At 40.1% G+C, this 144,179-nt stretch overlaps 1 protein-coding gene across 1 annotated transcript; it reads left to right on the top strand.

The window, feature by feature from the left end:
• The first annotated feature begins 45,054 nt into the window (after positions 1 to 45,054).
• MEGF9 (multiple EGF like domains 9) lies at positions 45,055 to 143,651 on the top strand. Its single transcript, XM_047768276.1, has 6 exons — positions 45,055 to 45,804; positions 86,614 to 86,815; positions 115,024 to 115,163; positions 135,427 to 135,570; positions 136,736 to 137,005; positions 139,195 to 143,651. The coding sequence occupies exons 1-6, from the start codon at positions 45,216 to 45,218 to the stop codon at positions 139,644 to 139,646; spliced, it is 1,797 nt and encodes a 598-aa protein (XP_047624232.1). The 5' UTR covers positions 45,055 to 45,215; the 3' UTR covers positions 139,647 to 143,651.
• The last annotated feature ends 528 nt before the right edge of the window (positions 143,652 to 144,179 follow it).

The raw sequence follows: 144,179 nt of genomic DNA, 5'->3' as shown, positions 1-144,179 counted from the left end.
TTTATTCCAAGTGTATTAGTTCATTCTAAGTGTTCTGAAGGTAGATCTGTTTTTCTTTTCAAGCTCTATATATTTTGACAGTACTTAAATACCTTTTTTTTTTTTGTCTTTTGTCTTTCTGTTGTTGTTGTTGTTGCTATTTCTTGGGCCGCTCCTGCGGCACATGGAGGTTCCCAGGCTAGGGGTTGAATCGGAGCTGTAGCCACCGGCCTACGCCAGAGCCACAGCAACACGGGATCCGAGCCGCGTCTGCAACCTACACCACAGCTCACGGCAACGCCGGATCGTTAACCCACTGAGCAAGGGCAGGGACCGAACCCGCCACCTCATGGTTCCTAGTCGGATTCGTTAACCACTGCGCCACGACGGGAACTCCTTAAATACCTTTTTTTTTAACCTTGTAGAAGGTAGATTGGATTTAGCATGGAGATGATGGCTAAGTGTATCCTATAGGGTAGCATGACAAAGGAGCCTCTGTGTCCCCAGAGGTGATCAGCCAGTTAACGTGTCAAAAATGTGATAGAACTATAGTTCAAAAAGGTATGTGTACCCATATGTTCCTAGCAGCACCATTCACGATAGCCAAGACATGGAAATAACCTAAATGTCCATCAACAGATGAATGGATTAAAAAGATGTGGTGTAAGAGTTCCCACTGTGGCTCAGGGGTTAAGGACCCTGCATTGTCTCTGTGAGGATTTGGGTTCAATCCCTGGCCTGGCTCAGTGGGTTAAGGATCTGGTGCTGTCACAAGTTGCAGTGTAGGTCGAAGGCGTGGCTCTGATGTGGCATTGCTGTGGCTGTGGTGTAGGCCAGCAGCCGCAGCTCCAATTTGACCCCTAGCCCTGGAACTTTCATATACAGATGTGGCTCTAAAAAGACAAAAAAAAAAAAAATACTATATACACAATGGAATACTACTCAGCCATAAAAAGAACAAAATAATGCCATTTGAAGCAACATGGATGAAACTAGAGACTCTCATACTAAGTGAAGTCAGTCAGAAAGAGAAAGACAAATTCCATATGTTACTTATGTGTGGAATCTAAAATATGGCAGACATTAACCTATCTACAGCACAGAAACAGACACACAGACATAGAGAACAGACTTGTGGTTACCAAGGGGGAGGGGGGAGGGAGTGGGATGGACTGGGAGTTTGGGGTTAGTAGATGCAAACTATTATATTCGGAGTGGATGAGCAGTGAGGTCCTACTGTATAGCACAGGGAACTATATCCAGTCTCGGGATAGAACGTGATGGATGATATGAGAAAAAGAATGTATATAGATATGTATGACTGGGTCACTTTGCTATACAGCAGAAATTGGCACAACATTGTAAATCAGCTACACTTCAATAAAAATGCATTAAAATGTGATAGAGAAGAATTAATACTGAGTACCCAGTATAAGCCAGACAGTTCTATGGATACCACCTAATGTTTTGCCCCCATTCACATTTGGACAGCTGAGGCTTAGGGAGTTATATTTGCCTGGACTAAGGGCACAAGCCAGAGGTTTCCCCATCTATCGCCTGACTTCCCCATCACCAGAGGTTCACTCAGGCCTTCATGGGCATTTGTGCACCTGGATGAGATCACAAGCTGGTGTGGTGTAGGTAAGAGGTGAAGGCGCCTTTTAGGGAAACAGGACTTTCCAGAACGGAATGTACCTGGGTGGGGCATTGTCATGGATCGTGGGGACAGGTCTGGCCCAAGTCTCTCTTTTCCCTGGATACTGAGTCACCTCCTGGCTCCCATCAGCTTCTCTCTGCAGTGTAGGTGGGGGGCGGGGTGGGAAGTAGGGGGAAGGAGTAAATTCCTCATAGGACTCAATACACTGGAATGGTTGCCCCATCATTCATCCCAACAACAATGAATGAAGACTTCTATATTCCCACAATCTTCTCAACATTTGTCATTATCAAGATTTCTTGTACCACCTCCTTAACAGGTATAAAGTGATATTGGTGTTTTATTTGTTTTTCTGGTCATCAGTGACATTGAATATCTTTATATACTACCTTCCATTGGGCTTTTAGTTCTCTTGTAAATTGCATATTTCTATGCAATTATGTGTGATAGTTTGAAAATATGTCAGCAAATTCATTGACACTCCCCTCTTTAAGAAGTGGAAACTTGGAGTTCCTGTCGTGGCACAGTGGTTAACAAATCTGACTAGGAACCATGAGGTTGCGGGTTCGATCCCTGGCCTTGCTCAGTGGGTTAAGGATCCAGCGTTACCGTGAGCTGTGGTATAGGTTGCAGACGCGGCTGGATCCCACGTTGCTGTGGCTCTGGCATAGGCCGGCGGCTACAGCTCTGATTCGACCCCTAGCCTGGGAGCCTCCATATGCCGTGGGAGCAGCTCAAGAAAAGGCAAAAAGACAAAAAAAAAAGAAAAAAAAAAGAAGAAGTGGAAACTCCCCCCTTTAAGAAATGGAACATATTCCCTAGCCCTTGTGTATGCACTTGACTTGCTGAGTTAAGGACTTTCCCTCTATTCCTAGTTTGCAAAGAGTTTATTTTTATCATCGTCAAGGTGTGTAGTACTTTATCAGATGATTGCTCTAATCAATGTAGACTTTGTGTTGTTTTCTATCCATTTCATCTGTTTTCCAATTTACTAGCATATACTTCTAATCCTTTTATGATCTTTAATTTTTTTAATTTTTAAATTTGTGATTTTTTAGGGCCACACCCACGGCATATGGAGGTTCCCAGGCTAGGGGTTGAATTGGAGCTATAGCTGCTGGCCTACACCACAGCCACAGCAATGCCAGATTCAAGCTGAATTCAAGATCTACACCACAGCTCACAGCAATGCTGGATCCTTAACCCACTGAGTAAGGCCAGGGATTGAACCTGCATTCTCATGGATATTAGTTAGATTCATTTCTACTGAACTACAATGGGAACTCCTTTTTATGATTTTTTGAATCTGTTGTGTCTACAATAATTTATTCTTTTTTGTTCTTTGCTTTAGCTTTTTGGTAACTTTTTTTTTCTTGTCAGTTAGGTAATGGTCCATCTAAAAAAGAATCTTTTTAACAAACCAGCTTTGGATTTTGTTAATAGTCTCTATTTTAAGTTGTTATTCTCTATTTCATCTTAGAGTTTCATTCTTTCTTTTTTCTTTGAGTTTGATCTGTTGGTCTAAGTATTGCTTTAGCTGTATCCTATTTCAACCCTGTTGTATTTTCATTATTATTCAGTTTTCAGTATTTCTTACCTTCCTTTTAAACGTAAGTGTTACTTAATCATTTATTAGTTTTCAAACATACAGGTTTTAACCTGTCTTTTGGGGTGGTTCAACATATAAAACCCAATAAATGGCAAGATATAATGCTAATGGAATGAAAAGGAAAAGTCACATGATATCTCAATTGATACTGAAAAAGCATTTGATAAAATCAAGCACCCTTAAATGATTTTGAAAAACAACCAAACATTTAATAAACTGGGACTAGAAAGAAATGTATGCAACATGATAAAGGGCATTTATAAAAAATTCAAAGCTAATATCACACTCGGTGAAAGACTAAGCTTTTCCCTTAAGATCAGGACTAAGACAAAGATGCCATCTCACTTCCATTCAACATGGTAATGGAAATTCTAGCCAGAACAGTCAGGCAAGAAAAAGAAGTAAAAGCCATCTGAACTGGATTTGAAGAATAGATCTAGAAATTATATCTAGAAAACTCTAAGGAATTCGCACATCAAAAACAAAAACAAAACCTGTTAGAACTGATAAATGAATTCAGCAGAGTGGTGGAATACAATGTCAGCACAGTAAAATCAGGTGTATTTCCACACATTAGCAATGAGCAATCTGAAAAGGAAATTAAGAAAACAACTCCATTTTCAATAGCATCAAAAAAAAACAAAAACAAAAACAAAAACCCTTAGGAATCAATGTAACCCAAGAGGCACAAGACTTAATACACTTACAACTGCAAAATACTGCTGAAAGAAATTAATGAAGACATATAAATGAAAAGATTTCCATTCATGGATTGGAAGAAAATGTTATCAAGTTTACAATACTGCCCATATAGATTTAGTGCAATTCCTATTAAAATCCCAATGGTGTTTTCTGAAGAAATAGAAAAACCTATCCTAAAATTCGTATATAATTTCAAGGGACCCGTAATGGTAAAAATAATCTTGAAAAAGAATGACAAAGTTGAACTCACACTTCATGATTTCAAAACTTACTGCAAAGCCACAGTAATCCAAACAGTATATTACCAGCAGAAGGACAGACACATAGACCAGTTGAACAGAATTGAAAGCCCAGAAGCAAACCCTCAGATCTATGATCAAATGAGTTGTCCCCAAGGAAGCCAAGACTATTACATGGGGGAAAATACAGTCTCAACAAATAGTGCTGGAAAAACTGAATAGCCATATGCAAAAGAATAAAGTTGGACCCTTGCCTTACACCATATGCAAAAACTAACTCAAAATAGATCAAAGACCTAAATTTAAGAGCAAAAGCCATAAAAGTCTTAAAATGGGAGAAAACCTGCATGACCTTGGATTTGGCAATTGTTTCGTAAAAGACACCAAAAGGCAACAAAGGAAAAAGTAGATACATTGAACTTCATTAACATTAAAAACATTATTTTGGCCACATCCTTAGCATGTGGAAGTTCTGGGGCCAAGGATCAAACCAGTGCCCGTGCTTGTGACCTGTGTCACAGCTCCAACAACATAGGATGCAACCCACTGTGCCGCATGGGAACTGCCTAAAAACTTGTGTGTACCAAATGATACTATCAAAAGGGTGAAAAGACAAACCTCAGAATGGGAAAAATATTTGAAGATCATATGTCTGATAATAGTTTAATATCTAGAATATATAAAGTACTCCTACAACTCAACAAAAAAAAACCCCTAACAACCCAATTAAAAAATGGACAGGGAGTTCCTTGGTGGCCTAGCAGTTAAGGATTCTGTGTTGTTACTGCTATGGCTCAAGTTCCATCATAGTTTGGGAACTTTAGCATTCTGTGGGTGCTGCCAAAAATAATAATAATAATAATTAAATAATAAATAATTTAGAATGTACAAAGGACTTGAATAGATGCTTCCCCAAAGAAGATGTACACATAGCCAAAAAGCACATGAAAAGATGCTCAACATCACTAATCTTTTTTTTTTTTTTTTGTCTTTTTCCTGTTTCTTGGGCCGCTCCTGCGGCATATGGAGGTTCCCAGGCTAGGGCTCTAATCGGAGCTGTAGCCACCAGCCTACACCACAGCCACAGCAACGTGGGATCCGAGCCACATCTGTGACCTACACCACAGCTCACGGCAATGCCAGATCCTTAATCCACTGAGCAAGGCCAGGGGTCGTACCTGCAACCTCGTGGTTCCCAGTCGGATTCGTTAACCACTGCGCCACAACAGGAACTCCAACATCACTAGTCTTTAAGGAAATACAAATCAAAAACATAATGAGATAGCATCTCATACTCATTTGGATGGCTACTATCGAAAAGGTAAGAAGTTGGAGTTCCCGTTGTGGCACAGCAGAAACGAATCTGACTAGGAACCATGAGGTTTCAGGTTCCATCCCTGGCCTCGCTCAGTGGGTTAAGGATCTGGTGTTGCCGTGAGCTGTGGTGTAGGTCACAGACAAGGCTCGGATCTGGTGTTGCTGTGGCTGTGGTGTAGGCCGGCAGCTGTAGCTCTGATTGGACCCCTAGCCTGGGAACCTCCATATGCCTCCGGTGCAGCTCTAAAAAGAAAAAAAAAAAAAAGCTAAGTAACAAGTGTTGGCAAGTTTGTGAAGACATTAGACATTGCCTTAGACATTGCTGGTACGAGTATAAAATGGTATAGCCTCTATGGAAAACACTTTGGTGATTTCTCAAAAAGTTAAGCATAGAATGATCATGTGACCCATCAGTCCCACTCTTATGTAAATACCAGACTCACACAGAGACTTATATATCAGCAATCACAGCAGCATTGCTCACAGTAGCCAAAAAGGTAAAAACAACCCAAGTGTCCATCAGCAGAGGAGTATACACTAAAATGTGGGAATTCCCATTGTGGTGCAGTGGAAACAAATCCAAATAGTGTCCATGAGGACACAGGTCTGATCCCTGGCCCCCCCCAGTGGGTTAAGGATCTGGCATTGCCGTGAGCTGCGGTATAGGCCTGCAGCTGTAGCTCCAATTCGACCCCTAGCCTGGGAACGTCCATAAGCTGTGGGTGGGTCCCTAAAAAGCAAAAACAAACAAACAAAAGTGTCATATATACACAATGGAATATTATTCAGCAATAAAAATGAATGAAATTCTGATAAATGCTACAACATGCATGAACCTTAGAACACATATTAGGTAAGATAACCCAGACACAAAATGACACATATTGTATGATGCTACTGATGGAATCAGGTCACCAGAGGCTTGGGAAGAGGAGAGAATAAGTTCTTGCTTAACGCATATGGAGTTTCTGTTGGGATAATGAAAAATTTTGGAAATAAATAGTGGTGATGATTGCACAACACTGCAAATGTGACTGATGTCACTGAACTACAATTTAAGATGGTTAAAATGTGAGTTCCCGTCGTGGCGCAGTGGTTAGCGAATCCGACTAGGAACCATGAGGTGGCGGGTTCGGTCCCTGCCCTTGCTCAGTGGGTTAACAATCCGGCGTTGCCGTGAGCTGTGGTGTAGGTTGCAGACGCGGCTCGGATCCCGCATTGCTGTGGCTCTGGCGTAGGCCGGGGGCTGCAGCTCCGATTCGACCCCTAGCCTGGGAATCTCCATATGCCGTAGGAGCAGCCCAAAGAAATAGCAAAAAAGACAAAAAAAAAAAAAGATGGTTAAAATGGCAAATTTATCTTATATGTAACTTATCACAGTAAGAGAACATACTGAAAAAGTTAAGTTAGCATCACATACAATTGCAGTTCCGGCTTTAGAGCTCAGCAGTGAAGGCATTTAATTCTTTTTTTTTTTCTTTTTCTTTTTTTTACATCTGTCTCTGGAACACCCCATTCTTTGTTTTGTGTTTGTTTGTTTTTTGTTTTTTGTCTTTTCGATGGCCACTCCCATGGCATATGGAGGTTCCCAAGCTAGGGGTTGAATTGGAGCTGGAGCTGCTGGCCTACACCACAGTGACAGCAACGTGGGATCGAAGCCATGTCTGCAACCTGCACCACAGCTTGCAGCCACGCTGGATCCTTAACCCACTGAGCCAGGCCAGGGATCGAACCCGAAACCTGATGGTTCCTAGTCGGAGTTGTTTCCACTGTGCCATGACAGGAACTCCATTTTTTGTTTTTGTTTGTTTGTTTTTTTAATGAACTGGGTTAAACCCTTTTTTATGGAAGATTTAAATGATTGGTTAAGCCCAGAAGGTGGGAGAAATTTCAGTTTCTGCCAAGACCAGCTTAGCAGGATGGGGCTGAAGAACGGGTGCTGTGGAACTTAAGGAAACAAAGTTAACATAAAACCAGACACAGAGACATTTATCTTAATTAAAGGTGGGAACTGGGGGACTCAAGGTCTCAGGGACCAAGAGCCCTGCCTCAAGAAACCACACTGCTTTTATTGTGCTCTTGAGGATTACATCAAGTGAAAAGGGGGTTGTAGGTGCAGGATATAGGGTTTTTTTTTATTATTTTATAAGTTCTTTTATTATTTTAAAAGTATTTAGCTGGTAGATGGTTAAACTTTTACTCTAAACTTTAGGCATTTAAGAATCATTAGCATTTGAGTTAGCTATCTATGCATAGCATTTCAGAGAATCATCACTGTGCTTCCGCAAAGGGCATGCCTATTTGCGGCAACCCTTTGTGCCTAGGTTTGCACCTTGGTTCTCTTTGCTAATGCATATTCTGCTAATGATCACTCATAAACCACTTGGCCATGAGGTTCCTCTTTCTCTTATTCTTTAGAGGACATATCATGCTTGTGCAAATGGCATGCCAATCTGCACAGGTCCGGCGCGCCTAGTCCAATGTATCATGTCCTCATTAATCTGACCCCGCGAATAACCCATGACTTTAGGTCTTTGTTCTTAAGCTTAAGTCATTTACCATCACCGTGGACTGTTTCTCAAGCAGGAAGACGGGACAAAGTAAAGAAGGAGAAGATGGAGTTTTCAGGAGTTCCCGTCGTGGCGCAGTGGTTAACGAATCCGACTAGGAACCATGAGGTTGCGGGTTCGGTCCCTGCCCTTGCTCAGTGGGTTAACTATCCGGCGTTGCCGTGAGCTGTGGTGTAGGTTGCAGACGCGGCTCAGATCCCGCGTTGCTGTGGCTCTGGTGTAGGTCTGTGGCTACAGCTCCGATTCGACCCCTAGCCTGGGAACCTCCATATGCCGCGGGAGCGGCCCAAGAAATAGCAACAACAACAACAATAACAACAACAACAACAAAGACAAAAAAAAAAAAAGATGGAGTTTTCAGAAAAAAGGCTAAGAAAATATTATAAAAACATGTCTCGCAACAAGTTTCAGGTAACTGTGGAAATTTACTGGCTCACATATAAGCGAAGTCTTTAAAATGTTTCATGTCATTTTGTTCTTTCATTAATATTTTAAAAGAAATGCTGCATAAGTAATATTCTTTAGCATAGAGGAAGATATCAGGTGGAAAATCACAGACACTGATAATCTTGACTTGAAAAGTGATTGAGAAGAAGTGGACTCAATGTGCACAGGTTTTAGGAGTATCTTAACCAATGTGCTTTACTCTTTTTTAAATGGATAAACAAAATTGAGGTATATCCGTATGGTGGGATACTACACAGCAATAAAAAAGGAAAATCTATCAACACATACAATAACATGGATGAACTTCAAATTATCATGCTGAGTGAAATAAGCAATACACCAAAAGAATGTAAGCTAAATGATTCTATTTATGCAAAATTCTCTACATAAAACTAATCTCAAGAGACAGAAAGTGCACACAAAATAAGGAAGTTCCTTTGTTCCTTCCTGGGTTAAGGATTCAGTGTTGCTGTAGCTGTGGTGCAGCCTGCATCAGCAGTGTGGCTTCAGTCCCTGGCCCAGGAACTTCCACATGCTGCAGGTATGGACAAAAAAATGAGAGAGAGACAGAAAGCAGATCAGCAGTTGTCTGGGGATAGAAGCGGAAGGAAGCATGGATTACAGGCAACTGGAGGAAGCTTTGTGGGAGATCTTCATTATCCTGATTATAGTGATGGTTTCGCAGATGTATATTTATGTCAAAACTCATTAAATTGAATACTTTCAACAAGTGCATCTTACTGTATGTTAATTATATATCATTCACGTTGTAAAAAATGATTTCCAGAGTTCCTGTTATGGCTTATCGGGCTAAGGACCTAATGTTGTCTCTGTAAGGATGTGGGTTCAATCTCTAGCCTCACTCACTGTGTTAAGGATTGGGCATAGCTGCAAGCTGCAGTGTAATTCGAAGATGTGGCTCGGATCCAGTGTTTTTGAGGCTGTGGTATAGGCCTCAGCTGCAGCTCTGATTCAACCCCTAGCTCAGGATCTTCCATTTGCTGCAAGTGTGGCTATTAAAAAAAAAAAAAAAAAAAGATTTCTCTTTTTTGTTTTATACTTTAATTTTTTTTTTTTTTGGCTGTACCCATAGCATGCAGAAGTTATGGGGCCAGGGATTGAACCCATGCCCTAGCAGTGACCCAAGCCACAGCAGTGACAATGCCAGATCCTTAACCCACTGAGCCACCAGGGAACTCCCAGTTTGCTTTAAAATGCCTTATTTTCCTAAGTGTATTCTTGGACAGTCTATTAAAAATCATGTTGCTTCAGACAGTAGATGTTTGTCCTTTTACCGTGGTTCTGGTCCTCAGGTGGCTCATTAGTTTGATCTCTGAGCTCACCTTCCCCTGGGACAGCAGCAGCTCTGTGCAGCAGTGTTTTTAGGGGGAAGGGCCAAAGATCAGGCTATAGTCTGTGTCTCTCCCGCCGGGTTTAAGGAGAGAATAAGGGACAAGCCCCACATCACAGAACCCCAGGACCCGCAGAATCACTCTCGATCCCTCTGATTTAACACCACCTTGCTAGATGGGATTAAGTCTCTGGTCAGGGATTTGTCCTTACCTAAATAGTAAGCAGCACTGGCAGGAGGCAGTCTCTCCAGGGCATCATCTCTAGTTCCATTTTATTTTCCTTCTCACTGGGGCTTCCTGCTTTCCTGACAGGCTGACCCGTGTGGCAACCTGTGCCGCTGGTTTCACATGGGAAGGGGCAGATGTGTGGTTATCCCATGACAGCATCTGGGTGAGGCAATAGCCAACCTTAAAGGTCTTTCCTCCAGCTTATCCTTTCTCTGCTCCCTCCACCAGCCTTTCCCCCAGGCTGCAGGTACACCTTCAGCACTGCCAGCTTCCCAAGCCAGATCCAAACAGGACTGGAAGATTCTTTTTATGTCTTGTTTTACAAGTTCCTCAATTCCAGACTTCCATTTCACTTAAATAATTTCTCCAGGATGGATTTTGAGGGAGAGAGAGAGAAAGCCTAGTGTTAGTTTAGCATCTTAATAGGGAACCCATCATTTATTTGATCTGATTTAAGATCACTTCTGGAATTCCCGTCCTGGCTCAGTGGAAACAAATCTGACTAGCATCCATGAGGACGAAGGCTCGATCCCTGGCCTCAGTCAGTGAGTTAAGGATCAGGCATTGCTGTGAGCTATGGTATAGGTCACAGAGGTGGCTTGGATCCGGCTTTGTGGTGGCTGTGGTGTAGGCCAGCAGCTCCAGCTCCAATTCAACCCCTAGCCTGGGAACCTCCATATGCCACGGGTGCGGCCCTAAAAAGACAAAAATAAATAAATAAAACCACTTCATATTCTTTGAAGAGGTAGTCTAGGTCTGAGAATCAGGTCCTGAATATCACAGAAGAACGTTAAAGACAATAAGAACTACAGAAAAGTGGAAAATACTTTGCTGATTCAGAAGCCAGGAAAATAAAGATTTATTTTAAAAATTTTAAATTAAAATATACTTGATTTACAATGAATAAAGAACTTTTATATCTATTTATTTATTTTTTTATAGCTACACCTGTGGCATGTGGAAGTTCCCAGGCTACGGGTCAAATCAGAGCTGCAGCTGCAGGCTTACATCACCGCCATGGCAACACCAGATCCAACCTCATCTGCAGCCCACGCTGAATTTGCAGCCATGCAGGATCCTTAACCCACTGAGCAAGGCCAGGGATCAAACCCACAGCCTCATGGATACTGGTCCAGTTCTTAACCCACTGAGCCACAACGGAACTCCTAAAGAACTTTTAGACATATTTCGACAAAAACTTGAGAACTGTATCCTTTCAAGTTCACAGTTCATGAATGCGAGTGACTAGCATTATCCTGTTCTGAGTGACAGGAAAACAGGAAATATAAAGAATTCTAAATAAGGAGTTCCCATTGTGGCACAGTGGAAACGAATCTGACTAGGAACCATGAGGTTGCGGGTTCGATCCCTGGCCTTGTTCAGTAGGTTGAGGATCTGGTGTTGCTGTTAGCTGTGGTGTAGGTCGAAGACGTGGCTCAGATCTAGAGTTGCTGTGGCTGTGGTGTAGGCTGGCAGCTACAGCTCTGATTCAACCCCTAGCCTGGGAACCTCCATAAAAAAAAAAAAAAAAAAAAGAATTCTAAATAAGCTAAAATGTTAGCTTACACTAGTACACATTGCATTTAACAAATCCCACTGGCCTCCAGGTTATATTCTGCTTTGTGGTCTTTGTTCTGACTGTTCCATTTGCCTAGCCCACATTTCTCCCAGATCTGCACAGTTCCTGCCTCTTCTCAGTACTTAGAACTCCTCAAATTTCACCTTTCTAGAGATTTCCATGACCATTTCCCCCCAAGCCCCCATGTCCAACTCCAATCCCTTTCAAACTCCTTATATGCTTATGGTTTTTTCTTCTCAGTATTATCTCCATCTGAAAGTATACATCTATTAATTAATTTATTTTTTATTACGCAATGAATTTATTACATTCATAGTTGTACAATGATCATCACAATCCAGTTTTATAGGATTTCCATCCCACAACCCCAGCGCATCCCCCCACCCCCCAAACTGTCTCCTCCAGAGACCATAAGTTTTTCAAAGTTATCTATAAGTCAGTATCTGTTCTGCAAAGAAGTTCATTCTGTCCTTTTTCCAGATTCCACATGTCAGTGAAAGCATTTGATGCTGGTGTCTCATTGTATGGCTGACTTCACTTAGTGTGATAATTTCTAGGTTCATCCAAGTTGCTAAAAATTCTGGTATTTCGTTCCTTTTAATGGCTGAGTAATATTCCATTGTGTATATGTACCACATCTTCTTGATCCACTCGTCTGTTGATGGACATTTAGGTTGTTTAATTTACTTATTTATTGACTGTCTTCACCCATACAAGGTTGAGGGCTTCCCCTTTCTTGTTCAACAAGATACAGACTTCCTATACCTGGAGTATTATAATGCTTGGCTCAGAGTATGTCCTCAGTAAGTAATTGTTAAATACATGAATAATTCTCTGTACGTTGCTATTTCTATCCACTATCTGTTGCTCTGTAATATTCTACTCTGAAGCTTAGTGGCTCAAAATAATTTATTGTTTCTCACAATTCAGTAGATTAACTGGGTCTGCTGGACTCACCCGGGCTCACCCAGGGAGCTGCAATCACCTGGTGGCTGGTCTGGGGTACACTATCCAGATGGCCCCACTCACATGTCTAGGACCTCAGCTGGGGCAGTTGGGCTTCTCCACACCATCTTTCAACATCAGCTTCCATTCTCCGTGGCAGAAGCCTTCCAAAAGGCAGAGGTATAAGCAGCAAGTCCTTGAGGTCAAGGCTCTAGAATTCCTCAAGCCACCTCCTCCATGTTCTCTTGGTTGAAGCAAATCACGAAGCTGCCCCACAGTCAAGGGCTAAGGAATAGACTCCACCTCTTTTTTTTTTTTTTGTATTTTCTAGGGTCACACCTGCAGCATATGGAGGTTCCCAGGCTAAGGGTCCAATCAGAGCTGTAGCCGCTGGCCTCCGCCAGAGCCACAGCAATGTAGGATCCGAGCTGTGTCTTCGACCTACACCACAGCTCACGGCAACGCCTGATATCTAACCCACTGAGCAAGGCCGGGGATTGAACCTGCAACCTCATGGTCAGATTCGTTAACCACTGAGCCACAACGGGAACTCTGACTCCACCTCTTGATGGGAGAAATCGCAAAATACTATGACTCCATTTTCCCATCTACCACTTTGCTCCAAAGCAATTTTCCTAGTTTTTAAACAGCAGAAGAGCTATAGGAATCATTCACCATTGCCCAGCCCAGTGCCTGGCACTTAGGAAGCTTTCACTCTTTTTTTTTTTTTTTCTAGGGCTGCACCTGCAGCACATGGAGGTTCCCAGGCTAGGGGTCTAATTGGAGTTGTAGCCGCAGGCCTACAGCACAGCCACAGCAATATGGGATCTGAGCCACGTCTTCGACCTACACCACAGCTCATGGCAATGCCGGATCCTCAACCCACTGAGCAAGGCCAGGGATCGAACCCGCAACCTCATGGTTCCTAGTTGGATTCGTAAATGCTGCGCCACAATGGGAACTCCATGGAGGCCTTCACTCTTGGTCCAGTGACTGGATGAAATTGCGAGGGCCATTCCTCTAGACACATTGGCCAATTCTGCCCCCTAGTGGAATTTCAGGATTGGAGCCTGGGGACAATTCCTGTCTTGGAAGATGGAACTGTAGGATTCCAGGCTACAGATTAAGGCCATGGTCCTAAAGTTTAGCATAGGTACAATGTATATAAGGATCTTATTAAAAACAGAAGACTCTGACAACCATTTTCAAAATAAATCTGACAACCGATTTAAAAAAAAACAAGACGATTCCTGGGCCCGATCCCAATAAATTCAGTAAGTCTAGATAGGTCCAAATCATTGAGTCGTAGGCTTTTATTTAGGCCTTGGTGGGAGCTGGTATTGGAGGGTGATGCTCCGTGTAGGATATAGGACCCACAGTTTAAGTACACAGAGATAGGCACTGGAAAACAGCTCTGCCACTAAGTACCTGTAATCCTGGGACATTCTCTTAATCTCTCTGGTCCTCAGTTCTCTCATCTGTAAAATGGGGTTAATGAGAGCTGTCTTATAACGTTGCTGTGAGATTAGAAATAGTGCCTAGTTACCATGAATAACAGTCAGGCCCTAACTCAATAAGTGGAGGCTAATAATGCTGCTAGTGTAATATGGCAGACAGAGGTCTCTGGGGATGTGGAGTGTACTATAGACATTTGGCAACGATGAGCAGACTTCAAATACTTTAAAGTAGAACAAGAAGAGCAGGAATCATATCTGTTCATCACTGACTACCAGGATCTAGTGTGTCGCAAATGTCACATAGCAGGTGCCCACAAATAGTTTTGTAATGAATGAATGAAGTTATCATCTCCTGTCTTTGTCAATGTCAATGTTTGTTCCCCTGGTGTTTGTTTCCCTATCAGCTCTGGTTGTACCAGAAGTTTGAGGGGGAGGGGGTGTGAAGTTATTTTGTTCTCCAGATGCATTTTGTTTTGCAGTCACCTCGACACAGACTGAAGTATCAGGGTCAAATTGTTTTTATTTTTATTCTATTATTATTATTACTATTTTGGCATTTTTGGCCACTGCATATGGAGCTCCTGGGACAGGGATCAGAGCCACAGCTGCTGCAACGCCAGATCCCTAACCCATTGTGCAGGGCTGGGGGTTGAACCCATGTCCCAGTGGCTCCCAAGACTGCCAATCCCATTGCACCACAGTAGGAGCTCGGTCTTTTTTTTTTTTTTTTTTTTTTTTGCTTTTTTTAGGGCCGCATTCGAGGCATGTGGAAGGTTCCAGGCTAGGGATTGGATTGGAGCTGTAGCTGCCAGCCTACAGCACAGCCAACAGCAATGCCAGATACTTAACTCACTGAGCAATGCCAGGGATCAAACCCGCATCCTCATGGATACTAGTCAGGTTCGTTTCTGCCAAGCCACAACGGGAAATCCCAAGAATATCAGTCTTGAAGACAGAAGAACTTGGTTCAAATTCTGGTTCTGAGTAGTAGGGTTACTTTAGACAAGTCACTTTCTCTATTGGGAACATAAGGGGGTTTTTGCCAAGGATCCTTCCTGCTCTAATGTGTTAGGATTCTGTATGTCTAATTCAATGTTTTAAATAACTCCTTTATTACAAATGTAACATATTTATTGCAAAAATTTTGAAAAATACTAAAAAGAAGAAATAAGGAAGTAAAAATCACTGCTAATACCACTCACCCACAAGAACCACTGTTCACATTTTGGTGAATAGTTTTCAATTCCTTTTTATATCTCTGGATAATTTTAAGTGAAAAAAAAGATGGGATGAGATGACAAATGAAATTTTATTTTATTTTTTCTTTTCTTTTTAAGGCCTCACCGGCAGCATATGGAAGATCTCAGGCCAGGGGTAGAATCTGAGCTGCAGCTGCAGGCTTGTGCCACAGCCACAGCAATACTGCCAGATCCCAGCCACATCTGTGACCTATGCTGCAACTTGTGGCAATGCCAGATCTTTAACCCACTGAGCAAGGCCAGAGATTGAACTCTCATCCTCATGGACACTGTGTCAGGTTCTTAAGCCTCTGAGCCACAACAGGAACTCCAAGAAATGTTAATATTGAGGTATGGGGAAGTCACTCTGGCTTATACATGAGTTAACTTGAATTTTATGCTAACTAAAACAGCCAGTTTGTGGCCTATTGAACATACACTGTACATCTGCTTTAATTATTTTAAAAAAGAGCACACTGACCAGAAATATAGAATGTCCCTAATAAAGTAAAGATTAAGGAATTCCTGCTGTGGCATAGTGGGTTAAGAACCTGACTGCAGTGGCGTACATTGCTGTGGAGGCGTAGGTTTGATCCCCAGCCTGGTATATGGGTTAAAGGATCTGGCATTGCTGCAGCTGTTGTGTAGATTGCAGCTATGGCTTGCATTTGATGCCTGGCCTGGGAACGTCCCTATGACGTGGGTGCAGCCATTAAATATATATATATATTAAGTGCCTCCCTCCTGGCACACCAATGCTGGTACTCCTTCAGTGATCTGGCTGCCTTCCCAGGTGCCAAGGCCATACTAACTCACTGTGTACATGATGATCTGCTTTTCCTGAAAATGTGACGGAAACATATCCTTGACTTGTTTGATGGTTTTTGTTCTGACAAGACATAAAACTGCTGAAAACCATGCTTCTCTGAAGCAGTTTCTCAGAGTAATCTGAGAGGTTGTCTTCTGGACTATAGTCCTCAGTTTGGCTCAAATAAAACTCTTTTTTGTTCCTATTATAGACTGTTTATTGACTATTTTCACCATCAAGACCGTATACACTCTTTTGCCAAGTGTTTTTGCCCAGTTAATATAGTATCAGAATTTTCATGCCATTAATGTTCTACAAAAGCATGATTCTCTTGGCTCTGTGGTAGTGGGTCGTATGGATGGATAGGACCTAATTCATTTAAACAACTTCCTGCTGTTGGTTATTTAGATTGGCTCCATTTTTTAGCATTATAAATAAGACTTTGATGGCCAGCCTTTTATCCAAATCTCTATCCACATCTCTGACTTTTCCCCCTTAGGCTAAATCTGTAAAGCCTTTGAAATGTATCACCAATTTCCCCTCCAGAAAAGTCACACAAATTTACATCCTCATTAGTCACTTTTGAAAGTGGCTATTTCTACATCAGTTCCCCATCGCTGGCTGCTGTAGTTTTTAAAAATCTTTGCCAGTGTCACAGATGAAAAAATGGTATACCATTTATTTTAATTGTGTATTTTTATTCTGGTAGAATGTAAAATTGCATAGATTATTTTTACAACTTTGCAAGAAGACACGTACATATCAAGAGTGGGAGGAACCATAGAGAAATGTCGGCAGTTGTGTGCTGGGGTTGTGATACAATTCCGTTGTTACATATTTTTCTTAATTTAAAAAAATCTCTTGGAGTTCCTGTTGTGGCTCAGCAGGTTAAGAACCTGACACAGTTATCCTTAAAGATTCAGGTCTGATCCCTGGGCTAGCTCAGTGAGTTAAGGATCTGGCATTGCTGAAAAGTGCGGTCTAGTTCACAGATCTGGCGTTGCAGTGGCTCTGGCGTAGGCTGGCAGCTGCAGCTCCAATTCGACCCCTGGCCTGGGAACCTCCATATGCTTCAGGAAAAGAAAAAGAAAAAAAACAAAACCTCTTTTGCTGATTGCTAGTTTTTTCCCCAAATTCCTCTTCTCCCTCTTCCCGGACAGAGTAGAGACCCCATCTCTTTCTCTTTTTTTAATTGCTTGTCTTGCCTTTTATTTTTTAAATTATAGTTGATTTACAGTGTTGTGAGATACTCCATTTCTGAGCATTGCAGCTGGATGTGTGATTAAGTTTAGACTAGTAGGATATAAAAGGAAGTGATGCACATTTTCTGAGTCATTTCTAAGATCCTTATTTTCGATGTTGGCTCTTTCCTCTTTCCCAGGAGTAGCAACCAGCTTTGGTTAAGCAAATGATGACACCCGAGGGGATGGCAGAACAGCAGTACTTGTCCAGGGTAGAGTCACCTCACCAACCCAGCCTGGCTGGCTATTCTTTTTTTTTTTTTTTTTTTTGGCTGCCCCAGCAACGGATCCTTAACCCACTTTGCCGTGCCAGGGATCAAACCCGCATGCATCCCAATGCTTCAGAGACACCCAATCCTGTTGTGCCACAGCAGGAGCTCCCTGGCTGTCCTGTTTTGAAGAGAAATTAACTTCATCACATTTGGGCCGCTTTATTTTAGAGTCTCTTTGTTGTAGCAGCTTAGCTGTGGCCGTAAGAAATACAACCCCAAACTTCTGCTTATGACTGGGGACATTTTGGGGATAATTTCATGGTTCATGGAGCTGATGTAGAGGCTGGTAGCAGAGCACTTGGAAACCACTATGCACTTTACAGATTATCATGATGGTTTTCTACCGTCCTTCATATAAACTATGATTTCAGAGACATTACATATTTAGTATATTTTAGGTTTAGAATGTTTAGAGATAACACCTATAATCTTTTGTTATTTCTTATAACATAATCTAAGATATAATAAATAATCAATATAATCTAAGTATGTTGATAGAACCCAACACAAAAATCGCAACTATAGGAGTTCTCATCGTGGCTACTATCAAAAAGATAAGAAGTTGGAGTTCCCGTTGTGGCACAACAGAAACGAATCTGACTAGGAACCATGAGGTTGCGGGTTCGATCCCTGGCCTCACTCAGTGGGTTAGGGATCCGACATTGCCGTGAGCTATTGTGTAGGTCAACGCAGACGAGGCGTTGCTGTGGCTGTGGCCTAGGCCAGCAGCTACAGCTCTGATTCGACCCCTAGCCTGAGAACCTCCATATGCCTCAGAAGCGGCCCTAAAGAGGCAAAAAAAAAAAAAAATTGCAACTATAACCATACAGCCAACATCCTCCATTGCGGCTAAACTTTCCCATTAATATTTTATTTTATTATTTTATTTTTACGGCTGCACCATGGCATATGGAGGTTCCCAGGCTAGGGGTCGAATCAGAGCTGCAGGTGCCGGCCTAAGCCACAGCCACAGCAACGCCACATCTGAGCCACATCCTCAACTACACCAAACTTGCTACAACACCAGATCCTTAACCCACTGAGGGAGAACAGGGATTGCACCCCCATCCTCAAGGATGCTAGTTGGGTTCCTAACCTGCTGAACCACAGTGAGAACACCCTCCCGTTGATAATTTAAAGGCTGCATATTTATCATTAATTTTGCCACATTGTGTGTTCTTATTGTCAATGAATGTAGTATACACAATTATGACATCAACAGAGAGCATATGTTAAACAACAGAGATTCTCATGATTGGATCAGTTGAATGTATTCACACTTGCTGTGGCTGAATGCATTTGCAATCATTATTCTGGACAGTACGTATCAGGCAGCACTCTAAGAAGCCTTTGTCCTAGATCCTGAATGCTGGCAAGAGACTTTCCAGCACAGCACACGGGAGGTTACAGAGCTTCCATCACAGCAGGTCACCCATTACCTTCATGAATGACTGGTTCTGTAGCCCCAGGATGAACTTGATCCATGATTCCCATCACGGTCACACAGCCAGCTGTGACCCACCCTCTGACAGCTTAAGGAGTTGGAACCTTAAATCTAGGGAAGGCACCATGACTGCCATTCCTCTTGTCACTTGAGGGGAAAGCCCTCCATCCTCCTACGAGCAGTCCTCTCATGGCACCTTCGGTAATGTGGGGTGGCAGGTATCCTTAGAGAGGAAACCCAGCTTCTGTTCATCACGGCGATGTGGCAGAGATGGGACACTTGAGGCCAGAGGGATGGGTGTGCTTCCTGGCCCTATGTCTTGCTATTGTGAGAACTGGTGTGGGCAAGTGATTTTGCTGTGTTTTTTTTTTTTTTTTTTCATTTCAGATCATCATTAGCAATTCACTTATTGCTCCATTGCCTTTGTAATGATCATCTTTTTATTGGCTATGCATTATTTCATCAAACAATAGGGTTTGTCTAAATAGCTCCTTTTTGTGGACTCTTTAAGTAGTTCCATTTTGTGTTATTGTAAAAATTGCTGCAATTAATACCTTTGTCAAAACAACTTTTTGCTTTGGTTGAATAATTTCCTTAGGAAATGGGGTAAGTTCTGACTACTTCTTATGGAAAACTAGAAGGGTATTGCTGCAACGTTTTTTGCATTAACCTTTTACACTATCCAAAAATGGGCAAAAGCAGAACTATTCCTAAGTAGAATAAGTAAACTATGTTATATCCAATCAGTGGAATACTATGCATTTTTTAAAAATGGGGATTAGGAGTTCCCTGATGGGAATTCCCATCATGGCTCAGTGGTAATGAACACAATTGGTATTCATGAGGATGTGGGTTTGATCCCTGGCCCCCATCAGTCGGTTAAGGATCCAGCATTGCCATGAGCTGTGAAGGTCACAGATGCAGCTTGTATCTGGCATTGCTATGGCTGTGGCATAGGCTGGCAGCTGCAGCTCTGATTCAACCCCTAGCCTGGGAACTTCCATATGCTGCAGGTGGCCCTAAAAAGACCAAAAAAAAAAAAAAAAGAGAGAGAGAGAGAGAGAGTTTCCTGATGGCCTAGAGGTTATGGATCCAGCATTGTCACTGCTGTGGCTCAGGTCAGATCCCTGGCCTGGGAACTTCCACATGCCGTGTGCTCCCCCCGCCAAAAAAAAGAAGAACGGGAATTATTCATAATAGCTAAAAAGTAGAAACGATCTAAATGTCCAGCAAATGATGAATAGATAAGCAAAATGTGATATAATATCCATACATGGGACCTCATTCAATCATAAAAACTAATGAAGTTCCAACATAGATGAACCTTGAAAAAGATTATGCTAAGTGAAAGAAGTCAGACACAGAAGGTCTCATGATTCAATTTATATGAGATATCTAGAATAGGCAAATCCATAGAGACAGAAATAAACTAAGTAATTACAGGGAGTTATTGGGAGAGGAGAATGGGGGATGATTACTAATGGGTACAAGGTTTCTTTTGGAAATGATGAAATTGTTGTGGAATTAGATTGTAGCGATGCTTGCATAACCTTGTGAATATACTAAAATCCTCTGAACTGAACACTTTAAAAGAGTGACCTTTATGGTATGTGGCTCCTATCTCAACTGAAAAAAAGAACGAGGAAGCTCTCTATTGACATGACCTATTATTCATGGAAAAAAGCACAGCTGCTGAGCAATATCTAAAATATACCTTTTGGGTGAAAGTCTTTTTTTCTCTCTGTAGTGGTTGAGATTGCAAAGCTATCCCAGGAATGTGTTAGTCCTCCCCTGATACTCCAATAAGTTCAGGCACTGGAACAGCCCCTTTCCCCCTCCCTGCTGTGAGCCAGGAGTTGGGATGGTGTGTCATGACCTCTAAGCAACATGTCATTATTCCAGTTGTTTCAGGCGCAAAACTGAGAGGACAGAGAGACTAGTGGCTTGCCAAGGTTATACAGTGAGGAAAGTGGCTCCCCCAGGAATCAAACCCAAGCCTGTGTAAATCCAGAGAATGTGAACCAGAGACGTGGATACCTGGAGCAGTCCTCAGCCTCATTTATTCTCTGTAGACTGGCTGGCCATGGCCACAGAGGCTGCCTCCCTTCCAGGAACATAGATTATGAGAATGCTGGTTTATTTTAATTCCCTCTGAGAGGTCAATTATGGTCCTTTATTTGAGGACAGTAGAAAGGGGATTTCAGAGTCATCTTGCCCCAGGCAGGCCATTATCACTTGATGGGAATATTTCAATAGATCCTAACCAGTCCTCTCTCATGCTGCCTGAACATCCCATGCTCCTTCACTAAGCTGCCTTTGCTGTTGTGTCTATGTAGAAAACACTTCTTGCCCACCAGGCACTTAACAAACTCCTACTTACCTGTTAAAACCCAGCTTATATGTCCCTTCTGTTGTTTTCTCCTTAAAAACATCCTTTATAAGGAGGTCTCTTGTGGCACAGCATTGTCACTACAGCAGCATAAGTCACTGTGGTGGCACAGATTCGATCCCTGGCCTGGGAACTTACACATGATGTGAGTGCAGGGGAAAAAGAAAGAAAGAACCCCCCCCCACCATTTATAGTTGCCCCTACTAGAGCCTTTATAATAATAGTAGCAATATTAATACTAGTAATTATTATTCAGTGAGCCCCTGCTATGTGCTAGGCAATTTCATGTATTGATGTTGGGCTTCTTAAAATTCTCATGGGAATTATGCAATAAAAATATACTTATTTACATTTCTTGTAGATGAACAAACAACCTAGCAAGGTTAGGAAATTTGCCCAAAGTCACACAAGCAGGATGTGAAGAAAGATCTTTCTGACTCCAAAGTTCATTCTTTTCCTCTTACCCCACATCCCCTCTCCTGCACCAGTCACCTTGAATTACAAATCTACTTGTCATGTGACTGCCTGTGAGCCCTAGAAGGCAGGTGGAGGCTCTGATTTCAGGACATCAACCCCTGCTGCCCAGTACAGGGTCTGTCCCCAAGTCCCCAATCCTAGAAGTGTAGTAGGAGTCGGTTGTTCCGTTTGCAAAACCCAGCCTGGAAGGTAAAAGCAGTATGTCTGTCCAGTCTCGGCAAATGGGACAGGCCCGTTATCTCTCCCCTGAAAAGGCGATAAGGGGCTGAGTCTTGCCTCCTTGAGGACTTGCAGATGTTTCCTGAGGCCATGAGAGTCTTTCTGCTTCTTGCCAGTTCATGTGGCTGCTGGGAAAGCTGGCTCCGTGGTTGTGCTGGTGGGAATGTCAGCAGCCACCTCTACCCAGCTCTCTGGGAATTGCCCTGCTGTATGAGGGCCACTGGAGGCCCACAGAGGATGGAGGCTCATTGCCTGCTTGTTGGATTCTTGCTGAAGCCCAGAAGAAGCTTCATTGTTGAGAGGGCAGGACCTGGCCTTGAAACCTCCAGCTTTTCCCTCTGTTCTAACTTCGAAAATCATTTCCTCGGGATTCCCATGGTGACTCAGTGGTAATGGACCAACTAGTATGCATGAGGATACAGGTTCAATCCCTGGCCTCACTCAGTGGGTTAAGGATCCGCTGTTGCCGTGGCTATGGCGTAGGCTGTCAGCAGTAGCTCCATTCGATCCCTAGCCTGGGAACTTCCATACGCTGTGGGTGAGGCCCTAAAAAAGAAAAAGAGAGAGAGAAAGAAAACCATTTCCTCCACTTACTAAATCTGTGGCTTTGGGGAAAGTTTCTCAATGTTTCCAAACAGAGAATACTTCATTTTTATCAGGGGGGAACTGCCTCCTTTTCAAAGTTATAGATAAAAAGAAATAATGCTTTGAAAACCCTTACCACCAAGCCTAGCACAGTGCCTGCCTATAACAGCAGGGACACTAATGGTGAAAATAACAGTAATAAGAGTTGTTATTATTAAACTATCCGTAGTAGGTTTATATTATTTACAGCTAAGAATCTTGACAGATACAGTGAAAATTATTACTTGGGGGAGCAGGGTATTTTTCCAGAAGGACAGGCCACTTAGGCCAGTTGGGCAGTTTCCCTTGGTCCAGGACAAGTGTGGCTGAGAAAGTGACCTCCCAGCCTTTGGGTGTGAGCCCATGCTATTCCTCTATCGCATCCCAACTCCTGGAGTAACCCAAGAACAAAAAGGCTGGGTCGAGACTCCTTCCCTACTCTTTTGAATCCCAGGCAGCAAATGATCATTTTTCTTTCTTTTTCTTTTTTTTTTTTTTTTGTCTTTTTGCTATTTCTTTGGGCCGCTCCCTCGGCATATGGAGGTTCCCAGGCTAGGGGTTGAATCGGAGCTGTAGCCACCGGCCTATGCCAGAGCCACAGCAATGCGGGATCCGAGCCACATCTGCAACCTACACCACAGCTCACGGCCACGCCGGATCCTTAACCCACTGAGCGAGGTCAGGGACCGAACCTGCAACCTCATGGTTCCTAATCGGATTCATTAACCACTGCGCCACGACGGGAACTCCATGATCACTTTTCTGTCCCAACCACCTAATGCAATTTCGAGCAATTAGCAGTTAAAATTACATTTTACTTTTTTTTTTTTAGGGGCTGTACCTGCGGCATGTGGAAGTTCCCAGGCAAGGGGTTGAATTGGAGCTGCAGCTGCTGGCCATAGCCACAGCCACTGCATCACAGGATCCGAGCCCTATCTCTGACCTCGACCACAGCTTGTGGCAATACCAGATCCTTAACCTACTGAGCAAGGCCAGGGATCGAACCCAAGTCCTCATGGGTACTATTTGTGTTCTTAACCTGCTGAGACACAGTGGAAACTCCCACAGGGATTATTTTATTTACATCATCTGAGCACACAAATACCCACAATTTTATTTAAATCTTTCTTCCCTTCTGTTTTTTTATCTTTTTGTATTTTTCTTTCTTTCTTTTCTTTTCTTTTTTTTTTTTTTTAGGGGCGCACCCATGGCATGTAGCAGTTCCCAGGCTAGGGATCCAATCAGAGCTGTAGCTGCCGGCCTATGCCAGAGCCACAGCAACCTGAGCTGCGTCTGCGACCTACACCACAGCTCACAGCAACACCAGATCCTTAACCCACTGATCAAGGCCAGGGATCGAACCCTCATCCTCATGGATACTAGTCGGGTTCATTAACCGCTGAGCCACAATAGGAACTATCCAGGTTTTTATGTACAGGCTCTAGTCAGCCTTCTGTATGGAAACTGGCAGATTCGGAGAGCCAACTGTACATTAAGTGCCTGTCTTAGAGGAGTTCCCTTGTGGTGCAGTGGCTTAAGTATCTGGCGTTGTCACTGCAGTGGCTCTGGTCACTGCTGTGGCACCTGTGGGGGAACTTTCCCAGGCCTGGGAACTTTCACATGTCAGAGGTGCGGCCAAAAAAAAAAAAATAGTGCTCATCTTAGAGACAGTAAAAAGTAAATTGAAATTGGTTGTGGCTATTTTTCTTCATCCTTGAAGAAAACCCTAGTTATGGGGCCCAGTTCACACAGGGTGATGTCTCCCGGAATTCAACCATTAACGAGAAGAAACTAGAACAGTGTCAAATCCAGAGCCTGGCAGGTGGCCTTTCAAGGACAGTGAGAAGGCTAAAAAAAAAAAGAAAAAAAACTGATAGACTTGTACAGTTTGGGTTTCTAATATTTTCGTTGGATACTCCTTCTTTCACATATACTCTTCCATGTCTCGACAGGATTTCTGTTTGCCCTTATTAAGCTTGTCATACTACGCTTTCAAGTGGATGGACCAGAATTTGTTCATCCATTTGTTATTTGGTATCTGGATAGTTCTAACTTTCTGCTAGTATCTATGGTACTATCAACCTTTATTAAAACAAGACTTTAGGGGAGTTCCTGTCGTGGCTCAGTGGTTCATGAATCCGACTAGGAACCATGAGGTTGCGGGTTCCATCCCTGGCCTCGCTCAGTGGGTTAATGATCTGGCATTGCTGTGAGCTGTGGTGTAGGTTGCAGACGTGGCTCGGATCCCGCGTTGCTATGGCTCTGGTGTGGGCTGGCAGCTACAGCTCTGATTGGACCCCTGGCCTGAGAGACCCCATATGCCACAGGAGCGGCCCTAGAAAAGGCAAAAAGACAAAAACAAAACAAAGCAAAACAAAATAAACAAAAAAAAAGACAAAAAAATAAGATTTTAAAGCAATCTTTGGAAGTGTTTCCTTGGGAATACATTCCTAGTTTCTTGGCTTTTCCTGAAATTAAAGGTTAGATCTTTTATTTTTATTTTTTCAAATTTTTTAGCCAAGGCATATAGAGTTTCCCAGGCGAGGAATCTGAGCCAGAGTTGCGATCCACACTGCGGTTGTGGCAATGCCAGTTCTGTCACCCACTGAGAGGGGTCAGGGATCCCAAGCTACATCCCTGCTGCTGCAGAGACACAGTTGATCCTGATGCACCACAGCGGGAACTCCTAGATTTCTTTTCTTTCGGCTCTACACACAGCATACAGTAGTTTCTGGGCCAGGGATCAAACCCACACCACAGCAGGGACCTGGTCCCCAGTGCTGACATCACTGGATCCTTAACCCATTGAGCTACCAGGGAACTCCAAGGTTAGATCATCTCGAAGGAAGGTAAAACCAGTACATAGAGGTTGCCCACGTGTTCTTCCTGGTCTGAAATGGAAAGAAATACAGAAGCAGAGCCAGTGAGATGAGGGGACAATTTGCTGAGCTAGGCAGAATTTTCTGGAAGGGGCTGGGCTTTTCCATGAGAACACCCTTAACTGATATCTGAGAATATCCTCAACTGATATCCCAGTCCTCAGACTGTCAGTCTATTCGGAGCCACCCCACCTCCTCTACCACCTCTGCTGGAGTTGGGCACCAGCAGTTAACACAGAGCTCAGTGCTTTCTAGAATCTCCTTTGAATTCCCAAGCGTCACATGCCTGTGTTGGGCAGGAACCAACATTTTACCAGAACATGGCCACATGGTGGAGGCAACCCTGGAGTGAGAAGCCCAAGCTCCAGGCGGGGCCCTGCCATCAACCTGCTGACTCAGCAGTCCCTCCCTCCCGCCCCCACCTGGGGAGCTGATGACTGAAATTACACAATTTCAGATGCATTCCTTTGGCTCAGGACTTTGACTCTTCATAATTCAGGAGAGGGCACTGTGCCATTTATACCGCAGGGTGAACAATTTTATCATTTCCACCTCTGAGAACAGGCCTGATTGGGGAAGGAGGTGAAGAGTCCCAGTAAAGACTCTGAAAGCAAGGAAGGAGGTGAAGCTCAGAGTCCAGGCTTTCACAAAATCTCTTAAAACTTAGGCTTGCTCCTCTACTGCCTCTGACCTATGGGGCTCCTAGCTGGGCAGTGCCCCCCGGGGAAGCTGTGGATCAGGCCCCTCTGGGTTGTTTGACTTAGACAAACCAGTGATGATGTTGGAGGTGAGAACAGAGCTGTGGGGTCCAGTGGAGTTGCTCAGTGACCCCATCCCAGCAACACTGTATGTAAGCACAGGGTCTGCTCAGTGATTTTCACAACGATGCTGTGATTCCTGCTCTGTTGTAGCTCTGGGAGTGGAATTGTCACCATGATTTCACCTTTTTTTTTTTTTGGTCTTTTTAGGGCCGCACGCATGGCATATGGAGGTTCCCAGGCTAGAGGTCGAATGGAGCTGTTGCTGCCTACCTACACCACAGCCACAGCAACGCAGGATCCAAGCCTCATCTGCAAACTATACCACAGCTCACGGCAATGCTGGATCCTTAACTCACTGAGCGAGGCCAGGGATCGAACCTGCGTCTTCATGGATACTAGTCAGATTCATTTCCGCTGAACCATGACGGGAACTCCACCACCATGATTTAATCTTTAGCCAAGCACAGTGCAGTAGGCGGTGGCTCAGACCACGACCGCCTCTCAGATTTTATCTCCTCCCCTTCTTCCCTTCACTCATGATGTTCTACCCCTTCTGGCTTTTCTCTCTTTCAAACACACTAAGTTTGTCCTTGTCCCAGAGACTTTGCCCATGCTGTTCCCTCTCTTTGGCTCTTCCCATGCTCACCTCCTTGTCCGAGTTCAGCATTTAGCTCAATGGGCACATTTTCCAAGAGGTCATGCTGCCCCTGGATCATTTTCTATCCCCTTCTCGGCCTGTGTTTTCTTCTTAGCACTGTCATTGCCTCACACTGTCTTAATTTATTGAGCTGTATATTGTCTGCCTCCCTAACCAAACATCAGCTCCACAAGGGCAGTGTCAGAGGCAGCTCAGAGCTGGCCGATACTGGGGAATCCTTTCCCAACTCCCAGGCAGAGCTGCCCCTGCTCTTCTTCGTCTGGTTTGCTCATTCCTCTCCTAAGTGGGATCCACATATCAGCTCGCTGGGGAGAGAGGCCTGGCTAGGCAGCATGTGGATCTGGGTTCTTGCCTAACTCAGCAGTTTCACCAATGGGATCAATTGGGCCACCTCCTCTACCCAAGTCTGCAGAAGGAGCCGACTGGACCCACTGGACAGAAGCTCATATAGATGACTTTAGTGGGATGTAAACAGTATTTTTGGGAGTTCCTGTTGTGGTTCAATGGGTTAAGAACCCGACTAGTATCCATGAGGATGCAGGTTTGATCCCTGGCCTCACTCAGTGGTGTGGCTCAGCTCACCGGCATTGCCATGAGCTGTGGTGTGGGTCACAGACATGCCTTGGATCCCATGTTGCTATGATTGTGGTGTAGGACGGCAGCTGCAGCTCCAATTTGACCCCTAGCCTGGGAATTTCCATGTGCCACTGGTGGGGCCCTAAAAAGGAAAAAAAAAAAAAAATGGGATTTTTGAGTAGAGCTGCAGGAGGCAGAGAGATACGCTGCTGTACCTGGGCTAGCTGTATACCTGGTCCATCTCTCCATGACCGATTCATTGTCCTCTGCCTCCATGAGTCTTGGTCAGCAACCTGCAAGCTTGCTGAGCTCTCAGGTTCTTGGAACTGGTCCCAATATGGATGCTGGGGACTCTGCATTGCTGAGGGAACTAGATCAGATGATCTTTGTGAGCCATTTCATCTCCAATTTCAGAGCCTTGGCTGAGAGGAGTTTATTTCTAATCCTCAGCCTGTGGCCTGCCAGGCCTTCAGGGAGTGGCAGACTGGATTAAGATGCTAATTGTGTGCCAGGGTTAAACTCAATGACCCAGAGCTCCAGCACATTGGTGACTGACCACGTCTCCCCCACCTGCTGTTTGCTGTGCACTGAAGGTTGATTGTCTCAATCAGGAATGCGGCACCTAGAGGAAAAAAAAAATGAATTCCAGGCCTGGTTCTGTTGCCACGTTACTATGTGAGCTTGACTGAGTCCTTTCCTTCTCTGAGCCTTGGTGTGTATTTCTGGGGAAATGAGACTATTTGGATTAGACCTAGATGCTTTTTTGTTTGGTTGGTTCATTTTTTTGGCTGCACCCAAGGGATGCAGGCATTCCTGGGACAGGGATGGGACCTGTGCCCCAGCAGCACCCTGAGCCACAGCAGTGATAATGCTGGCTCCTCAACCCACTGAGCCACCAGGGAACTCCACAGACCTAGATGCTTTCTAGGGGCTTCTCTTAGAATTCTAACATTCCCAGCCTCTACCCAGTGAACCTCAAACCTGTGGCCAGGGCTTGTGCCAGACTCCAGCCCTTCAGCAGGACATCTTTCTTTTTTTTTTTTTTTTTGGTCTTTTTGCCATTTCTTGGGCTGCTCCCATGGCATATGGAGGTTCCCAGGCTAGGGGTCTAATCAGAGATGCAGCCACTGGCCCACGCCAGAGCCACAGCAACGAAGGATCCGAGCCGCGTCTGCAACCTACACCACAGCTCATGGCAACGCCAGATCGTCAACCCACTGAGCAAGGGCAGGGACCGAACCCGCAACCTCATGGTTCCTATTCGGATTCGTTAACCACTGTGCCATGACGGGAACTCCGAGGACATCTTTCTTAGTGGATAGCCTGGCAGGGAACCAAGATCCTTGACCTCCAACATCAGCAGCTCAAGTCTTCTCAGAGGGTCTGTGTTTATTCACAGCTCTGGCTGGGCAGATGACATTGGTATGCGATCTGTCAGTGGGCAGAGCCCCAGATGTCTGTCAGGAGAAAGATGAGCTGAGTCTGGTCCAGAGTCTCCTGGAGGCTGTCCCACTAGCTCCCTGTCTGGGCTGCTCATCCGGAGAGCAGAAGAGGGACTTTGTCCCTCTGTAGTCAATGGTGTAGGGGCTCCTTGGGCAGCTTTTATGCCAAGACCACCCAGGGATGGCAGCCCTGGAAAGACCTCCCGTATTCCTATACCTGGAGTCAGAAGGGGCTGTCATGAAAAAAGAGACTTTTCATGATTCCCTGTGCTGATTTCATGATATTTTACAGTGTCCTTCTGCTTCCCCAAAACTATCTGAATTAATTTTAGCCACAACCACAAGGAACAAGGAAGCCTAGTACTGATTCCTGGGACCATCCTCTGTCCTGAGCCAGCTCTTTCTTTCACCCTGTAGGGTTCCTGTAGGAGTGAGAGGCTCGGAAAACCCAATCGTTGAGAAAACATTTCCCAAGCATCTTCTCGAAGTTGACTCCAGGCTGGGAACTGGAGATTTAAAATTTATCATTATCTTTTTAATGTCCTGTGCAATACACATACCTATATAAACACAGGGGATAGATTCTCAGAGGAATAGACTTTTCAGGAAGCAGTGGCAGATGCAGCCAGAAAAGAAAAAAAAAGAATCAGACATGGTCCTTAGGGAGTTTGGCTATACCCTTTCACCCCTCAACGGCAGTCCTGCAAAATGGGATTAACCTTCCCTGTTTAGGGTTGTTAGATGCAGTTTGTGGGCGGGTTTTTTTTGTTTGTTTGTTTTTGTTTTGTTTTTTCTTTTTAGGGCCATACAAGCAGCATATGCAAGTTCCTGGGCTAGGGGTCGAATCAGAGCTGCCACTGCAGGCCTAGGCAACAGCCACAGCAGTGCTGGATCTGAGCGGCATCTGTGACCTACACCACAGCTTGCAGCAATGCTGGATCCTTAAGCCACTGAGTGAGGCCAGGGATCGAACCTGCATCCTCATGGAGACTATGTCAGGTTTTTAACCTGCTGAGCCACAATGAGAACTCCTAACAATTTGAATTTCAGGTAAAGAATGAATAACACTTTATACAACAAAAGTTTAAAAAAAATAAAGATAGTTGGTGTTTTAAAAAAAATTTAGTTTACGTATGTCTTGTTTTTTTGTTTTGTTTTGTTTGTTTTTTTGTCTTTCTGTTTTTTTCTAGGGCTGCACCCATAACATGTGGAATTCGCAGGCTAGGGGTCTAATTGGAGCTGTAGCCGCCAGCCTACACCAGAGCCACAGCAACTCGGGATCCAAGCTGCGTCTGCAAACTACACCACAGCTCACAGCAACGCTGGATCCTTAACCCACTGAGCGAGGCCAGGGATCAAACCTGCAAAATTTAAGTATGTCTTGTACAATATTTGGGATATACTTATACTAGAAAACTATTCGTTATCTGAAATTCAAAATTGATTGGCATCTTGCATTTTATCTCTCAACCCTAGCCCTGTCCAAACTAGTTCAGGAATTTTATTTTACTTTATTTTTGGGGGGTGGGGTTATTTATTTATTTGCTTTTTGGGGAGGTGGCCAGGCCCATGGTATATGGAAGTTCCTGGGCCAGGGATCAATCCTGCGCCACAGCGTGACGCGAGCCACTGCAGTGACAATGCCAGATCCTCAATCCGCTGAGCCATCAAGGAACCCTGAGTTCAGGAATTTTATGAGGTGCAAAAGAAGTAATATGTGAATTAATAATGTGTGAAAGTGGTTTTTACAGTTTACAAAATTCTATGTCAGCAAGACAGCTTTAGAGTGCATTGCTTAGATGGAAAAAATTCTGTTAGAGAACTGTGAGTCTGTTCTCACTATGGAGATCCCAAGACATGGGGAAAAAGATCCAACACTGCATCCAATTGAATGCTTTTTATTCTAGGGCAGTGGATCCAAAACCAATCACACAGATGGAGCCTGGAGCAGCGCATTCCAAAAAGCCCTGGGACTTTGGTTCACAGAAAACTTAAAATAGGACCTCCTAGGATGTAAAAGCACTCACATCTTCCAATTGCATCCTCTGAAGTATAGTGTCTAAAGTGCTGTCTGTGTTTCTCAGATCCTCCTGGAGGATTAAAGGGATATAAATGGGTTGGATTTAAGGGGAGCTGGACACCAGCATCCTGGCAAGGACAGGGGAGATGAAAGGTATTTAACTCAGAGATCCGTGGACCCAGGAGACATAAGCCAGAGGCTTCTCATCTAGCATGGGTGGTCCTGCTTTCTGGAAGGTGCCATTCCCATGCAAGGGGGCATTCTTGCTTTGGTAAAGGGTCTCAAGTAAACATTCATTTTTTATCCCATCAAGAAGTGGGGCACAAGGGCAACAGCAATTGTTCAAGATGTAAAGGCTGGACAAGCCCTTAGAATCCCCAGGCCTCCCTCCTACCATCTTCCAGATGGAGAAACTGAAGACCAGGCTGAGAAGCCACTCATCTGAAACCGTGGAATAACAAGGACTGGAACCCACACCTGCTGAGTCAGAGTCACTTCAGCCCATCCTCTCCTGAGATCTCCTGAGATCTCCTCTATTTGGGCAGCCATTCCCCCCCACACACCCACTACCACCCAAGCCCCCACTGTCTCCCAAGGCCAGTAATCCAGAGCCGTTGCTGAGAAACCTCTGCCTCTTAAAGTTATTTAATCATAATGGTGAATGAAAATCTGCTCGGGGACAGTACTTAATATTTTGCAAAATGCTTCCTTTCTCTCTCTCTCTCTTCTTTCCTTTCTTCTTTTTTTTCTTTTTTTCTTTTTTGTTTTTAGTGCTTCACCGGCAGCATATGGAAGTTCCCAGGCTAGGGGTCGAATTGGAGTTGTAGCCATGGACCTACACCACAGCCACAGCAATGTGGGATCCAAGCCGCATCTGCGACCTACACCACAACTCACGGCAACGCTGGATCCTTACCCTACTGGGCAAGACCCGCATCTTCATGGATACTAGTTGGGTTCATTACCGCTGAACCGCAACGGGAACTGCCGCAAAATACTTTCATGTCATTCATTTCCCTTTCCATCGACTTCCACCTTTCTACTCCCTTTCTGCACTTGTCAACCCCTTCACCTGCAGTGTTTTCCCAGAGGGAGACAGTTTATGTTGTAGTTAGAGCAGAGTCTCTGGAGCCCAAATATCATGAGACTGGAGCCTCATATGAGATGGCCTTGGACAAGTTACAGAACAGTGGTTAAGGGCATCTGTTTCCTCATTCATTAAGCAGAGATGATAATAACAGTATCTATCCCATAGCATTCTTGCATGAGGATTAAATAAGTTAATTTGTGCTTCTAGCGGTACCTAGCACATTGTTAGGGCTTCACAAATATCACCTCCCATGATTATTGCTGTTATTGTTGTTGTTATTTCAGAGCTCAGTTCCATTACCTCAAAGCCCTCCCCCTCCTCATTCTGTTCCTCCTTCCAAGACTCAGCTCAAATTTCCCTCCCCGGAGTTCCCGTCGTGGCACAGCGGAAACAAATCTGACTAGAAACCATGAGGTTGTGGGTTCGATCCCTGGCCTCGCTTAGTGGGTTAAGGATCTGGCATTGCCATGAGCTGTAGTGTAGTCACAGACACAGCTCAGATCCTGCGTTGCTGTGGCTGTGGCTGTGTCTGCGGCGTAGGCCAGCAGCTGTAGCTCCAACTGGACCGCTAGCCTGGGAACCTCCATATGCTGCAAGTACGGCCCTAAAAAGCAAAAAAAAAAAAAAAAAAAAAAAAAAAAAAATTGGAGTTCCCGTTGTGGTGCAGTGGTTAACGAATCCGACTAGGAACCATGAGGTTGCGGAGTTCGATCCCTGCCCTTGCTCAGTGGGTTGACCATCCGGCGTTGCCGTGAGCTGTGGTGTAGGTTGCAGACGTGGCTCGGATCCCATGTTGCTGTGGCTCTGGCGTAGGCCGGTGGCTACAGCTCCGATTCGACCCCTAGCCTGGGAACCTCCATATGCCACGGGAGCAGCCCAAGAAATGGCAAAAAGACCAAAAAAAAAAAAAAAAAAAATTCCCTTCCTCTGGGAAGACGTCTTTGATCCTTTTCCCTTAGCAGAGTTCAATGTTCTGTAACATTTACTGAACTTATTTCAATGCATAAATTTGCCTATTTTCTGGTCTGCCTCCCCGACGAAGCTGTGATCTTCACCCGCATCTTTATCCACAACACTAAGTATGGGGTCAGGTAGACCTATGTGCTTCATCCATGTTTGTCCAATAAGTGATCCCACTGATTCCTCCATCTAGAAATTGTTCTAGTTTTCTTTGTTTCCCACATCCGGTCCAATATCAAGTCTTTTTTTTTTTTTTTCCCCTTCTGGCTGGGCCCATGGCATGTGGAATTTCCAGGGCCAGGGATTGAATCCATGCTGCATTAGTGACTCGAACCTCTCCAGTGTCAATCCTTAACCACTAGGCCAGGAGGGATCTCCCTCAATCCAAAAGCAAGCCTTGACACACCACATCTAAAATTGATCCTGAATCTGCCTCTAGGCCAGTTCAAGTCATCACCTTCTCACCACCGGACCACTCGGCTTTCTCACCGGTTTCTGTGCTCCTGCCCTTGTGCCCTATAATCCACCTTTGCCCCTCCTTCAAGCTCTCCCTGGACTACGAATTTCTCCTAGAAGAAAATCCAGTCTACTTAACACGGCTACAGAGTGAGCCCTGAGTTTTCAGCTCCTACCTTATCCTGTGCTGCCCTCTCCCTCCCTTAATACACTCCGTCTGTTCTGGCTCCGTTAGGACCCTTTCCCACCTCATGGTCCTGCACTTGCTGTTCCTGTGGCTTTTGCAAAACCAGCTCCTTCTTTGGCTTTTAGGTTGCATGTTACATCCTCAGAGAGGCTTTCCTTGACTACCCTAAGGGAATGTCTCTCAGTTTCTCTGGGTCGCAGCCCCCTTTTTATCTCCTTTGTGGCATTACTCATAATCTGTAAATATCTTGTTTATTTACCTGTTTATTTGTTAATTGATAATCTTGATATATTGTAAGCACCACAAGTCCAGGGTACTCCCCCATATCCTGTTTTTTTTTTTTTTTTTTGGTCTTATTCACTAGGGTATCTCTTGATCAGTATTTAATATATTTCTCCTGAATGAATCAATGAATGAATGATTGAATCCTCCTAGCAGCAAAATGAGTAGACCCGGCATTGTATGCTTTCTTTACAGATGTCAAAACTGAAGCTTAGCAAGGTTAAATCTTGCCCTAGTCACATAGCCCGGAAGTAGTGCAGCCAGGGTCTAGATTATGGGCTTTTCCTCCTAGACCATTTCACCTTGAAGGGAGATAGACTAGGTGGGGAACATGGCCTAGCTGATTCATAGGCTAATTCCCCAATATGGGAGAGGATGGCAGAGATTCCGAAGTTCCCACCTCTAAAGAGGTGTCTGTATGTGGCTGATTACAATCAGTTCCACGCTGTACTTGAGTCATCACACACACCTAATAAATACCCCATGATCACAGGCAAAGTGTGGTGATTGTTTGAGGAAGAAAATCAGGCCCATGGGCCTGGGAACTGGCCTGATCTCCCAGGATCCTCTTCAGAGCTGTTCTAATTTAGGCTTGATGGAATGGGAAAGATGTTGTTTCTAGTTCCTTTAGCCTAATGTGGCCTAATTTGGAAGATTTTGCCATTCTCGAGGTCTCAACTACTGCCTGAGAGCAGACCTTGATCACTGTCATCATTTAAAATACTGCCGTGGCCATTGGTAAAGAGCTGGCAGTCGGGTACCATTGCTGTAATTCCAGGAGGAAAGTTCCTGGTGAGGGAGCCTGGTGACATAAAAAGCCCTGGACCAGAAAGAAGTCAGAAGGGCAGAGCTGTGTGTGGGAAGGCCCTGAGGTTCCCAGCCAGCAGACTCCTGGTCCCTCATTGGCTCTAAGATGCCTCCTCTGTAAGGAATGATTTGGGGCTGATGGTGGCCTAAGAGTCAGAGGGTTTAGCTCTGACCCCAGTTCTGTCACTAATGTGCATTGTGGGTCTGCACAAGGCCCTTTCCTTCTTTGGGTCTTGGTTTAACTTGGACAAGTTTGGAGGGGCCGTTTCCTAAGTCTTCTTCTGGCTCTGATATTTGCTCTTTCTGTGCCTTTTTCAGGGAAACTTTGCTCCACTAGGATTTCATTTCCTTAAATTCCAGCCCTCAGAAGTCAGCCTGAAGTTGACATGGCTAGCTCAAAATAGTTCAGCCTGGAGTTCCCCAGTGGCTCAGTGGGTTAAGGATCCTGCCTTGTCACTGCTGTGGCATGGGTCACTGCTGTGGTGTGGGTTCAATCTCTGGCCCTGGACTTTCTCCATGCCCAGATGTGGCCAGAAAAAAATTCAACAAAGAGCATCTTAGTTCCAAAGGCCTGAGTTTCTCAGGGGTACCAAGGAGTCAGGGGCCTATTTCTACCACTCTCTCAGCCCTGGATACTAGGTAAACATTCCAATGACAGGTACCACTCCAAGAGGCCTGAGATCATGGGATTAGGTCAGGGAGTATGATTCCTCTGAGAGGCTAGAAGTTCTGAGCATTGACTCCGTGGTCATTGTATTTTCTTGAACTTGACCCACTATGTGAAAAAACAAGGTTTAGAAAAATCAGTTATGTTCCAGTGTCTTTTGAGTGTTTGCGATGTGGTAAGTTTTGGCTCAACGCTTTATATATTTTGCTTTGTTTGACCTTGGCCTCTGAGATAGATATTATGATCCTCGTTCTACAGAGGAGGATGTTGAAACACAGAGCCAAAGTGACTTGTCCAAACTTATACAGCAAGAAAGACCAGGATTGAGCCTGACACTCTATTGCAACACTAATGTCTCTCCTAATAGCAATAGCAATGAAAATCAGTCAAAGCTGAGCAAGTTCAGTAAGCAGTTGTGGAAATCACTCTGGATTTGAGGAGTAAATAAATGGCTTCGAATCTAGTTCTTCCATTTATTAGTTTGCTGACCTTGGGCAAGTCATTTGACTTCTTTAAGCAACAGTATACTGACAAATGAAGTGGGCATAATTACACCTGTTTCACAGTATAAGATTAAAAGGGATAATCTGCATGAAGCATTTAGCATGGATACCTGGCATATAATAGTGCTCAGAAAATGTTAGTCATTGTTATTGTTGTTAAACCATCACTACCACTAATAATGATGACGATGATAACACCACCACCTTCTCTCCAGAGTGGTTGCAAAGCTCAAAGGAGACAATGACTGGGAAAGCTTCATGTGTTCTGCACCTGTCAGTAATCCTCTCTGTTATAATTATAGCAACCTAAGGGAAAGAGTTATTTGTGAAGATCTGACCCCATTCCTCCCCCAAATGGTTCAAATTCTTTGCTCTGCAGCCAGTGCTGATGACGAGCGAGGGTTTGACTTGGTGCCCACTGTGAATGACGTCCTTCAGTGGATCTCCAAGAACTGCAGCAAATGCTTTTCTGAGCTTATTTTAACATCAGAAGGACTTTGAAGCAGGATTTCAACATTTTGCTTCATCGGGTAAGGGACTTTGCAATTGATATGAGCGTATACCTTCCTTTTCCTCATTATCTTAAGGTGAGGTACCATGGAGGAAGATCCGGGATGTGGTCGGCAGATTCCCAGATCCAAATGAGTTCTGTTGTCAGTTATTCCTGATTATTTAAGTAATATGCGCTTGCTGTAAAAAAAAAAAAGAAAATGTGGAAAAGTATAAAGAAGAAAATTTTTTTTTTGTCTTTTTGCTATTTCTTGGGCCGCTCCCACGGCATATGGAGGTTCCCAGGCTAGGGGTCTAATCGGAGCTGTAGCCACCAGCCTACGCCAGAGCCACAGCAACATGGGATCCGAGCCGCGTCTGCAACCTACACCACAGCTCACGGCAACGCCGGATCGTCAACCCACTGAGCAAGGGCAGGGACCGAACCCGCAACCTCATGGTTCCTAGTCGGATTTGTTAACCACTGCGCCACGACGGGAACTCCCAAGAAGAAAAAATTTAAATACCCATAATGCAATCATTTAGAAACAAAGATTGTTAATGTTTTGGTATATTCCTTTTTAATCTTACATATATGTGTGTGTATCAAAGGTTATAGGTATTTGTATATTGTTTTAAATAATTGGGATCATAGTATAAGTAGTCATGTAACTTTTTTTTTTTTTTTTGTCTTTTTAGGATCTCACTAGCGGCATATGGAAGTTCCCAGGCTAGGGATCCAATAAGAGCTGTAGCCGCTGGCCTATGCCACAGCCACAGCAAGGTGGGATCCGAGCCGCATCTGTGACTACCTACACCACAGCTCATGGCAAGGCCAGGCTTAACCACTGAGTGAGGTCAAGGATGGAACCTGTGTCCTCATGGATGCTAGTTGATTTTGTTAACTGATGAGCCATGATGGGAACTCCTCCTTTAACCTATTTTTATATAAAACTTTTTTATTGCAGTCTTAGGTTCACAATAAAATTGAGAAGAAGGTATAGAGATTTCCCATATAGCCCCTGTCCCCAATTACCCACAGCCTCCCTCTATTAATATCCCTCAGCAGAATACTACATGCATTATAATTAATGAACTTAATATTGACACGTTATATTCACCCAGTCCATCGGTTACATTATGGTTCACTCTTGGTGCTGTACATTCTGTGGGTTTGGACAAATATAATGACATACATCCATTGTCATAATATCACTTCCAAATATTTTTGTTTGCTCTAAAAATCCTCTGTGTTCTACCTATTCATCCCTTTTCCCTTGCCACAACGTGTCAACCACTGATCTTTTTACCATCTTCACAATTTCACCTTTTCTAGAATGTCATAAAGCTGGAATCCTACAGTATGCAGCCTTTTCAAATTGACTTCTTTTACTCTGTAATATGCATTTGTATCTGCCATGTCTTTTTATGGCCTGACAGCTCATTTCTTTTTAATGCTGAATCATATTCCATTGTCTATGGATGAACATGGATTATTTATCCATGGTTTATATATCCATTGGTTAAATGGATGGTTAACCAATGGATGGACCATGGTTTATTTATCCATGTGCCTACTGAAGGGTGTGCTGGCTGCTTCCAAGTTTCAGAAGTTATGCTAAGTATTCAACTCCTTTGGGTAAATACCAAAGGACACCATTGCTGGATCATATGGTAAGAGGATGTTTAGCTTTGTAAGAAATCACTAACTGTCTTCCAAAGTGGAAGTACCATTTTTTTGCTCCTACCAGCAGATTTCCTCTTGCTCCTCATCCTCTTCAGCATTTAGTGTTGCCAATGTTTTGGATTTTGGCTATTCTAAGAGGTGCATAACCTATTTTTTCCACAATTCTATACTATAATAATTTCCTTCATTAATATGATTTTTTAATAGGCTATAGTGCTCTAACACAGGTAGGTCATAGAACACAAAGTATTGAACCTATCCCTTATTGTTATCTGTTCAGATTTTTCTAATTTTCATCATTATCCATAATCCTCTGATGGACATTTTTTTTACATAAAGCTTTATTTCCATCTAATTGTTTATTTCCCATAGAAGTGGAAACAACGAGTCAAAGAGAACAAACACTTTTAAAGCTTCCTGGAAAGGTTTTATCATTTTACATTCTCATCAACTCTGTGAGGCAGTCTCTTGCCAGTCACAAGTATTACCAGTTTTTAAACATTCTTGCCAAATCAATAGGTTAAAAAAATGGTAACATTGTCTCAGTTTGCAAATCTTTGATTACTTAAACTGAATACACAGTATTTCATGTGTCTTGGCCATTTGCATTTCCCTGTCTGTGAGCTGAGCAGACTTTGCTAACAGTGGCCCCAATAATCCTAAAGTTGTCTGCAGATGATGCCAAACCTTGCAACTAACACATTTGATAGGAGCCTGGGCTCTGGCAGGATTAGAAATAGTCCATGTCAGCATTGCTGTTTCAATGAAACCAGACAGGGGAAAGTTTCTATGTTTTATTCGATTCTGGGAGATGAAGCTATTTTGCTGATTATATTATTATGCTTTCTCTTCTGTTTTTATTCCTAATGATTCTCTTTTCTTAAATGCTGCTCTGGCAGGAAGGTTAAATTTGGTGTGTACATGTTCTTTCTTTCATCATGTGTTCTTCCACCTCCTACTTATGTGCAAGGCACAGTGGTCGCATGAATGGAAAGTGGAGTCTAGAGAAGAATCTGGATTTTGTAGTTGGGCAGATGTTGGGCAAGTCCTTTAACTTCTCAGAGGTTTGGTTTCTTTCTCTCTTTTTAAAATTTTATTGGGGCATTGTCAGTTTACAATGTTTCAGGTTTACAGCAAAGTGAATCAGTAATACATATATAGGTATGCATTCTTTTTTCCTACAGGTTATTACAGAATAGTACAGACCTCCCTGTACTATATAGCAGGTTCTTGTTAGGTATCTATTTTAAATACAGTAGTGTGTAGGTGTTAATCCCATCCTTCCAATTTATCTCCCCACCACAATTTCCCCTTTGGTGACCCTGAGTTTGTTGTTGTTTTTAATTTTATTGGAGTATAATTCGACTTACAATGTTGTATTCATTTCAGGTGTACAGCAAAGTGAATCAGTTGTGCACATAAATATAGCCATTCTTTTTCCCACATAGGGTAACCCTAAGTTTGATTTTTAAATCTATTTGTTTCTGTGTTTTTTTGTTTGTTTGTTTGTTTTTGTCTCTTTTTGTCCTTTATTTTTTTAGGGCTGCACCTGCGGCATATGGAGTTTCCCAGGCTAGGGTTCGAATTGGAGCTGTAGCAGCCAGCCTACACCAGGGCCACAGCAACTCCAGATCCGAGCCATGTTTGTGACCTACACCACAGCTCATGGCAACACCAGATCCTTAACCCATTAGGCGAGGCCAGGGATCGAACCTGCAACCTCATGGTTCCTAGTCGGATTTGTTTCTGCTGTGCCACGATGGGAACTCTTGTTTCTGTTTTATAAATAATTTCTTTTGTATCATTTTTATTAGATTCCACATGTAAGTGATATCATGATATTTGTCTTTGTCTGACTTACTTCACTTAATATGTTAATCTCTAGGTCCATGTGTATTGCTGCCAATGGCATTATTTCATTCTTTTTTATGGCTGAGTAATATTCCTTTATATATATGTGCCACATCTTCTTTATCCAATCCTCCGTTGATAGACATTTAGGTTGTTTCCATGTCTTGGCTATTGTAAATGCAATGAACATTGCAATGAATTTTGGGGTATATGTATGTTTTTGAATTATGGTTTTCTCCAGATCTATGTCCAGGAGTGGGATTGCTGGATCATAGGATAGTTCTATATTTAGTTTTTTAAGGAGCCTACCTGTTCTCCATAGTGGTTTTACCAATTTACATTCCCCCCAACAGTGTAAGAGGGTTCCTTTTTCTCTACCCTCTCCAGCATTTATTGTTTGTAGACTTTTTGATGACAGCCATTCTGACTGGTGTGAGGTGGTACCTCATTGCAGTTTTGATTTGCATTTCCCTAATAATTGGTGATGGTGAGCATCTTTTCATGTGTTTTTGCCCATCTTTCTGTCTTCTTCATAGAAAGTTCAATTTCAATTATCTAATTTTTTTTTTTTTTTGAATTTTAGGCCTAAACCTGCAGCATATGGAAGTTCTCAGGCTAGAGGAATCAAAGCTGCAGCTGCTGGCCTATGCCACAGCCACAGCAATGCAGGATCTGAGACACGTCTGTGACCTATACCACAACTCACAGCAATGCCAGACACTTAACCCACTGAGCAAGGCCAGGGATCAAACCTGCATCCTCAGGGATACTAGTCGGGTTCTTTACCGCTGAGCCACAACAGAAACTCCCATCTGACCATTTTTTGATTGGGCTCTTCTTGCAGGTACAGGTTATAGCACTACCTTTAGGGAATAAGTGGGTTACAAATGCAAAACTCCTGGAGCAGTGTCTGCCACATCAGAAGGCTTTGTTTGTTTCTCTGAACATAAAATTCTTGTACCACTTTGGTGCATTTGACACTATGCTTGGTTCTGAGGATACGTAGTGGACTCAGACAGGGCCTTTACAGTGCCTCTGCTGCCTGCAGGAGAAAGTTCAGGCTGCTCACCACTTGCTGTTCTGAGCCCCTCCTCCCAACCTCCTACTGAGTCCTAGGGCCCCAGGTGCCAGGACGGGGAATGGGGTGGGGTCAGGTTGGGATGGTGGGGAGTGGGGGTGTTGACAGCTCTCTTTAGAGACTTGGGCCTTCGATGCAGTTCCAGATCGGATCCACAGGAAAACTGCCAAACAACATTCTGTTACACAGAGTCACAGCTATAAGTTTTATATTCTCTTTTCTTCACATTATATCATAAGCATTTCCCCTTTAGAGCGCCATTGTTAAGAGGGCCAACTAGAGACAGCCAGCCTTACTTTCATTTCTGACTCTATCACTTACTAAGTGACCTTAGGCGAGTTGCTTAACCTCTCTGTGGCCTAGTTTCCTTATCTGTAAAATAGGGATAATAATAGTACCTACTTCCTGGGGTTGTTCTTAAGATTAAATGGAATAATTTATGTGTAGCTCTTAGTATACTGTCTAACACACAGTAAAAGCTCAATGGTCTATTATTCATATCTGCTCCACTGTCTTCATAGCCACCTTTACAATGATTTATATGATTGAGTTGAAAATCTATAATAATACTTTTCTCTGATGTCAGATATTTACAGTGTTTCCTATTTTTAAACACAAAAATAAAATATTATTCCAAAGCGGGGGGGGAGTCATCTCGGGAGTTTCCTTTTGAGACAGCCAGTTAAGGATCTGGTAGTGTCACCGCAGCTGCTTGGAGTGCTGCTATGGCTCTGGGTTTGATCCCTGGCCAGGGAACTTCCACATGCCATGCGCGTAGCCAAAAAAAAGTCATCTTGCAGTTTAGAGATAAAGGCAAAAAAAGAAATTTAAGAATTAAATGTTGAGTGAATCAACATTAATACATTTAAATCACCTTTCCAAACAATTCAACATTTTCCATACGTATCACAAGGTAATTAACTCATCTTAGAAGTCATGGTGTGGGGAGTTCCATGACATGGCTCAGCGGTTAACGAACCCAACTAGGATCCATGAGGACATGGGTTTGATCCCTGGCCTTGCTCAGTGGGTTAGGGATCTGGCATTGCTGTGAGCTGTGGTGTAGGTCGCAGATGCAGCTCGGATTCCCGTGTTGCTGTGGCTGTGGCATAGGCCAGCGGCTACAGCTCCTATTCAACCCCTAGCCTGGGAACCTCCATATGCCAGTTTCCGCCCTAAAAAGACCAAAAAAAAAAGAAGAAGAAGAAGTCATAGTGTGGGTGATCCCTGTCTGCGACCTGGATTACTTCGGCATGGTCTTGTAGTCTTTTTTCTGTGATTCTCCAGGCAAAGAAGCTGCATCAGCGTTTCTCCCCTCGTCCCAGAAAATCTCTGATATAGCACAGCTTAGGGCCAACCGAGCATTTTCCAGTTATGACTTGGGATATCTGGTAGGGTGACCGTTAGGCCGAGTCACCTGATGGGGAAATTATGGGACAGAGGTTTCTCCTTGTGGTCCTTTAGCCAACAAGGCTCAAAGTTAGCACTGGTATAAATGAAATATGAACCTCCACAGATCGAGCAACTTCTGTGTGCCAGGCTCCATAAAAATGTTCTCTTCAGGCCTCAGCTCAACTTAATGAGACAGAATTCACTGGTACCATTTTATAGAGGAGGAAACTGAGGCTCTGAGAGGGGAAATGTTTCTTCCAGAGGATAAACACACATCAGAGTCATGATCCAGATCTGTCTGACTCTAAAGATACAAGCTCTTCCCATGGCACCACAGGATCTCTTTTCAATTTAGTTCCATTTAACCAGCCTGGATTCATGCTTACACACATTACCCCTGCTAGGCACTGAGAACAGAGAGAATAGCCTAATAGGAGAGACAGACAAAGAAATCGAAAGTTCTAGTATCACCTCTGATGCATGCCTGTGAGAAGTAGTAAAGCCATGTGGTCAGTTCAATTTATCCTGTTGTATATATTTCTGAAAGCCATCCTTAATCCTTTTAGGAAGAAGTAGGGGAGAGAGAGATTGATAGACCGGGGCTATAAACAATGAATAAACAAAGGGCAGTGGGAAAGTGGGGAGGGAAAGATTAATTCCTACTCAGAGATCCAAAAAAGTATCTTAAAGGATATGATATTTGGGTTGGGGTTTGAAAGGGTAGAAAGATTCAGCAAAAGAATATGGGGAAGAGGCATGACTTGTCCTCCCTTCCTCAAGAGAAGTAAAAACAGATTCTTGATTTGTGCTTCCTAGATATTGGTCAGAAACCAGAACCCACATATACTCCTCCTATTTCACCCCTCCCCCTTACATACATAGATGGACATACCCAAACAATCATAGGTACTCACAAATGCAAAACTACACAGAAAACACACATAAAACACGCATCAGTACACATGCAGATATTTAAAACACAATATACAAAAATAGATACTAGATCCCATACTCAAATACAAATAATACTCATACACATAGACTCACAAACATGTTTATGCTTTCATTACAAAAGCACATATATATCCTCTCCCCACCAAGACTCAGGCAAGATAACTAAAAGCATTTTTAATTAACACATACACAGGTTTGCACACATGTCTCATCGCAATGTTCTGGTTGGAGGCCAGCGACTAATGGGAAGCCATGCACAAAGGCGAGCATCACGCACGGGAGGCCAGGAATGGGTTGGCAGTGGGGCTGGGATTAAGCCCTGTCAGATGACAAACACGCCCTGCTTAGCTCCCCCTGGAAGCTGCTGAGCAGAGGCTGCAGCGCCTGAGCGAGCTCTGAATCCTGGGCGATGTTGCGAGGCTGCGTACCGGAATTCCAGCTTTGTACAGAATTTAGTGTCATCCAGGGTCAAGCTCTGTTATCAGACCCACCCCAATCTCTGCAATAGGCAGGCGGCTGTGGGGACACGCAGGGCTGCGGCGTGGGGCTTGTCCTAACACAATACACTGGATGTAGTCAGCATTAATGAGGGTTTGCTGTGGGCCAGGTAGTGGGTTAAGCTCTCACAGTAAGTACATTACTTAATTCTCACATGAGTGGTGTGAGTAGGGGTTGGGAGGGTGGGGTTGGGGTGTTGCCTATTAGCCTCATTTTAGGGGTGAGAAAATTGCGCCCAGGCCACAAAAACCATTTGTCAGAAAACTTTAAGCTGAGGTTCGATCTGTCTGATCCTATCTCCCCGGGATTTAGGGTAAAGTGTGCATGTGGGTCTGTCTTCTCCACTCTGGAAGCTTATGCCTTCGGCTTCTGGTGGTCTCTAGAACCCCTGTCCTAGCAGGCACAGCGCCTGGCCCATAGAAAGTGCCTGGTGAGGGCGTAGGTCTTGGTTCGGAGAGGTCCTCAAAAAGGCCCTCGGCTTCCTCATCTCAGAAATGGGAATGGCAGGGCAGATCTATAGGGCCGAAAACAGGAGCTCTTGGGCAGCAGAGGGAATGCTGGGCTCTACATCGTCGCTGCTGCAGCCCTCGCGCATCTCAGGGGTTCCAGCTCCGTCTCCACCCGAGCCTAGGCGCGGCGCCGGCGCCCCATTGTTCAAGAGGGCGGGGAAGCTCCTGAGAGCGAACTCCCTGCCCCGGGTCTCGCTCGCCGCCCAATAGAGCAAGGCTAGCCTGCCCGGCGTCTGCCGCACGGGGCGCGTCCTTTGTCTGCTCCGTGGCGCCCGGTGCCCGAGGCCCGCGCCCCGTTCCTTGGGCAGACAAAGCCGCGGCTGCCGCGAGCCCGACCGGCTGGAGCGGCGCTGGTACCACCCTCCTCCCGTTTTAGCACCGCCCCTTCTCCTTGACGCTCTCTGATTGGCCTGCGGGGCTACAAAGAGGCCGGGAAGCAGGAGGGTCACGTGAGCCATCCTGGCCTCGCATTGGTCAGATAATGCTGCCAATCTTAGAGGGCGGGCTGTCCGCACACGGCCCGGTCGCTCCCTCCGCGCTGGGGCCCGCCCGCGGGGCCGGCCGCCTGTCAGAGGGAGGTGGCGATGGTGCGCCCGGTGGCAGTGGCGTCTGCGGCGGCTTCCCTGGTCCAAGTGCAGGGTGGAGAAGATGACTGACCGACCAACGGACTGAATGAATGAATGGCGGAGCCGAGCGCGCCATGAGGAGCCTGCCGAGCCTGGGCGGCCTCGCCCTGTTGTGCTGCGCCGCCGCCGCCGCCGCCTCGGCAACCTCGGCAGGGAATGTCACCGGTGGCGGCGGGGCCGCGGGGCAGGTGGACGCGTCGCCGGGCCCGGGGCTGGGGGTCGAGCCCAGTCATCCTTTCTCTAAGGCCACGGCTGCCACTGCCCAGACCCCAAGGATCGGACCCCAGCTCACTACAGTCCACCGACCTCTGGCTGCGTCCTCTTCAGCCCAGTCCCCGGAGACCACCCCTCCTCCGGCCACGGCCGGACCCACTCCGACCACCTTTCAGGCGCCGCTCGACACCTCGCTGACCCCTCCTCCTGCGGTGGAACGTACGCCAACCACCCCTCGGGCGACAACCAGACCCGCGCCGACCACCGTCTCGACGACCACTGGCCCGGCGCCGACCACCCCTATAGCGACCACGGTGTCGGCGCCCACCACTCCCCCGATCCGGACCTCCGTTCTTCCCCCAGGCAACAGCAGCAGCGTCCCGCCCACCCCACCTGCCACAGAGGCCCTCTCTCCGCCTCCCCCAGGTGAGTCCCAGCGCTTCCTCGCCCGCCCGGTGTTCCCCAGCGGTTGCCCATCCTTTCTCCAGCTCCTGGCTTCTAACGTTGGGCTCTTGGCTGGCATGGGTCATTTCTTGCCCCAGAGGTTCCCCAGATTTTGACTCCCAAGGGGAGGTCCAAGCTCCAGCTAGCCTATTCCCCAGCCCCCAAGGCTTTTGTCCCCCCTTGGGCTGTGCTTCCTCGAGAAGGGGGGTGGCCGCTGCGTGGAAGGCATCGCACCTCTTTCCAAGCAGGGCTTTCTGGCCTTTGTCAGACAGGCTGAATGGGCGCAAACTTTTGGGTTCGGTTCGCTCACCTTGCCTCTCCGCCCCGGTTATTTGGGGAAGTTTGAAAGCCAGCCCTCCTGCAACCAGTCGGTCAAAAACTGAGTATAAAGTATTCCTCCTAAAGCTCCAGTTTCCGTGTTCATTTCTCCTTGTTTATATAAATATCAGCTGTGCATGTGACAGGTGGAAAAGATATTGAGAGGATTTTGTTTACAAACAGTAATACAGACCACTTGAGGCCAAAAAAAAAAAAAAAGACATTGTAATCCATGTTTTCCTTGTTAATAAGTGGATTCAGTAGGACATTTGGGACAGGTGTGTATCTAGGTTGAGCACGTTTATAAATTAGGTTAAATCCCTTCCTTGCACCATTTTTTCCCTTCTTCGATTAGAAGGTCAGTATGTTTGGACAAATACACAATTTAAGTAGGGATGCCCATTCCCCCCCCCCCCCCCGCCCCCTTAAGCTAGAATGTTCAATTTTGCTGCTGCTGATCAAAGCCAATTTCTGAGTTCTCATAGTAGATAAAGCTCTTCTTCCTGCTGATTGAAGTCTTCAAGCAAAGTTAGAGACAACTTCTAATCTCTCCTCCTTGAGATATAAAGTGGACTTGGAACGAAATAAAACCTGCCTTGTCAAGATGTTAGACAAGAGTTTCTGAATTCCTCTGCTTTGAGGTGGAGTTTGACTTATCCAAACCATTTGTCTAGCTGTATTTATATTAATGAATCTCTGACCTAATTCTTAAGCTCAGTGATTTACTATGGAGTCAGGTATGGACTTTGGACTATAATTGAATTTGTAGAAAGTTCTCCCACATGATTATGAGTCTTAATACTGTCGAGTCTTGGATTGGAGGTTGGCATTGACATAAGTAGGAATGTGGATTATTCACCCATAAAGAGCCACATTTGTATTTCTTTCAGCTCCAAGGAGTGTACGAGTGAGCTGGATTTTGACTATAACCTTTTTTTTTTTGGCCTTCCTTTAGAGACCAACATATTACTGAGAGGCCTGAAGCATAGTGATTGAGAGTATGGAGTCCATTCAAAGGTTGAATCCTAGCTCTGCCCTTTATTAACTGTGTGATCTTGGGCAGGTCATTTAACCTTTCTTCATGTGAGAAGTGAAGGTAATAATAGTACTTGGCTCATAGGATTGCCGTGAAAATTAAATAAATTAATACATTTGTAGTGCTTACAACAACAGTTCCCAGTGCAGAGTAAGGACTGTGTGTGTGTTAGCTATCCTTATGACTAGGGTTTTTTGTTTGTTTGTTTTTTTGTGGGATAGAAAGCATTTGACAAAGCTAGTAGGGACTTGCGGTGATTTTTTATTTGTAAAATGTAATAGAAAAGGATGAATTAGATTTTCCGAAGTTTGAAGCACACAGTAGCATTTGTAGCAAGATGGCTTATTTTGAATGTTGAGTGTATGATTAATAAGCCTGTGTAATTGATGTTATTTTACTTTCATTATTTTTGTAATGTTAGTTTTAAATCACAAGGCCAGGGTTTACTTGCAAAAAAAATACAAAGAACCAGAAATCTACAAAGGAAAAAGGGAAAGTCACTCCTTTACTACCTCCTGGTTTCAGTCAGCCCCTAGGGGTTACCACTGTTAACAGTTTGATCTTTTCTCAGACATTTTTCTGCGCACATATGAACATAAACACAGGGAGTTTAAAAATAGTTTTTAAAAACTCAAAATTAAATAATTGTGTATAAGTTATATATATACACATATGTAGCAAGTTTTATAATTTCTTGTGTTGCTGTATTCACTTAACTGTGTATTATGGACTTTTTTTTTTTTTTTCTCATGTCAGTACCTAAGGTCTACCTTGTTCTTTTTAGCAGTTGCATTTTTCATTGTAAGTATATATCATAATTTATTTAGCCAATCCCTTGTTTATGAACTTCACTTTAAAAAGCACAGAGAAGAATGTGTTCTCAAGTCCATCATGTATATATTATATTCTCTAGTATTTTGGCTGGAGTTTTGTAGACTCCAAATCAATTTTAAGTGAAATAAAGCTGGATTACTGTTTGCCGTCTGAACTGTTCAAGGCTTTTAATAACATCTATGGACTGATCATAGCTATGTCTATGGTATGTGGTATACCTATTTCTTTGGGCAACAAAAGTTTTAGAGGGCTGTCCAGTTTTGGTAGCTCTCCTGTGTTTTCAGTTTCCCTTAGCTTGAATTCACTATGGATTGCCTGTGTCTAGTTCTCAGCAGCTGAACTGCCTTTGTGGGCCTACTGATGGGCAATTTTAGCTTTACAGTGATGTAATCTCATATGGCCTTTTCTATCTGAGCATGGGTTCTAGTCCACTTCAGACAGTAAACATGTCTCTTTTGACAGAATGAAAACTTATAACTGAATTTGAGAGCCCTAGTTAGGCTGGCAATGTTGGAGAGGCTGGCACTTGAGAAGATGGGTACAGGGTGTTTTATTTTAATGCTGCTGTAAGGACTGAATACCATTGATAATGTATTACCTATTTGGATGGGTTGTTTAGCTGCTCTTTGAATTAATAAGAATTTCTTTCATGGAGGTCTAGCTGAGAGCTCTTGCCTGCCCCTCAATTAGGGCCTTCTTTTGTTTACAGGGACACTGATCTGCAAACTGAAACTAATTGCCCAGCAAGCAAGCATTTTCCTCCCACAGACCTGGCAAAACATTTGACTGATTGGTTGTCTGGGTAGGACATTTTAAGAAGGGTGGAGGGAGAGGGCATGATACTAGAGGATTATAGTTATCAACAGTAAGAGACTGAAGGGTGACAAATGTTTGATTTTTTAAAATTATGGACCTTCAGGGCTAGGTAGGGCTTTAGAAGCCGCTACCTCCTAATGTGGCTCTACATTGTAAGAAATCCTTCTGTGGGCTTAGCCAACATATTTCTCCTTGTGGTTAACACCAACTGGTTCTGGTCCTGCCCTTTGGAGTCACGCAGAGCAAGGGTGCTCTCCCTGTTCAGTGACAGTGCTTCAGGGATCTATGGACAGTGATCATGTTCCCTCTGAGTCTGGACTAAATAACTTCAGCTCCCTCAACTGTTCTTTATGTAAAATGGTTTTAGATTCCCTTACTATCCTGCTTGCTCCTCTTCTGGACTTTTCCAGTTTTTCCGTGTCTCTCCAGGAGTGTAGAGCACAGAGCTGAACATAATCCAGATGTGCTCTAACCAGCTCGTGGTAGAGGCCAGTCACCCTGTTTTTTCTGCATGCTGTACTACTGTGGATGTAGTTAGTTCCTAATCACAGTGGCTTTTTTGGCAGCCACATTATGTTGTTGACTCATTGAGTCCATTAAGATAACTATGCCTTTTTTTTTTTCCCCCCCCCCGGCACGTACTAGATGAGTCTTTCTTCATTCTGGACTTGGAAACTCTTGTTATTTTCTAAAGTATAAACTGAGACATTTGCCAAGTGTGTAAGATTTATTGTGTTAGGTTCAAGCCATGATTTGGGATCCTGAGTCTGTCAGTGGTACCCCACCCAGTTTATTCACATTCACTCACAGGGTGTTCCTATAGACAAGTCTAAGGACAAGTTAGGGCAGGTTATTCTTACCTCATAGGGAAGAGTACATTTATGGATGATAAAACAGTTTGGAAGGGAGGAATGGTAGTTTAGAGTACTTCTCAAGGGTCTCTTCTAGCTCTAAAGTTCTGTGAGGATTTGGTACCCAAAATTCAGGGCACATGAATGCCTCCCAAAGAGCCTTAACCATTTATTTATAATCTATATTAAGAGAATAGGCATTTTTGAAATAAGCCCTAGAATTTAGAGTTTGAAAACTCTTGACTGCTATGGAATGTAAATAAAATATTATGAATGGATTTTATTTGAAAGCCAAGTTCTGGGAATGAAGAGCCCTCCTACCTGTACTCGGAAATTTTTTCTTCATCTTAAAATTCTGTACCACTAGGTTCAGGGTGTTTTTTGCTTATGGTTATTTAAGAAGGTAGCATTCATTTTAAGGAAATAAAAATTGCTCAGGCCTCAAAGATAATCTATGGCTATAAACTTTTATCCAAAACCCAGGGGGCTGGGCGTGTTTCAGAATTTAGGTTGTTTCAGATTTTAGGAAGTTAATAAATACACCCCAGTGCAGTCTGGGGCAGCATCCTGTAATAAAACACATGAAATTATTTGCAGCAAAATGCATATATTTTCACACTGAGTAGGCTTTGAAAAAGACTATAAATAGCCTTGCATTTGTTGATTTTTGGATCTTCTGGTATTTAGCATTCTGAGGGATTGTGGACCCTTATAATTGCTACACATATAGTACTTACTATGCTCTGGGTACTGTTCTAAGTGCCTTACATATATTACCTTACCTACTTCTCACAATAGACACAATCAAGTTAGGTACCGTTATTATCTTCATTTTATAGATAAGGAGACTGAGGCTCGAAGAAGCTCAGCCACGGTAGAGCCTAGATTTAAACCCAGTCTTTCTGGTTCCAGAATCCATATTATTAGCATTTAAAGAAATAGTACGAAGAAGAGAAGGAAACCATTTTGCTGAAAATATTGGGTCTTGGATACTAGTCTGAAAATTTTTCAGCTGTTCTTTGGCATTTACTCTCTTCACTCTTTATTCACTTCCTAGAGTTTTCTGTTTTAAAGTGTTTTACAGTTATGATTTTTAAGTAATAGTTCTAAATCTTCCTTTGCTTAGGTTCTGATGTGGTCTGTGATAGTGAAGTTTGTAGTCTTTTTTAGGGCTAGGCCCAGGGACTTCTCAAATTCACTATATCTTATTCCTGGCCCAAGTGCCTAGCTTTCTGCAGAAATTCCTTAGTCTGATTAGCTTCTGGAACAGCATAACTAAACTCCAGAACATTAGTTTCAAATCTTCTGAATTATGTCCCCAGGAAGCCTTCTGGCTAGTTGAAAATTTACATATTGAAATAGTCTGACTAGGTCTTTTTATCTTGATTTTTTTTTCAGTCCCCTAACATTAAAGTGAGCATTACTTTTCATCTCAGCATTTCTAAACATGTATATATTAACTTCCAGACATCTTGGCACCCTTATAAAAAGAATGGAAGAAAAGTATCATGGTACTGTTTTTACTGATGGGTAAATTATGGGTAGAGAGATTTCTGCTCTAGGGCATTTAATAGATCTGAAGAGAATAGAAATATAAGATCTTTTGGCTGAAAGACAGCGTTAGATGATTTTTTAGTTAAAATAGCTTTAATTCATGCTTTTAGCCTTAATCTTTATTTTTGTTTGCTTTCTTTAGATGTAATATAAACATCTTTAATACTGATGTTGAGGTTATGTTACAGGTACCTCTTCTATGGTCAGTCTCTTTTTTTTTTAAAGTATGTATTTTGGTTTATTGGTTTTTCACTAGAAGCACTACCCTAATTGCACTGGTAACTTTAAAGGGAGGTTTTTTTTTAAATTGTTATGAAAATGATGAGGAGTATGTCTGCATATGTGTGTGTTTGGATCACAGTAAAGTTTTACTGAATATAATTATCTTTTAAAATGTATCTGTCTAAGTACATCTGAGAAATGTGTGTCATTATAATCCCTCTAGTATTGCTACTGCCCCACAGATAAGTAACAATTATTGTCAGAAAAATCTTTCCCTATTACTTTTTTTCATTAAAATAAAATCTTCTGTTCTCCTTGGTCATTTTTTTTCACTTTAAACTCCTCTATATGTCCCTCTCACTCTTGTATCTTATTCTTAGCCCCATCCATTCTTTCATGTTCTTTAAGGAACCAAATTATCCTCTCTAGTTAACAATTTCCCACTTTGTCCTCCTTCAGTGCCTCCTCAAAGCCCAATTCTTCCAAGAAGTCTTTCCAGGGGAACAAAAGGTCCTTGAAGATGTCGTGGTAACAGGGTGCACAGGGTCAAACACTTTGCACTCAGAACAAAACCTTTCTCTGTGACTTTGACTTTTTTCCTATGGATTTGTTTTTCAAGTTTTCTTTGATTTAGGTTATTAAGCCCACTTGATAAGAAGATGTCATAATTTAAATAATATTCAGGACATAGTAATTCTTTCTTTTTGAAAAAAAGGAAGAAATGATCTTTTTTGTTCTCTGATCTTTATCATCCAGTTTTGATTTTTTTTTTCTTTCTCCTGAGGAACAATACAGAAAAAACTGTCATAACAGAAGTTACCTGCCTCCAAAAAAAAAAAAAATTTCAATACTTTGAATAAGTATCAAATTTCTTTTTCTATTTATGAATAATATGAGCTGCCTTGGGGGGAGTATGTGAAGTTGGGCTAAATAGCAATATAAAAAGTTTAATTTGGTTGAGAAACAAATGTTTGATCTTTTGAATGACAGAATTTCCTCTGTAGAAATCTAATTAAAGTTAATAGTCAACAGAATGGTTCTAGTAATTAACAAGTGTGTAGTGCTTTACAGTTTACAGGGTGATCTTAGGCTCTCCAAGACTTTGGCATACGTATTTTGTTGATTTCTGTGTATAATATGAGCCAGTAAAGCCTCAGATTCTGCCCTCTGTTGGTGAATATAGACCAAACCTTTATAGGTTTCTTGTGGGTTTCACATTAGATATTTTGTATTTCAAATGATTGTCTTTTAAGTTCATTTATTTATTTATTTTTATCTAAATAAATTGACTTTATTGTATTCTTTATTATTTTGTAACCTAATTTTCTCACAAACCCTATATTGTGGACATCTTACATGCTACTGCATTTTTCTTTTTCCTTTTTTTTCTTTTATGATTTTTACTTTTTCCATTATGGTTGATTTACCATGTTCTGTCAGTTTCTACTGTAGAGCAAAGTGATTCAGTCATACATATATGTATTCTTTTTCTCACATTATCCTCCATCATGTTCCATCAAAGTGACTAGACATAGTTCCCTGTGCTATACAGCAGAATCTCATTTTATCCACTCCAAATGCAATAGTTTGCATCTATTAACCCCAGACTCCCACTCCATCCCATCTCCCCCCCCCCCCCCCAACCACAAGTCTGTTCTCCAAGTCCATGAGTTTCTTTTCCGTGGAAAGGTTCATTTGTGCCATATATTAGATTCCAGATATCATATGATATTTGTCTTTCTCTTTCTGACTTCACTTAGTATGAGAGTCTCTAGTTCCCATTTTGTTGAATGTAAATCTTCGACTGGTTTAGGTGCCCATATTTACAGGGTGGAAAAATAGTATTTAGAGAAAAGGATTGCTTACTTTATATTTTCTTTTGTAGACACTATATGGGGCTGAATGTTATGGAAAGAGCGGAGTAATAATTGAAAGTAAATGGTGGTGGAGGTAGCAAGGTGAGCTACAGAACTTAACTGGGAGAGCTCATGTAAATTTCATTTCTTCATATGAAAATATTATTTACCTCTTTCCTAAGATAAACAGTGTAGGAATCTGTTTGGAATTATCTTATACTAGTTGTGTTGCCTCAATTCAAAGCGCAGCTAAGGGACTTGGTGCTTACTTCTCATTGCCAGTCTAATTTTAACAGTCTGGCAGGAAAGGTAAGTAATGTTACTTGAGCACGCATTATATATTATATGCCTGGTTACCTACCATGATTTTGTTTACTTACATCATGTTATTTTTTAGACATTGCAATAGTTAAGTATTATCTTTACTTTATGGATGGGAAATACTGAGATTCAGAAAGATCAAGTTACTTGCTCAGACCTGTCAGGCTTTATAAAGTCCATGAGGGCAGGGACTTCTGTTTGTTCTGTTCACAATTGTATCCCCAGTGTCCAGCCCAAAATAGATTCTCAATAAAAATTTAATGAGTGAATGAGTGAAGAAAAAGGAGTGGTTTGTAGCTGCAGTAGATGTGCAGTGTATTCTTGAGGAAAAAATGTGATCTCACAGCCTTTTTCTTAGTTTAGAAACAAACTTTTCTCCTTCTTTTCACTGTTATTCACAGGAATAGTATGAGAACCTCCTTAGGGCAAGTGGACTTCTTTGAGATCTAGCAAGTTATGTTAATTATTCATTTTTTTGTTACATAACTTTGTCTTCTATTTTTCTTAAAGGAAGAACAGCAATGCTCAAATGTAGAAAGAGTAGCTAAAGTTGAAAAAGCTGAACACATGGGACCTTAAGGTCTTTTTCAGTTCTTTTACTAGTTCTGTGGCCTTGCGCAAGTAATTTCATCTGTAAAATGAGAAAATTATACTAGAGTTGTTGTTGTTTTTAAGCTGTAGTATTTGGAGATCCAGGGTTCCTCAGATGTGTTTGGAAGTCAGAATAGGGACTGAGGAGGCCAAGTGGGTCTACTTCTGGACCTTCCACCCCCAACCCTCACTTCACTTTTAACCCCCGGCATCACCACCCACACTTTAATCAGCTCCATTCTCATCTGGTTTATATATTGAGTTTGTTCTTTCAGTAGAGACTTTTTTTTCTGGCCATGCCTATGGAATGTCCAAGCTCCTACGCAGGGATCAAACCCAAGCCACAGCAGTGACAACACCAAATCCTTAACTGCGAGGCCACTAGGGAACTTCCAATAGGAATTTTGCAAAAGGAATTTTTCTTTTTTAAAATAAATTAGTTATATATATATTTATTTTTTCTGTTATAGCTGGCAATAGAAATTTTTCTACTCTAAAATTATATAGTAAAGAAATTATGGTAATCTCTGAACTATTATGCAGCTATTAAAATGTCTACAGTATGTTTAATAGCAGTATACATAGGAGGAGAGAAATATACCAAAATGTTAAGTGGCTAAAGCTAAGTAATGGGATTTATGGGTCATTTAAATTTCCTTGTGTTTTGGGGGGATTTTTCAAGTTTTTTTCAATGAATGTATCCAATTTTAATTGTATAGTCATAAAAATAAATGAATAAAGTGAAAAATGAATAAAACATTATGATAAGCTTGGTAAGCCTTCACTTAGATGGCTTCACTTATTACCTGGGCCCACTTACCTATAATTTCTGCGATTGACTCACCAGTTTTGATCTACATCAAAGATATTTGCTTAGTCTCTGCGAGTTGTGGTTCTGAAGAAAGGAAATTGCTGAAGACAAACCCAAGAAAGGAAACTGTTCCTGACACCTGACAAATCTTAAACACAGGGTAGGGATGACACATCTGAGATTTGGTACCTTTAGGGAACGTTTAACTAAGATCTTAGCAGAGGCTGAAAACAGCTGATTTTTTTATCCACTTCATTCTGTATAGGGAGTTTAAACAATGAATGTAAAAATTAAAGTAGCTTATTGAAATAGATCTTGTTTACATTGTGTAAAATTTGAATTCATGTATTTGTTCACAGCCTTTACCAGTAGAGGATCTTTGGCTACTTCTTCCTTTAAAGATACAGAGCTCCCAAAAGTTTGGTTTCAGTCTGTCCATATGTTTTACAATTAGATCAGCTGGGATTGCTTTTATACTGGTAATACAACAGCTGTTCTATATGATATCCTTGCCAGGGAGACAGCTAAGCTCTGAGGAAAGGGGAAATTTATTCAGTTGGAAAAAGGAATGTATTCTGCCCAGTCACAGGGAAAATAATGAGGAGTAGGAATGTTTTCAACCTGACTGGAGAACGTTAAATAACCTTTATTTAGTGACTTGTAGACTCTTTGTAGAGAACTGATTTTGGAAACTTTTGCTTCAGTCTTTCATGCTTCCTAGAAACTGGCGTATAACCAGGGATCTTATTAGATATTTATTATTTATTTTAAAAAATTTAGTGTTTTTACTTGATGTATGTGAGCAAAAAGAAGACATTAGGAGCAGTATTGATATTAGGAGTTAATTGTAAGGAGAATATCATATTCTTTGTTTTCTTTTCATTTTGGAAATGGCCTGATGGGGTGAAATTCCTTTAAATGTATTCTAGGGAAAGTTGTCTTAAGGAAATTGCATGGGCTGAGTAGCTTTTAAGTTCTCTTCACTTCTGTTGTTTATGAGGATGTGATGGCACTTTGGGAAAGGTTAATGGTAATAATGAGGGAAAAGATGGAATGCTTGGTATTCCAACAAATTTATCCTGTTTTATCCCTGCATTGATGCTTGATTGGAGGAAGGCATTGGCTTTTTCTGCTGTAGATTTCTCATTTGAGTTCATATTCCTTATAATTCTATAGTGTGTTTGATTTATCTGTTCTATATGAAGTGCTTTAACAATATAGCACCTCCCATCCCCTGATGTTGTGTGGGTTAATGAATAGTTATAAAGTGTACCAAAAACATAGAGTAAACTAGCTGTTGGGTATTATTATACTGAATTGTTGGTGTATTGCCTGCAAACCTATCCTGTTCAACTGGTTTTAGTTTTTAAGTTAGTTTGTGCTTCAACTTGTCCACAAAGGCAGGGTTGAATGGTCCAGTTAATCAGTGGAATAGCAGTCAGAATAAATAAATTCCAGTCTTTCTTTTTACTCACTTTGTGAGTTCCTGAGCACATTTTTTTAAAATGGCTCTGTGACTTAATTTTTCTAAATATAAAATGAAGCCTTTACATGTACAGACACAGGTGCAAGTCACACAATCTCCCTGGGCTTCTATACGATTGTCTGTAACATGAGTATAATGGTACCGACCTAATAGGGTTCTTGGGTGTTGACCTAGAATTCAAACTCAGCTCTGTCTGACTTAAAAGCCTGTGTTCTTTTTTTCTTCTGACTAAACTGTGCTTCATTGCCAGAGCAGATGGGAGTAGCAGAAAATGAAATAAAGCATTCAGTGGTTACTGAGCACATTTTGGGTTCCATTTTTGTCGCCTTCCCTAGCCTCCCCCAGCCTTCCCCAGCAAGGCCCTACATTGTCCTTCTCAGTGCTTGTTCTGAATTACACAGTGACTCAGGGTTGATTTCAGTAACTGCTATGAAAATCAAAATTAGATCAAAACGTGTTTCTCAGAGGTAGATATGGGTGTGGAGTGGAGGTGGGGAGAGGAGATGTTGGTAGAAATTAGATGTGAGTAAGCAGGTAGACTAAATGTAAATGTAAAGCAGAATTGAACAGTAACTGTGAGATTGTCTACTCAGTGCTAGAAGGATTGGGGCTAACAATGTAATGCTTATTAGGGTTTGGCAAGACATACCACACACTGCAAAATGATAGTATCGATTGTTCTTGTCTTAACAATAAAACCTTTCATCTTTAACTTAATATGAACTCTAGATCAAGATGCTGATGCAAAACAATATGTTGTAAAAAATTAGCAAGTGATATTTGAGTATATAGAAGTCATAGAAGAATCTCAGACTTGCAAATGTGGTTCATACTTCTGCCAGTCACCATGGATGCATTCCCCTTCCCCATTTTATAAACTCCCCTCCTCACCTAAGGGGTAGTTGTCTCTCAGGTAGACAAGGAGAAGCTATTATTTCAAATATAGAACTAACCCCCTCTGATCCAGTTGCAAACATACTGACAGGTGATATACACAGTGTTGGAGGATTTGATTTAGAATTAAATAGCTTTGGTTTATATGTATATTATTGCATCCTGCAAGTGCGCAAGTGTCCTGGAACTATATAACTGTAGCTGTAGAGAATACAAATACACTGCAAAACCTGGTCATAGCATTCTCCTAGTTAATAATTTAAGATGATATTTATACTTCAATGTAATTCTCCTACATATTCACCAAAGTGATCCCAGCCCATATGCTCAAGTTTCTTAATATGACTTAAGACATCTCTGTAATCTGTCCCTGGCCTAATTTCTTACCACCTCTCTCCTTGTGCTTTAAATTCCAATAGAATCAAATTGCTTGTATTTTTCCCCAAATGCCATGGTTATTATTACCATCATTATTACTAATAAAACAATCATCTGTGGAGGTCTTACTCTGTGTCAAATACTAAGAGCTTTAAATGAATTATTATGATCTTGTTTAATTCTCAAAAGAACCTATAATAAATAAGTATTTTTTATCTCTACTAAGGAGGAATTGAGGCTTCGAGAGTTTAAATACATTGTTCAAGGTCTCATAGCTAGTGAAATGTAGAACCTTGTTTCAGATGTAGATCTGTCTATCTTCAGAGCCTCCTCTCTGAATCTCTGAGCTAACTGGCCTCTTGTTACTTTGCTTCTGCTGTCCCCTCTGCCTGAGATGCACTTCTCTTCAGTTTTAATATAAATAAGCCTTAAAACAGAAACAAATGCTTGTTGATTTAATCAGAATTGGGCTTTATTAAAAGGTTATTAAAGAGTTCATAGAATCTCCAGGGGAACCAAATTCAGGACATGGAGCTAAGCTAATGTCCAGTTTTACACACAGAGAAATCCACTGAATATAGCACCACAATCACCACCAAGCATTAGATGCACTAGTTTTGCAGTGTCAACCCTGCTAACACTGGGTACTGGGTGGACTAGTAAGTACTATTGCCACTTGTCATGCAGCCATCTCCCCCTCTGCTACCAGAGAATGGGCCCCCCGCTCATCCCTTTGAACCATTAGTTTCTAATTCCAGGCCACGTGAGGGTGCATGTGATTGTTGGGGCCTCCATTACTTGCTCATGCCCTGGATGTCAGGGAGGCGGGGAAAACAATAATCTGGCATTATGAAACTTTGTGGTAGAAGAGCAAGCCTTAAAAGATGGAAATTTCTTCAGATAGGAAGGAATTAGTAGGAATTATGCTATGATACTAGGGCTGCCAAAAAGAATGACAGATGTCTGCCATATCCCTTTCTTTTACCTGACAAATTTATTTGTCCTTGAGAAACAGCATCTATGCAGCCTCTTATTCTACTTTACCGTATATATTATAATATTACTGTACATACTTTTTGATTACTTGCTTTTGAAGGATTCTTGTTTTAAGTATTACTTATGTAACTGACTCCTCTATACCTTATTCTCTGGTAGCTCACAGGCTATGGCTTACTGATGTTTGTGCTCTCATATCTACCTAGGATAATATTTGGCATTCAGCACATAGTAAGTACTCCATAAATAGTTGAACTGAATTGGATCTTCTCTGCCCACCACCACTAGAATGTAAGTTCCATAAGGGCAGGAATATTTGTCTTTGTCTCTCTCTCTCTCTTTTTAAACCATAACCTCCCCAGCACTTAGATTAATTCCTAACATATGCTAGGACCTCAGTAAATATTTATAGAACAAATGAATGCTCCTAAATAGTAAATTATTTATTTCTAGGAATGACACTGTCAGAAAAATCTTTGAATGTGAATGGCAGATTCAAAGCATTATATCATAATTTCCAACTAGACCACATACAATATGAGGCAAGAAACTGCCTTGTTCATCTCTGGTTACCTCTTCCTCCTATCTAGAAACATAATTGGAAAAGGTCAATTTGGAATTCTTTCCCAGAGCTACCACCATAGTCGCTAGCCACAAAAATGGCCTAAAGTAAAATACCTGCTTGACATGAAATCTTTTTCATATCTTTTTGTATAACCAACTATATCCTGATAGATGCAATCTATTCTGGGAAGAAAAGCTTGTTGGGCAAACTGTCTCTGTCTTGTTTAAAAAAGTGTAATAGGAGTTCCCGTCGTGGCGCAGTGGTTAACGAATCCGACTAGGAACCATGAGGTTGCGGGTTCGGTCCCTGCCCTTGCTCAGTGGGTTAACGATCCGGCGTTGCCGTGAGCTGTGGTGTAGGTTGCAGACGTGGCTCGGATCCCAGGTTGCTGTGGCTCTGGCGTAGGCCGGTGGCTGCAGCTCCAATTCGACCCCTAGCCTGGGAACCTCCATATGCCACGGGAGCGGCCCAAGAAACAAGAAATAGCAACAACAACAACAACAACAAAAAAGTATAATAACCTAGGGAAGTGGCATTTCATTTTGAAGAAATGAGGAAATGAAGGCCCATAGTTGTGAAATGATTTATACAAGGGTAGTGGAGTAGCAGAGATGTACTGTTGACTGTTGTTCTGTAGCTTTTAGAGGTTAGCTTTTTGGAATGACACAAATATGTCAAGCTAAGGGAGAACTTTTGTTCAACCTAACTGAAGAATTATTATTATTCGTGGTAACTATCAGTTCTGGAGCCAGGTTTAAATGATTTCTCTACTGCTTACTTACTATGTGATCTTGGGCTGTGCCTCACTCAATTTCCTCATCTGTAAAATGGACATAATAATAGCATCTACCTCACAGGGTTGTTATAAGGATTAAATGATAACATATGTGGAGTACTTAGACTGCCTGGCGTAGGCAGCTAAATGTTAGCTGTTTTTTAATTCTTATATTTTGAATACCTATTTACTTACTGGAGTAGTACTTACTATCTTTTTAACCACTAATCCTTTCAATTCTGAATTAATGGTATCATCTCATTTTACAAGGAAGCTGAGTCTGAGATGAAGTTGTTTGCTCAATAGTCACATAGCTTGGAAATACTAGCTAGCTAGAATTCAAAACCAGATCTCTCTCTCTCTCTTTTGTTTTTTGTTTGTTTGTTTGTTGTAGTTTTTGTTTTTTGTTTTTTTGGCCTGGACCTGCAGCATGTAGAAGTTCCTGCGCCAGGGACTGAATCCCTGCTGCAGTTGCAGCCTGGGCCACAGCTGCGCCAATGCCAGATCCTTAACCTCCTGCATAAAGGAACTTCCTGGATCTCTGTCTTTTTTTGAAGCTCTCTCTCCATCATGTAAAAATAATATGCTAAAAGTAGATCAAGGTTAATGTGCTGTTATCTTTTTAACCCCTGTTAGTTTTAATACATGTTTTCTCCCTGCCACCTTCACTGTCTTTCCTGATTTGTAGTCATTGTTTTTCTATCCATACCATAGATCTTTTTACCACTCTCTTTGGTGTTCCTTTTGATTATTTTCATAGAGAAAGCATATATATATTTCATTTGATCATTTGAAAGATCAAAGCATATCATCACATACTACTACTTCATTTTCATTTCACTTTCATTTTTTTTGTTAGCTTAATTGATCTGTACAGTGGATTGTTTCCAGAAAGTAGACTTAGATATCTGTTATGTCAGGTGAGTAATGTTATATATTAACCAGGATGCCATTTAGGGTAAATAGCATACACCCAACTAAGGGTCATTTCAGCTGTTGTACAAGATTAGAGACAAGATTGTCAGAAATAGAGACAATAACAAATAATGATATTGAGTTGCTACAAAAGCTTTGCAACCTAATAAACTACTTCTCTGTGCATTAATCATCACTTGTGCATTAAATTTCTATTGAGAAATTTGAAATGGACCTCAGATATTTGTTGTAAAAAAAAGTTTACTTAAATTTACTGCTTTGGAAATTCTTTTTGTTTATTTATTTGTCTTTTTAGGGCTGCACCTGTGGCACATGGAGGTTCCCAGGCTAGGGGTCGAATCAGAGCTGTAGCTGCTGGCCTCTGCCACAGCCACAGTGATGCCAGATCCAAGCCATGTCTGTGACCTACACCACAGCTCATGGCAATGCCGGATCCATAACCCACTGAGCAAAGCCAGGGATTGAACCTGCGTCCTCATGGATACTAGTCAGATTTATTTCCACTGAGCCACGAAGGGGACTCCATGTTTTGGGGAATTTTTTTTCTTTGTGTATGATCTTGTTAACAATAGTTTATCAGTTTATCACAAAGTAAGCATTTCTCTTTGCTGTATTTCTTTTAGTTGATACTCTTGTATAATAGATCACTAGTTGGGAAATATACACACTTCAAATTAAGTAGTCTTCAGGGAATAAAGCCACAAGTGCCACAAGTTATTACTTTGTATTTCTTTATTGCTTAACCAATCTGCAGTAGTATCTTCCTCTCCCTTTTCTTTCGGTATTGCTTAACCAATCTGCAGTAGTATCTTCCTCTCCCTTTTCTTTCGGTGTTATTGTTGTTACTGTTAATCAGACAAGATTTCAGATCTTTTTCATCTGGGGTTTTTTTTTTCTTTCTGTTTTTGGTTTCACCCTGCTAAAAATGGACTTTAGCTGTGTTTCACTAGAGAGTTCAGCTCAAGACTTTGCATTCACTTTTATTTAAGTAATAGGGAAAACAGTATACTTTTGTCAATAAGTTTACATTGGGCTTTCTATGTTAACTAAATAGGTTCTTTTATTCATTTATCAGATTGTTGTTAACCACCTGCTATGCACCTAGTGCTGGGCTAGAGAGATGCTTAAGAGCCAAGTGAGGTGTGGTTTCTGTCCTTGAGAGCACAGTGGAGGATATAGAAAATCAGACTATAGATCAATAAGGTCCCCCATAGTGGTATGCACATGCTACAGGAGCAAAGAGGGGACTCCTCACCTAGACTTTTGGAGTGGGGTAAAAGGTGATGTCCCTGCTGGGGGAAGTTTTCTCTGAGCTGAGTCTTGAGAATGACTGGGAATTCACCAGGTGAAGGAGGGGTAGGAGACTATAGGAAAAGGGAACCACATGTGAAAAAGTCCGAAGGCGAGAAAGCATGTTCACAGCCTGCCCAGGAAACTGAAGTCCTGGGTGCATAAGTGAGGAGAGGAGAGCATATGTGAGGGTGGAAAAGGGAATGATGAGGTTTCAGGCTGGGACAGTAGGCACTTGTCAAATCATGAAGAGCTTTATATGTCATGCTCAGAAATTTATTCTAAAAGCATGAATAACTAGAAGCCCCTAAGTGGCACGGTAAGGTTTGAGTTTTAGATCAGTCTGGAAACTGCAGGGTACTCCTAAAAGTGATCCCCAGCAAAGATAATTAGAGGCCACTGACAGTCTCTCCCAGCATTAATTTTGGATTAGAGGGTTTAAATCCTAAGATAATGTAATAATAAGGAGGAGGACATGAATTACTTTTCTGTCCTCTCTTATTAAGCAAACATGTGAAACCTATTTTGCTTGTTGGTATAACAGACAGATGACTAAAATTAGAGACTCAACAAATAAAGCCAGCAGTTGGTGCTGGCCCTCTTAGTGAATCTGGTGTTAGATTGAACAAACCCAAGTACTTCCTGTGTGCCAGGAACTGTGGAGCTGAGGATAGAATGGTGATTTGGTGTTCACAGTCTGGCAGAGGGATAGACTTGTATGCAAATGCTTTTGGATACTTATGTATTAGATTCCTTACATTTTTACTTTCTGTTATTATCTCAGACTGTCAAAGTATGGATGAGGAAATCTAGGATAAGAGAGTTTTTTTTCCCCCAGCTTTATTAAGATTTAATTAACGTATAACATGGTGTAAATTTAAGGTGCAGAATGTGATGATTTGATGCACATTTATATTGCAAAATGTTTACCACGATAACATTAGTTAACATATCCTTCACTTCACATAAAAATACCGTTTTGTTTTTGTCATGGTGAGGCTATCAAAGTTCTACTAAGAGAGGTATTTGTGTAATAATGAATAATAAATAGCTATAATTCAATATCCCACCTACCTAACTTCATTTTTACCCTTTTTCCCCTCTGGCAAGGCAGTGCATATATATTTTCAAGCCTAGAGTAGTTTTCTATCCTTATTTTCTTAATTCTTTCCAACACTACCCAAACTAGCTGAGCCTCGAAGGATCTAATCATTGGTGGTTAAAAGTGGAGATTCTGTTGTTGGAATTCAGGTCCCAATTCCATCACTTACCCTTTCTCTCAGCCCACTTCATAGAGTTGTGAGTACTGTTATGAGATAATGTTGCTAAAGCACTTAAAACTGTGGAAGCAAAAGGACAGAATTCCCTGAATGTTAATTATTAAAATCATCTTTGGAATAGCAACTAATCTTTTTCCCAACATTCAGGAAATTTCATTAAAATGCATTTAAATCAATCTACCTTATTCAAATTAATCTTGGTGAAGAGCTTTTGCCTAGCATGTGTATCTGAAATCTGACCTCTTGCTTAGGGGATCAAGCAAACACCTAAGAAAATATGCCTGTGTAAGTAGCATAAAGACACTCTAAACTTTTTTTTTTGGGGGGGGGGGCTCTGCGCATAGCATATGGAAGTTCTGGACTGGGGAGCAAACCCATGCCACAGCAGTGACCTGAGCTGTTGCAGTGACGCCTTATCCTTAGCCCTCTGTGCCAGAAGGGAGATCCTAAACTTTTTGGATGAAAAAATTTGAAAATAAAAGTGTTGATGGAATAGTATAAAGACCTCTCCCATGCTTATCACCTACCTGGAACACCATCCAGATCAGTCCTTCTTCATCCATACACCCATCCACTCACCCCTCTCCTATTTTATTTGGAAATAAATCATAGACATCATGTCATTTTGTCTATGACTGTTTCAGAATGTTTTTTTTCCTAAAATGTGAGGCTTCTATTTTTCTTAAACAGCCACAGTACTGTTATTATACCTAAACAAAAAGTGAGCACTTTCTTTTTTCTTTTTTGGCTTCTCTGAGGCATTTGGAGTTCCTGAGCCAGGGATCAGATCAGAGCCATAGCTGAGACCTAAGTGGCAGCAGCAGCTATGCTGGATCCTAAACCCACTGTGCTGGGCTGGGGATCAAACCTGCATCCCAGTGCTCCCAAGATGCCACTGATCCTGTTGCGCCACAGCAGGAACTCCAACAATTTCTTAATATCACCAAAATGCTTTCTTCATGACTGGGGGCGGGGGGAGTCTTTCAGTTTTTTAAAGTTTAATCTAGAGACCTGATTGATCACTTTGGGGGAGTGGTAATGAAAATTGGTAGTTTTCCGTTGTCATTTCTGGCATCACTAAATATCTCATATAGCCCAACTAAGGATGAGAACTAGCCATAAAAGGACTCTGAATTGTTTGGGTAGAATTGGGTACAGATTATTATCTAGTCTTTATGAGTGAGTAAACCAATGCAAAGACATGGTTTGTCAATGGTCATCTAACCTGCAAACAACTTCTGCTGAAATTTGTCATTTGAACCATGCTTACTCCATAAATATTTATTGAGTTCAAGAAACTTACTACTTATGTTTCTTTTTGAATGTCTGTGGACTACATTACTTTTATAACAAGGACATTCTTTCCCTTTATCACCTTATTTCTTTTATCTTTTGTTGTCTTAGAAGTTTAAAGTACTTTTCCCCCTCTGTCCTATTCTAATTTTTAGCTGGCTGAGTGACTTTAGGGCTAATACAGGGGGACGTTTTGGTCTCCAGCAGAGGGTCAGTGGCAACTATGAAAACAACTCAAGCAAATGGTCTATTGATAGTAGGACATTTCATTATAAAAAGTTCTTTTCAAATTCCAGGATATTGGTTGCTTGGTCACTGAAGAGTCTGTGCTACCATTCACTAGCACCCTGGGTGTCTGAGCAGACCTGGCTAGGAATGTACTGCTCATTTTGAATGAGAAAAAAGGATAGAGAAGCTGCCTCAAACATTTCATCATCCAAGTCAAACACTTTACATCTGCTATATAGGTGACACAAACATTAATCTTTTAGGGTATTCCCTAACATACAAATAACCTTCATTCTGAGTGGTGCCAACTTTGAATTCAGCCACATATCTTTTAATATACACTTATAGAATGACTTGTGCAGGGCACTGATGAAAGCTCATTGCTTCCGTGGTCTCTGTGGGTGGGTAAAATTGTTTTATTGTGTCAGGTCTGGTGTTGTCAACAAAGTACCCCAGTGTACCAACCTTTTTTTCCCCCATTCTTTAACTTTTAAGCCTTTGGAACTCGTAATTTTACCAAAGTTTTATATATTGTCCACTCACCAATGAGCAGAAATGATAGTGCTGATGAAATATGTCTTGATATCGGTTCATTTATATATCTGGAATGTTTATTCCCCTGGGCTTTCCAGCTGAGGGAGCCCAGCATGAACTCCTACTCTGGAAAATATCTGAGTGGGCAGACTTGTTTGCCACATTGCCCTCATTGTCTGTCTTTGTTTATTCAGCTGAAAAGCTGTACTTGTCTCTTATACAGTCAGGCATGAATCTCAAGGTCTCAGAAGCCATTAAAATGGGTGGAAAATTGTTTGTGGAAGGGAAAGGATGAAAATTGTTATCAGATATTGACATGATGTTCAGTGAAGGTGCTCTCTTAGGGAAGAGCGTAATGACTTTAAGGTTATTATAAAGCATGATTCATAACATTTTTATAGCCCTATTTTATTAGGGTCTTTGATTTAATGCAATTTTCCTACCTTCTTGGTAAGAGACATTTATAATTCATTGGCAGATATTTGTTTTTCACAACAATAGACAATTAGGATTTTAGCACATGAGCATACCATCCGGCCCAGGTAATGATAAATTTCCAGTGATTGTAATAGCAGGCACATGCTCTTGGCATTTATTTTTCTGGCTATCTTTATCGCTCAACTGGATTATTTTAGGAGGCTGCTAAAAAGCCTCTTTGCTTTCATTCTTTCCCAGTCCATTCTTTACCTGCAGTCAGAGTTATATTTCTAAAATGAAGATAAAGAATTCCCATCATGGTGCAGCAGAAACAAATCCGACTAGTAACCATGAGGTTGAGGGTTCGATCCCTGGCATCACTCAGTGGGTTAAGGATCTGGCGTTGCTATGAGCTGTGGTGTAGTGAGCTGTAGTGTAGGTCACAGACGAAGCTCGGATCCCGAGTGGCTGTGGCTGTGGTGTAGGCCGGCAGCTGCAGCTCCAATTCAACCCTTAGCCTGGGAACCTCCATGTGCTGCAAGTGCAGCCCTAAAAAGCCAAAATAAAATAAAATAAAGATCATGTTATGGTCTTTTTATAAAATTCTTCCATGGCTACCCCATTACCTCTAAGAAAGCCCTTAACCTGTCACCACTCCTGCTTCCTATGTCAGTGCTACAGTGAACTTTTCTCAGTTCTCTGTGCCCTGTTTTATTTCCAGGTCATTGCACATGCTACCCATTGGCATTTGGGATATTCTTCCTCTCTACTCTTAGCATGGCTAAACCTCCTCATCCTTTGTGTCCCAGTCTAGATTTCTTCCTCTGAAAAGTCTTAATTAGGTGTTTCTCCCTGTGGGAACACAGACCATGTTTTCCCATAACATCATGGCATGTTTTCATTTTAGTACTTATCACACTATGTTGCTACTTTGTTTTTCTCTCTTCTTTAAGACCTTAAGCTGTATAAGGGCAAAGAACCATGTCTTTTTTCCACATTGTTGTGTCTTCGGCATGGTGGATTTATACTACTCATTTCTGGTACAAAACTAATTTGTTGAACAATTGAATTAATAATCATATGCTTTGCTAAGAATCTCTCCTCTATTAACAGTAGAGAAAAATTCTCTGTTTTCATGTTCTTGATATTTTTCCTCTCATCTTCTAGTCATATTCATTTATTCATTTATTTATTGAATTATTCAACAAAACATTGTTTAGAACCTTTTAAATCTCCATGCCTTGCCCAGAAGCATATGGAAAGTACATGTATAAGGAAAAGCCCTCACATGTGTACCATATGTGTGCTTCCATTGTCCCTTCTATCTAAAATTGCACTCCTCAAAGAGGAGTTCCCTGGTGGCCTAGTGGTTAAGGATCCAGCATTGTCACGGCTGTGGCATGGATTTAGTCCCTGGCCTGGGCACTTCTGCATGCTGCAGGCCAGGCCAAAAAAAAAGTAAATGTAAAATTGCACTCTTCAACATGCGTGCGCGCGCGCACACACGCACACACACAGTCCTCCCTCCCTGCCACAACCACCATGTTTTGCTTCCCTGTATTGCTTTCCTTCCTTACTACTGAAGTATTGTTTAAAATACTAGATAGTTAACTTTAAGTTACTTATTGTATGTCTCCCCCTGCTAAGAAGTGAGGGCCATGAAGGCCTGAGTTTGGGTTTGTTTTATTTACTACTGCATCCCCAGCATCTAAAACAATGTGTGCTTCTAGTATTATGCTATTTGTTTCCTGTCTTCCATTTTGGGGACTTTACATTTAGCCATATTTTGAGGCCATAACCTTGGCTACCCTAGGCAAAGCTTCTGTTTATCCATTTTATTGCCTCGGGTAACCATTACTCAACTTAAATCTGACTTCTACCTCTCCTAACCTGGAATCTGGAGCCTGAAGAGCCCCATATGTATGTGCTACGGAGGAGCGCGTTTGCATTCAGAGATACGTCAGATGTGAAACCTGTCCTTCTAGAACTTAAATAGGACAAGTGGGTAAATAACTACAGGACAAAGCTGAGTAGGATATTCACTAATCAGGAATATTAATCATTGGGGAGAAATGTATGTCTCATAAAGAATTATCAAATATATCGAGCTCCCAGAAAAGTATAGAAGTAATGTGGTAAGCATCCCCTGTGTACCTGCCCCTCAGCTTTATAATATCTCAGCTGCCTCCCACATTTGCTTTGGTTTTTTTGTTTTGAAATAAAATAATAGATATGACTAAAGCCTCTAGTTCCTCTTTGTTTTTGTTTTTTTCCTTGCTTTTTAGGACCACACCTGAGGCATGTGGAGGTTCCCAGGCTAGAGGTTGAATCGGAGCTATAGCTGCCAGCCTGTGCCACAGCCACACCAACGCTGGATCCTTAACCCTCTGAGCGAGGATTGAACCCGAAACCTCATGCTTTCTAGTTGGATTCGTTTCCACTGCACCACGATGGGAACTCCTCTAGTTTGTCTTTTATCCCGTTTTCTTCTTTCCTTCCTAGATGTAACCAGTATCCTGAATTTGGTCTTGTACATTTAAAAATATTCACACACACACACACACACACAATATAGTGATGTTTTAATGTTTTAAACTTTACCTAATGGCAATGCTTTTTTCACTCAACATTTTTTTTTCTTTGAGATTTATCTTTGCTGGTTCATGTAACTCTAGATTGTCTAAGTTGCTTTGTAGTTTCCCACTATATGATTGTCTCACAGTGTATCCATTTTCTTATTGATAACCATTTCAAGTTATCAATGCTTTTCTTTAACGTTTTAAATAAAACAACCTCGGAGTTCCCGTCGTGGCGCAGTGGTTAACGAATCTGACTAGGAACCATGAGGTTGCGGGTTCGGTCCCTGCCCTTGCTCAGTGGGTTAACGATCCGGCGTTGCCGTAAGCTGTGGTGTAGGTCGCAGACGCGGCTCGGATCCCGGGTTGCTGTGGCTCTGGCGTAGGCCGGTGGCTACAGCTCCAATTAGACCCCTAGCCTGGGAACCTCCATATGCCGCGGGAGCGGCCCAAAGAAATAGCAAAAAGACCTAAATAAATAAATAAATAAATAAATAAATAAATAAATAAATAAATAAAACAAACAACCTCGTCCATGCCCCTTTTCACAAACAGGAGACTTCCTTTAGGGCAGTGCCTCACAATTAATGTGCTTGGGAATCACCTGGATATCTTGTTAAACTATAGATTCTGACTCCGTACGTCTGCAGTGGGCCTCAGAATCTGTATTTCTCAAAAGTTTCCAGGGGGTGCAGATCCATGGACCACACTTCTAGCTGAAAGGCACCACTAGGTTGTTGCACATCATTGTCTTTCTAGATAGTGCCCCATTGTTCTCTGAAGGTACTGTACAAGTTTATACTTCTAGCAGGAATATATGAGAGATTTGGCTATTCCAAGAGTAGCCTCTTTTAGTTAACTATTTAAATGTAATTGATAGCTATTGTCTCCTTAAAATTAGAAAGATTTTTGGGTGGGAAAACATTAAATAGTAAAGCAAAATTACTTCAGTGGATAGTTAGCTTAATTACAGTATTTCTTGGGAATTGATCTAAATTAGATATCTCTATAGATGTTAATTAAACAGGTTTTTGTTTTGTTTTGTTTTGTTTTTTTGTCTTTTTAGGGCCGCAACCACAGCATGTGGAAGTTCCCAGGCTAGGGGTCAAATTGGAGCTATAGCCGCCGGCCTACACCACAGCCACAGCTATACAGGACCTGAGCTGTGTCTGTGACCTATACCACAGCTCACGGCATTGCCAAATCCTTAACCCACTGATTGAGGCCAGGGATTGAACCTGTGTCCTCATGAATGCTAGTTGGGTTCGTTAACTGCTGAGCCACGACGGGAACTCCTAAACAATTTTTTTAATTGTTACTTGTTTCTTTTCAAATAGTTAACTCCATTTACCATTGTCAACCCAGAAAGTCTCAGGCTATAAGATGAACCATCCCAGATGCTGAAAGGGAAGGAGAACTATGTGTCGGGCACTGTGCTACATTATTCCTTTCAATCCCCACATTTGCATAGGCTCACAGCTAAGTGTTTATAGTCTAATCTGCCTGGCTTCAAGGTTTATATGGTAAGTTAGTTGTTTTTGTTTGTTTGGGTTTTTTTTGTTTGTTTTTTCTTTGCTTTTTAGGGCCGCACCTGTGGCATATGGAGGGTCCCAGGCTAAGGGTTAAATTGGAGCTGTAGCCACTAGGCTATGCCACTGCCACAGCAATATCAGATCCGAGCCCCATCTGTGACCTACACCCCAGCTCACAGCAATGCTGGATCCTTAACCCACTGAGTGAGGCCAGGGATTGAACCCACAACCTCATGGTTACTAGTTGGATTCATTTCCCCTGAGCTATGACAGGAACTCCTGGGAAGTTAGTTTACTGTTCTTAGCTTCAGTTATCTGTAAAAAGGGAGTAGACAACATAATTAGGTCCTTAAGTCACAGTGTATAAGATTTCCTGGCTTCTTTGATAAATTAGGAAATGCATATACACATACTATATGATGATAGCTTCCACCCTATCTGTGTCTTTATTATAATTATAAAACACACATAAAATTTACCACTGTAGTCACCTTTAAGTGTGTAGTTCAGTAGTGTTGAGTATATTTACATTGTTGTGAAACAAACCTTCAGAACTTTTTCATCTTTCAAATTTGAAACTCTGTACTCGTTAAACATAACTTCTCTTTTTGTCCTCCTTTCTCCAAATCCTTGAATTCTGTTTTTCTGAATTTGACAACTCTAGATACCTTTTATAAGTGGAATCCTATGGTGTTTGTCTTTTTATGACTGATTTCGTTTAACATAATGACTTCAAGTTTCATCCATGTAGTATAGCATGTGACAGGATTTCCTTGCTTTTTAAGGCTGAATGATATTTTATGGTGTGCATATCTCACCTTTTGTTTATTCATTCCTCTGTTGATGGACATTTGGGTTGCTTCTACATCTTGGCTATTGTAAATAATGCTCATATGAACAAGGATGTACAAATATCTCTTCAAGCCCTGCTTTTAATTCTTTTGGATATATCCCCAGAATTGGGTATATAGTTCTATTTTTAATTTTTTGAGGAACCTCTCTACTGCTTTCCAAAGCAATTACACCATTTTATAATTCCACTAGCAGTATGGTGACAACTTTTAATGGTACAGAAAGTAGTGAATGGGATATGTGAAATCAGAAGTGATGTAGGAAGAATAGGTAAATTCTACCAGTGTGAAGGTAAATTTCACTTAGCCAGAATATGTTTCCTTTAACTATTTTAGCTAACATTGCTTGCTTCTCTAAGACTATTATTTGGAGTGGGAGGAGGAAGCCAAATTATTTCTTTTTTGGTTTATTATTGACCACCGGTCCTTGAGAATTTCTGAGATTGTTAACTTCTGGTAGTGCTCTAGCAATGATCAGGGGAAGTTTGAAGGTTGTGTTTTGTATTGTTTGCAAACTTGAACAAGGTCTTTGACGTCTTGGTGCTCCATATTCTCATTAAAAAAAAAAAAAAAGCCTCCCAGTATTTGTTTCTGAATTAGCGTTCTGGAGTTCCTTTTGCAGTTCAGTGGGTTGAGAACCTGATGCTGTCTCTCTGAGGGTGCAGGTTTGATCCCTGGCCTTGCCTAGTGGGGTTAAGGATCTGGTGTTGCTGCGAGCCTCGGCATAGGTCACAGATGAAGACCGGATCCTGTGTTGCCATGGCTGTAGTGTAGGCCTGCAGCTGCAGCTCCGATTAGATCCCTAGCTCAGGGACTTCCATATGCCATAGATGGGGCCATGAAAGGAAAAAAAAAAAAAAGAATTGTGAGTTCTGACCATTTCTGTTTTCTTTGGAGGATCCTGTATGCATGCCTTTGGAAGAAGGGATAATCGGATTCCACTGATGGTGTGCACAAGAAGAGCAGGAGTGAGCAGTGGAGTTGGTTGGGAGAGAAGTTTCTTCTCTCTTGTGTCCTTAGTTTTCAATCTGAAGTGTTACCCAGCTGCTTAGTCATGATGATAAGGCAAAGAACTTCACAGCTTGCAGTGTAGAACAATGTTTTTGCTGTATAAGTGTTTGATAATAGTAAAGTGTGGCAGGAGAGTGGGAAGAATTTGTCAACGTATTTTGAGGAGTAAGAGGATTAGAAAGGGAACACAAAGTAAGATAACCCTCATCCAGTTGCAAAAGAAGAAAGTACTTCTTTTATGTGTCCTTTGGAATAACTCAAGGCTCAGCTATTTCACTTGGCTCTTAAATAAATAAGTAAACAAATAATGAATAGTAGTAGAGATAGTTACTATTGTCATTGTTGTTGCTGTTTTGTTTTTGTTTTTACTTCTGAAGCCCAACTCTGGCCACATCATTACTTGCTCAAGAATTTTCCCTATTCCCTTTTATAGCAAACTTTTTGGGTACATCAGAATCACTTTTGAAGCTTGTAAAAATTGCATATTCTTGAGTCCCCCTCTCCCTCAAATAGAAATAGAGATTCCTATTTGGTCTAGAATAGGACACAGGAATCAGAATTTCAATGTGTCCCCCACCCCCAACCCCAGGTGAAGCAGATGGTACTGGGACCTTATTTGGAGAATCATTCCATGTAGGATGAAGTGCAGACTCCTTAGTCTGGAGGTCAGAGCTCTAGAAAACCCTTTCAATATGTATTTTTCTCCTTGTATTTCTTTCTGTTAGTATGTAGCAACCATAGTACGATTTTCCTCTCCACTCATGCTTCCCTGTGTACCCCAGGTATTTTCCCAGGATGGTATGGCATAATTTTGTGATTAAATATTTATTTCTAGCAATCCACAAACCATCTATTTAATAATATGTTTAAAAATTGGCTGAGGATGAACATTAAACTATGGTATGTGAGATCAGCCTTCCCTTTTTGGAAAATTCGGAAACAGTTCCTAGGTTACAATCACTGGTTGCTTTAGGATAGTATTTTTAAATTGACCTTTCCTCTTGTTCTCTTTGCACTCCTTTTCTCTGAACTCATTTTTCAGGTATTAAAATTGAGCAAATAGGTCTAGCCTTTAAGTTGCTCAGCTGTGCTCTGTAAATAGAAACACTAAAGCAAATCTAGCCCCAACCTCAGAACAATCAGCAGTACTTGAAGTTCTTTTTCTTACCATTTCTGTTCTGTTGCTACAAAATTAAGGTATTAATGAAATTATTTAAGGTGATTTGAGTGCATTCTGAGGTCACTGGTAACCCCTTTTAGTTCTCAATTCTTGCGGTTTTTTGTAACATCTCAGAAGGCTGCTTTGCTAAAAAGATTTCTTTCCTATCCTACAATTTTATTATAAGTAAAGGCTCTATCATGGGTGTTTGCTTTGTCTCTTCTAGTTTTTAGAACACTCTTATGAGTTAAGTATCATTATCCCAATTTTATGAAAAGTCTTTACAAAGAGGGAATGAAGTTTAAGATAACAGAGCTTACCAGGTCTCCTCACCTCATAGGCTGATCTCTTTCTGCTATGGCCAGAAGCCAGATTTCACATGTTCAAATTTGTTTTCTGTATTTGCTACCCTCTTTCATCCTCACCTCCCCTTAAAGTCAAGGATCCCCTCCTTCATCCTCACCTCCCCTTATAATGAAAAAGCTATAAATAAAAAAAATCTCATAGAAATTCAAAGTTTGTTAGAATAGTTGTTCTTCCAAGCCATATAGATAGTATTTGGTTAATTCTTTCAGTGCACTATGAATATGATGGTGGCCTGACAGAATAAAATGCACTTTCAGTGGAGATCCCTTCCGGCACAGCTTATAAGGCTCCAGTGTTGTCACTGCAGCAGCCGAGGCTCACTGCTGTGACACAGGCTTGATTCCTGTCCTGGGAACTTTTACATGCTGCGGGCATGACCAAAAATAAATAAATAAAATTCACTTTTAAAAAGTAAGCAGTTGACTCTTAGTAGGTTGTTTTATGAAAGCCTTGAAAAATGTGAACAAATGGAAAAATGGTGGCACAAAAAGAAAATTTTTTTTGCCTAGGTTCAGGAAGCAATTTAGCAGTCCAGTGCAGTCCGTATTCATAATCCTTGACTCTAAATCAGTACATTTGTTTTAGAGAGACACTAGAAATACTAATTAGCAGTATTATTTTAGCTGTGAGAGTGCATTTAAATAAACAGATCCCACATACTAAATCATGAGCATGCATGTTTGACTTTGAGCAACATTTTGACTTACCAGCCCAAAGCAAATGCATGGTGTTCTAAGTCATCAGTTGAGAATTATTCTTGTAGCTGGAGCAACTGTTTCCCTCTCCACTACTGTTTAGCAATCATTTGACTTGGTGTTACTTTCTCACAAGGAGAACAGGTTTGGGGAAGAAAAACAATTACATTCAACAATACTAAGTGGAATTTCTTTCTTTGTTTTTTTCTTTTCTTCCTGCCTGTCTCTCTTTTTCTTTCTTTCTTTCTTTCTTTCTTTCTTTCTTTCTTTCTTTCTTTCTTTCTTTCTTTCTTTCTTTCTTTCTTTCTTTCTCTTTCTTTCTTTCTTTTCTTTCTTTCTTTCTTTCTTTCTCTCTCTCTCTCTCTCTCTCTCTCTCTCTCTCTCTCTCTCTCTCTCTTTCTTTCTCTCTCTATTTCTTCTTCCTTCCTTCCCCCTCCTCCTCCTGCTTTTTCTTCTTTTCCTCCTTTTTCTTCCTTTCTTCCCTTCCCTCCTTCCTCATTTCCCCTCTTTTCTCTTCCTTCCTTTCTACTTTTTTTTTTTTGCCTGTGCCCATGACATGTGGAAGTTCCCAGGCCACAGATGGAACCCACACCATAGCAGTAACTAGAGCCACAGCAGTGACAATGCCAGGTCCTTAATATGCTGAGCCACCAGGGAACTCCAAGGTTCAGTTTTTTGCATATAGAAATCTGACTGTTCTAACACCATTTATTTTAAAAAAGCTATTTTTTTCTCCATTGAATTGTCCTTGCACTTTGTCAAAAATTAGTTGATGATATTTGTGAGGGTCTGTTCTTGGTCTCTCCTTTCTGTTCCAATTCTATTCTTTCACATTGTCTTGAATACTGTAGCTTTAGATTAAGCCTTTGATGTCAGTTATTGAGACTTCTCCAACTTTATCCCTCTTTGGCTATTCATTCAGGTTTCTTTGCTTTATCATATTTAGAGTCAGCTTTTGAATATCTTCCAAAAAATCTAGCTGAGGTTTTGGTTGGGATTCACTGAATCTGTAGATCGAATTGTTATGGTATGTCTCTCCATTTATTTAGGCTTTTTTTTGGTTTCTTTCATCAGTGTTTTATAGTTCTTAGCACAAAGACCATACACATATTATTTTGCTTTACCCAAGTGTTTCATATAGACAGATGGCAAGAAATTTTTCACATTTTATAGACTGAGACACTGAAATGGAGAAGTTAGAATGATTGAAGGTCACAGAGCTAGTTAATTAGCAATTCTGGTTTTAAGGTGTCCTGAGTCTAACGTTTTTTCCTACTCATTTTCATAGGTAGAAGCTTTTATAGTGTAAAAATGTGTACTTTTGAGTTATTTAGAGTTCTGGTCTGTTCTCTGTTACTGGTTAGTTGTATAGTTTTTTCACCTAAGACTAAATTTGCTCAGTCAAAGAATCTACTCACAGGATTGTGATGAAAACTAAAGGCAGTCATATGTATAAAGTTTCTAATGTGATGTTTGATAGACATGCAGTAGGTGCTCAGTAACTGGTAGTATCATCTCTGCTACTATTTGTAGTAAAAGGTAGTTGTTACCACCTTTCCCAGAACTTCCTGTCTTGTCTCATTAATTAGATATATTGTCTTTGAATTGTGGAAAACTGGCAGTGAGTCAGGGACAGGTACTAATAGCATAGTCTTTAAAGTGTGAGACAGAAAATTTTCTACAAAACCTATGTCATACTACCCTCTTTTTTGGGAGGGGGTTTGTTTTCATATATCTACCATAAAATAGAAGAAATGTTTTTCAGTAGTGAATTGCGATTGGGAATTTTAATGGATATATTTTTGTTTTAAAAGGTAAAGCTTTCCTTAAAAGTGGTGCCTTTAAAACTTTCCACATTTCTACAAAGCCTGGTTTAACTCAAAAACTCATCAACTTTAATATTAAGTTTTCCAGCTTTGCAAAGATTTGTGACCCTACCCTGGCATAACATAAATGTGAAATGTAGTATGAGTATCAGTGTTACACTAGGGTAAGACCTTTTATAAAAATAAAAACTCTATGTTGATAATTGCTTTTCCCTAGAATGAGGGCTTTCTGAGATTCCTTTACTCTAAACCTACAAAGATAAAATAAGGTCTAATAAAAATTATGTTTTGAAATAAATACCTCATACACTTAGGCTATCAGGCCTGAGGTCAAGACCATATAATTTGCTGTTGTTTTCTATTCTTTCGATGTGCAGGCAGAGGTTTGAATTAAGTACTTCTGTTTTTGTTTCTGACAATTATTTTTCCTTTCTTTTCAATTTGAAAATCAAGAAAGATGTTATTTTTGTGGATGTTATTTTAGGTTTGTGAAAAAGGATGAAGTTTTACATTTGATAGATTCAAAGTTGTTTTCCTGGTCTTTGTTTCAATAGAGTAGGATTTTTAATGATGAATTAAAAGCAATTATATATGTAAAGGGGATGGCAATTTTATACATCTTCTTTTTTTTTTTTTTCTTTTTAGTTGGACCCATCCATGGCATATGAAGTTCTCAGGCCAGGGACTGAGTCTAAGCTACAGCTTCAGCCTGTGCTGCAGCTGCATTACAGCTGTGGCAACACCAGATCCTTTAAACCACTGCATTGAGCTGGGGTTTGGAACCCATGCCTCTGCAGCAACCCAAGCTGCTGCAGTTGGATTCTTAACCCACTGTATCACAGCAAGAACTCCAAAGAATCTTATACATCTTTAGCTTTCATTTTTTCCCCCTCTCCTCTCTCATTCTACACAGGAGCAATTACAATCTAAGACTTAAGGTGAAACCAAAGGGAAAAGAAAAGATTCTACTTCTTTTAGTTAAGTAGCATTTTAAATCCTTAAATATTCTACAACTCCTTATGCAATAATCAGCTGAAGTATTAATCAATTCTTGGTGTCTTAATTGTAAAGTTAGCTTTGAAAACGACTGAGTCATTAGTTGGGTCCCATGTTGACTTTAGATTACAGTCAAACTAAAATGGTTGCTTGTGGTACACCTTCTAGCAAAGTTTAAGAATCCAGTCTAGTAAAATAAAACCTCATTGCTTTTTTTAAATTCTTTTTTGTTTGTTTGTTTGTTTTTTTGTCTATTTGCTATTTCTTGGGGCGCTTCCACGGCATATGGAGGTTCCCAGGCTAGGGGTCTAATCGGAGCTGTAGCCACCAGCCTACGCCAGAGCCACAGTAACCTGGGATCCGAGCCGCGTCTGCAACCTACACCACAGCTCATGGCAACACCGGATCGTTAACCCACTGAGCAAGGGCAGGGACCGAACCCACAACCTAATGGTTCCTAGTCGGATTCGTTAACCACTGCGCCACGATGGGAACTCCTCATTGCCTTTTTTTAAAAGTTTTTTTAAATTTATATCCAATAAAATTTACTCATTTGGTATTCAGTTCTATTAGGTTTTTATTTTTTTTTTCTTTCTTTCTTTCCTTTTTTTGTCTTTTTAGGCTGTGTTCATGAAGTTCCCAAGCTAGAGGTTCATTTGGAGCTGCAGCTGCTGGCCTACACCACAGCCACAGCAATGTGGGATCCAAGCCTCGTCTATGACCTATACCATAGCTCACAGCAACGAAGGATCCTTATTAACCCACTGAGCAAGGCCAGGGATGAAACTGGCATCCTCATAGATCCTAGTTGAGTTTGTCACTGCTGAGTTCTGTTAGTTTTGATGAATGTGCAATCAAGAATTCCCTTGAGCTGCTTCTTTGTGGTTAGCCCTTCCCGCTACCCCCAATTGCTGGAAAACCCTGATCTTTGCATTTATTGTTTTGTTTTTTCCAGGGCATCATGTAAATGGAATCATATACTATGCAGGCTTTTGAGTCTGGTTTTCTCATTGAATATAATGCATTTGAGATCCTTGCATGTCAGTGGTTCCTTCCTTTTTATTGCTTAGTAGTATTCCATTGTAAGGATGTATCACAGTCTCTCCACTTCACTGGTTGAAGGATATGTGGATTGTTTCCAGATTTGGATGCTTATGAATACAGCTGCTCTAAATATTTTAATGCAAGTTTTTTGTATATGGAGTTCCTGGGCCAAGGATCAGATTCGAGCTGCAGTTGTGACCTACGCCACAACTGCAGCAACCCTGGTCCTTTAACCCACTGTGCTGGGCCGGGGATTGAACCTGTGCCCTGGCACTGCAGAGACACTGCCAATCCCATTGCATCACAGCGAGAACTCCAATACAAGTTTTTATATGAACATGTGTTTTCATATTTCTTGGATAAAAATCTAGGAGTAGAATTGCTAAGTCATATGATGAAGCTGTATTTAACTTTATAAGAAACTTTCAAAAATTTTCCAAAGTGTCTGTACTATTTTGCATTCACAGTGGTAATTTTTGAAAGGTTCATTTGCTCTGCATCCTTCCCAGCAATTGATATTGTCAATTTTTTTTTGTTTGAGCCATTCTAATACGTGGGTACTCATTGCTTCTTAATGTGCAATAGCTCTTTGACTCCCATTCAATATATGTTGTTATAACAGTTGCATTGTGTGTATAGAGAGTAGAACTACTTCTATCTACTTTTGCAAGTCACACTGTAGTTCTCTCTAATAGTTGTGATATCCATTTTACACCTAGAATTTGAATGAATCAATGAATGAATAAATAAAATTTATCAGAGCTCTAATGTATGCTAAGTGATGATGTTCTTCTGATAAAGATACTCAAGTATAACATGTATGTCAAATCTTGAAAGTATTTGTTATATTGTATACCTACTTTGCGTTGTAGTCTTTGATTTGTTTAATTTTCAAACATTACCAGTTTATAGAGAAAAAAGAAGGAAAAGGAGAAGGTAAAAGAATAGAAGATTATTCCTTGGGAATTTGAAAAGATATATTTTTTTCTTTGACTTTAGGGTACAAAACAGGAAATGGTATTAATGTTCTTGGATGATGAGTGTTGATATGACTGTTGTCATATGACCTCAGTTCATAGAGCTCCCCAAATGTTTTATATCCTGAATAAGGAATCGGCTTTTTCCCATCTAATAATAAGCCTCAGAAACTCAATGTCTCCATAATTATAGATGACCTCCAGATATTGCCTTACAAAGTAATTTTTCCTGAAGGAGATAAAGTTTATTATTTTTTATTTTATTTTATTTTACTATTATTATTTCTTGGCTGCACCCATGGCATGTGGAAGTTCCTGGGCCAGGGACTGAACTTGCAACATAGCAATGACCTAAGCCACAGTGGTGACAACACTAGATCTTAACCCTCTGAACCACCAGGAAACTCCTGTTTTCATTTTAAATGTGTATATTTCAGGTAATTTTAAACTCATTAATTGAATTTTTAATGTTTAAAATTTTCATTATAAGATTAAGTACTAAGTCTTAATACATTTTTAATACATATCTTCTAGTTTTTGCTTGAGATCAAACAGAAAATACCATCAACATTATAATACATTTGGTATGTCTTCTGAATATGAGGAAGAATGAAAGTTCTAGGATAGCCCAGAGAAATCTTTCTTTCTTTCTTTTTTTGGAATTCTTTTTTTTCTTTTTTTTTTTTAATGGCCACACCTATGGCAAATGGAGATTCCCAGGCTAGGGGCTGAATCAGAGCTGCAGCTGCCAGTCTCTGCCACAGCCACAGCAACACCAGATCTGAGCTGAGTCTTCAACCTACACCACAGCTCATGGCAACACCAGATCCTTAACCCACTGAGTGAGGCTGGGGATCGAACCCTCATCCTCATGGGTACTAGTCAGGTTTGTTACCACTGAGCCACAATGGAAACTCCCTGGAATTTTTAATAGATATATATTTTTGTGTTCTTTCAACATCTGAAGATACTGACAAGCAAGAATGAAATAATTGTTGAAGGAATGAAAAGGAGTCAGAGATTGAGTTTTGCAAAGGTATTTCCATAGTTTCGAGAGAGGCTATAGATAAAATTTCAGCCTGTGTTCCTGAACAGATTCCTTTGAGTACTCTGCATCAGTTTTATTTACAAGGTTTTTTTTATTATCTATGTTTAAGTGCAGTACCTCTTTTGTAATCAGTTTAGTTTAGCAACAGTGTTGCTGTCAATTAATATTTCTTTATGAGATTTGCATCATGACTGAGGACATAATTTTTTTCACCTTTTTATTCAAATCTTCACTTCTTTTATAGTTCTTTTTTATCTCAAAAGGCTAACATATTATTGTACCAAACTGCTTTAATCTTCAGACATCATAGTTAATTACAGCACTCAGGAAGGACTTAAAAACAGGCACAGAGAGACAAAAGAAACATTAATTAGGACATATTATTAGAATCAATATCTTTCCAAAAACTCCCATTGAAGTAGCTACAGATATCAAAACAGTCGAAATTCTCTAGATGATATAATGGATTTTTTTACTGAGCTGAGAACATGAGATAACTAAAAATTGGATGCAGAGATAAGCCTACCGGGTGTATGAAAGGCCCGGAAAGGGTCTTTAATATTTTCAAGGAGATAGTCTCTTACCAGGACATGTGTTTGTGTGTGAAGAGGGGACTTACAGGATTTTTAAACAAAATTACTTTTTTTCTTTATTCTTTAGTGCTAAAATTTTCATCTCTTGACTTGGTAAGGAATGTTTGAAAAAGTGAAGTGTTTAATTAATTAATTTTTTAATTTAATTTTATCTATTTATGCAGCATGGGGACCAAGTTACACTTACATGTATACATTTTTTTTCTTCCCTTTGTTCTGTTGTGATATAAGTATCTAGACATGGTTCTCAATGCTATACAGCAGGATTCCATTGTAAATCCATTCCAAGAGCAATAGGTTGCATCTGATAACCCCACGCTCCCGATCCCTCCCACTCCCTCCCTCTCCCCTGGGCAGCCACAAGTCTATTCTCCAAGTCCATGATTTTATTTTCTGTGGAAAGGTTCATTTGTGCTCTATATTAGATTCCAGTTATAAGTGATATCATATGGTATTTGTCTTTGTCTTTCTGACTTACTTTAACTTAGTATGAGTCTCTAGTTCCATCCATGTTGCTGCAAATGGCATTATGTCATTCTTTTTTATGGCTGAGTTGTATTCCATTGTGTATATATACCACATCTTCCTAAACCAGTCATCTGCGTGATGGACATTTGGGTTGTTTCCATGTCTTGGCTATTGTGAATAGTGCTACAATGAACATGCGGGTGCATGTGTCTTTTTCAAGGAAACTTTTGTTCAGATATATGCCCAAGAGTGGGATTGCTAGGTCATATGGTAGTTCTATGTATAGATTTCTAAGGTACCTCCATACTGATCTCCATAGTGGCTGTATCAGCTTACATTCCCACCAGCAGTACAGGAGGGTTCCCTTTTCTCCACACCCCCTCCAGCACTTGTTATTTGTGGACTTATTAATGATGGCCATTCTGACTGGTGTGAGGTGGTATCTCATGGTAGTTTTGATTTGCATTTCTCTTATAATCAGGGATGTTGAGCATTTTTTCATGTGCTTGTTGGCCATCTGTGTATCTTCCTTGGAGAACAGTCTATTCAGGTCTTTTGCCCATTTTTCCTTTGGGTGATTGGCTTTTTTGCTGTTGAGTTGTATAAGTTGCTTGTATATTGTAGAGATAAGCCCTTGTCCGTTGCATCATTTAAAACTATTTTCTCCCATTCTGCAAGTTGTCTTTTTGTTTTCTTTTTGGTTTCCTTGCTGTGCAAAATCTTGTCAGTTTGATTAGGTCCCATTGGTTTATTTTTGCTCTTATTTCTATTGCCTTGGGAGACTGACCTGAAGTGTTTAATTTAAATGCAATGATTGCTTTGGATAGTTTTACGTCAAAAGCATCCCATAAATTCAAGATCTCAGAGAAGAAAAAATGCCCATTTGTCTCTTCTTTAGGCCTTTATATTTCTATTTTAAACAGTTTGGCACCAGATTTTAGTTTTTATTCTTCTTTGGGGTTCAAATCACTGTATTTCATTGCTCTTCAGAAGCCGAACAAAAGAGATTGTCTCCCTGCTAATATATATGTTACTCTTCTCTAATTGTTTCTCTGTAAAGTTTTCCTAAAATTATAGGTCATTGAAAGGAAACCTGCTACTCAAATTATGGAGAGTTTATTCCATATTTACTCTTCAGCAACCAAATGAGCCTTTTGGCATCTCATTCTGACTTGTCTTGTGATTAGCTTTTTGTGTCCTCTTCATGTTGTTTCGCTCCCATTAACATACACATTAGTGACTTACCATCCATCATGTCACAGACTCCTTTGTGCTGCCCTGGTGTCTAAGATTCTACCTCATTAAAAAGTCAGCACTTCATCTCTTGTCTTTGGCTCTAGGTCCTTCCCACTGCTTTTATCACTTGACAGGTCTTTTCTTCTTCATATTGCCAGTCTCCTAGTAAATTGTGTTTATTGCTGTGTTAACTCCTATCTGGTTCCATAGGAAAGTCAAGAACTGTAAAGCCTCGGAGAGTTTACTTACCAGCTAACAAGTTATCCTGATACAACTTAATGGATGTTCATAGTCCTTTGTATTTATTGTTGTTGCGCATACTGTTAATTTGAGTCATTTCCGTTGGGATTAAACTGGGCCTCAGATTCTGAGTCACAAACAGAAAAGAAATACATGTTCCCTGGCAGTTGGGTGTGCTTCACTTCAGCTTCCTTTCCCTTGGTTAACTTGGGGAGGAAGTCTAACATTGTACATCACCTTCCTGGTAATGGCAGTTCATCCTGGCACCAGGGTAGTTTCTTTTGCTGAAACATTTGCAATTCATCCCACTACTGAGAGGATGATTAGTATCAAAGGCATATAATCAATAAACATTCTTTTCATTCTCTCTGAAACCATGGTTTACGCCTTCTATTTTCAACATCATATTTGTAGGCACCCATATTGGCAGTGTATGGAGCCCAGCATGGAAAGAATACACTCTGCTTTACCTAGAGGACCCACCACTTGTCTCCCTGAATGTCAGGACACTAATTCTGTTTCATAGACATTGTCCAAAAATGCCATGGAAATAAACCCAATACCCAGGCTTTCAGATCTCATTCACAGGTATAACAAAGCTGTGGGCTGTGAATCTGACATCTAAATTGTGTTTATGTTATTTTATTTGGTATCCTTTTCTTCCAGCTGTTGTATTAATTATTTTGGCACTCCACATCACTTCCAGTGTATGTGTTGGGGCTGAGTGTTATAAGTACTATAGTATGACTTGTTTACAGATGAAAAAAGGAAGGCACAAGGAAGTTAACTAACTTGCCTAAGGCCATACAGTTGGTGAGTGATAGAGCTGGATTTAAGCCTATAACTGTCTGCATCTATAGCTCTTCCTCATATATGCTTCATTTTACTGCCTCTTTAAATTATTGTTTTAAGAGAGTTATAGGTAGTAGATGTCCTTATGGATTCAAACTAGGGGCAATAGAGTTAGTTTATGGAGGAATAAGCTTCAGCTGGTCTTGAAATAAGGGATAGGTTTGAATATGTGGAGAGGAGAGAGTGTTCCGGGGAACACAAAATTAGGTCAAGGTTCAAGACAAGACTAAAAAGAGTATGTTCAGAGGATAGCAAAGAGACTGAATAGCTCTATAGAAATAATAAATAACCATTGAACTTGGTTGGTACTGAATGTTTATGTGTAGGACTTTATTGAAAAAAATACTTTTTATCTCAAAGTTTTTAGATTAACTGGGTTCTTTTAGAATAGTTCTTCCAATTTTATCTCATTCATTGCCAACACTGATTCAGGATTCAAATGGAAGTACGTTAGTAAGGAAATAATAGGATAAAATTCTCGGTCTTTATTATAGAGTTTTTTAAAGTCTATTCATTTTTCTTGGGCTAGTTCTGCCCACAGCAGCATAATTTGGTTGGTTTAACTTGTGATGAAATTGGTCCAGCAGGAGGAATTGAATGTATGTTGGAAATCTTCCAGATCCTGGAAGAAAATGTTATTTTTAGTGTGCTGGTCATTTTTGGTAGAGTGAAAGTCTTGCCATGAAGTTGTTATTGGTAGGCTTATAGACCACTAAACACGGCTTCCTTATTTACAACCCCCCCCCACACACACACACAAGAAATAATGTGGAAGTATAACTCTATCAAAGAAATGTCATGCTCACACAGTCTAGTAAAAATAGGAATCCTTTTTGAGATGGGAAGCTGATTCCTTTCCTAAGTTTGGGGCTAAAGAAATCTGAACTCCCCTCTGGGTTTTGTAACTAATTCAGTACTCAAGCTTAATACAAACGTAAAATAAACAAATCACTTATATACTCATTCATTTGGTATATTTACAAATTGAAAAAGATGTGACGAGCCAGGAGATAAGCTGATACCAAAGGTTAGATACTGAAGAATGTGGGCTAAGAGTTGGACAAGTAAGGATGGCTTTGCGGAATCCTTCATTTTGACTTTTGTAGACAAACTGCTTGTGATTTTGAAGGTTAATTTCCTTGTCTTGAATAGGGAAACTTCTCTATGACTTTCTTTTTAAGACTCTGGATTTTCAGTTTATCCAGTATCTTTTAAGAAATAATCAAAACTTACATTAAAGATTTTTTCAAGCTAAACTTTTATCTATAAGTATAATGCCGTTTTATATAGTTCCTTACCCATTCAGAAGTAAAATTTGTACCATACATTTCTCTGGGCTTTTTCCTGGGTCCATAGCTATTTTGGAATGGGGGCTATTCCTAAAATATGTATAAGGTTTTATTTTCTCTGCAGTGGGTTGTAACTCTGTTGAAAATACTTTCTTCTTCTCTCTCTTTTTTTTTTTTTGCTTTATATAACTTTATAGAAATTTTTTTGCTGTATAGAACTTAATCACCATATGGAAGTTCTCAGGCTAGGGGGTCAAATGGGAGCTGCAGCTACCAGCCTACACCACAGCCACGGCAATGCTGGATCCTTAGCCAACTGAGCGAGGCTGGGGATTAAACCCACATTCTCATGGATACTATTTGGATTTGTTTCCACTGAACCACGATGGGAACTCCAAAAATACTTTTGTCTTAATAAAATGAGCATAGGTATTATCTTTTAACTCCTAACTGAACTTTTTAATGTATCTTCATTAAAAAGCTAAAGCCAGAGTTTCTATTGTGGTGCAGTGGAAATGAATCCAACTAATATCTATGAGGATGCAGGTTTGATCCCCAGCCTCGCTCAATGGGTCAAGGATCTAGAGTTGCCTTGAGCTGTGGTGTAGGTCACAGATGTGGCTCAGATCCTGCATTGCTGTGGCTGTGGTATAGGCTGGCAGCTGTGGCTCCGATTTGATCTTTAGCCTAGGAACTTCCATATGCCACGGGTGCAGCTCTAAAGAGCAATAAAATAAAATAAAATAAAAAATTTTTAAAAAGGTAAAGCCAATGACTTCCAAATATTTTCATTCAGGGAGTTCCCATCATGGCACAGTGGTTAACGAATCTGACTAGGAACCATGAGGTTGCAGGTTCGATCCCTGCCGTTGCTCAGTGGGTTAAGGATCCAGCTTTGCCGTGAGCTGTGGTGTAGGTCGCAGATGCGGCTCAGATCCTGTGTTGGTCTGGCTCTGGTGTAGGCTGGCAGCTACATCTCCGATTAGACCTCTAGCCTGGGAACCTCCATATGCTGCAGGAGCGGCCCAAGAAATGGCAAAAAGACCAAAAAAAAAAAAAATTTTTTTTCATTCAAAGGACTGTTTGAAATATATCTAAAGAAAATGCTTATTTTCTAAATCTTTTAATTTGGGAGAGATTCAAATTGTGATTGGTTTTAACCCATATTTAGGATGCTCCTGTAAATGTTCTCTTCTGGGATTTATGGCTCATCATTTCCTCCCCTTAAAGTTTCAATTCTCCATTAATTTCTTCCTGGGAAGAACCTACTAGTTTATGACTCTAGCCGGAGTATAATCTCGTATGACCTGTATAAGTTACCATAGTCAACCATCTGAGCCTTAGGCTGTTGTGCTATACAGTGGAATTTTTTATTATTTAGCATGTTGTCATTTCCAGTATGTGCTCTCAGTGCCACGTAGAGAGCATAGGCCCTACCTTTGGAGATTTCTAATCCAGAAAAACTAATAACATGCAGACCCACCCACACATTGGAGTGTAGGATAAGAGGTCTAGAAGATGAAAAGTACTGAAAAGGAAAATTGCGAATATTAGTTTTATAATTATGAACAATAATATAGTTTATATACTTAAATAGACTAAATAGGAGAAGAGTGAATCTGAACTAGGGTTAATTTTATCCATCCTTACAAAGGTGTTGTGAATTATTAAGAAAAATAAAATAGAGTTCATTTTATTAGGAAAGCATTAAATCTTAGTTGGTAATATTTTTTCTTTCTTTTCTTTGCAGAATATGTATGTAACTGCTCTGTGGTTGGAAGCCTGGATGTGAATCACTGCAACCAGACCACGGGGCAGTGTGAGTGTCAGCCAGGTTATCAGGGTCTTCACTGTGAAACCTGCAAGGAGGGTTTTCACCTGAATCATACTTCTGGGCTCTGTCTGCCATGCGATTGTAGTCCACATGGCGCCCTCAGCGTACTTTGCAACAGGTAAGCAGCAGAGTTTGGAGGTAAAATTAACTTCGTTTTACTGAAAAAAAAAAAAAAAAAAAAAAGGCCCCTGCTCTCAAAGACAAAGCTAGTTTAAGTAAAGAGGGAGAGGGGCCATAGGTTCACAAAATATTTCATGTATTTTTATCATTTTGTGTATTATAGTTGATGTCAAGACTTAAAAAGCTAATTCGCTAATTTAGTTATTCAAAAGCATGTGGGTCACCAATTTTGCTTTGTAATAATTTCTCTAAATGTCATGGGGGAAAAAGTGTTGAGGAAGCAGTCTGCTTTCTGTAAGTAATAGCTTTTGGGCATTTCCAGTGGAAATGTCCCTGTTAGGTTGACTAACATACATTGGAGTTTTAGGAAACTTATTCTTTGGTTTCTTTATTCTTTTTTCAAAATTCTGAAACAGTTTCTTTGCACATGTAAGGCTTAAACTTGGTAATATTCTAATCTCTTTGGTGGTAAGGAGACTGCTTTCACTCTATGTACCAGTACATTTGGGGGGACCAAACGAGATTAGGCAGAAATTGCCTGGAGGTTCTACTGTGGTGCAGGGGATCAAATGGTGTCTCTGGAATGCTGAAATGCAGGTTCAACCCCTGGCCCAGCACAGTGGGTTAAGGATCCTGTGTTGTCACAGCTGCAGTAGGTTACAGCTGCATCTCAGATTTGATCCCTGGCCTGGGAACTCCTTATGCCATGAGGCCACCAAAAAAGAAAAAAAAAAAAGAAAAAGAAATTGTCTGGAAATTACCTTGAAAATAGTAAATTATTTTTGGTGACTTAATCTCAAAGAACAGTGCCCTGTAATCTAAGGATCTGCCTTCCACCAATGCTGAAAGTAATTATCCTTTGATCTTGCTTTCTGTGGACCCCAAGTCAAAAAGCTGAAGAGGCAATGTTTTGTAGTGAAAAGAACCCAGCTTTAGGATCTGCCTACCTGTGTGTGGATCCAAGATCTGTTTCCACTTAGGAGTTCTGTGTTTCTAGCAGGTTATTTCATATCTTTGAGCCTCAGTTCCTTCTCAAGTTTGTTGTAAAGGTTAAATGAGTGGAATCTATGTAAAATACCTAGCACACGTCACTCAATTAATCCTGGTTTCTTTCAATTTCACAGGAATATTGTTGGCTTGATGAGGGAGTGTTTTTAATGAACTTTTAGTTCCTTGGTAGAAAAGTTTCTCTGTGCTTAGTAGATATTTTAGATGCTCTATAAATCATATTGTATAATGTCATATGATATTTTACTTCTGTTACAAATGTAGAAGTGAACTTGATTAAGAAGTTTATGCTTTCAAATGCCACAATAATCAGTGTCGATGATGCTTGGCATTTTTAAAGTTAACTGTCTAAATCCTCACAACCCCTCATTTTATGTAGGTTATTAAATCATAATGATAGTAAGTAGTGTAGAAGGAATTTCAAATTTGGTCTTCCAATTCTAAGTATCCTTTTCACAATGCCAAATAGCTTCTATCATGAGAAAACTGATAAATCACTTAGTTATTTGAAGTTGAGGATATAATGGTTTCTTACCATTGCTCCCTTTACTCCTCTAAAAACACACCCACACAAGTTATAGTCAGAAGGTCCACATTCCTTACCATTTTAAAAGATGAGGTTTGCCCAAGTTTGTTCATTCTGGTACCTAGTGGCATGTCCACTACTTCTTTTCAAATAAGATTCTTCAAACACATTTGTCTTGAGTACTTTTGGAAAGATAGAAAAGCCTTTACTTCTAGGCCAAACTCCCTTATTAGTGGAGAAAGAAATAAGATAAAGACTGAGAGAATTTGGGAAGCTGGAGAAGAGGAGAAAAAAGTAATGCTAAGGTTTGTGTAATATCTTAACGTTTTCATAGGTCTTTTACAAATTATTTTTTTATTTATATTTTGCATGACAGTGAATGTTATTAAGTGACATAGGCTAAAACACCATTCTGAAAATAGATAGTAACTATAAAATAGTGGAAAAGTGCCTTGGGCTTATAGTAATTCAAAGCTCTAGGGCAGAAGTCTGTAAACCAAATTTATGACCCAAATGCAGCCAACTGCCTGTGTTTTATAAATAAAGCTTTGTTGGAGCACAGATAAACCCATTTTTTAACACATTGTCTGTGGCTGCTTTTGTGCTGCAGTGGCAGAGCTGACTAATTGTGACAGGGACCCTATCTTCTGAGCCTAAAATATTTACTCTCTGACTCTTTAAGGACAAATTTGCCAAGCCCTGGTTTAGGATTCCAATCATGGTAGGTACTGCTTGATAAGCAAGTAGTTTTGGGCAAGTCACTTTATTTCTTTTAATTATTTGTCTTTTCAATTGTGAAGTGGGGATAATAATCTACGTCCTATCTTTCTTCTGTATGGATTCGTTTTGTCTTAAGGATCAAACAAAATAATGCATGTGTAAATTTTTTTAATCTGTACTTGCTAGACAGACAATAAAAATAATAACAGGTGAGTAGATCCTCCTTGACTGCCCACTTGCATCTTCCACAAGCCTCCTATCTTAATAAATCTATTTCCTGCTTAAAAAAATAATAATAATAGGAACCAGTTAACTGCTGTAAGTGCATCATCTCCTTTAATCTTCACAAGAGCTTCCTTGAATAAAGTACTGTTATTTTCCTACTTTGACTATGAGAACACTGTTTAGAGAATATATTTAACTTCCCTAGGTTTACACACTAAATCTGCCATTCAATCCAGTTGAAAAAAATAAAATAAAACAAATGCTTAGTCTGTGAAGCAGAATGACTTCACAATTAGTGTTTTTCCTAGTAAAAAGCCTCTTGGTTTGACACCCAGATATCCTAGGATATACTGATCTCTCAATTAAGTGATGAACATATAAGAAAATTTTATATTTATGTCCCAGAAACTCAATAAAGCAATGTTGTTCAACATTTTGAACAAAATAATATGTATGAAGTCTTAGGTTAAATTCCAGATATATAATTGATAGAATTTCAGAATCTTGTGCAGACAATTTATAAAGTGCACGCATGTCAACAAAGAGGATGTGCAGTGTGTTACTGCATAGGAAACAACCATTAATAACCAGAGCAGTTGTTTTTGATCAGGAAGTAATGTTTTAAGCATCTTTACATCCTAACAAGGGAGTTTGTTACTTATATACAGGTGATTTATTGTGTTTTGGTTACAGTTTAGGAGGTTGGTGGTTTTGGGTTAACATGTAATGCATTGTTGGAGTTCCCATCGTGGCTCAGTGGTTAATGAACCCTTCTAGTATCCATGAGGACGCGGGTTCGATCCCTGGCCTCGCTCAGTGGATTAAGGATCCGGCCGTGAGCTGTGGTGTAGGCCGCAGATGTGGCTCAGATCCCGTGTTGCTGTGGCTGCAGTGTAGGCTGACGGCTACAGCTCTGATTCAACCCCTAGCCTGGGAACCTCCATATGCTGCAGGTGTGGCCCTAAAAAGACAAAAGACAAAAAAAAAAAAAGTAATGCATTGTAACTTTTTTCATTTAAAATATTAGCAAATGGGTTCTTCGTCATTAGCATTTATGTAGAATATCTGATTTTCAGTAATTGATGTTTGATACTAGGCAGGAAGTAGAAGATATTGTTATTATTATTGTTATCTGGTGTACATGGACTATTTTCTATGTGTACCTGATAGGTTCTGTTATTCTTATAGGTTTTTTTTTTTTTTTTTTTTGGCTGTTCCCATGGTTCACAGAAGTTCCCAGGCCAGGGATCCAACCCATGCCATAGCAGCGATCCAAACTGCTGCAGTGACAATGTTGGATTCTTAACCGGCTGTGGGATTCTTAACCCACTGTGCAACACGTGGTCCCTCATAGGTCTTTTCAAAAAAAGTTATTAGCATATGATTTTTAAATTATCTGCATAATGTCAAAGTATATTGATTTTTCTCTCCTTCACCATCGTCTTCTAAGTCTTTTAAGGAAGGACCTTGCTTCCCCTGCAGCCCTGACAAATAAGGACTGTTTTCACTCTCACTTCTCTTACCTCTGGACCTGGAATTAGAATAAGTATCTTCTTTGTTCCTCATCATTACCTGCTAAGTGCTCTCCATTCTGGCTCACTGTTGCCTGTCTGATACTACAGCTGTCATAACTCTGGAGGATTTTGGTGTCTATAGATGATCCTAAGAGTGTACTGGCCTTGCAGTTTCTTGACCTCTCTTCCAAGAAGTTTTCCTCCATGCTCTTTCCAATCTCTATTTCTTTTACTTGCCTATTTCTTGATTGTTTTTGGCCTCAAGCATAGGCATATTACAATATTGAGATCAATCCATAATTTGTTTTTATGAGTTGCTGCAGAGTAATATTTAATTTAAAAAAATTTTAACTGTATTATTTCAGAATGTCAGGCAATTTGTCAGAACAAGCAGTACATCACAAAACTCACTTAAAAACCTGTACTTAAAAGAAAGTCATTAGAGGAAAGGCATGGGAGCTCTAAATCCAGCCCTAAGCATCACATTTTTTTTACTACCAGAAGGGAAGTTAAATCGACATGAGACTAGAGAAACAGAAAATGGAAATTGTAGAACTATGTACTTTAGCAAGAGCACATGGATAAACTCTGAGGAAACACTTCTACGTTCTGCTCTGCTACAAATTATATGCAGGTGAGTTAAGGAAAAAAAGGAAATTATAGGCAAGTAGAGTGATATATAGCAGAAAGGAGGTGGAATCTGAAATTAGTAGACTTTGATTCTGTTAATTTTGCCACTTACTAACTGCATGACCCAGATTAAGGTATTTTTTTCTCTCTGAGCCTCAGTATTTTCATCTATAAAATGGGATTAATGCAGGTAACATAAAGAATTTTTGTGAGAATTAAAAATTGTGTGTGTGAATATGTGTGTGTGTGTGTGTGTGCACCAGTTTATGTAATGGGCACTTAGATTCAGCTCAGTAACATCCTAGTAGTTGAATCTTTTTTTTTTTTTTTTGGTTTTTGGTTTTTAAGTGAGGAATAGAATTGATGACTCACAAAAGAGAAGAATTAAGTCACTCAGACTTGGGTATAATTGGGGACGGGGGTATTTGTTTCTGTTAGGAGGGTAAAGCAGAAATTATTCACTAAAAAAGTAGCTTAGCTTATTTTCTTCCATTTTCCTGAAGAAATCTATTATAACCTTTAAAATTGGACATTTTAGAATTCCTGTCGTGGCTCAGCAGAAATGAATCTGACTAGCATCCATGAAGACAGGTTTGATCCGTTGCCTTCCTCAGTGGGTTAAGGATCCAGCCTTGCTGTGAGCTGTGGTGTAGGTTGCAGACAAGGATCGGATCTCAAGTTGCTGTGGCTGTGGCGTAGGCCAGCAGCTACAGCTCTCATTCGATCCCTAGCCTGAGAACCTCTGTATGCCACAGGTGCAGCCCTAAAAAGACAAAAATAAATAAATAAATAAAATTGGACATTTCATATTTTGGAATAATAATAGCTAAAATTAACTGCATGCACACTAGGCACTATCTTAAAGCCTTTGCATGTATTAATTCATTTAATCCTTACAACAGCCATATCACATAGACACTGTTATTATTATTCTCATTCGTAGAGGAAAAAAGTTGCAAGTTAGGTAATAGCAAGTAAGAGTTGGTATTGAAACACACGCAGTCTGGATCTAGAATATATATTCTTACCCTCTATGTTGGTATAGCCCTTTTCAAAATCTCAGTTACTGAGCAAAGTGAGTGATATTGTAAGAAACCTTGAAGCTGTGGTGCTGATATTTTATAGGAATTTCTTCTGATTATATAGTTCAGTTATATAAATAACTCTTTTTGGGAGGGACTAATCCCAGTTTTAGCTTAGTAGACATTGAACACTAAAGGAAGTTTATAAATATATACTAAATTTCTAAGTAGAATAGAGTAGAAAGTAAAAAAAGGATAATAAGGATTCTCAGAGGAAGTAGGAACCGAGCTGTGCCTTGTAGGTTACGATTTGGTTAGGCTGAGAGATGAGAAGAAGACCTTATCAGGAGATAAAAAACATACAAATTCAAGAGAATTTTCCAAGATTATATGATGATATGAGAAATCTGATCTCCTAACACCTATGCAAATTCTCTTCTTCTTCTTCTTTTTTTTTTTCTGTCTCTTTGTCTTTTCTAGGGCCGCACCCGTGGCATATGAAGGTTCCCAGGCTAGGGGTCCAATCAGAGCTATAGACGCCGTCCTACACCACAGCCACATCAACTAGGGATCCAAGCCGCGTCTGTGACCTACACCACAGCTCATGGCAACGCTGGATCCTTAACCCACAGAGGGAGGCCAGGGATCGAACCCACAACCTCATGGTTCCTAGTCAGATTCGTTAACCACTGAGCCACGACGGGAACTCCACAAATTCTCTTCTATCTTAACCTCATTGTTCTCTTTTCAAAAAGAAATGAAAGTAGAAAAGTGGACTCAATTCTCTCCTGACTCTGTCATACATCTAATGTCCATGAATGAACAGCTGGCTTTTTAAAAATTTATTTGCCTTTTCTTTACATCCATATATTTGAGTGGGAGTTGCCCCTGTGAGGGTAGAATTTGGCTGCAGGAGCCAGATGTGGGCTGAGCAATGTCTTTGTGTGCAAACACAAGGCCCTTTATGTACTGACAGCTGGCCGCCCCCTCACATCACGTTGGTGTTCCAACCTGTTTAATTGGGAAAGAGTTGGACTACAGTACCTTAACTTCTCATTTTTGCTTTTGGAATGCATTTCTAATATTTTCCTGATTCACATTTCGATATATAGTTTAATAATGAATGGGGAAATCAGATAGCACTTTATCTCAATAAAGCAGTATGCCTAGTGAGAGCTTGAATCTCTTAATATAGCCTTAGACTGTTGTCAATTTTGCTTTTATATGCAGGCAGTTATATAACCGATTTGAGATTTTTTTTTTTAACGTACCCATAGTAGGTTGGTGTACAAGGTATGTCATTTAAAACTGTCTCTGTGGGAGTTCCTGTTGTGGCGCATCAGAAAAATATCCAATTAGGAACCATGAGGTTGTGGGTTAGATCCCTGGCCTCGATCAGTGGGTTAAGGATCTGGCATTGCCATGCGCTGTGGTGTAGGTCTCAGACATGTTTTGGATCTGATGTGGCTGTAGCAGTGGTGTAGGCCGGCAGCCATAGCTCCGATTGGACCCCTAGCCTGGGAACCTCCATATGCCATGGATGTGGCCCTAAAAAAGCAAAAAAAAAAATCTAAAAAAAATTAAAAAATAAACTGTTTCTGTGAGATACCAAAGAAGTTCTGTCATGGTGTAATATCCTTGCCTATAAAACCTGTGGTTGCTGCTGTGTAGTGTATTTTGAAATATTTACTACTTTGCATTTTTAATTATGGAATGTGCCCCAGGACAAAGGACAAAATTTTACACTTGAAATACACTAATGCTGAAACAAATGTCAAATAAAAAGATGACAAAATCTCCAAGACTCCCATTCATATAGGGCTCTGAAAATCATTTCTTATGTAATAATCAGGAGTAACAGTTGCTTGTGTAAACTCTTATTTATTACTTTGTCTGTAATTCTGGGACATTAAGAAAAAGTTTTTTGATCACTAGAAACAATTAGAAATGGAGGAATCCCTTGTCATTTTATTCACTGTTCATTTAATAGACGTTGCCACTTATATGTCAAAATACATTATCCCTGTGTTCAGGGAATTTGAAATGGAATGCTGTAAGTACAAACGAAATATGAGTATTTATAGAGGACACAGGAAATTTAGGGAGGTCTTAAGAGAGGAATTGAAGAAGTTGCATTGAAATTGAGGAGAAGTTCCCTTTGTTGCTCAGTGGCTGATTAGGATCCATGAGGATGTGGGTTTGATCCCTGGCATCTCTCAGTGGGTTAAGGATCCACCATTGCTGTGAGCTGTGGTATAGGTTGCAGGTGTGGCTCAGATCCTGTGTTGCTGCGGCTGTTGTGTAGGCCAGCAGCTGTAACTCCAATCCTGCCCTGGCCTGGGAACCTCCATATGCCATGGGTGCAGCCCTAAAAAGCAAAAAAAAAAAAAAAAAAAAAAAAAGAGAGAGAGAGAAAAAAGACATTAGAAGGATGGTAGAAGTTTGTATGAAAGAACAAATCTTTTTTTTTTTTTTTTGTCTTTTCAGGGCCATATCCATGGCATGTGGAGGTTCCCAGGCTATGGGTAGAATTGGAGTTATAGCTGCTGGCCTACATCACAGCCACAGCAATGTGGGACACAGCTCATGGCAACTCCAGATCCTTAACCCACAGAGCAAGGCCAGGGATCGAACCAGCGTCCTCGTGGATACTAGTCAGGTTTGTTCACCACTGAGCCACAACGGGAACTCTGAACAAGCCATCTCAAGTAGACTACAAGTGTCTCACTATTTCTAGAAGGCAGGGAACACTTGATAGTGGTAGAGAGGAAGGGTTGAAAAGGTGAGACTTTTGTCTGTTTATTTACTATTGTATGTCTAATACTCAGAATGGTACCTGGTACAGAGTACACTCAGTAAATACTTGATGAATGAATAGAATGATGAATGGATGAAGAATAAACAGGGCCAGACCATGAAGGGCCTGATATGCTGTGTCAATGAGTTTGTCCGTTAAAGAAAACCGAGTAAAAAGTGACATCAGATTTGCTCTTTAGAAAAATTATTCTATCGGAAGTCTGATGGATAGAGAGTGAGCTCAGGCTAAGAGACCAGGGAAAAGGCTGTTGGATAACAGTCCAAGCAAGAGAAGTTAAAGGGCTGATCTAAGGCATTGACACTGGCATTGGCGGTGGGAGAGGAGGGAACCAATATAGGAGGGAAAATTCTACAAAACTAGTTGGTCGATTGTATTTATAGAGTAAGGGAAAGAGAGAGAGATAGAGATGACTCCCATGTTTCTTTCTGGCTCTGGCACATGAGTGAAGAGACAGCCTGTTAACTAGATAAAGAATACAGGCAGATGACAAGATGGAGGGAGATGATTATGACGTTACACTTCAACGTGTTCACTTTGAAGTGACTATGGGACATTCAGATGGAGATGTATGGTAGACAGTTATGCATACATTATCTGTCAAACTCAAGAAATCTTATAAACTAGCTTATTATGTTGTTTTAGAAGAAAACAAAGCTTCATAGCTTTAATTTTAATTAAAAATAGCTTTATACCCCAATTATTATTCTTTCAAGTAAACCAATCTCTAGTTTAAATTACCTTTTTTTTTTTTTTTTTTTTTAATACACGTCAGCGTTTTTTCTGTGAAGGTAGAATTGTAAAAGGCAGCCATTTTGGTCAAATGCAGGTAATGAGCTTTCAATCTTTATCCTGTTGTGGTTCATTTGTCTCAGTGAATGTTTCTACAGTGCCAAATGGTTATGTCTTAGAGCACAGATATACCAAGTATCATGTAAAGTTCATGGTAAAACTGATGAACCTAAAATTTGAATGTTAGTAAATGGCCAGACAGGGGCTTATTCATAAAAAAGCGCTCTGTGCATTGAGGTTTAAATGTAAATAACTAATGTCTGTTACAGTGTGGAAAGCTCTGTGTGTTTTCAGTACATTTCTATCTTAAACCCTCCATTCCGCCCTCCTGGTCTTCTAATTATTAACTAGATATCACCTGCAGTCAAATGACAGCAACAAACAAACAAAACACTTTTTCCTTCCAGCTGTTGCTGACCTTTGTGAACATTAACATAACAAGTCATGGGGAAGTGATCTAGTTGCTGTTGATCAAACATATAATTTTCCCTAAACCATACTGCAGATCACTCTACTTGTTTTATGTTATGAAGCCACTTTTAGGCCAGTTTGGAATTTTTAAAAGAAATATTTTAAAGTTTTAGTATTGATAGTATTAAAAAATTGTTTATTTTGCTTCTTCTAAGTGGCTCCCCCAAATCTATAGTTATATATATATGCCAATAGTAAAAATAATCAAGTTCATACAAATGTAACATTTGGTACCAAGGTATTTGTTCAACAAATGATGTGCAGAATACTTTAATAGAACTTGTGGAAAATAAGTAAGACAATGGGAAGACCAAAGGAGCTTCTGGTCTAACAAGATCATTAAGAAATACACACACACAGATATATAATTATAATACAAAGTAAAAACTGACCCACATCATAAAATATGAAGATGAGGGGGAGTTCTCTGATGACCTAGGAGGTTAAGGCTCCTGCCTTTTCACCACTGTAGCGCTGGTCACCACTGTGGCTCAGGTTCGACCCCTGGCCCAGGAACTTCCACATGCTGCTGGTGCAGCAAAAAAGAAAAAAAGGAAGAAAAAATAGGAGAGAATCTGAAATAAATGTTGCAACTCTCATTTAAAAAAATAAGATAAAATGTTGAAGGGGTTAAGAAACTAGGAGATACCACTTGTACCTGGACAAATCAGAGATGATTTCATTGAAGAGATAGCTTTTGACCTCAGTTTTGAAGGAAGGAAAGGATTTAAACATACAGAAGTGGAAAAGGTGGAAAAGAACATTACAGAACAGGAAACATTAACATCTCAGAGATGTGCTTACACAGGATGAAAGGTGGAAGAAGAGTGTGGCCAGAGGGGATAAATCAGGCAAGTCCTGCTGGGATCAAGTCCCAGAGGGCCTTAAGGGCCAGACACGTGGTAGGATTTTATTCACGAAGTGATTTTTTAGGCATTGAAAGATCAGCACCATGTTCTAGCAATAGTAGTAGCATGGGTGGATACAAGCAGGGGGAGAGCAGAGGTAGAGTGAAAACTAGTGAGATTGGAGAGACTATTAAGAATAGTGAGAATGGTGATCTACCCCATGATAGCAGTGTTTCCATGCATAATTCTCTAGAAAGTTTATGATTTTTGCATTATTATATACACACAAGTGTAAAGGCAGTGTGTGTGTTTCTAAGTTGAATTTAAGAAATTGCTCAGTCCCAGGGTCCCTTCTCAGGTCCACACCCTTGCTGCCTGCTTCCTTTGTTGCAGTCTGCGGGAAATGAACCTGCTGCCCTGTGTTTCAGTAGTTGCTACCACCCACTGTATCCCATGGGATTTTTATCCCCCATAAGCCTTGCTGCTGAGTGTCAAGCAGAGTCCCTATACCCATGTTCTTTTTGTGTTTCTAAAAAGAAATCCAAGGGCCTTTTACCTTTTAAGAATTTTAAAAAAACTGTTCATCTTTATAAGGAGGCCTGTGGGGGTAGCAAATGTAATAGACATGAGGAAGTTGAAAGCTTATATAACTGACAAACTTTCCACAAACAAGGTTCAAATATAAGCATGCCTCTTTCACTTTTCCAGTTAATTACTCTGACATTCATATGCCTCAGTAGCATAAATCCAGTACAATCCATTCCCCAACAATTAATTACTAACTTTCCAGTAGCTCTGGAGTCAGTCCTCCTTTAATGCTGAGTATCAGGGGAATGTGATTCTGATGAGTTCCCTGATCTTGTTGTTTCTTACTCCTGTATTGAGGCTTGACTGAACAGCCTGACAAATGATCCTTGCTCACTACTGGGATGATGCTTTTACTGGTCCAGAATCTTTGGCAGCAACAGTTTTCTGAGGGAGGATGAACCCACTTTTCTGGTTCTAAATTCTTTCAAGGATGCTCTAAACTGGGGCTCCAAAGTTACAGAGATTTAACAATCGGCTCTTTTAGATTATCTGTGCAGCCATATCTCAGGGTATAAGCCAGTTCCAAGAGTACTAGTTCAGGACATTTTGTAGAATCTTTTACCTAACAAACCCCAAATCTCTCTCCCTCCCCGGTACAACAAGTCTTGTTAAACCCTCTGTAAGAGCAGTGGGACCTGTTCACTCTAAACTTACTAAGGAAACCCTAACTTAAACAATTCTTCACCCAGTCAGGAGGATCTGCTTCAAGGTTATTTTTCTACCCCTGCCCAAATGACAAAGCAATTGCAAACTTCTTTCGCTAAATAAGAAAAAACTGGAGTTCCCGTCGTGGCGCAGTGGTTAACGAATCTGACTAGGAACCATGAGGTTGCGGGTTCGGTCCCTGCCCTTGCTCAGTGGGTTAACGATCCAGCGTTGCCGTGAGCTGTAGTGTAGGTTGCAGATGCGGCTCGGATCCCGCGTTGCTGTGGCTCTGGCATAGGCCGGCTACAGCTCCGATTCGACCCCTAGCCTGGGAACCTCCATATGCCTCGGGAGAGGTCCAAGAAATAGCAAAAAAGACAAAAAAAAAAAAAAGAAAAAAAAGAAAAAGAAAAAACTCAAATTTAATCTCTGGTTAAACATCTCTCTGGTAGACATTTCAGTGTACTTAGAAAGTTTGAGTTCCCTTGTGGCACAGCAGGTCAAGGATCTGGTTTTGTCACTGCAGCAGTGAGGGTCACTGCTGTGGCACAGGTTCAGTCCTTGGCCCAGGAACTTCCTCATGCCGTGGGCATGGCCAAAAAAAAAAAAAAAAAGTTTAAAAGTCTTAAAAACACGTAGTATTTTTCTGATGTGTAGTTTGACTTACTTCTGAGATGAAAATAGCACACAGCTTGACAAATGACGTTATTACTACCATTATCAGCTCCAGAACGAACAGCATTAACATCTATTGAATATTTACTATGCGCCAGGCTAAGGGCCTTATGTGGACTGTTTTTAAGGATAAAATAACAACTGATTGAAGTGGTATTAGTCTCATTTTACAGATGAAGAAACTGAGGTTTGAGTAATTTTCCCCCCATGAGACAACCAGTAAGTGGCAGGAACAGGCTCAAACCAACACCTGACTATACTGCCTTCAGTAGTTCCCAGTGTTTGTTAGTTGAATGGCTGAACCTCTGCTTATTTTCCAAATAAACATGATAACCATCCTAGGTTTAGCTACCATATAGACAGATTCCTAGCATGAGGAATTATCATTTGAGTGATAAAGATAGAAGCATCAGTAATAAGTCACGTGAGTATCCTATACTCCCCAGTATGATGAAGTGAGATGAGCACGTTACCTCGGTGATATCCTTCCCTCAAATTTATAACTTTAATTATGATAAGACATCAGACAAACCCACATTGAAGAACATTTTATAAAACTTCTGACCAGTACTCTTTGAAAACTTCAAGGTCATAAAGACAAGGAAAAGACCAAGAAACTGTCTAAGAGGAAGAGGCTAAGGAAATGAGTAAATGTAAGGTGGTATCCTGGGTTGGATCCTGGAACAGAAGAAGGACCTTAGTGTAAAAAATTAGAGAAATCTGACATAGTCTACAGTTTAGCTAGTCACATTCTAGCAATGTTAATTTTCAGTTTTGATGAATATACCACGGTTATATCAAAAGTTAACACTAGAAGAAGTTGGGTGAATGGAAAACATGAACCCTCTTTAAATCTAATACTATTTCAAAATAAAAAGATATTAGAATTGTCATCTAGAGCAGTCGGTCAGGTGAATATTTATAGTATCACTGTTCTGTTATGAGGGTGGAATTGGTCCTGGTGACAATTCTTAGCCTTAGGTCTAGAAGAGGCATCAGGATAAGGAAATAAACCTACTTTGAACTGGCATGAAGATCTGCCATTTTTTTTTTTTTTGTCTTTTTGCCTTTTCTAGGGCCGCTCCCGCAGCATATGGAGATTCCCAGGCTAGGGGTCGAATTGGAGGTGTAGCCACTGGCCTACACCACAGCCACAGCAACTCTGGATCCGAGCCGCGTCTGCGACCTACACCACAGCTCACGGCAATGACAGATCCTTAACCCACTGACCAAGGCCAGGGATGGAACCTGCAACCTCATGGTTCCTAGTCGGATTCGTTAACCACTGCGCCGGGAACTCCAAGATCTACCATTTTAGATGTGTGATATTGTGGTTAGAATGTACAATCAAATTCATAGCCTGTTTTAATATTTTAAACATATTTTTTCTCTAAAGTTTTAAAAGAAGAACTTCTAAAAGTTATGTTAGTAGACTTAGGCTGAAATAGAGGGACTCTTATTCCCACAGAGAAGGCTTTGTTTTCCCTGTGTCCCTTGAAAAAAAATTAAATCAGCATGACTTTTTCCATCTCCGATGTGTTTTTTTTTCATAGTAAGAATTATGTTTCCTATAGGGTAGAGAGAAATATGGGACTATTCATCTTTTTTCTCCTTGGAGTTGATTTCCACTCAAAATATCTAAATTTGTCAATCCCAGAGAGAGATTTGGACTTGAAGTTTCTCGTGATTTGCTTTAAAAAGTAGTATTAGTGCTTCAACCACGATTCTTTTGACATTCAAAGTGTATAGGACTAAAGTTATTAATTTCATTGTTATTAAAATCACTATTATTTTTTTCATTTATTAAGTTAATTTTATGGTAAGATATATTCCATGAGTTTCAACAATTTGGGTTTTTCAAGCTTGATTCTGTGTTTATAAATCCAGTAGATTTCCAGGGAATGTTAATAACTAGTATCTGTAAAGTCATTTGCAAATAGTAGTATTCTTCTATATATTTTTCTCATTTGATTCTAACAATAACCCTGAGAGGTAGGTAGCAATTGTTATCCACCAAATTACAGATAAGGAATAATATTTGAAAGGTTACATGATAAGACCAAGGTTGGATATCTATTAAATACCACAGTGAAAGAAGGGTCATTTCAAGGTCTTCTGACATCATACCACACGTTCTTTCTGTTACCCAAAACTCCCATGGCATGCAGTTCTGGGTTAGTATGTGCCCCTGTGCTTGAGGTCAGGAGTTCGTAACCTAAGAAGGGGAAGCACATGAGGTGTAATGGTGAATGTGTGCATCTTTTGTCTGTAGAGGTTCTGACTCTCAATAGAGTCTCAAAGAGATCTGAGATACTATCAAGTTTAAGAAATTTTCTGAATACTATATAGGAAGGACGTAGACATTCTTCTTATATTGCCAAAAGCAGTGATAAAAACATGGCTTATATTATCAGTAGCAGAATCCCTTTGTCTTTTCTGCTAATTCTTAACACATACAACTATAACCATCTCTTTAATTGAATTTTATTTTTCTTGGTCTTGAGTTGATTTTTTAAAGAGTTCTGCTGTTAAATGGAATGCCCAGTAAAATAGATTTTATAGACATTAGAAAGAAATTTTTTTCCAGGGAAATATAGTTTTAACTTTCTTGACTAAAGTGTTTACCTAAGGAAGCTTCATAACTCAGTAGGAGGATCAAAAGGAAACTAACATCTGATGAATACTTTTAAACATCTATGTTTGATGTTTTACACATATAACCTCTAACTTCTCGAAACAACTTAGCTATCTTGCTCTTAGAGGTTGAGTTACTTAGCAGTAGGGCATAACTAATTAGTGGCAGAGCTTAGATTTGAGTCCAGGTCTGTCTGACTCCAAGGCTCTTCCCACTGTACGCTAGATTAGAATACACAAGATTAGACATAGCAGCGTGAGTCTCAGGGTAAGTGCAGGTCTGAGTGTGGGTTAGCATGATTCATCCACTGCACCATGGAGACAGATCTGGGCTACAATGAAAGTAAATATTGCATAGAAGAAGATATTGAAACTTGAAATAATGGGAGTAGCCATGGAGAATCTTTTGAAAGGCGGGGATTAGCACCTTATGAATATCAAAGCTGAGTCCATTTAGACTTGCTGGAGCCTGAAAAGCAGGCATTTGACATGTAGGAGATCTGAAAACAAGTGTCACTAAGGTGGGAGTTGGGGAGGCAGGGCAACTGGGACCAGGAGCCAGGCATTGAGAAACTAGAGACAATACTAATTCAGTCATTTGGTATGTAGGGGACTAAGGTCAAAGAAACCGGTAAGCAAATGGAACTTAATGACAGACAAATCACTGAGGTTAATTGCTGTAATACCCTCTCTTTAGGTCAAAACTGATACCAAATAAAGGGTTCAACACTAAGCCTAGAGGCGGAAATTAAGCAGCTTTACCTGTCAGGCTAGTAGTGTTGAAAGAAGAGAGTGCAATAAGAACAATTATATTTTTGCAGTTAATCTATGGTAGTGCCTCTCTAAGTATGGTCCTCAGACCAATATCAGCAGAACCTAGGAATTAGTTAGAAATGCAGATTCTTGAAGCCAACCCTAGACTTATTGAATCAGAAATTCTGGGATAAGGCCCAGCAGCACCCATGGTATGTGGAAGCATGTCACCAGGGATCAAATCTGAACTGCAGCTGTGACCAACACCATAGCTGTGGCAATGCCAGATCCTTAATCCATTGAACCACAGTGGGAACTCTGCTGCAGATGATTCTAATGCGTGTTTAAACTTGAGCACCACTGATCTAGTGGACAGTATGTTGTCCCCCAAAACCTAATGTCAATTTACATACCAAAGAAAACCAGAGCTGATAAAGAATAGGCTTGCTTGAGGCATTCTAACTTCTGTTGTTTATATGAGGATTATTTATATTAAAGAGGCTCTTTTAGCAGGGTCATAATAGAATACTAAGGTTAAGCAAAATAGACTTTTCTTTGAGGGCTAGTTTGTTTGTTTGTTTGTTTGTTTATTTATTTATTTCTGTCTGCTCTTCTTTGTCCTTTAAAGGACAAACCCAAGGGATTACTGTTTCCCAAGGTTGATTGATCCATCATAGACCAGTCATCAACTGTCTCAATTTGCTCACCTAAAATAAATATCCTTTTTCTAAGATTCTAAGAAGTTTATTTAAATGTGATATAAAGTATTAGGATTAAGTACTTGGAAAAATATTATATGGACTAAATTGAAGACAGATAGTATACTCAGAAGACATCCTGAGTTAATGAAGAAAGATACATAGATTTTGGAGCCAGATTACATAACTGTTAAACAAGAAAGTTTGATTATCTGTCATGTGCCAGGCAATACAGCAATGGAAAAAACAAAACAAAACAAAACAGATAAAACCCCTAGCCTTCCATATGCCTTGGGTGTGGCCCTAAAAAGCAAACAAACAAACAAACAAACAAAAAAGTAAGGGAGCATGCCATGTAGATCCCCTAGAGAAAGATATTGCTAATAGAGGGAACAGCAAGTACAGGGTTCCTGATGCAGGAACACACCTAGCATATCTGAGGAAAAGCAAGGTGATTGTGGCTGATGTGATGTAAATTGGGAGAAGAGGTTAGGGAAGTACTAAGTAAAGCATAATAAATACACAAATGGATATTCAGAATACTGTTCTTTCAATAATATCTATTTTTTTCTAAAAAGTAATGTGAACATGGAGGAGGAGAGCTATAGTAATTAAAACAGTGTGGTATTGGCTCAGGAATAGAAAGTAGATAAATAGAATAAAAAAGAAAACCCAGAAACAACCCATGAGAATAAAGACATTTGATATAGGCATAGGAGTTGCTAAAGCTTATGGATAAAAGGATGGACTTTTCCAGGAATTATGCTAGAGCTTTGGTTATCTAGAAAAGAAAATGAGAATGGACCTCAAACTTCCATCATATGTAAAAATAAAGATCAAGTGGATTAGAAACCTAAATGTGAAAGGCAAAACATAAATCTTTTAGGAAAGCATCTTAATCACCTTAAGGTGGGAAGGACTTTTTCAATGGTAATATTAATGTAATGTCAATACGTGTATAGTTTTTACTCTGTGTCAGGCACTGTGCTACATGCTTGGCACATATTAAGTTGATCTTCACAACAGACCGATAAGAGAGGTACTGTTATCTTCTCCATTTTATAAATGAGGAAACTGAGGCACAAAGAGTTTAAATAATTTACATGTGGTCATATGTCTAGTAAGGGAAAAGCCAATCTTCAAATCCAGATAGTTGAGCTCCAGAGTCCACATCTGAACACTTCATTAAGCTATGAAACTTATGAAAAGGGTAGAAAGACAAGTCACAAACTGAGAGAAGATAATTGAAGCACATTAAACTGACAAAGGTTTGCTTTTCCAAGAATATGTAAAGAACATGTATTAATCCATGTCAGAAATACTCAGGCAATAGTTCCTGCTGTAGTGCAGCAGGTCAGTAATCTGGCTTGCATCTGTGGATGCACCAGTTTGATCCCTGGCCCAGCACGGTGGGTTAAGGATCCGGTGAACCTGCAGCTGTGGCATAGGTTGTAGCTCCAGCTGGAATTCAATCCCTGGCCCAGGAACTTCCATATGCCTTGGGTGTTGCCATTAAAAAAAGAGAGAGGGAGTTCCCGTCGTGGCGCAGTGGTTAACGAATCCGACTAGGAACCATGAGGTTGCGGGTTCGGTCCCTGCCCTTGCTCAGTGGGTTGACGATCTGGCGTTGCCGTGAGCTGTGGTGTAGGTTGCAGATGCGGCTCAGATCCCGAGTTGCTGTGGCTCTGGTGTAGGCCGGTGGCTACAGCTCCGATTCAACCCCTAGCCTGGGAACCTCCATATGCCGTGGGAGCGGCCCAAGAAATAGCAAAAAAAGACAAAAAAAAGAGAGAGAGAGAGAGAGAGAGATACTTGGGCAGACTCTTCATAGAATAGGATGTTCAAATGGCTAATAAACATGAAAACATGTTCCTTCTCATTAATATTCAGGAGAATGGCATTTAAAATAATGTGATACCACTTCAAGCTGCCAAATTTGCAAAAATCTAAAAAGCTGATGGTATCAAGTGTTGGTGAAGATATAGACCAATGAGACCATTATTTCGCTAATAATGGGACTGTAAATTCTTACTCACACTTTGGAAAACAGGCATTGCTTCATTAAGTTGATTATGTACACACTCTATTACCCAGCAGTTCCATTCCTTGGTAAATACCGTAGAGAAAAGCAGGCTCATGTATACCAGAAGGATTGTATAAGATGGTTCATAGAAACTTTTGGTGCTCATAATGACAAATGAAAACATCCCAAATGTCTAGAAGAATGAATAAATAAATAGGGTTATATTCATATGATGAAATATAATACAGCAGAGAAAAATGAATGACTTCAGCTCTACAGATTTACAGTGATGAATCTCAAAAACCATACTCTATCGAGCAAGAAAAAAGTGAATTGAAGAGTACATAATAATTTTTTTCTTAATATAAAGTTTAAGGACAGGCAAAACTATATGTATATTATTTAGTAATACATACAGAGGTGGTAAAAAAAACTCTTAAAAAGCTAAAGAATGATTAAAACTTATTTGCTTCTGAGGAAGGTGACATAAGGGACTTCAAATGTCTTGCTAGTGGGTATCAAATTACTGAGTTTATTGTTCTTTATATAGTATTTCTTTAAATTTATCTATTTTTGAATGAATGATATATTTCATAATTTTAAAGTAAAGATTGAAAAACCTTTGTAAGGTTATATCAATAAAGTTGTTACGGGGAAAAAGAGATCTTTGCAAGAAAACTGGCTGGAATAGGGGCATTTGCAAATAGTGCTAGATACAGATAGGAAACTAGAGCTCCTAGTCTTAGAATTATATTGAGACAGATCAGAAGCAAAAGCATTTTTTTTTTTGCAATTATTTTAAAATCTCACTCAACAGATAATGTATTTAAATGATTGGCAGTTGAGCCAGGAGAAGATCAACATAAAAAGGTTCTTCTAGGAGTTTTGCAAATCTATAAAGATAAGCACATTAAATCCTTCTGAATTGCTTTCATTATGTACATAGAGGTAATCTATAGTGTAGGAAAGAGAGAAAAAACAAAACAAAACATCTTACTAGTAAACAGAAGACCCAGGATCTAATTCTGACTACTTTCTGGCTGTGTAACCTCGAAAATTGTGTTGTTCACATTGCTGAATTTCTAACAATTGGGGCTTTTGAGAATATTAATATTCTACCATAAATGGAGCTACTAATATTTGAAAGACACTTAGATATGTCATTTTAGCTAATTTTCACAGTCCTTTGAAATAAGGATTATTATTCTTATTTTTCAGATACGGAAACTTAACTTGTCCTGTAATCAAATAGCAAGAAAGCGGCAAAGCTGAGACTAATGTATGTCATTGTAAAGATTAAATTAAGTAATGCATATATAAATATTGCTCTAAGCATTTTATTTATAACCCCAGAGTAGGAACTCAATAAATGTTAATGTGTCTCCTGACTACTCCATCTCCTGCAGGGTTCTGAACTCAGAGGCTTAGGACTGGGGTATAAAGGACTTAGTCCTCAGTACTGTCATTATCAACATTTTGAGTTAAACAGGTTTTTGTGTGCTCATCTGGAAACTAAGCTAGCACTTACACTGTCATTTCTGTGAGAAAATGAGTTCTAAGCGGTACAAGTTAATTTTTCGAACACTGCATGTACACAAATTAAGTAATAATTATCCTTTTACTAAGCAACCTTTTACAGTGGTTACAAAAGAATACAAGTGTTAACATATATGAGAAGCATCTTCTTTTCAAGAAGATGATACTGAGACTTTATGCTTTTTCTCTTTCCAAAATGGCTTTTCAAATGCAGAAATCTCTATCAAATAATGGAGTGATTGTGCGGGTTTAAGAATTCTTATGGCTATGTTTCTTCCACTAAAAAAAAAAAAAAGTGAAGGAAGGAAGAAATAACTTTCCTAGTTTAAGTTTGCCTTCCCAAGTTGTGGCTCTGGAAATATGACACTTTTATTTTTTTTGCCATTAAGTTTTACTTCTGACTTTTCAAATAAACTTTTAAGTTTGATTTTGGTAAGATCAGCTATCACAAAATATTTTTGCACTTAAGCAATACCCTTTTTGAGTATTAAGAATTTCTGTCTGAATACGAATTTCGTCTAAACATATTTTAGACAATTTGCCCTCAAAAAAATAAGGAATGTTTAGCATAATAGCCCAATGTTTTCCACAATAAAGCTATCTTTTTTTTCCTTCAGAAAAGAAGCTTTGCTCATTGCATAATGGTCTTTTCCATGATCGTAGAAAGACAGAGGAACACTAAATGCAGATGGTCTTTTGCCAAAATGCCCAATTATTGAGTTTCTTTCATAATGAAAAAGGAGAAACTGTTTTTAACTACCTTTACAAACCATGAGCCAAACATGAAATTAAGAATTGTTGATAACTTTTCGTTTTGTTTATTTTCCTGTGTAAAAGCTTTTTCTGGTTAAAAAAACTTTCTCTAGATATCTTTTAGTATTATTTTTACTATAGTGGGAGAGCTTACAAATCAGCAGTTTTCTCTTAATTTCAGACTCTGTTTTAACTAGTAGTTTCAGTCTCATTCTAAAGTTTTCGTTATTAAAAGAAGCAGAAGAAGAAAATTGATACATTTAATTATCTTTTTCTGTTTCTTATTCATTCCATGTCAGAATGCCAACGTGAAAGCTGTCTGAGGAAGAAGGAAGGAGGAAAAGCAAGGCTTCTGAATAAATTAATTTCCCCTAATTAGAACTATATCTTTGTAGTTACTCAGTGACTGTTTGAGTTAAAATTGATTAATATGATATCTGAAGATATGTCATGCACATAATGTGTATCTTATAAATCTTAGGGAAAATTGATAATATTTTTGATAATATAAAACATGCCAAGACAGCAATTTAGAAAAAAGTTAAATCAGTTATCTAGTTGGTACAAAAGCACATCTGGCCATCTGGCTTTGGTCCCACCTAATGTAGGATTTTGTCGGTTCTTTCCCTTCTCAATTTTTATTTTCTTTTTGGTTACACTGAAGGCATGCAGAAGTTCCTGGCCCAGGGACCGAACCCAAGCCACAGCAGTGACAACGCCAGATCCTCAACCACTAGGCCACCAGGGAACTCCTCCCTTCTCAGTTGTAAGATTTTCTTTCCTAAACTGTTTCTACCATGTGTTCATAATGTGCTGTCTTTTCCTAGCCACATTTTTGCTCCAAACTAGTAATTACCCCATAAATTCTTGCCATTTTTCTAGATTTGTTAACAGAATTTTAGGAGTAAATAATCTTGTCTGTTTTTGCCTACTAAAGACTCTAACCCATTCTCTTTGTAATTCACAGAAAAAAAATTCAAGGTCTAGGAACATTGTCATCATCCTTATAGTTCTTTCATTTTTGAGTATTGATTATGTGCCAGACACTGGACTAAAGTACCTTACATATATGATCTTTAATACGCACAATAACCCTACAAGGTTTGGTATAATTATCTTCATTTTACAGTGAGAATACTGAGTCTACGATAGAATAAGTGCTTAGTCCCAGCTAGTTACTAGCAGAGCTGGAATTTGAACCAAGCTCTCTGTCTCAGGCTATGAATTTTCCATAGACCCTGATACCTCCCTTCCTGTGTTCCACCCTTCCTACCCTGGTCAATGTCATTATAAAATAATGGAAATTCTGAAGATTCTCCACCTACTCAAACAAAACAAAAACCTTTAAACAGACATTTTTGTTAGTACTTGTATGACATAAATATGTATCGTATCTTGAGGTTATATACCACTGAATTTCCTTTTCAAAAAATTAATAAGAGGGCCGTACCCTCAGCACATGGAGGTTCCCAGGCCAGGGGTCCAATCAAAGTTATAGCTGCTGGCCTACACCACAGCAACAGCAATGCCCAGTACGAGTGGGTCTGAGACGTACACCACAGTTCACAGCAACACCAGATCATTAACCCACTGAGCGAGGCCAGGGATCTAACCCTCAACCTCATGGATGCTAGTCGGATTTGTCTCCCCTGTGCCATGACGGGAACTCTTTTATTTCTTTATTTATTTTGCTTTTTAGAGCCGCACCCATGGCATATGGAGGTTCCCAGGCTAGGGGTCAAATCGGAGCTGTAGCTGCCAGCCTCTGCCACAGCCACAGCAACAGCAACACGGGATCCGAGCCACGTCTGCGACCTACACTACAGCTCATAGCAAGGCCAAGGATTGAACCCTCAACCTCATGGTTCCTAGTCAGATTCATTTACGCTGCGCCACAACAGGAACTCCTTTTTTTTACATTTTAAAAGAGAATTTTTAACTGTTTAAACCTTGTAACAGTTGCTCACACCTGTGAGTGTGATAAATTCTATAACTAAGCACTGATATCATAAAGAAATTGAGGAGTTCCCATCGTGGTGCAGTGGTTAACGAATCCGACTAGGAACCATGAGGTTGCGGGTTCAGTCCCTGGCCCTTGCTCAGTGGGTTAAAGGATCTGGCTTTGCCGTGAGCTGTGGTGTAGGTTGCAGATGCGGGCTCAGATTCCACGTTGCTGTGGCTCTGGTGTAGGCTGGTGGCTACAGCTCCGATTAGACCCTAGTCTGGGAACCTCCATATGCCACAGGAGCGGCCCAAGAAATGGCAAAAAAAAAAAAAAAAAAAAGAAAGAAATTGATAATTTTATTTGGGATAATTTAAGAATAGATAGCATATGCTTAGTTATACTTAGTATGGCTTAGTTCTAGAATGTTTGTGCTTTCTTTATAACTAATTCTTTATTCTTCTTTCTAATATTATTCTCCCTTCTTCATTCATTCTTTACTAGCAACTAACTCAGCCCTATTAAAAGTGATACCAGACGAGCAAATTCCATCTGAAAGTCTTTGTTAGTTGATGTCACTAGTAGAGATTTCTGACTCCTTTACAAAATCCAGTTCTGTGCCCTCATTCTCAAGTTATGAAGATGTGAGTCTTTTGTTCTTTCCTTTTAAACCTATGGATAAGCATAAGTGGTCTGTTAACAGGCTGGTTTTTTTTTTCTTTTTTAATTTCATTTGCATTTATATCATTGACCTTTGCTTCAAAAAGCATTCAACAGTCTTTAATAGAAGGAGACCATGAAAGGGGGTGTTGTAAAGGATTTATTCCGTAAAAGAAGTCACACAGGGAAAGCTTTATATTTGCTGAGTGATTTAATTCTTATACATGCAGAAATTGGCCATGGGCCATGAGTAACATGATGGAAAAGCACTACTAGTTGCAGGCTCACAACTAAACTTCCCCACTCTTTTCTGGATTTTTTTTTTTTTAAAGAGAAAAAAGCACCCCGTTTCTTGTTGTTTTAAAATCTACTCAGAAAAAGTGAAGCAACCACCTTCGCAGCTGGACTGGTCAACTGCCTTATCAAGATTCAAAATGCCACTTTTTTTTTTTTTTTTAAATCAGGAACTAAGGAGCATATTCTCCAGGGAGAAGGATTCCTGCTTACATCAGTTTTCTGAGTGCCCAGAGCAGAATTATGAAGGGAAAGTTCACTTACAGGAATAGCAACTACTTTGGGACCATTGGCTATATTACGGTTATGAGATATTATTAGGTGATTAGGTATTCCAAGATAATACCCTTTTCTTGCAGACAGTGGATTAGGCAAACACCGTCATTAAAAGCAGCTGTTTGTTCTTCTGTATACTGAATAATCTAATGTCTGTAGAGAAATGAGGAGCAAGCATATTTTGATTAACATTTCTAAAGCCTTGGAAATTGGTTAGTGAAAGATAAGCAATGTCTGAAAAGCACATTATATATCCTTTATAATTTCCTGAGAGAATAGTGAGACTTAAGTTGACTGATTCCTTCTTGGTGAGTCATAAGATATTCCTGAACTTCATATTTGATGAACACAGATTTTCTTTGCTTGGTCTTTAAGTACCTTGGCGTTTTCTTGTGCATATATATATATATGCATGTGGGGTTTTTAAAATTGTTTTCTTTTTTGCAAAAGTACTTGAGGCATGCTTGATAATGTAAATTCCTGTTGCATTTTTTAAAACAGTAATCGTCTTTTATACTGTGATCCATTTAATTAAGCTTTAGCTAAACATCAAAATATTTAGGCTTGTGTCTCTGAGGATCTTGGTCTTTGCCAGGCTTTAGTCTCTTCAAGCAGAAAGAGCTCTCAGCTTTTGTTAAGGAAGACCTGAAACTTATGGGCAGTGAGAAAGTACACTGGGGTTTCTTCTGAGTAAGGCAGAAACAGCTTACTGGGGTCAGAACCTAAATAAATGGTGAATTGTGGTGCTTGGAATCTACAGAGTAAGGCTTAATCCCAAGCGGGTATCAAATTATTTGGCAGGCAAATTTCTTGTAGAAATTCAGAGTTAAACTGAGGAAGGGGTAGGTAACATAGTGAGAAAGTCTGGTTTCATATAAATAAACCTGCCCTTACTAGGTGTGGGCAGTAACTTTAACCCTCTGAATTCCCTCGGTAGTAAAATGAGGGTTATGACCTACATCTCGTAGAATTATTTTGAGGATTAGAGAGAGTATATATTTATTGACATAGGCCCTCAATAAATGATAACATACTGTGATCTAGGCCAGGGATCAAATGCAAGCTACAGCTGAGACCTATACCATAGCTGTGGAAATGTTGGATCTTAACACACTGTGCTGGGTCAGGGAGGAAACCTGCACTGCTGCAGTGACAACTCTGGATCCTTAACCCGCTGTACTGTAGTGGGAACTCCTGACTTACTGTTTTCATCATCATCATCATCATCCCTGTTTTCCATTTTATTTATTTCTTTATTTTTCTTTCTGGCCATGCCCATGGCATGCAGAAGTTTCTGGGCCAGGGATGGAGCCTGCACCATAGCAGTGACCCAAGCTACAGCAGTGGCAATGCCAGCTTCTTAACCTGTTGAGCCACCAGGGGACTTCCAGATGCCGCCATTTTAAATTTCTGTAAGATTATTTGTTAGCCAAGAAATTGAATAACCCAGTATATTAGGCAGCTTTAAGATAGAAATGCAGAGTTTTGATAGGTGGCTTCTCAGGATATAAGGTTTTAAGCTATAATAAGTATTTATTATTTGCATAAGTATGGCTTTCTTTCCTTTCTGGACTGGTTTTAAGTAAAGCCCTAAAAATATACCTTGTAGGACTGTTTCTCTATCCTTTTTGGCATACCCTGGGGTAGTACAAAAAACTATGATAAGTGGGAGAGAGAAGTAACTTCAACACCAACTGCTCAAAAATAGTTTTTTCAGATAGAAGGCAAAAGCCTCATTATTTAGCCCAGGGGATGCTGATAAACAGGCACATCTCAAATAATCAAAAAAGTAATTTTTAGGTTTGTATACTACAAGTAGAAATACACATGGCTGAAAGTTGCTTTAACTGCATTCTGCAAAGTTCAACCCAAAGTTCCAATAACTCTCAAATTTAGAACTTCTATTTTTATTACAGAAATAGGAATATGGGAAGTAGTAGGGGATTACTTTAACTGACATGTCTAAGAGCTGTGTAAGTATTAACAATCTTAGCTTGGGCTCCTGAACTAAAATTAACAACTCCATAGGGGCTCATTATTAGGAGCTGAATCTCTAAAATAATTATATTGAAATGCAGTGCTACCTTGCATTATCTCCACCCAATAAAACTGGTGCCAGAATTCTATTGAGATGAAGTCTAAAAATTTGATGTCCAGAATGAGCATATAAAGAAGGGTCATGCTGTTGGGGAAAAGGGAAAGTACTTTAGCTGTTCTGAGAACCAGTGCTTACCTCTAAAATTCAGTTTGTGTATTGAGCATTTACTTATAAAGCACATATTACATGCCTACAACAAACGAGGTGCTATGCTAGATTGTGAGGATGACAGGATGACTAAAATATGGTCCCTAGACTCAGCAAACTTACCAAGTAAGATATATAAAATAAAAAGTTATAGTACACTATTCTTGCCTTGTGCTAGGTCTTGAAGATAACTTAAAAAAAAAAAAAAAAACCCTGCATGATATAGCCTTTGTTTCAGGTCTTTAACAATCTAACTAGAGAAACAAGAGTTATATGTATGATAGAATATAGAACAGTCCATAATTAAGAATAAGATGTGTGGTATAGAGAATGTGATCATGAAGCCAAAAGATCTCTTGTCAATTGGTCAGGGAAAAGTTTCATGGAAAATAATGAGCCTGAAAGCAGGAAAATTTTTGAGAGGTGAAGGAGAGAAAAGATATTCTAAGAGGGATGACTACAGAAGAAATAGCAAGAGATAAAATTTGACCGAAATTGTTGATATATTGAATTTGAGTGAGTGATTAGAAGAACATGGGGTAGAAAGAGAAGAGTTGAAAATTACAGCAAAGGTTTAAGTTTCACTGATTGCAGAGAGTAATGTCATTGATATAACGGACATCTAGGAAAAGAAGTTAATTGGAAGAGATGGTAAAAATAAAGTATTTTTCCTACTTTAGGTTTTTAGTCTTCTTTTTGTATTGACAATTAGAATTTTTTATACAGATTTAATTCAGAAACTAATAAGGTCCTATTATATTCATATTTAAGTACCAGAAGTATTATAATTTAGCGTTGACCCAAAGTAGAAAATTATATCAAGTTTCTAGCATCTAAATGGGTATTACTTGACACGTTCATTAAGATCCTAGTCTTCATATTCTTCACCCAAAAGCTAGACTGAGTGAAGGCTGGGTGGTGTTTCTTCTCTCTCTCTCTCTTTTTTTTTTTTTTTTTTGTCTTTCTGTCTTTTCTAGGGCCGTACCCACAGCATATGGAGGTTCCCAGGCTAGGGGTCTAATTGGAGCTGTAGCCACCAGCCTACATGGCAGCCACAGCAACACCAGATCTGAGCCGCATCTGTGACCTACACCACAGCTCCTGGCAACCCACTGAGCAAGGCCAGGGATCGAACCTGCAACCTCATGGTTCCTAGTCAGATTCTTTAACCACTGAGTCATGACGGGAACTTCTCTTCTCCAGACTGGACAGTGTGGATGCTGAGGGAACTATAGAATGATGCAGGAATGAGATATAGCAATAGTGCCAGTTCTGCATCCCAGGGCTTATCTTATTAGTAAAGATTTTGAAGGACTGGGAACTTACACTGTCCATGGTTCCTTTATCATTTTTTTCATTTTTAAAAATGTTACTAAAGCATAGTTGAGTTAGTGTTAATTTCTGCTTTACAACAAAGCGATTTCAGTTATGCATATACTCTTATCTATTCATTTTTAGCTTCTTTTCCCATATAGGTTATCACAGAATGTTGGGTAGAGTTCCCTGTGCTATATGGTTGGTCCCTGTTGACATCCATTCCATGTACAATAGTATGCCTATGCCAATCCCAAACTCCCAACTCATCTCTCTCCTCCCACCTTTCCGCTTTGGTAGCTATAAGTTTGTTTTTGAAGTCCTTGAGTCTGTTTCTGTTTTGTAAATAAGTTCTTTATTTTAAACTATTCAAGTGCAGAGGATTAAACTGTCACAAATGATTAGTGTTAGTACTATATTAATTAAATGTATATAGTCATGAAGTTGTTTAACTTCCGGTTCAAAATAAAAATTACTCAGTATATATAGTAACTAGAATCTGGTTGAAACTGTTTGTACATGAAGATCATCTATGATGGGATGTTAGGCAATAAAACTTTCAAACTGATTTTGTTCATTGTCTTTGCTTTTATTTGCAGTTCTGGGAAATGTCGCTGCAAAGTGGGTGTCACTGGCTCTTCATGTGATCGATGCCAAGATGGATATTATGACTTTAATAAGAATGGCTGCTTGCCCTGCCAGTGCAATAATCGGTCTGCCAGTTGTGATGCCCTCACAGGTACACCCTTTTCTTACCCTTTTATGTAATTAATTCTTTGTTCTTTTCATTTTGAAGTCCTTCACATAGGGGTTGATTCTTCCCAAATAGTTTATAAGGGTCTTTCTCTTCTAAGTAGGATGTAATAGGCCATAGTAAGCCAAACTCTTAGTACAACAACTTAAAGAAGATACATAAATTACAAAAATCATATCGATTAGAGATTCATGGAAGCAAGCAATTCCAGAAAGGGTAGAACTTTTCCTAAGTAGCTGGTGATCCCCAGCCTTCCCTTTCAAGGGACATATACTGATTCTGGGCACAGACTAGGGAGCAGGCTTAGCCCAAGTAAAGGAATTCTTCTTGAGGAAGGAGATATAAGAAGAGCATTTGGGGCTTGCATGATGATTTGGAAACTAGAGGAGCCCAAAACACAAAGCCAGTTTTCCCATTGGACATTAGTGGACTGAGCAGAAGATGAAAGGCTAGCCCAAAAGACAGAAAGAAATTTCTCAGTCTTATGCTTAGGAGACAAAAATCTCTTTAGAAAGAAAGGGCATGTTGCAACATAGGGACAGTGTCCCTCTCTTAAGACATTGTCAGTTTCTGAAGGTGTATAGAGTGGGACTCAGGCTCACATCACTGAGAAGAAGTACTGACCTGTTGCAGTCTTTCAGGGCTGGGAGACACAGGCCTGCTAGGCTCTAATCAAAAGCTTAGAGGGCCATGACCATGAAATAGTGATGAACCACAGGTGAACTGACTCATGCTAAAATTACAGTCCATCCTCAACCCGTCATGATTTCTGATGAAATCCTCTCATACCTATCTCACAGAGGAAAGGGGAGTCATCTGTGTTTCTTTTATATGTAATCAAAAACATTAGACAGTGTCGAAGTAGGAAAATGTGACCAATAATAAAGAGGAAAACAGCAGAAGCAGACCCATAGGTGACTCAGGTGTTAGAGTTAACATACAATGGCTTTAAAAAATTAATATTTTAAGAAAATAGAGGCAAAACCAGACAAAATAGGTGAAAATTTCAAGAGAATTGGAATCTATAAAAAAATCAAAAGGACAATCTAGAAATGAAAAATACAATATCTAAAATTAATACCTCCTCGAGACAAGGTTATATACAGTTGTGTACAGTGAAGACAGGGATAGTAGATTCAAATATAGCTCAATTTAAAATACCCAAAGTTGTGTCACATGTGGTCTACAGGTGGTGGGGGCAAACCACTGCAGTTATCTGATTCCAGAGATTGGCATGGCTCACTGCCACTAGGGGGTCTGTGAACAGGCATCACTTGTGGCCACAATCACCTCAAAAGGAACCACAGAGCAGGGCATTGTAACTGAACACCACCTGTTGTTGCTTTCACTCTCCCGGGAACTCACACACCTTGCCACTGCCATTGCCAAATGCCCTGGGCACCATCTAAATCTCCCTGAGGCTCATGACCACTTCCCAGGGCCCCACAACTAGGAGTAGCCTGCACCACCTTCCTGCAGGTCTTTGCTGTTGTCAAGAGCCCAGCAACCAGGCACTGACTACTATCCCTGCCCATTGCCTCCTTATCCCTGGAAACACACTCAGGGGGATAACAGCCTGCTCACACCAAAGAAAAAGACAGCAAATATCCAAACTCCCAAGCCAAAAATAAATAGTAACCCCCCACAAAATACAAAGGGGAGCTCTTGCATAGAAATAGCCCTCCAAGATTACAGTAGTTGCTTTCCCTAATCTCACAGAAAAAGACAAATATAAGTGAAATGAAGAAGCTCAGGAACCATTCCCAGTTAAAAGAACAGGAGAAATCACCTGAAGCAGCAAACAATGAAACAGTCTTCTGTAGATTAACAGATACTGAGTTCAAAAGGGAAATAGTGAAAATACTGAAGGAATTAGGGTGCCTATGAAGGAATTAAGAGCAGATATGTAATGCAGATAGCTTTAGAAAGGAACTAAAAAATATGAGGAGCCAAGAAAAATTAGAAAATTCATTTGCAGAGATGAAACTGTGTTAAAGCCACTAAAGAGCAGAATGAATAATGCAGAGAAACGCATTAGTGACTTGGAAGATAGAATAATGGAAATCACCCATTCAGGGCAACAGACAGAAAACCAAATGAAAAATCATGAAAGCAATATAAGAGATCTATGGGATAATAGAAAGTGGGCCAATCTATGCATAAGAGGAATTTCAGAAGGAGAACAAAAAGAAAAGGGGATTGAAAATATATTTGAAGAAATTATGTCTGAAAACCTTCCAAATCTAAAGGAAACAGATATCAAGATATGGAAAGCACAGAGGGCCCCAAACAAGTTGAACCCCAACAGTCCCACACCAAGACATGTTACAACAAAAGCGGCAAAAGTTAAAGATAAGAAGATTCTAAAGGCAGCAAGAGAAACATAAAGCGTTAATTATAAGGGAACCCCCATAAGGCTATCAGCTGGTTTCTCTACAGAAAAAGAGAGTAGCGGAGTTCCCGTCGTGGCGCAGTGGTTAACGAATCCGACTAGGAACCATGAGGTTGCGGGTTCGGTCCCTGCCCTTGCTCAGTGGGTTAACGATCCCGCGTTGCTGTGGCTCTGGCATAGGCCAATGGCTATAGCTCCGATTGGACCCCTAGCCTGGGAACCTCCATATGCCGCGGGAGCAGCCCAAAGAAATAACAAAAAGACAAAAAAAAAAGAGAGTAGCAAGATATATTCAAAGTTCTAAAAGGGAAAAATTTTCAGCCTAGAATACTCTACCCTGCAAGAATATCATTTAAAATAGAAGGAGAAATAAAGAATTTCTCCAGCAAACAAAAGCTAAGAGTACAGCAATACTAAACCCATTCTGAAAGAAATACTGAAAGGGATTATCTAAATGAAAAAAAAAAAGTAAGAAATAGGATGGGAGAAATCACAATTGGAATGCAATCAGTTAAACAAGCCAGTGTACGGATCTAAAAGAAAAAAAAAAAAACAAAAACCTACTGTAAAAGTGACAATAAACACAAGGAACAGCAAAGAACAAATATGAAGATGTTAAAAAAGGACTTCAAAAGCATAGAATATGCGGAATGAAAATAAGAAAATCTAGACTCTTTTTTTTAATAATGTGTTTGTGCCTATATGACTATTAGGCTAAAGCAAACAGATATAGGAAGGGATTAACGTACTTAAAAAACAGGCCAACGCAAATCAAAACTAAATACTACATTTACAAAAGCTAAAAAGAAAAGTACAGAAGCATAAAGTAAAAAGAAATCATCCAATCAGAAAAAGAAAGGAACAAAGAGAAACATAGAATCAACTGGGAAACAAGGTTTAAAATGGCAATAAATACATATTTAACTGTCCATGGACTGAATGCTCCAGTCAAAAGACAGAGTGGCAGATTGGATAAAAAAGCAAGAGCCTACAATCTGCTGTCTACAAGAGACTCACCTTAGGGCAAAAGACACATGTATATTGAAAGTGAGGGGATAGTAAAAGATATTTCATGCCAATGGACAAGACAGGAAAACAGGAGTTGAAATACTCATTTCAGACAAAATAGACTTTAAAATGAAGACATGAAGAAAGACGAAGAAGGACTATTTAATGATAAAGGATCCATTCAAGAAGAGTCATCAATATATATGCGCCTAATATAGGAGCACCTAGATACATACAACAAATACTAACAGACATAAAAGGAGAAATTGATGGGAATACAGTAATAGGAGACTTTAGCACCCCACTCAAATCAATGGACAGATCCTCTAGACAGAAAATCAATAAAGCAACAGAGATCCTAAATGGCACAATAGAAAATGTAGACTTAATTGACATTTTTCAGGACATTACATCCAAAAAAATCAGAATATACATTCTTTTCAAGTGCTCATGGAACATTCTCAAGGATTGACCACATACTGGGTACAGACTAACCTCAACAAATTTAAGAAGTTATTTCAAGTATCTTCTCTCACCACAGTGGCATGAAACTAGAAATCAACCACAGGAAATGAGAAAAAAGTGACTACATGGAGACTAAACAACATCTACTAAAAAACCAGTGGGTCAATGAGGAAATCAAAAAGGAAATTTAAAAATACCTCCAAACAAATGATAATGTAGATACAACCATTCAAAATCTATGGGATGCCACAAAAGCAGTGTTCAGAGGGAAATTCATAGCAACATAGGCCTTCCTCAAAAAAAAGAGAAAAATCTCAAATAGACAACCTAACCCACCACCTAAATGAATTAGAAAAAGAACAAACAAAACCTAAAGTCAGCAGAAGAGAGGAAATCATAAAGATCAGAGAGGAAATCAATAAAATAGAGATTCAAAAAACAATAGAAAAAATGAATAAAACCAAGAGCTGGTTCTTTGCAAGGGTAAACAAAATTGACAAACCTCTAGCCAGGCTCACCAAGAAGAGGGGAGAAAAAAACCCAAATAAGAAATGAAAAAGGAAAAATCTCTATAGACATTGTAGAAATACCAAAAAAAAAAAAAAGTAAGTGAATACTATGAACAATTATATGCCAACAAATTTGACAACTTAGAAGAAATGGTCAACTTTCTAGAGACCTACACCCATCAAAACTGAATCAAAAAGAAATAGATCAACCGAACAGACTGATCACTAGAAATGAAATTGAATATGTAATAAAAAACACTCCCTACAAACAAAAGTCCAGGATCAGATGGCTTCACAGGCAAATTCTACTAAACATACAAAGAGGAACTTAAACCCATCCTTCTTACATTTTTCCAAAAGGTTGAAGAAGAAGGAATACTCCCAAAGACATTCTGCGAAGCCACCGTACCCTAATACCAAAACCAGACAAAGATACTACCAAAAAAGAAAATTATAGGCCAATATCTTTGATGAATATGGATGCAAAAATTCTCAACAAAATTTTAGCCAACTGAATCCAGCAACATATAAAAAACATCATACCCCACAACCAAGTGGGATTCATCCCAGGTTCACAAGGATGATTCAGCATATGCAAATCAATCAACATCATATACCACATTAAGAAAAGAAAAGTCAAAAACCACATGATCATCTCAATAGATGCAGAAAAAGCATTTGACGAAGTCCAACATCCATTCATGATAAAAACTCTTACCAAGAGTTCCCGTCGTGGCACAGTGGTTAACGAATCCGACTAGGAACCATGAGGTTGCGGGTTCGGTCCCTGCCCTTGCTCAGTGGGTTAACGATCCGGCGTTGCCGTGAGCTGTGGTGTAGGTCTCAGACGCGGCTTGGATCCCACGTTGCTGTGGCTCTGGGGTAGGCCAATGGCTACAGCTCCGATTGGACCCCTAGCCTGGGAATCTCCATATGCCGCAGGATCTACCCAAGAAATAGCAAAAAGACAAAAAAAAAAAAACTCTTACCAAAATGACTGTAGAGGGAACATACCTTAATATAATAAGAGCCATTTATGACAGACCCACAGCAAATATAATACTCAGTGGAGAAGAGCTGAAAGCCTTCCCGGTAAAATCTGGAACAAGACAAGGATGCCCACTCTCACCAGTTTCATTCAACATAGTATTGGAAGTCCTAGCCACAGCAATTAGACCAACAAAAGAAATAGAAAGTATCCAAACTGGAAGAGAAGAGGTAAAATTGTCACTGTATGCAGATGATGTAATACCATATATAGAAAACCCTAAGGATGCCATACAGAAACTACTTGAATTGATCAACGAATTCAGCAAAGTAGTAGGATACAAGATTAACATTTAGAAATCAGTTGCATTTCTGTGTACTAAAATGAAATATTAGAAAAGGATTATAAAAATACCTTTTATTTATTTTTTATAATAATTTTTATTTTTTCCATTATAGTTTGTTTACAGTGTTCTGTCAATTTCTACTGTACAGCAAAGTGACCCAGTCTCACACACATATGTATATATTCTTTTTCTCATGTTATCCTCCATCATGTTCCATCATAAGTGACTAGACTTAGTTCCCTGTGCTATACAGCAGGATCTCATTGCTTATCCACTCCAAATGCAATAGTTTGCATCTGTTAACCCCAGACTCCCATTCCATCCCTTGGCAAACCATAAGTCTATTCTTCAAGTCCATGAGTTTATTTTTTGTAGCAAGGTTCATTTGTGCCATATATTAGATTGCATATATAAGTGATATCATATGGTATTTGTCTTTCTCTTTCTGACTTACTTCACGTAGTATGAGAATCTCTAGTTCCATCCATGTTGCTTCAAATGGCATCGTTTTGTTCTTTTTTATGGCTGAGTAGTATTCCATTACATATATAGCACATCTATTTATAGAAAACCCTAAAGACTCCGCACAAAAACTACTCGGAACTGATCAATGAATTTAGCAAAGTAGCAGGATATGAGGTTAACATTCAGAAATCGCTTGCATTTCTGTATACTAACAATGAAATATTAGAAAAGGATTATAAAAATACAACACCTTTTAAAATCATACCCCCAAAAATTAAATATATAGGAATAAATTTGACCAAGGAAGTGAAAGACATATATGCTGAGAACTATAACCCATTAATCAAGGAAATTAAAGAGGATTCAATGAAATGGAAAGATATTCCATGCTCCTGGGTTGGAAGAATTAATATCATAAAAATGGGCATACTACCCAAAGCAATCAATGCATTCCCTATCAAATTACCCAAGACATTTTTCACAGAACTAGAAAAAACAATCCGAAAATTTATATGGAACCATAAAAGACCCAGAATTGCCAAAGCAATCCTGAGGAACAAAAACTGAGCAGGAGACATAACTCTCCCAGACGTCAGGCAATATTGCATAGGTACAGTAATCAAGACAGTGTAGTATTGGTACCAAAACAGACATACAGATGAATGGAACAGAGTAGAGAACCCAGACATAAACCCAGACACCTATGATCAATTAATCTTTGACAAAGGAGGCAAGAATATAAAATGGGAAAAAGACAGTTTTTTCAGCAAGTGGTGCTGGGAAAACTGGACAGCCACATGTAAATCAATGAAACTGAAACACACCTTCACACCATGTACAAAAATAAACTCAAAATGGCTTAAAGACTTAAACGTAAGACAAGACAGCATCAAATTCCTAGAAGAGAACATAGGCAAAGCATTCTCTGACATCAGCCGTACAAATGTTTTCTTAGGTTAGTCTCCTAAGACAACAGAAATAAAAGCAAAAATAAATCAGTGGGATCTAATCAAACTGACAAGCTTTTGCACAGCAAAGGAAATCATAAAAAACAAAAAAACAAAAAAAAAAGACAACCTACAGGATGGGAGAAAATTGTGGGGTTTTTTTTTGTATTTTGGGTTTTTTTTTTTGCCTTTTTGTCTTTTTTAGGGCCACACCTGCAGCATATGGAGGTTCCCAGGCTAGGGGTCTAATCGGAGCTGTAGCCCCTGGCCTACACCAGGGCCACAGTAATGCCAGATCTGAGCCTCGTCTGTGACCTACACCACAGCTAACGGCAACACCAGATCCTTAACCCACTGAGCAAGGTGAGGGATCAAACCCGCAACCTCATGGTTCCTAGTTGAATTTGTTTCTGCTGCGCCACGACGGGAACTCCAGAAAATAGTTTTAAATGATGCAAAGTTTGGGGTTAATAGATGCAAACTATTGCATTTGGAGTGGATAAGCAATGAGATCCTGCTGTATAGCACAGGGAACTAAATCTAGTCACTCATGTTGGAACATGATGGAGGATAACATGAGAAAAAGAATATATACATATGTGTGTGAGGCTGGGTCACTTTGCTGTACAGTAGAAATTGACAGAACACTGTAAACCAACTAAAATGGAAAAAACAAAAATGATTTAAAAAGGAAAAAAATATTTTTAAAAATACCCAAAGTAACACACAGAGGAAAAAAATGAAATAGAAAGATCAGAGCATGTGGGATACAGCCAAAAGGTCTCATACAAATTGTAATTGAAGACTTAGAAAGAAAGGAGAGAGATACTGGGGCAGAAGCAATTATCTGAGGAGGTAATGGCCAAGAGTTTTTCAAATTAATGAAATATGTTAACCCATATATTCAAAAGCTCAGCAAACCCTAGGTAGTATAAAAAGAAAACCACATCTAGGCAAACTTATTCAAACTGTTAAAAATTAGTGACAATTGGAGTTCCCTGGTGGCTCAGTGTGTTAAGGATCCAATATTGTCACTGCAGTGGCTTGGGTCTGTGCTGTGGCATGGGTTCAGCCCCTGCCTGAGAACTTCTGCATGCTTTGAGTGCAGCCAAAAAGAAAAAAAAAACTAATGGCAGTTAACTTTTCTGGTCTTCAGTTTTCCTAAATGTAAGGGTTAGAGATACTTCCTTGGAAATCTTTTTTTTCTCCTACAAAAAAATGAGAGCACACTAGTCTGACAAGTGCAAGTGTTTTAATGAAACTAAGGTAGCAATAGCAAAATATTTGAAATTTGAAAGTACCTTGGAAAAATTTGTGTGTAATCATATTTTTCATTCTAATGTTCTAGTCTATAGTGAAACAAATTGATTTAGGAGAAATTTTGTTATTTTTTTTTTTCAGTTTCCTGATCTGATCCCTTACCTACTAGCCTATTCTATTTTGTGCCTTTTTTTTTTTTTTTTTACTGTTTTGTGACCCTGTCATACTGGCTTCTATTCCTAAAATTCCCTGGTCTTTCTAGACCCCTTTGCCTTATTGAATCATAGTCTTCCTTCAGGCATTCAGTTAAAGGTTACTTTAGTATGGAGTTCTTGTCATGGCTCAGCAGAAATGAATCTGACTAGTATCCATAAGGATGCAGGTTCTATCCCTGGCCTTGCTCAGTGAGTTAAGAATCTGGCATTGCCGTGAGCTGTGGTGTGGGTTGACTCAAATTGAATCTGGTGGGGCTGTGGCTGTGGCACAGGCTGGCAGCTACAGCTCCAGTTCAACCCCTAGCCTGGGAACATCCATATGCTGCAGGTTCGGCCCCAAAAAAAAAAAAGGTTGCTTTGGTGGACATACTACTATCTATAAAATAGATAAACAAGGACCTACTTTATAGCATAGGGAACTATACTCAATATTTTATAATAACCTATAATGGAAAGGAATCCAAAAAAGTGTGTGTGTGTGTGTGTATACATGTATGTATGAATCACTGTGCTATACACCCAAAACTAACACAGCGTTATAAATTAACTATATTTCAATAATTTAAAAAGTTTACCTCATTAGAAAGTAGTTTCTGCTCCAGGCTAAATGATGATTCCCAATTATATACTCTAATATATAGTTATATTTTCTTCATAGCACTTATCAGAGTTTATACTTATTTGTGATTTTGATTCATGTATGGCATATGCACTACACTTTAAGTTTCATACCAGTTTCATTCACTATTTTACACAATCCCTAGCACAGAAATTAGCACATAGTAAGTATTCAGTAAATTTTTGTTGAAGAAATGAACAAATGAATAGAAATGCTTGCAGAGGAAAGACAAATTTCAACCTTGACAATGACAAAAATGTTTCATCATGCTGAGTTGATTTAAATTGTTCCCTAGATTGTTCATGGTACCAGGAAACAGTCTGCATTGCTGGTTCTCATTTCCTTGACCAGCAGTGAAGTAGCTTTCTTTAGTGTCAAGTAAATCCCAACCTGTCTTTGTCCAGAGATAATTCAAGGCAAAAGAAAACCTTTTCATGGTTATGATTTCTAAAGCAGGTAGTAATAAGAGAAATAAATGGTTTTTCTGTTTGGAAATGTAATAAAAATGAAATCCAATGTAAAGAAGCTGAATACCTGATTTAAAACTTCCAGCTTAATATAGAATCTATCTTTCCTTTTATCTTAAATTTTGAAAAGATTTTTTTCAACAGTGTTGTGATGCGGTCGCCCTCTGGTGGCCACTTAGTATGTTTTCACAGTTCTGTTCCCCATCACAACCACCTCTACCCCCTAGTTTTTTCCATACCTTGTAATTTAGATTGAAGTAGATTTTTATTTTTAAAGTAATCTTTTTGTGATAAAGTATATTAGGAAAGATATTTTGAAAAGAAGTATATATTAGACATCTTAAAAATACTTCTCTGATCCAATAATTCTGTTTCCAGGAATCAACTCTTGGAAAATAATTTTTTTTTTTTTGGTCTTTTTAGGGCTGCACCTGCAACATGTGGAGGTTCCCAGGCTAAGGGTCCAATCGGAGCTGTAGCTGACAGCCTACGCCAGAGCCACAGCAACTCAGGATCCTAGCTGTGTCTGTGACCTACAGCACAGCTCACAGCAACACCAGATCCTTAACCCACTGAGTAAGGCCAGGGATCGAACCCACAACCTCATGATTCCTGGGGTTCCTAGTTGAATTCATTTCTACTGTGCCATGACAGGAACTCCTGGGAAATAATTCTAAATTCATAAAAAGCTTTATGTTCATAGATGCTCACCAAAGTGGTAGTGATAATTCTAAAAGGTTAGTCAGCTCTGCTTTTTTGTGTGTATCATTTTTTTAAGGCTGCATCCGAGGCATATGAAGGTTCCTAGCTAGGGGTGGAATCGGAGCTGTAGCTGCTGGCCTATGCCACAGCCATAGCAACATCAGATCAAAGCCGCATCTGCAACCTGCACCACAGCTCATGGCAATGCAGGATCCTCAACCCACTGAGCAAGGCCAGGGATCGATCCTGCATCCTCATGGATGCTAATAAGATTAGTTAACCACCGAGCCACGACAGGAACTCCTTGTGTTCATTCTTAAGCATCATGGTTACCAAATGAGAAAGGTTAAAGGGTGTGTATAGAGAAACCCAACAGTGACCTTGGCTAGGTCCTGCCTCTGTAGGTCTTCAGAATCTGGAATTTCCAATAATGCTCGTTCTATGAACAAGTTAATATCTTCTAATAAATTTTGTTTACACTACAAAAAAAGTGATATACAATAACATGAGAGAGTGAAAGAAGCAGTGTATAGAATGACATGTGCCATACGTTTAGATTATTTAAAAAGCAAAACCTAAATTTCTGTATATAAGGAGAGATTCAATGAAAAGTATTCAAAATCTCAATGGCAGATTTCTTAAGGTGATTTTTTTCTTTTTTCTGTTCTCCTGTTTGTTTCTAGATTTTCTTTATTGAATACATATTTCCCTTAAAATGGAGATGAGGAGTACTGTTATTTATTTATTTTGTCTTTTTAGAGCCACACACATGGCATATGGAAGTTCCTAGGCTGGGGTCCAATTGGATCTGCAGCTGCTGGCCTACACCACAGCCACAGCAACTTGGGATCCGAGCTGCGTCTACGGCTTACACCACAGCTCGCCAGATCCTTAACCCACTGAGCCACACTGGGAACTCTGGGGACTGTTATTTTTAAGCTAAAACTTAATGTTCACATAGTGTACTTCCTTTTAAGAATTTAAGGTGCCCTCATGTATTCATATAATGTCTCATGTTGAGCTGACTTCAGCAGCTTGACTGAGTTGACCATTCCTCAAGAACTTTCTTCACTTGAAGATGGCACACTTTCCTGTGTTGTTTTTTTTCCTCCTCTGTCAGCTCTGCTAGATCTTCCTCTTTGCAACTATGAGCACTAGAGTGCCTCAGAAGTTTGTTTTTCTTGACGTTTGTCTTCTGCGTTTATACTGTCCCTGAGTGATCTCATTCAGTCCCCTGAATTTAATTGAAATGCCACCTACAAATGTTCTTATTGCCATATTTACATTTCTCTCTTGATCTCTGTACTCAAAGCTCCAACAGTGCACTTGACATATTCACTCAAATGCTTTAATTGGTATCATAACCCTAACACATCCAAAACCACTCTTTATTTTGCAAAATAAACTAAGCCTGGTTTACTCCTGCTGTTCATTTTGGTGACTAGCACTGGAGGAGTCACTTTTGATTCTTCTTTTTGCTGTGAATAACCAGTCCCTCAGCAAGTCAGCAGCCTGGCATTCAACATGACCTTCATTGCTACCATCCTTGTCTAAGCACCTGTCATCTCTCTGAACTATTTTGACACTCTCCCATCTGGTCTTTCTGCTTCCTCTCTTGTCTCATCCTCTGACCCCCACCCTACCGCAGTCCAGTCTCCAGTTAGTAACCAGAATGATCGTTTAAAAGTGTAAAACTGGATCATGTCATTCCCATGCTCAAAGCCTCCCAAGGCTTCCCATCCTTTTTTTTTTTTTTGTCTTTTTAGGGCCACACCCATGGCCTATGGAGGGTCCCAGGCTAGGGCTCAAATCAGAGCTGCAACTGCCAGCCTACACCACAGCCACAGCAATGCCAGATCCAAGCCTCGTCTGGGACCTACACCACAGCTCACAGCAAGGCTGGATCAACCCCCTGAGCAAGGTTAGGGCTTGAAACCGAGACCTCATGGATACAAGTCAGGTTTATAACTGCTGAGCCACGATGGGAACTCTCCCATCCATCTTGAATAAAATTCAGACTTGCTTCCATGACTATATATTTTGGGCCCCTGCCTTTCTCTCTGACCTTATCTCCTGTTACCCCCTCCCATGTTTGCTCAGGCTGGCCTTCTTTCTGTTAAACAGGTTTGAATTTGCCTTCTGTTCTGTAGAGAAAATTAGGCATTTCTTTTTACAATCAAGTACCTTGCTCTATTTCTGATAGCTTTATATGTGAACTGGAAATACTGCAATAAAGACTTTTTACAGGTGGCGATTTATGTTTTCAAAGCTTTGTCAGTGAATCTGGTTGGAAAGGAACTCTACATTCTTTTCTGTAACCAGTTATTTTCTTGGTTACCCCCACCAGGTTTTTTTGATGCTCAGCCAAGCATGAGATCATCTACAGGAAACACTCGTTCCTTTTTTTTTTTTGGATTCACTCCTTTGGCCATCTTTCAGCAAAGAAAATGTGAATTTTAAGGCAGTATTGTAATATTTGGGAAATTCAAGGCAGGGCGTAATGAACAAAATTAAACCTCAGCTAATTTTTATGTATCATTTATCATAAAAGAAAGACTTTCAAATTTTAGATTTTAAAGGAAACTTAGATCTCATTTAGTTCAGCTTTCTTAATTTATAGATAAGGAATTTAAGGGATTTAAAGCAGAAAGAGAAAATATTATATCCCCGGAATAGTCATTCACCCTCTAAAATATTTACATTACATTAAATCATCAGCCAAGGAATTTTGATCCCATTTTACAGATTAAAAAAAGTGAGACATACCAAAAAAAAAAAAAGTGAAATTCAGAGAAGCTATTTGCTAATGGTCACATAGCTGGTAAGAAGTTCCTCTGTGAATGGAACTCAGATCTGACATTACACATATACTGTACCATTCTTCTCATGCTATGTAGCCTCCCAGAGAGGAGTTGTAAGCTGTTAGAAAAGCAGATTCATATTATTAGTTCCTACTCTGTATGGATTTTAAAGTTTATGATCTTTATTTTTATTGTAAAAATCAATCTTCAATTTTCTACATGAAATGTTTTTAAATTGCTTGAGTTCTTGAAATATTTTACAACATGCATGTGATTCATTTTACAGTATATTAGTTTTATAATCAGAAAAATACTAAGGAGTTCCCATCATGGCTCAGTGGTTAACAAACCCAACTAGTATCCATGAAGTTGCAGGTTCCATCCCTGGCCTCGCTCAATGGGTTAAGGATCCAGTGTTGCCATGAGCTGTGGGGTAGGTCGCAGACATGGCTCAGATCCTGCGTTGCTGTGGCCCTGGCGTAGGCCAGCAGCTATAGCTCTAATTCAACCCCTAGCCTGGGAACTTCCATGTGTTATGGGTGTGGCCATAAAAAGACAAAAGACAAAAAAAAGAAAAATATTAAGATATTAAAAAATAAAGTGGTAAGGAGTTCCCGTTGTGGCACAGTGGTTAACGAATCCGACTAGGAACCATGAGGTTTCGGGTTCGGTCCCTGCCCTTGCTCAGTGGGTTAACGATCCGGCGTTGCCGTGAGCTGTGGTGTAGGTTGCAGACGCGGCTCGGATCCCGCTTTGCTGTGGCTTTGGCGTAGGCCAGCGGCTACAGCTCCGATTCGACCCCTAGCCTGGGAACCTCCATATGCCGCGGAAGCAGCCCAAAGAAATAGCAAAAAGACCAAAAAAAAAAAATTAAAGTGGTAAGCACATACTAGAGACAAGTTAAAAATTAGAGGAGGGAGGAACACTTTAAGGGCTGTTGCCCCTCAACTGTTGTTAGCATTCTGGTGTATTTATGTCTGGTCCATCTCTAATTTATTAATTTTCTTTCTGTGTTCCAGGTGCATGCTATTTTTTAAAGTAATGTAGAGTCATGAGTTTTTAAAAACTGATGTTTTATTGTTATACTTGTTTTTGCCTTTACTTTTGAGATAAGGTATTTACCATGTAGAGTGGTTTTTTGTTTGTTTGTTTTTTGGTTGTTTTTTTTTCCCTTCTTATCGGCTTCTCATTGCAGGCTATGGCACAAAACAAATAGAAATAAGAAATTATTCTGGAAAAAATATAAAACATTCTAATATAAATCATTTAGGAGAGTGAAATTATATTGTGATAAGCACAAACACAAAGGCTTGGGGAGCTCATCTAGATTATTAAGAAGCCCCAAAATAATAAGCATGTAGACAGAGTAGCATTGTAGGAGCAAAGTATTAAAAGTATTTTTGGGAAGTTCCCGTCATGGCTCAGTGGTTAATGAACCCAACTAGTATCCATGAGGATTCGGGTTCAATCCCTGGCCTTGCTCAGTGGGTTGGGGATCCAGCATTGCTGTGAGCTGTGGTGTAGGTCACAGACACAGCTGGAATCTGGTGTTACTGTGGCTGTGGTGTAGGCCAACATCTGTAGCTCCAGTTCAACCCCTAGCCTGGGAACCTCCATAGCTGTAGGTGTGGCCCTAAAAAGACAAAAGACAAAAAAAATAAAAAAGTATTTTTGGTCATGTTTATGGCATGCAGAAGTTCCTGGGCCAGGGATCCAAGCAGCACCAAGGCAGTGACTTGAACCACAGCAGTGACAACACTGGATCTTTACCTGCCAGGCCATCAGGAACTCCTATGTTTACCATGTATTTATTTATATTTGTCTTTTGTCTTTTTTTTTTTTTTTTAGGACCACACTGGCGGCATATGGAGGATCCCAGGCTAGGGGTTGAATTGGAGCTATAGCTGCTGGGCTACGCCACAGCCACAGCAACGCAGGATCTGAGCTGCATCTGTGACCAACCCCACAGCTCACTGAAACACCAGATCCTTAACTCACTGATTCAGGCTAGGGATTGAACCCACATCCTCATGGATGCTAGTCAGATTCATTTCTGCTGAGCCATGTCGGGAACTCCCTACCATTTTGAAATAAGTGTAGCAACATGACCTTTTCTTACAACATTGTAAATGGCATATTATTAGAATGCATCTTGCTCCAAACATCCATGTTTAGTTTCAGAACTATTAACTTTTTGGGGGGCCCCACCTGCAGTGTGTGGAAGTTCCCAGGCCAATGACTAAACCTGTGCCACAGCTACAGCCTGGGCCACAGCTGCAGCAACACCAGATCCTCAACCCACTGCGCCACAAGAGAACTTCCCTATTAACTTTTTTTTTTTTCCTACTGCACCTGGGGCATATGGAAGTTCCCAGGCTAGGGGGCAAATTGGAACCGCAGCTGTCAGCCACAGCAACAGCCACAGCAACACCAGATCTGAGCCACATCTGTGACCTCCACTGCAGCTTGCCCACTGAGCAAGGACAGGGATCAAACCCAAATCGAACCCTCAAAAACACCATGTTGGGTTCTTAACCCACTGAGCCACATTAGGAACTCTCTATACTCTCTAATACTTTTTTTTAAGGTATTTTTATATTAAAGTTTAGGGCATTATCAGATTTTTTTTTCCTTGAAAATTATTTCATTGGATGTTTTTAATGGGGGAGAGAGGGAGTTCCCATCTTGGCACAGTGGAAATGAATCTGACTAGGAACCATGAGGTTGCAGGTTCTATTCCTGGCCTTATTCAGTGGATTAAGGATTCAGTGTTGCTGTGAGCTGTGATGTAGGTCGCAGATGCCACTTGGAACCCTCGTTGCTGTGGCTCTGGCGTTGGCCGGCAACAACAGCTCCAATTAGACCCCTAGTCTGGGAGCTTCCATGTGCTGTGGGTGTGGCCCTAAAAAAAAAGCCAAGACAAAAAAAAAATAGGAGGAGAGAGCAGGTAGACAGATTTTATACATAATGTAAGTTTTGACTTTTCCAACCTGTAGGACATTTTTGACATTAATATATATATATATTTTTTTGTCTTTTTGGGACGACACACATGGCATATGTAAGTTCCAAGGCTAGGGGTCCAATCAGAGCTGTAGCTGCTGGCCTGTGCCACAGCCACAGCAACGCCAGATCTGAGCTGCATCTGCCATCTACACCACAGCTCACAGCAATGCCGATCCCCAACCCACTGAGGAAGGCCAGGGATCGAACCTGGGTCCCCATGGATACTAGTCAGATTCGTTTCCGCTGAGCCACAATGGGAACTCCAATATTATTTTCATTTAGAGCCAAAATCTGCAGTTTCCCAGTATGTGTTTTCCAGCTATTTTTATCATCACAAAGATGCATAGCTAAAGAGGGATCGAAATATATGAAGGTCTGGGAAGAAATCAGTATGTCAAGTGTTTACCACCATATGAGGGTATAATATTTTGTTACATATTATGAAAAATACCATTTATGTATTTTTTATTACTCAAAGACTTTATTACATTTATAGTTGTACAATGATCATCACAGCATTTCCATCCAAAATCCCCAGCACATCCCCTCACCCTCCAACCCATCTCCTTTGGAAACCATAAGGTTTTCAAAGTCTCTGAGTCAGTATCTGTTCTGCAAAGAAGTGCATTGTGTCCTTTTTTCAGATTCCACATGCAAGTGATAGCATTTGATGTTGATGACTCATTGTCTGACTGACTTCACTTAGCATGATAATTTTTTTTTGTCTTTTTTTTTTTAATTATTATTTCTTGGGCCACTCCCACTGCATATGGAGGTTCCCAGGCTAGGGGTCGAATTGGAGCTGTAGCTGCCAGCCTACGCCAGGGCCACAGCAACGCTGGATCTGAGCCATGTCTGCAACCTATATCACAGCTCACGGCAACGCCAGATCTTTAACCCACTGAGCAAGGGCAGGGATCAAACCCGCAACCTCATGGTTCCTAGTCGGATTCGTTAACTGCTGCACCACAACGGGAACTCCCCACTTAGCATGATAATTTCTAGGTCCATCCATGTTGCTAAAAACGCCAGTATTTTGCTCCTTTTAACAGCTGAGTAATATTCCATTGTGTGTATGTACCACATCTTCTTTAGCCACTCCTCTGTCGATGGACATTTAGGTTGTTTCCATGTCTTGGCTATCGAAAATAGTGCTGCAATGAACACTGGAGTACATATGTCTTTGCAAGTCATGCTTTTCTCTGGATAGATGTCCAGGAGTGGGATTGCTGGATCAAATGGTCATTCTATTTTTAGTTTTCTGAGGAATCTCCATGCTGTTTTCCACAGTGGTTGCACCAATTTACAATCCCACCAACAGTGTACTAGGGTTCCTTTTTCTCCACACCCCCTCCAGCACTTATTGTTTGTAGACTTTTGGATGATGGCCATTCTGGCTGGTGTAAGGGGGTACCTCATCATGGTTTTGATTTGCATTTCCCTAATAATGAGTGATATTGAACATCTTTTCATGTGTTTTTTGGCCATTTGTATGTCTTCTTTGGAGAACTGTCTGTTTAGATCTTCTGCCCATTTTTTGATGGGGTTGTTTGTTTTTTTGGTATTGAGGGGTAGAAGGTGTTTATAAATTTTGGAGATTAATCCCTTGTCAGTCGATTCATTTGCAAAGATTTTCTGCCATTCTGTGGGTTGTCTATTTGTTATGTTTAGGGTTTCCTTTGCTGTGCAGAAACTTTTAAGTTGAATTAAGTCCCATTTGTTTATTTTTGTTTTTATTGTCATTACTTTAAGAGGTGGATCTGAGAAGATGTTGCTGTCGTTTATGGCGGAGAATGTTTGGCCTATGAAAAATATCATTAACACTATCAGACCTTAAAAAATTATATGATTTAAAATGATATTTACATGAATATTTGATTTAATTCAGAGTTAAATGTTCATGTATAAACGTTTGAAAATGTATTTCTGAATAAAGAGTTCATGAAGTTTCAAAGAATTTTGCGGTAATCACTTAAGAATTGAGATGTGTATGTTAAGAATTTTCATTCTTTTGATCTTTCAAATCTTGTTCCAAGTTGTCAGACCACTTTATTCCACAGCTCATTCTCTCCCTATTTATGTAAATATTTCACAAGTAAGGAAAAGAAATCAAATAAAACTGTTTATGATCAGTTTTAGCATTGAACAGTATTTAGCTTTTCATGAAAAAATTTTGTTGTCTTCCTAGATTTCTATGTAGAGTTTACTCACTTATTTCTTTAGTAGTAGTTCTGAGTGTCCCTTTGAATCTCTGTGCCTCTAAAGAAGGAATGTGGGAGTTCCTATTGTGGCTCAGTGGGTTAAGAATCCAACTAGTATCCATGAGGATGTAGGTTCAATCCCTGGCCTCACTCAGTGGGTTAAAGGATCTGGCATTGCTGTGGCTGTGGTGTAGGCTGGCAGCTGCAGCTCTGATTTGACCCCTAGCCTGGGAACTTCCATATGCTGCATGTATGGCCCTTTAAAGAAAAAAAGGCAAGGAATGTAAAGTACACTACACATTTTCATTTCCTGTTTTCAAACATTTCCTGCTTCAGTACCTCTAATATCCTTACTGATAGGGCACCAAAGGGGGGTATTATTAAAAAAAACACATAACTTGCTTGCCTCCTTCCTTTTCATTTCCTTTATTGTTTTTATTTTTATTTTAAATTTTTTTTTTGGGGGGGGGTCTTTTTTTTTTTTTTTTTAGGGCTGCACCCACAGCATATGGAGGTTCCCAGGCTAGGGGTCCATTTGGAGCTGCAGCTGCCAGACTATACCAGGGCCACAGCAACGCAGGATCCAAGCCACGTCTGTGACCTCCACTACAGCTCATGGTAACGCTGGATCCTTAACCCACTGTGCGAGGCCAGGGATCGAACCTGCATTGTCATGGATGCTAGTCGGGTTCGCTAACCACTGAGCCATGACAGGAACTCCTATTTTGAATTTTTAAATATAAAACCCTATGGAGAATAATATAACAAATACCCATGCACTCACACCTGGAATTAATAAATAGTAACATTTTGGTATTTTGCTTAATATTTATACATCTCTGTATATAGTTATATATTCGAAACAGGAAATTTCAAGTAAAGTTGGACTTCTTCCTCTCTGTTTTCTTCTCTACTCTCTTTTTTCTCCCTCTCTTTACAGATGCAAGCAGAGCATAAAACTTGCCTATACCCTCTCAGTCCGTATTTAATTTTTACAACATATACATATATATATATATATTTCCATCTGCTTAGTGTATTATGTATCCATTTGCTTAGTACTGTTTAGTGTGATTTTAAAATTTAAAAATTTTTTACTTCAATCAATTTTTACAAAATAAGTACTCTCCTTCTGTACATGTCATTCTGCAATTAGCTTTTTTCAGCCAGTGTTGTTTCTTTTTCCTTTCCTTTTTAGGGCCACTCCAGTGGCATATGGAAGTTTCCAGGCGAGGGGTCAAATTGGAGCTGCAGCTGCCGGCCTACCCACAGCCACAGCAACACTGGATCTGAGCTGTATCTGTGACCTGTACCTCAGCTTGTGTCCAGGCCAGATCCTTAACCCAGTGATTGAGTCCAGGGATTAAACCCACATCCTCATGGGTGCAGGTTGGGTTCTTAAGCCACTGAGCCACAACAGGAACTCCAGCCAATGTTGTTTTTAAAATTTATGTGTGTTCATACATATAGGTCTAGTTCACTTACCTACATTATCCCAACTATGAAAAAAATACAGTCTATTCTTTTTAAATAGATCTTTAGGTTGTTTTTATTTTTTCTTTGCAAGTAGTTGGCCTGCTTTCGGTATGTAATCTATCAATCCACAAGGCCTTATTGTGACTCTAGTCATGTGCCTAGCCTTTCCCTAGAGAGTTTACAATCTAGTAGGGGACAAAGAACTCACAGACGCCCTGGTGTAGAAATAAGATGGCGAAGAAAGTGGACTCTGTGCAGTCTCTGTTGGATAACTTTTTCTGGTTAATGCTTAAGGTTTTTTGGTTGCAGGTATGATTTATTTAAACTTACTGTTCTTTCAGAGTAAATCTTTAACTTCTTAAAATAATTTGCTTCTTTTAGGTGCTTGTTTAAATTGCCAGGACAACAGCAAAGGGGATCACTGTGAAGAGTGCAAAGAAGGATTTTATCAGAGTCTGGATGCCACTAAAGAATGTCTTCGCTGCCCTTGTTCAGCAGTGACATCTACAGGCAGTTGTATCATAGGTGAGGCCTTTTCCCTAAATGTTCATTTTTAGAGAAAAAAAATCAGTGAATCGGTTATCAATAGGTATAAAGTGTGTTGATAAGTAAAGTTATAGATGCTGTAAGTAAAAGGGAGTTATAAAAACAGCAAAAGGGAAGTTCCCCTTGTCGCTCATGGGTAACGAGCCTGACTAGTATCCATGAGGATGCAGGTTCAATCCCTGGCCTCACTCGGTAGGCTTAAGGATCTGGTGTTGCTGTGAGCTTTGGTATAGGTCGCAGATGCGGCTCGGATCCCACGTTGCTATGGCTGTGGCATAGGCCAACAGCTGTAGCTCTAATTCGACCCCTAGTCTGGGAACTTCCATGTGCCGCAGATGTGGCCCTAAAAAATAAAGCAAACAAACAAACAAAATCAGCAAAGGTTTTCCTTTCTATGAATTTGTACTCAAATCCAAATACATATGTGAAATGAGACATGAGGGAGGGATGAGGAGATTTTTGTTAAAACTGTCATTTTATTCCATCTGATGTGACTAAAGAGAAAGGAATAAAATATAACTGCCTATCCATCAGTTACTCAGATTCCTTGTATAAGCATACTTTTCTTTTCTTTTCTCTCTCTTTTTTTTTTTTGCTGCATCCACAGCACATGGAAGTCCCCAGGCCAGAGATCAAACCTGTGCCACAGCAGCAACCTGAGCCACTGCAGTGACAACACCAGATCCTTAACCCCCCTGCAGTGCAAGGGAGGTCCTAAGCATACTTCTTTTGTTCTCTACCTGAAAAGGTTTTCTGCATGGCCCTCTCATTCTCACAACAAACTGGACTATTAATAAATAAGGTGTCAGAGTTCCCGTGGTGGCTCAGTGGTAGCGAACCTGACAAGTATCCATGAGGACTTGAGTTCAATCCCTGGCCTCGCTCAGTGGGTTAAGGCTACAGCTCCAATCCGACTCCTAGCCTGGGAACGTCCATATATTGCAGGTGTGGCCCTAAAAAGAGAAAAATAAATAAATAAATAAATAAGGTATAAATTATTAGTTTGAATTCCTTATGTTTCTTAAGCTTGAGAGGAGCTAGTAGGCAGGGTGTGTAAACTGTTTGGGCGGACTAGTAGTGGTTTTGCATTTTTAACTGTAGCTTGAAGTTGTACTAAATTATTTTGGTGTTCTCTCTCTTTTAGAATTGGGTGAATTGGAACCTAAATGTGTCCAGTGTAAAGCTGGTTACACAGGCCAGAACTGCAATGAATGTGAACATGGCTATTACAATTCTGACAGCATCTGTATGGAGTGCCAGTGTCATGGCCACGTGGACCCACGTAAAACGCCAGAGATTTGTAAGCCTGACAGTGGTGAGTGTATCGACTGCCTCCATAACACCACTGGCTTTTGGTGTGAGAACTGCCTAGAAGGTTATGTTCGAGACCTCCAGGGAAATTGCATCAAGAAAGGTAAAACTTCACCTGTGGGTGTAAATTTAATATCTAAACCTAGTGATGAAAATTTCAGGACTACTACTTTTAGCTTTGTAAAAGTTTCCAGTCCCACCAGAGAAGTTTTCTGGAAGTAGGTTTTAATAGATATTTTCCTAAAGAGATTTCCTTCCATTCCTGCTGCTCTCCTGATACTCCAAAGTCAACTCTCGAAATTTGAGGACCCAGACGAAGTCATTGCAGTGTTCTCACATTTTCTCTTCATCTATTTTTATTTTAATAATTTAAAAGTCCTATCATTTCTTTTACCCTTTACTTCCTGTATTCTCATTTCCTCCACTAATCATAAAAAGTCTTTTTAAGTAGGAACCTATACTCTGGTTAGAAGTTCCAGCTGAAAAACAAGAGTTTATTCGAGCTTTTGTCCTAACTTTGGGTGTAAGTTTTCCCATGTGTGTTGGAGGAAATAGTAAAAATATTACTTTTCATTTTTAAAAGAAGAAATTATTCATATGGCAAAATGTTTCTTACAGTAAAATATTTCTAATCATTAGTAAAAGTTAATGATTAGAAAGTCAGGAAGAGTTAGGGATATTCAGGCTTTCTTAGGTCATAGGTGTATTAGACCATGCTCGTCTATAAGCCAGTCTTTGGTATTCTGAGTGATGCTGAATACTGGGCAGAGAGACAGTTGGTCTGTGGCAAGTGGTATCCTTCTGTCATTTTCTTGATATCCTTATTCTGCTGTGATTAAGGCTAAAAAACTCAGATTAGGAGTTATTTTGTGGTGGAACAGGTTAAGGATCCAATGTTGTCACTGCAGCGGCTGGGTTGCTGTTGTGGCGTGGGTTTGATCCCTGGCCTGGGAACTTCCACATGCTACTGGCATGCCCCACCCCAAACAAACAAACAAAAAATACAAATTGAATCCTACCACCAGCCTGGAGATCCTGTCACTCACTTCTATTTCCCACTGGAGGCAAACCTTGTCCATGCTTAGCTGACAGGACTGTGATGATTTTGCTTATTAGTTATTAGGACTGTAAAACATGCCTCTTTTTAGGATAGATTGATGTGGCTGGCTGTGCTGATAAATTGTAGCAATAATAGTCATCATTTTATTGAGTGCCTACTACGTGCCAAGCACTGTAAACATTAAATGTGATGTTATGTAGTACGTATCTCATGTAATCCTTCCCAAAACCTCTGCAAAGTAGATATCATTATTCCCATCTTATAGATGAGGAACTTCAGTTTTAAAAAGGTTGACTTGGAGGGGAGTTCCCTTCGCAGCTCAGCAGTTAATGAACCTGACTAGCATCCATGAGGACACAGGTTCGATCCCTGGCTTCGCTCAGTGGGTTAAGGATCTGGTGTTGCCGGGAGCTGTGGTGTAGGTCACAAACGAGGCTCGGATCCCCATTTGCTGTGGCTCTGTAATAGGCCAGTGGCTACAGCTCTGATTAGACTCTTAGCCTGGGAACCTCCATATGCCATGTGTGCAGCCCTAAAAAAATACAAAAAATAAAGTAAAATAAAAAGATTGACTTATTGCCAAACAGTTCTACTTAATTCCAAAACTTTTAATATTTCTGGTAGTGCTGCATTAGAAGTGCGAAGTATAGTACATTAATTTTAAAATAGTTACAACGTACATAAAGGAAAAATCATTATGCTTGCAATTAAAGGTGGGCTGTTTTCTCTCCTGGCTGATATCAACTTTGGATGTTTAAATTGTGTTTTTGAGAAGTAACTAGAAATACAATTTTTCCTATTTTGTTTTTGCCTCCATTAAAGAGAATTTTAGCCTTATGAAATGCCATCAGATATGTTGAATTTAATCTTAGTTCAAATGATTATCATCTGTCCCCTTCACTTTTAACAAAGGGATTTAGAAATCCCTACCTTTTCAGGAAATTATATGAATCTATTCAAGAGTAGAGAAGGCCGGAAAACTCCAATGTGAGAATTTTCCCAAAGATTTTAGTACAAATAAACATTTTGGATAACAGCCATGGATGTAATAATCCAACTTTCTAGACTCTGATTCTTTTCACTATGTTTCTTTAAAAATTATTTTATTACCGTTAAGCAAAGTATCATGTCAACATCCCATATCAATTTCCACTCCCATGTGTATTTATTTTATTGTTTCTTAAAACTAGATATTTTGTCTTTTACATTTCATTCTCTGTGTTTATTTTCAGAAGTTATTGTTCCAACACCTGAAGGTTCTACCATTTTGGTTTCCAATGCCTCTTTGACCACATCAGTGCCCACCCCTGTTATAAATAGTACTTTTACCCCCACAACCCTGCAGACTATCTTTTCAGTAAGCTCTGCTGAAAACAGCACATCAGCTTTAGCTGATGTATCATGGACCCAGTTTAACATCATCATTTTGACAGTCATCATCATTGTGGTGGTGCTGCTGATGGGATTTGTGGGGGCTGTGTACATGTACCGGGAGTACCAAAACCGGAAACTCAATGCCCCCTTTTGGACCATCGAGCTGAAAGAAGACAATATCAGTTTCAGCAGCTACCATGACAGCATTCCCAATGCAGATGTGTCAGGACTGTTGGAAGATGATGGCAATGAAGTGGCTCCTAATGGTCAACTGACCCTGACAACGCCAATACATAACTATAAAGCCTGAGGAGTTAGAGCTGTTCTCCAGGATTGTGAAACCACAGTGCTTACCAAGACAGCATCGGCCCCTGGGCCAAACGCAGCCTGGGTAGAGCTGCTGAGATGAGAAAGCAAAGGCATATAGAGCATCTAAATTTTCAGGTACGAGTTTGTAATGTACTCAGCCTCTTACTCTTAGTTTTCCCATGAAGATTCAAAGCAGTCACTGTCAATAAGGACTTTAAGTAAAGTATATTTTTGTACCAAACCACATAAAAGGAGTATAGACAGGCTGAACCTCATAGTGCAGCCCAAATCCACTTGAACCTCCAAACAGACTCCTGGGGACGTTTCACCAAACCAGCGGAAAAAGGATGATGGATGTGGAGGGAAAGGGCAGCCAGAAGACTTCATCTCCACTCCTGGAACACATTTTTTTAAAGGAGGGCCAGGGATCATATTCATTTTATTGTGCTGAAAGACATCACTGAGGAAAAGCTGATGTTTGGGCTGTTTCACAATAAACAATCTTGATTATTTCTAGAATAGGGGCAGAACAGTCCCAAAGAAGACCTTTAGAAGGGTTTTTCCTTCCAGAATTCTTGCTCAATGATAGGATTAAAGCAAAGGATAAGCTGCTGATGGTACAGAGAGGAAGGCAGCATCTGGGAGCAGGAGGCTGATGGTCCTTATTAGGGTCTCAGTGCAAATGATAGATTGTCTAAAAATAACAACTAAACCTGCTTCTAGAGAAATAAGGTGTATATAGTTAATGTAGAATATCTGGTCAGCGTTGTATTTGTATCTATTTGTAAAAAAAATCATGTCATATTTTATCATCTAGAATTTATTTGTACAGGAGTTAATGGCATTGTAAAAAGAAAATATAGGGTTTAAAATACTGTAAAATAGATGGCAATATTGCTAGAGCTGGGACTCTGGTGAGCATCAGTCATTTTTAGTCCCTCTTTGGACGTTGTTGAAATTTATAAGAGGTTGAATGTTTCTAACTTTTCTTTCCCTTTTTTCAGTCTAAAAGTAGAGTTATATGTTCTTTGACTTCCTATAGATTCAAGCAATAGATTTTGAAGACAGTGATTGTTAAGCTGGGACACAGGCTGCACTCTCCAAACTACCCATCTCATTAGACATTAGCTACTCTATGTAGTTTACATAGGTTAGTGTAGACCATAATCTCATTCAAATGTTTTTTATGTAAAAGATAGTCTTCCAAAGGAACTAGAAATATTTTAGTTCCAAAAGAAAAGCCATCATATCACTTGGCATCCCCTGCAAAATACCCTGCCTGTGAAATATTTATATTCTCTCCCCACCAAAAACAGTATCTCCTACATTTGAACACAGCTGATCACTCACATCTTGTGAGGTGTGTACCACCTCTCTGCAGTGCTATAGTTCTCCCATATTCTTCTTACCTGGTTCCAGGGTAGCTCTGCATTTGAGTGGGTAGAGTTTAGTCCTTGCTTTTAGACACAGTTTTCCCCTAGAGGCCATCTCTACCTTTGCTCTCTTCTAATTAAGATATCTACAGATTATAGATTAAGCGAGCCAGGAATAGCAGCTGGAAGTCAAATACAGATATTTATTAGGAGGAAGAGCAAACTGTCAAGAGGTCAGGAAAAAAAAAAACAGCAAAGATTTAGGCATAGGAAATCCAAGTTGATAACTTTGCCTAACTTCCCCAGAGAAACACCTGGAATTGGGTCATCCCTCTGTGGTTGTTCTCAGGGTTCGGAGGTGATACTCTGGAGGATGGATGTACAGGCAGATAATCTGCTTCTAGTAGCTGGAGGTGCTCTGAATATTTGGCCATTGCTCATGAAGACAGATTACATTATATTAGATATATTAAAATTAGTTAATATTTCTAGAGCCCTCTGCAGTTTGAAAGCATCTTTCTATATGTGCATCCTTTGTTCTGCACCATAGGCCCCTGAGGCGGTAATTATTGTCCCCATTTTATAGGTGAGGTTAAATGTCTTGTTCAAGGCTACACCGTATGTCATTATAAGGCTTGGAGTTAGGACTCTTAATTGTTCATTCAACTGTATGCTCATATAGAAATTCCCCAGCCTTAGACACAAGAAGGTTGGGAGGAAGAGTCCCATCTATGAAGGTTGCTAATTTTTGTTAAGGACAAGGTACAATCCAGGGCCATACAGCTGTGAAGGACTTTGTGGAAAGAACACAGGAGGATTACCTTCTGAAGCCAGTGTTGGTGATAAGAAAATAAAAATACCAGTTTGTGCTTCATTAAAGTGAACTAATCCTTCTAAGCAGAGAATGAAAACCTGACTTCCCCAGCAGATGCCACATATATGTGTGTAGATTATGCAATGCACAATTCCAAGGAATAGTGTAAAGTGACATAGCGTCCCGTGCTTCTGCTGGTGGGAATAATTTTGCTCTAAAATATAAATCAATCTTGAAGTGATCTACCACCAAAATCAGACTAGGAAACCAGTATGGAATGCATTACACAATACTCCTTCCTCTAAAGGCATGATCTTCATGAACCATGGCATTCAGCCCTAGGATCCCATAAGTCCCTCAGAAGGACTAATCATGGAAGAATTTTTGTCTAAGGATTAGAAATGCATTTATTTTCAAGTAAGATAAGACTAGTGTGAATCTTATTGATGAATGACAGATACTGCTATTAGGTGATACCTTTATCTTCGTTAACTCGTTTCAGTACACCCGTAAGCATTTCTGACAGTTAGATCCCTAAGTAGTTTGTTAAGTATGTCTGTCCTCCCTTACTTTCCCCTCCCTCCCTCCATCCTCTAGCCCCCAGAGGTCTCTTACTAATAGAATTTCTCCAGTTATAGAGATAAATGATAATAAAAACTAAACCTCGTTTATACTAAGGTCCTATGGACTTTAGGTGTTACTCTTAGGGATACCTGAATATTAAGAGAGGATAACAGAGCAGACATAGAATGGGGAGGAAGAGATTTGGGGATAGAGGATTTGTAGAAGCATCAAATTTTATGACTACTCTCTAGCCCCAATATTCCCGGGAAAATTGACCATTAAAGCGGTCCTCACTGGCCTCCTTACTTCATTTTGGTCAGCTGAGTGCCATGAGGTCAGTTAGTCCTTCTTGTGCTGTTTTGGAGCCAGAAAGCTACAGCGAGAGTACCTCTGCCTGACAGCCTCAGTTTGGACTGGCCTGTGAAATCATTTACCTGGTCCTATATTTTTTTGTAGGACACATGGTGGACATAACACCATTTATAATGAACATTCCCTGGTACTTATATTTTGAGGAATGTGAGAAGGAGTTGAATTTATACATCTCAAGGAAAGCTATATCTGACAAAAACTTCAGAGAAGTAAAAAGCAAGCAGTGTAACCTGTTAGAGCAAGGAAGGCATTTCTGGCTCATCCGTGAAGAGCCTTAGGTCTGTTATGATCATCTTGATAGGAGTTTAGGAGCTCACATGAGTTTGCTCTGTGCAGGGGAGTAACGGAAGGTTAATGCAAGTTTTCTCTTCAACCTTGAGCGAGTGGCAATGCCAAGGGAAGAAGCAGGAAGAACACACTGATTCATTTGGAGAAATCAAATGATGTCACGTGGACTCAAAAGGTTATGAATCATCAAAACGTCGTGGCTGAATGATGCTTTTTCAAAGGCAGTTGGGAACCTTTCCTACTTGTTACTCATGCGTACGCAATAGCTGCGCCAGCAGCCCTTAGAACGGGAGCCCAGGGCTTCAGGTCTGCGTTAGTTCAAGGCTAAGTGATTCAAAGTGAAGTTTTCATGCGAGGCACAAGCACTCTATAATACATTAAATTTCAGCCCAAGCAATTGGGGAGTGTTTCTGAAACATTAAGCTTGTATTTATGTCACTAAAATTCTAACACAAATTTTAAAAACATGTCTCATACATATGCTGTGCTAGGCCTCATGATGCATTTCTAAATTTGTGTATGATTTGAATATATGAAAGAATTTATACAAGAGTGTTATTTAAAATTATTAAAAAATAAATGTATATAATTTGTACCTATTGTAGATTTGCTGTTTTGCTTTTTAATGTGGTCAAAGTTGTTGGAAGTCTTCGAATATATGTCACAGATCACTTATTTTCAAACCACTTCATGAAAATCTTTGAACCCTTCATTTATTGACCATGCTTCCTGTTTTAATAAGTTTCTTTAAAGAAATATTTTCCACTTAGAGAAAAAAAAGCCACATGAAGAAGATTCCCCCATCTCAGAACAAAACAAAATACCTTGAAAAAAACAGCATATATTAACATATATTCTTGTCTGTGCTCTTACTTTTCCCATATGAGAGCCATTGAGATTTCTATGAAAATGTTACAGAAAAAAAAAAAACTTGCTCCTTTTGGATTTCTTTTTTGTGCATGTAGAAAATCCCTTTTCTTTAGAATAAATCTGAAGGGAACCATGTTCTATGTGTTTTGTTAGATAACCTGTAATGAAAGTATATTTCTTTACTCTTTGAGGTGCCCTTGAAGATTCTCAATTTTGGCAAAGCTCAAAGGATGCCATCTAGATATCCAAGAGG

Source organism: Phacochoerus africanus, chromosome 2, assembly GCF_016906955.1.
Source record: "Phacochoerus africanus isolate WHEZ1 chromosome 2, ROS_Pafr_v1, whole genome shotgun sequence".
NCBI classification, from domain to species: Eukaryota; Metazoa; Chordata; class Mammalia; order Artiodactyla; family Suidae; genus Phacochoerus; species Phacochoerus africanus.
This window is presented reverse-complemented; position numbering and strand designations above follow the sequence as displayed.

Excerpts from the sequence above, each read along its gene's own strand:
- MEGF9 (XM_047768276.1), top strand. The coding sequence starts at position 45,216 with ATGAATGGCGGAGCCGAGCGCGCCATGAGGAGCCTGCCGAGCCTGGGC. Across the intron at positions 45,805-86,613 it reads CCTCTCTCCGCCTCCCCCAG|AATATGTATGTAACTGCTCT; the intron begins GTGAGTCCCAGC and ends TTTTCTTTGCAG. Across the intron at positions 135,571-136,735 it reads TACAGGCAGTTGTATCATAG|AATTGGGTGAATTGGAACCT; the intron begins GTGAGGCCTTTT and ends TCTCTCTTTTAG.